The sequence below is a fragment of the Anguilla anguilla genome, chromosome 14 (assembly GCF_013347855.1).
Source record: "Anguilla anguilla isolate fAngAng1 chromosome 14, fAngAng1.pri, whole genome shotgun sequence".
Classification (NCBI taxonomy): domain Eukaryota; kingdom Metazoa; phylum Chordata; class Actinopteri; order Anguilliformes; family Anguillidae; genus Anguilla; species Anguilla anguilla.
The window spans coordinates 34,041,087-34,170,257 of NC_049214.1; the positions used below are offsets into that span (position 1 = coordinate 34,041,087).

The 129,171-nt window shown below is 45.7% G+C and overlaps 5 protein-coding genes across 13 annotated transcripts in view; 1 reads left to right on the forward strand and 4 right to left on the reverse strand.

Moving 5' to 3' along the window:
* Nucleotides 1–41,154, reverse strand: part of ttc28 (tetratricopeptide repeat domain 28) — a 290,826-nt gene extending 249,672 nt beyond the window's left edge. Inside the window, exons 1-2 of the mRNA XM_035391601.1 lie at nucleotides 40,753–41,154; nucleotides 29,090–29,377 (exon numbers count right to left, since the gene is read on the reverse strand). Coding sequence (XP_035247492.1) covers nucleotides 29,090–29,377; nucleotides 40,753–40,782 — 318 coding nt within the window. The 5' untranslated portion in view covers nucleotides 40,783–41,154. The remainder of the gene's footprint in view (nucleotides 1–29,089; nucleotides 29,378–40,752) is intronic.
* A 6,171-nt stretch (nucleotides 41,155–47,325) lies between these two features.
* LOC118212907 (CAP-Gly domain-containing linker protein 1-like) lies at nucleotides 47,326–91,424 on the reverse strand. 3 transcript variants are annotated; one of them, XM_035391395.1, is made up of 24 exons: nucleotides 91,258–91,424; nucleotides 83,125–83,382; nucleotides 81,217–81,761; nucleotides 78,820–78,944; nucleotides 78,335–78,542; nucleotides 76,932–77,129; nucleotides 76,405–76,508; nucleotides 75,753–75,813; nucleotides 72,160–72,264; nucleotides 70,349–70,819; nucleotides 69,788–69,904; nucleotides 68,479–68,536; nucleotides 67,464–67,547; nucleotides 66,997–67,153; nucleotides 66,122–66,254; nucleotides 63,016–63,069; nucleotides 57,965–58,026; nucleotides 52,941–53,046; nucleotides 51,781–51,827; nucleotides 50,419–50,536; nucleotides 49,554–49,713; nucleotides 48,560–48,612; nucleotides 48,081–48,208; nucleotides 47,326–47,601 (listed from the first exon to the last, which is right to left on the reverse strand). In XM_035391395.1, exons 2-24 carry the CDS (start codon nucleotides 83,210–83,212, stop codon nucleotides 47,385–47,387), a joined length of 3,399 nt encoding a protein of 1,132 aa, XP_035247286.1. In that variant the 5' UTR covers nucleotides 83,213–83,382; nucleotides 91,258–91,424; the 3' UTR covers nucleotides 47,326–47,384. The 3 variants fall into 3 exon arrangements, with proteins under 3 accessions (XP_035247286.1, XP_035247287.1, XP_035247288.1); XM_035391396.1 differs by lacking the exon at nucleotides 72,160–72,264; XM_035391397.1 differs by lacking the exon at nucleotides 69,788–69,904 and having other exon boundaries at nucleotides 91,258–91,422.
* A 2,115-nt stretch (nucleotides 91,425–93,539) lies between these two features.
* Nucleotides 93,540–96,799, forward strand: si:ch211-110p13.9 (uncharacterized protein LOC562347 homolog). Its single transcript, XM_035391406.1, has 4 exons — nucleotides 93,540–94,319; nucleotides 94,499–94,628; nucleotides 94,710–94,843; nucleotides 95,264–96,799. Exons 1-4 carry the CDS (start codon nucleotides 94,197–94,199, stop codon nucleotides 96,092–96,094), a joined length of 1,218 nt encoding a protein of 405 aa, XP_035247297.1. The 5' UTR covers nucleotides 93,540–94,196; the 3' UTR covers nucleotides 96,095–96,799.
* LOC118212908 (arginine/serine-rich coiled-coil protein 2-like) lies at nucleotides 96,592–106,269 on the reverse strand. Of its 7 annotated transcripts, none has more exons than XM_035391401.1 (10): nucleotides 106,123–106,269; nucleotides 105,045–105,135; nucleotides 104,053–104,093; nucleotides 102,497–102,672; nucleotides 101,768–101,920; nucleotides 100,330–100,476; nucleotides 100,094–100,173; nucleotides 99,053–99,573; nucleotides 98,524–98,613; nucleotides 96,592–97,578 (listed from the first exon to the last, which is right to left on the reverse strand). In XM_035391401.1, the coding sequence occupies exons 2-10, from the start codon at nucleotides 105,112–105,114 to the stop codon at nucleotides 97,393–97,395; spliced, it is 1,464 nt and encodes a 487-aa protein (XP_035247292.1). In that variant the 5' UTR covers nucleotides 105,115–105,135; nucleotides 106,123–106,269; the 3' UTR covers nucleotides 96,592–97,392. The 7 variants fall into 7 exon arrangements, with proteins under 7 accessions (XP_035247292.1, XP_035247293.1, XP_035247290.1 ...); XM_035391402.1 differs by lacking the exon at nucleotides 106,123–106,269 and adding an exon at nucleotides 105,939–106,077 and having other exon boundaries at nucleotides 100,423–100,476; XM_035391399.1 differs by lacking the exon at nucleotides 106,123–106,269 and adding an exon at nucleotides 105,939–106,077 and having other exon boundaries at nucleotides 100,354–100,476.
* Nucleotides 106,270–107,585: 1,316 nt separating this feature from the next.
* zgc:114200 (uncharacterized protein LOC559336 homolog) lies at nucleotides 107,586–121,658 on the reverse strand. The gene is made up of 7 exons (XM_035391407.1): nucleotides 121,040–121,658; nucleotides 120,167–120,337; nucleotides 115,927–116,000; nucleotides 115,309–115,431; nucleotides 113,585–113,712; nucleotides 112,281–112,404; nucleotides 107,586–111,247 (listed from the first exon to the last, which is right to left on the reverse strand). Exons 1-7 carry the CDS (start codon nucleotides 121,150–121,152, stop codon nucleotides 111,219–111,221), a joined length of 762 nt encoding a protein of 253 aa, XP_035247298.1. The 5' UTR covers nucleotides 121,153–121,658; the 3' UTR covers nucleotides 107,586–111,218.
* Nucleotides 121,659–129,171: the final 7,513 nt, after the last annotated feature.

Consider the following 129,171-nt stretch of genomic DNA (forward strand, 5'->3'; position numbering starts at 1 on the left):
AATATCTGGTTTTGGTGGCCTTGACATGATCCTCCATGGATTTCAGTGCAATATAGCCTGAAAATGCCTGACATATCAGCAAGTGTTACATTTTGATGTTATATTCTTCCTTCACAAAGGCACAATCTTACTGAAAGAAAGTGCAGGAGTAGACAATATTATTAAAATAGTGTTTATTTAACTTAACCTGTTAATTAAAAATTTTGCTGGGACAGTTCACCCCACAAACCCCTGATCAGAGAGACAACTAGGATTCAACCCAACAACCTCACAGTCACAGAGGCAACTGGAACTCAAACCCACAACCTCACAGTCACAGTGGCAACTGGGACTCAAACCCACAACCTCATAGCAACAATGGCAACTGGGACTCAAACCCACAACCTCATAGTGACAGTGGCAACTGGGACTCAAACCAAGAACCTCTCGGCCATGAGTCGAGTGCCTCAAAGCCCAGCGGGAATTCTCTGCATCCAGATATGAAAGACTGAAAGACTGCACAATGTCCCTCCTCCCTTTCCCTGCCACAGTTCCTCTGCCACATCTCCATCTTGCCTCTGTCTCCCTCTCCCTCTCTCTCTCTCTCTCTCTGTCTCAGGTGTGGGTGTGACCTCACGGTGTTGCGACGTCGCATCCCAGGATTGAAATAGACCCCCTGACAAAGCGACGCGGCAGCTGCAGCCTGAATAATGGATGCCTTCAGCGGGACGGCCCATCGGCCCGTCCCGACGCCGCAGCCCGCCGTGTCAAGGCGGGGCCTCGCGTTTGTATTCGTTTTGCCGGGAACAAATGCGCCGTGCGTCAGGGCTGTGGGTTCTTTTTTCCCCCTCCTTTTTCTGCACGTGAAAGGCAGTGTCATCAATTCTTCATCCCTCTACCGTGAGCGAGGATGGATGGATGGGCCCGGCCTCCGCCGGATCGTCCCTCTTTCTCCGCCGCCGCGGCGCGGGGGACAAGCTCGTCCTGACACCCAGTGGGGGGGGGGGCGGGGGGCGCGGGGCTGACGATCCCCCCCCCCCACCCCCCAGAGTGACAGAGCGCCTTATCAGCTCCGTGAGAAGCTCTGACAGCGGCGCCTCCCCCCGACGCCGCCCGGGAGAGGAAGGAGCCGCGCGCGTTTGAGTCGGCCGCTCTGCAGCCCAAACGCACAGCTTCCCTCATCAAACGCCGAGCGGCCGTCCTGCAGACCACACGCCGCACGTCTGGATATTACTGCCGCGTGCCGTTAAACGCTGGAAATATGAGAACAGGCTTCCACCGTCATAAAATACTGTCAAATTGAGAACGGCAATATACTGGCAAACCAGAGATGGAACATATATTTCAGTCGTGTAAGAGTCAGGACTGTGTAGCCTATAGAGTGAAACAAGACCAGGTCAAAACCTAGTATATGGCTGGACCTAACACACGTGATCCGGCCGACCAATGGTGTAACTTCATAACTCGGCCGACCAATGGTGTAACTTCATCACTCACTCAGTCAGTCACTCAGTCACAGACATTCGCGTTTGTAGGTTAATGGAAGTAATCCATCAGTGCATTACCACTGTAACAGTAAGGATTGGCTGCATCAGTGCATCTGCTGCACCAGTGTACATTACCACTGCAACAGTAAGGATTAGCTCCATCAGTATGCATTTGAAGCATGAGTGTGCATTAGCTGCATCACTGTGGGACCTGCATCACTGGTCGCACAGTCCAGAGGCAAGTCAACTGTCAATCACAAATTAGGAAGGTGGTCAGACAATGATCAAAATCAAAACCAATGTGGAAAAACTGCACACAACAGCAACCTAAAATCAATGCAGGTGAAATTAATACAACAGTAAACCAAAATCAATGTAAAAATCACTTGACAGTATGGAATGCAAGTCAGTGGTCAGCCTACATTACCCAAAAACCCATTCACAAAATACAGTGGGCGGTTCTCTGAGTAACGGCCACCGCCAGCAGGTATTTATTTTCCACCTTTTGAACGGTGTCACACATTTTGGCGAGAAAGCTCTGAGGTGAGCGCCCCCAAGTGGACCAATCAGCAGCGAGCACACAGAGAGGGATTCGCCGTTCGCGAAGCTTCCCCCAACTGCAAGCATTTCACTCCGCTGCTTCTTTTTGTTTGCCTATCAGCTTTTTCGGTTATTTGACAAAACTCATTATCTCCGAAAAATAAACAGGGAGAGCGACGGGGACGGTTCCGTCGGGCCGGCGCGACGAGCGTCTAATCATAAAGCGCCCCGACAGATTCCGCTTAGTAATTCAGCTGCTCAAAGGCTGAGCCAGTGATCTGAGAAAGCCATTAAAGATTGGATTGCGACAGAGGCCATTGCAGAGGAAGCGCATTACCCCAGATAATTAAGCAGTTTGTTCGCGCAGGTTTCTCCCATCTTCGGAGGCGAGTAAACGGACCGTGGATGACAAAACTGCAACGAGACGCCCGAGGCCGGATGCCAGTCGCTCGGTTCGAGTACAGAGAGAGAGAGGGCAAGCGTGTGCCAGGGAAATCAGCCCTGAAGAGCCCCACCGAATAAATCAACATCTACAGAGTACTTTCAGCCCTAATACGCCATTCAGTTTAATTCAATCTTTACGCAAACACTGTGCCAAACAAGAAAACGGGACAACTGAGAAAGGCGGAGCCCGAACCTCACGAAAATGGGGTGAAAAAAAATCCCCAGAGGGGAGGAAAAAAATCTTAAATTAAAAAAATAAAAATAAAAAAAATTTTTAAAAAGAGAGAAATGAGTAGAAATGGAGGGTGGAGCCTGTCTATAGGCCATCCTCCGCTGGTATACAGGCAGATACAGGGCCTGCTGGCCGGCTCATCTGGCTCACGGTTCGAGAGAGTGAAGTAAAGCGGGTACCGAAGTCGGACCACGCCGATGCCGACCGCAGCCAGCCGCCCCGCAGGGCCGAGCTTCTCACTCACACACCAGCGCCCCCCGCTGGTCAAGCAGGAGCCCACAGATTCACACGCCGGGCTGCTGACAACTTCCTGAGTCTGACCTTCGGACGGCGGCACAGTGACCAGCGGTGACTCACTGACTCCGCCTGCGTCAGGGGAGAACACGAGCACTGCGGTGCGAGCACGATTGGGCATTCAGAACTGGGGAGAAAATAAAAAGGGTACAGGTGGTTCCCAAACTTTTTTGGTACAGTAAGGTCCCCCCCCTTTGGTTTTCTGAAAACCCCCCCAAACCCACCCCCTCCACACACCAACATCTTTGGTCCCACTTGAATATTATTTTATTTTTGGTTTCTAACAGACTTTTTTTGTCTGTTAGAAACCAAAGAAAACCGCCCGTAAACCCCCCCCCCCCCCCCCCCCCCCCCCCCCCCCCCACAACACCCCTTGTTTCTATGTCCCCCCCCACTCTGAGAACCACTGCTGCAGTCCCTCCTCTCTGCTAGTACTGATCTAAGACAAGAGTTTTTCCGCACATACGACTGGGAACAGGGACTAGGAAATGTGGGTCTTTGACAGCACACATCTCAATTACAGACGAACAATCCTTCAGATTCTAAAAAAAACACTGTTTATTTCGCACTTCCACCCTCTCCCATCTGCATTAATGCGGTCGAGTTTAGAGGCAAAGTCATTGGTTGAATCAGATATGCTGATGATGTGGCTCAGGTGGGCCTTGTTTTCGAAGAGCAAGCATGATGCAGGGGGGAAAGATTACTTTCAGCACGTCTCTGCCCTGCAAAACTGGTGTCAATCAAGTGCTCTGGAAAAGCAGATTAATAAAAGAAAAAGAGCTAGCTTCGCTTGACAATGGAAAACACCTCAAGACACGTTATATTATATTCAACCACTGACTGTGAGTGGCTTGCCCGTGGAGATTACAGAGAATTGCAAATGTTTTGGCATGTGAACAGATAACAAGCTAAGCTTCGCCGAGAAAGGTGTTTATGTGTTTTCTTAAAAAGGCACTGCTACTACCAAGGTAGTCACAGGATTTTACCGTGAGAAATACATTTCTTTTTTTCAGAAGTCTTGAAGAGTTGCTGAGACTGTGGCTTCTTCTGAATGGTATGAACCTCAATATTTCTAGCCCAAAGGATCTCCTACAGCCAGGTGCATTAGTCAGAGATAAACTAATTTTATTACCCACAATGCAGTGCACCTGATGAGGTTTGAGAGATGAACTCAAGTAGGTGGAGAACTCTTTGCACTTTAACTGTAGTTCTGCTGTTTTACGTCTTCCGCACGTTGCACAGACAGGAGCCGAGGCTAGATGTCATCACGCAGTGCAGACCCTCACACATTTAACGCTTTTGTGAGAGCGGGTTGGGGAGAGGGGGGTGGGAGGGCATCAGTTTGAAGCACCGCGCACAGACGTTTGGTGCAACATCCCTTTTGGCGGGGGCGCTCGTCGACACGCATCGAGAGCGGCGGCCAGCTGCAACAACACCACCGTGATGTACCGCCCGATCTTTCCCCCCCGGGCGTGGCACGCAGCCAGGCCAATAAACACGCACCCGCCATGTCCTTAAAGCTGGGAGAGCGGCCATTTTTCAGACTGAGACACCCGCTTCAGTCATTTCCATCAACGCTCAAAGCTGGAGCGTAGAGGTGTGCAGACTAGTTATACCACCATAGATTTTGTGTCAGCCTACAAAAGAAAAAAGTTGACAAACTAATTGGTGAAGATGAACAGACAGACGGGCTTGTCAGGTGATTATAAAAATGTAACAGATGATTTCTTCCATTTATTCATTCTGGTAGATTAAATCAGATGTTGTCATTTTTGTCAGCCGTTCTCAATCTAGTTTTTGTTCCTGTTGAACGCTGGCTGCTTTGAACACGGTGTGTCTTCACTGAAATAATAAATTATGATCAATTAAACGTGTTCTTTTTTCCCCCATTATCAATGGTGAGTGAATGTAATGATAGCTCAGACTTGTCACACTGCATTATAAGTGGAGATTAGTTTCATCTAACAGCCTAAAAGGAGTCTTTGGTCTATTCTGTGCAATTGTTTGTCCATTAAAGCAAGTCTATATCCCTTAAAGGCATATAATGTAGGATTTGTACCTCAAAAATATTATAAAATAACCATGCCAAGGCATTTCTAGAATCTCTGTTTTTACGCACATTCGTGGAATTCGTGCACCTTTACATGTATTCCAAAATGTGTTTGGGACATTTCTGGGCGTGGCACTCTCTTCTATGTAGGGAGGGGAGGGTGAGGCTACAGAGCATGTGGTTTGTGATCAGAGTGGTTGCTGCTAGCTAGCTAGCCACCGTAATGGCCCAGATACAGCAAGGCAAAAAGACAAGCTGACAGGGCTTGTTCAAGAACAAGAGTTAACCTTGAAATCGCTTTTCCTCACTCGCGTCAGCCGATGTTCAACAAAGAGACGGAAAGCAACGCAGAGTTAGCCTGTTTTCTGTTGGACCAGTAAGTAATGTTACCTCTAGCTATCCAGCTCAGGTTGCCAGATGTCTGGTTTTTGACCAAAATTTCCGTTTTTCAAATTAATTGTACATGTCCGGTTCGTGTTTCCGACTCTCAACCAGACTTATAATGTCTAGTCTGAGTAACTGATGGGTGAAAATTACCGGTAGTTTCTGACGAATTTGCATGTCTGTGACTCAGGTACTCAAGGGCGAGTGTGTGGAGTTGAAGACAGAGGAAGAGACTTCTTTGATTGTAAACACAGGATGACAGCAAGGCTAAAACAAATCCTGCATAGTACGCTTTTAGATGGTCTGTACTTCATTGGGCTGTCAATCAAATGGGCTACAGATGACTGTACCATAGACTTGACATTTATGATTTTCCTAAAACATGCTTTTTTTGTCTGTATTGCTCTTCAGTGAATACAATAGTTCTCTCAATAAATGTTACAGCCACAGGTAAACCTAAAAAAAATGTGTCAAAAAGATCCTGTAAACCTAATCATCTAAGTGGAAATGATGAAAAAAATGACAGAGGAGCTTATACTGGGGAGGTATGAAATAGGGACGCACACCCAGCCAGGATGGAGCAGGCTGCCTTCTGAGAAAAGCAGGAATTTGCATTTAGAATAATTCAGAGTAAGAACCTTCTATGGCTCCCTTGTTAGAAATGCTGGGATAATACAATCTTGCTTTTCCCCCACCAAGCACTGCTTGAAATCTCCAGTTCTTTCTGTGTGTATATTTGAGAAGAGAACCTACATGCATTCATGCACCTTCAGAAGGGATGATTATCAGTGAATTATCTGTGATTGTGTGTCGCGTTGCTGGGCTCTGCTTGGCGAATAGCGACAAGAGAAGTATTCAGCATTATCTTCAGAGTTTGTCAATTGACAAACACATAAACGCCAATCCAAGTGAGCGATCTTTGATCTAGCAGTTAAATTATCTTCAATAATGCCTCGCTGCCTGTAGAAAAGCAGTGCAGTGACTGTGTGTGTGTGTGTGTGTCTGCGTGTGTGTGAGTGTGTGTGTGTGTGTGTCTGCGTGTGTGTGAGTGTGTGTGTGTGTGTGTGCGTGTGCCTGTGTGTGTGCGTGTGCGTGTGCCTGTGTGTGTGAGTGTGCGTGTGCCTGTGTGTGTGTGTGTGCGTGTGCGCGTGTGCGTCTGTGTGTGTGTGTGTGTGCCTGCGTGTGCGTGTGTGCGTGTATGTGTGTGTGTGTGTGTGTGTGTGTGTGTGTGTGTGCCTGCGTGTGTGCGTCTGTGTGTGTGTGCCTGTGTGTCTGCGTGTGTGTGCATGTATGCGTCTGTCTGTGTATGTGGGTGTGTGCCTGAGTGCGTCTGTGTGTGTGCATGTTGGGTGGGGGATTGATGAGCGGGTTCCTTGTGCTAAATCAACACAGAGTCCAGCTGAATAGAAGCAGAATTTTTGGGGAAACGGTCATAACACTGCTGAGGCAGCAGCTCTGGATGATGACCTCACAGCGGAGGGCAGGCACACTGCCATACAAGGGCAGCACGATATGTGAGAGAGGAACCCTGGAGCACCGCTCCATCTCTCCGGAGCCGATAGGGACACGGGAGGAAGAGAGGAGGCAAGAGAGAGGTGGGCTGGGGGGGGGGGGGGGGGGTCCAGAGGCTCTGGAAGGGGGCCGAGCTGTTTTTGGCCTGCCACATCTGGCAGCGAGATGCGCTGTCATTTTTGGAATGGGTCCCTTCTCTGACACAATCTTTCATCTCTTCCACCCACCCACCCTCCCTTCTCCTCGGCTGCAGCTGTGAGTGTGCACCAACCCCCCCACCCCTGCCCCAGTGCCCAACTGTACATCAAACTTAAAAAACGCAGAAAATTACAAATCTTGGTATCGGCCTGTCCTTGGGTTTATATCCTCTTTAGAATGATGAAACACTGAAAACCTGTCAAATATTTTACACTACAAATATTACACGTTAATTAAATTCACTAAAATATTACTATTTATTGGCTTGACTCCTGACACATCACATAAATAATAATCCGTCTAGGTCAAGAAATACTGGCAATGTGATCTTTTAGGTATGCTGGGCTTCGCTGTTTGTGTCAGACAGGGAAAACGTCATAAGAGTGAACATAGCGGGAGTCAAAACTTCACACTTTAAAGTTAAAAAAAAAAACGGCATGAGGTCACAGAGGGTCTCTATGGGGCCTGAGCCATTTCGGAGCCTAGAGACCAGTGTACCACACCCAGGGCCCATTCCGGCACACCAGAGAGGTCAGTGACCCTGACTCCGCCCCTTCTGCCTCCTGCCAATCAAACCCTGGCAGAGCAGTCCTTCCAAATTTCGGGGCTTTTCACAAACGGGCGCTTGCGTCAGCAGCCTGGGACGAGACCAGACCAGACGAGACCGCGTTCGAAAGCTGACGACCGTGAAGGAGACCCCGAGAAGCGAAGGAGCCCGAACGACGACACCCCACCGCCGCTCAGGCAGGTCCCGGCGCTCCTGGCGGGAATTTCCGTCCGTCTTCATCACCGCCGCCGCCGCCGCCGCCGCGCACATTCCGCAGAGTTCCAGTCCAGCTGGCGGCACGGAGCTTCGCAGGCAATTAGCATTCAGGAGCAGTCTGACTTTGATTGGTTTCTCTCGAAACATCATTAAATCCGCTCGCTCGGGGACGCCCGATCTTTACCGCGAGCGCGTTACCGCTGTGGAATCACAAGGATTCGCGATTATTAGATTTTCCCCGCCTTCCCCTCCATTACAGGCCTCATCAGTCTCTCAGCTCCACCCCATCCCTGATTGGCCCTCTCCGGGTTTTACAGAAGGCCGACATCCCGACAGCAAAATTATTATTTCCAGGAAAAAAAAATACCTGAAAAGAAAGGAACCTGAGGCAGGGTCGTCTGTCTGTCCTCACCAGCCCCCCTAAGCCCACCCCCCCCCCCCACCGCAGAAAGATAGAGTCTTCACTTCAGGCAGAACGGCATCTGCAGAGGACATCAGGGGCCCTGCTGGGAAACACATTAGTGTAACGGCCCTCCTCCTCTGCTCCCGGGGGGGGGCGAGAGGGGCACGGGGGCCCCAAAACCACCCACCCCTCAAATACCGTCTCTTATCTGTGTTTTCTGTCTCCAGAGCAAAAAACATCAAATAAAAAATGACTTTTTTTTAATTTAAAAAAAAAAATGGTCTACATGCATGGATCAACGCACAACATCGCCCTCCATTTTTGACTCTGCAGTCTTTAAAACTCACAGGTTCCTGCTAAAGACACGACTGTCAAGGGAAGAGATTACATTTCCCACCCCGCACACGCAGCTGGTGTCTGAGAAACGGGGGGGGGGGGGGAGGTGCAGACCTTTTCCAGTTTCGTCCTGCGATGCTTGGCCACGCCAAGACATTTCCCGTGTGTTGCCTTCGCAACTTTGCATTCTGGGAGCGTGAGATATTATCTTTAAAACAGGCTGAGTGAACAGCCCCAAACCGCACTTCCTCGGGGGCAAAGGAACAGGAGCTGACAGGGGACATATTCACTCAATATCCAGGTATGACCTTTTCACACGATCCCTTATCAGACACAAGCCATCAGCTATGAGCCAAATAAGGGCATCAGTCATGCCCGGTCCGTTTACCGAATGTCTGGGGGAAAAAATGGCGCTCAATTCCCAGAGATTCCCATCCCTCCTGACCAAGGCTTCGACAGCTCAAGATTGACGGCCATGAAGACTGACTGACTCTAACCAGGGACAGATTGAACTTCCACCGATCAAATGCCCCCACTCCACTCTGCCCTTAAGTGAGAAGGAGAATTAAATGATATCTATTATTTATTTGGAGGTAATGGGGCAGACAGGTAATGGCAAACGATCACACAGTTTGATCTGGCTGCCCCTAACGGCTGACAGGTTGACCCCTTGAACACGGTCTCCAGGGGTAATGGGGGTGGGGGGGGTGTATCATGTGACCCTGAGGCCTGAGCACTGTGATTTGTAGAGAGGGAGGGAGGGAGGGAGAGAGACCTTTGATTTCCCATTTACTGGACAGTTAAAGGAGAAATACAATTCTTGTTATCCAAGTATTTCGAACATAAAAATGAGAAAAACCAATAGAAATCAAAACAAAAAAACCACCAGAAAAGAAAAAACAAATAAATAAGAATGAGAGAGAGAATGAGGGGGGGGGGGAGAGAGAGAGAGAGTGAGAGAGTGGGAGAGAGAGAGAGAGAGAGTGGGAGAGAGAGCTGCTGTGCTTGCCCTGGCGGTCCTTCTCCAGGTATTGACCACTCCTGGACGGAGCCGTTGGCATTGATTCGCTCCCGGCACTCAGAGGGACTATTTGCCGGACTGATGGGGGGGGGGGGATGAAGGGCCTTTTCTAAGTGTGGTATTAAACTGGCCAGAGAGAGCCATCGACAGCAGGCTCCCCAGTCTGTGTCCTTGAGACCCATCGATTCCACCCCCACCCCCCCTTCCCCGCCTTCCCCCCAGTTTGGGAATGTTTCCCCACAACCCATTCCAAGTTCCTTTCCATTTCCTGCAAAAAAAATCCCTTCTCCGAACCTACAACCACGGTTCAGAAAGACGCTTACAGCTCTGATCTACGCCGCCTCTGAATAAATGATAAAGTGCCATCGAACGGTTAAATGGTAACCGCACATTCTACAATATCGCATTTAACACCTCCGGGAAAGAACAGCCAAGACGGCCATTTTTTAAGTGAGAGCAAAAGGTGAACCGTCTCCCTCCTTTAGTAAGTAGAAAGCAGAGGTTTCATCAGACAGAGAGAGGATCACAGCCCGAAAGGTGCCACAGCGGGGTGTCATGTCAAACACCCAACCAGGCAACCCCACAGAGGGGGGGGCCTCGTACACAGGCTGTCAGACCGCACAACACGTCTGCACCGAACGATGAAGCCTTACCGTCGTCCGCGTTATGACGACCGCCGAGCTAATATTTTAAAACGCGGGGATTTCTTTTTTTCTCGAGGAGTCATTCATTACCGGCGCGGGCTGAATAATATATGCAGATTTTTAAAAAAGGGCCCTTTAACAATTTAAGGATCGCGGCGCTTCAGCCCTGAGTGGTGTGAAGTGAAAATAAATGAGAGCGTGGCAGACATGCCTCTCGGCGGCGGGCCTCTGGGCTTCGCGCTGGCCCACGTCTTTATTAGCAGCAGTGTGATCCCTGCACTTAGCGGCGCTGGCGCGGACAGGAGACGGGCGGGTTTAGATTAGAACAGAGGAGCCGCGCGGCGGGCTGTGTGAAATTAGCCGGCTCTTTTAATGAAAGCCCGAATCGATATCCGTTTGATAATACTAAAAAAAAAAAAAAGTGTGGGCCTGCGCTCGCTGCCGGAATAGAAAGGGCTGGGAACAGAGGGGAACGACCTGCCGTTCCGTGCTCTTCACCAGAGGAAGACGAGAGATTTCTGACAGGTAAAAGATGGATTCACCTGACCGAGGTCAATCAAACGTCTGCGAGATACACGCCATATTTTATTTTATTTTTTTGTGTGCCATTTTTCCCCCATTTTCCCCCAAATTTAGTCGTCATACCAATTCCCCGTGTGGACCAGCCACAGTCCTGGTCGATGCGCTATCCTCTGTCCGTCTGGGGAGGGTGACGCCATATATTTTTGAGAGGTTGACACACACCCTTATTTTTCTCCCGGCCTGATGAGCTTATCTGAGCGAAGTTTTTGAGAATCGGAACGGGGTCTCAAACGTTCAATGCTGAAGGCCGGATCAAAACAAAATGGCAGAATGGCAGAGCAGGGGCGGTAAGAGGGTTAGCTGACACACACAGTCGGCGGTTTTGTAAATCTTGTTAAGTGTCGTTATATTCCGAACAGCAGACGTGGGTCAAATGCTGGCTGCGGGTTCATCACCGCGAGTGTGACAGCCATGTTTGTTGTGTCCACAAGCACACGTTTTTATTGATGTCAACCACAAACCGGCAAAGCATTAAGAACTTGATTTTTTTCCTTGAGCTGGGAATGTGCTGTACAATTTCAGAATGATTTTTGCAGCCGTTGTTCACGATCAAAGCAAAATCTGTACATTGTGAGCAATGATTGGAATGTCGTTATCCGTACGGTGTGAGAAGGTCAACAATGTCCAATTCTGTGCCCCTGCATCCCCCTGACCACACTACAAAGCCTGATGATACACTGACAAAGTCTAGTTTGTCAGATGTTTTTGTCATTGCCGGTGCAGTGTCGACAGTGCTACCATAAGTTATTGGAGCAACCACTGCTGCTGGCCAATAGAAACTCAGTGTACTGGTCAAAATAATGGTGGAGAGGAAGATGACTAGAGGATATCTACTGCTTGCTTGCTTGCTTGCTTGCAATCCCACGTGAACCACATCCAAACACAACAAAAGTTACATAGAAAATCGTCAAAAGTAGCCTATTATCACAATCTATATGACATTTTCTGATGATTGCTCAGGTGTATAGTTCACCTATCTCATAATTCTTTCTGTAGAAAAGAAAATTCAGGTCCAAAGTCTCCTTTTAATCGTTGTTTGGCTTCTCTGATCACTGCAATCACCACAATGATGAAGGACTGCATATGTTGACACTACTATGTAGCCACTTCTGTCTCACAGTGAACCCACAGTCAGTGACTGCTGGATTTAGGATTATAGAGAGTTTGCTATCATACAGTGCGTGTGTGTGTGTGTGTGTGTGTGTGTGTGTGTGTGTGTGTGTGTGTTGGGGGGGTTTTTTAGTCATATCCCCAGCATTGCTCACACATACATAATGGTACACGATAAAACATAACATAAAAACACAAAAGGAATATATGTTTGTATATGAGGGAATATATACTCCAGGGGTGCAAGACTGTATCTAAATATACACTGTAAACATTTGTAGTAATGTGAAATTATATTGGGAATACTGTCGATATACTCCACAACATGCACAACATAAAAGTAGCAATTACACTGTAGTTATGTAGGCCATGTGCTTTGATATCTATTAGCATATTCCCTGTACAGGGTTTCACACAGCATATTGTATCTTGACATGCATAACATGTTCATAAGGGACCCCTCACTCAACCTGGGCCCCGCATCGTTACCACAGAGGACACGGCATCACTTTCAATCACCTCTCTCCATATCACAATCCAGCTTCATTACAGAAATCTGAGAAATCTGTGAGGGGGGTAGAGAGGATGATGGAAGATGTTCACAGAATCACGCTTTTTCTCTGAGACACTGTCGCTAACGTGAATGCCGTCGAGGGGTGGGGGTGGGGGTGTAGGGTTAGGGTTGGTGTTGAAATTTAGTCCTCCCATTCCCTTAATCTTCAGAAAATTATTTTTAAGGGGTGGAGCCAAAAATCATAACTGGGGCAAAGGATGGTCTGTACCATAAAATAGCGCAGGAAAACTCCATGCAGAACAACCTGCAGTTAAAAAGAGGGCAGGAGGAACCAGATGCCCCACTCAATTCTTAACACTGGAAATGCTGGCCCCTCCCCCAGAGAAGTGAAAATCGTCCAATAGGAAAACAGTCCCAGGGTTCGACGGTCACATGCCCAACTCTGACCCAGCCAACTGCCCTATATTACCCAACCTACAGCATGCTGGGCTGCACAATGCATGATACCCATGGTGCACCATGATATCCTGGATAATTTTTATATTTTTTTTCTGTGAAAAAGCTGAGTGCCTGCAGAGCATTGCTGAATAGATTACAGTGAGCAGAAAACATTAATCATCATCCATTTTTTTTAACTTGGTCACAATATAATGCAAATTATTCACTCAGGCTTAATGTTGTGGTGGTACAATTCAAGAACGCTGCAATATTTCAGAAGTGTACTGTCATATCAAAGCTTGTACATATCAAAGTAAAATTTGTACCACATATTCAGTTTATTGACATTCACTGAGATTTGATTATATCTTTCTAAAAAATGACAAAAAAGTTTAGAGTAAATTTATGCCATGGGTCCATGATAACAGAAAGAACTGCGATATCCGTACTGATATGGTACAGTGCGGCAGGTAAAACTGTGGTATCTCAACAATTAAACTAAAGTCATTAAGTCCAACCAAACAACAGGTCTCCAAGGGTGAGGCTGGTCACCCACCAGCTGACGGGAGCTTCCGGAATATCAGCCCGAGAACCACACTATTACGATACATACAGCATATTATGTATCATAACTATTATAACAACATACTTTGATGTTAATCATGAAATAAAAATGAGCGGGCGGGCTGAGAGGACAGAGAAAGGTCGCGCTCTCAGGAGTCACGCCGCGCGTTGCGAGGGAAAGCCAGGCTCAAAGGCGCCGTCCGGCAAATTTTCTCCCCGCCGTCAATTACCCAGTCACTTAAGCACTTGGTTCGGGATTAATTGAGCGTGAAAACTGGTCCAATTACGCAATTAAGGGGCCGGGGGTTAACTGAAAGATCCGGAATCTTCCTTTGTCTCAGCGGGACCCCCGCCGCCCGCCCTGCTCTCTGCATTAACCAATGAAAACAGGATTAGAGGGGAAAGCGGGGTTCAGCCTTGAAACTACCGTATAACAAACACACTGGGGAAATGATATCACTAAAAAAAATTACAATATAATATTTCTTCTTTTTTTCCCATATAGTTTCTCTGTGCTGTTATAATAATATAATATCATCCTTTTTAAATGACTAAGATTTATTCTATTCTTGTTTTTATCATTATAAAAAAACGATTTGCAGCAATAGGCCTAGGACATTTTTCACAATGACAATATTTTTGATGACAAGGAAAAAGACCTATTTGAAAAACATTCACACGGGGAAAATAAGAAGTTCCATCTACTGGGACGGAGCAGCGAGGCTGGATGAGCAGTGCCCCGGCCGGTCTCCTGTAGGTCCGAGCTCTGCTCCCCTCTCCGGGGGGATCGTTCCGAGCTGCTCCCAAACCCGAGAGCAACCCGCCGGCGTTCCCTCCAGCCCCAGCCCTGTAATTACCGATCATTTATGCGATTGTTCATTAACTTTAACCCTCGCCTGGGAACGGCCTGGCCCGTGCCCTGTCATTAGCGGTCGCCGATGTTCCGCCGGTGCAGCGCTCCCTCTCCGCGCCGCGGGCCTGGCCGACGTCAGGGCGGGGTGGGGCGGGGCGGGGGGGTCAGGCGAGTGCCGGCGCACGCAGAGGACTCTCGCTCCTATAAACGCCGGCGCGGCGCGGCTCCGCGGCGGTGAACTGGACGCGAGCGAGCCCTTTTTTTCGCCCGGAGGAAACGGTGATGTCACCACTGGATGAGGCGATTATTTATTACCGAGACGAGCAGGGCTTCTGGGAAAGCAGGGTTTCGGCGCGGCGCCCGGACGCTTCCACAGAAACGCGTTACGGCCACGGACACGGAGACGGAGGGACCACCTCAAACGCTGCGCAAGCTTGCATTCGAGAGCCCAACACCACCCTCACGCAATGAAACGTACTGCAACATGCTTTAAATATGAGGGGTTTCTAGAAAAATATGTACACAAAAAATGTGTCACAACAAAGAAGTTTTTAAATAACATCTGGCAATATCTGAGAGCAAATACACTTGCCCATATATTGTGTACTGCTGTGACATCTGGATATATTCAATTTCAGTATATTTCAATATCTGTTTTCATGTGGGCAGGGTGACTCATGCTGGTCAGTTAGTCACCTACATTGTCTGTTCATACATACCAGACCTGGGTCAAATACATATCTGTATTGAATTCAAATACTTTTCTACACTTTACTGATCTTGTCTGGTGTATTGGAACCAATGAAATACTCTCGAAAAGTGCAAACCCTGCCTTCTGGTCATATTGGCAGGCTGAATTACACCAGGCAAGATCAATAGAGCAAAGAAAAGTATTCCAATCCAAAACAAATACATATTTGACCCAGGTCTGTTCTTTGTTCTTTGCAGCTAAAATAGTATAATATTGCAATGATAGTGTACACACAGCAGTGGGTGGTACAAAGCAAGGGACACAGCACAGACCCTAAAAAATATATCAGATAGAGTTTCCCCCCCCCCCCCCGCAATCACACGGGGGGGGGGGACATACATAGCACTCTCCCCAATAAAAAACCTGCTTCTACCAAACAAACCAGGAAAAGGTCACGAAAAGAGGCTGTCCCCTATTCACCGAGCACAGCAAACAAGTTTGCCCCCGAAAAATAAAAAAAAAGTTTCTGCAAAAAAGGATGCAATTCTCCCGTCGAGCGTCTGGAAAACTCCGGAAAAACTTGCCGCTGTGACGGGCTGTCAAACGGCATTAGCGTCAGCGGGGGAACAAAGCAGCGCGGAGGGCTAATTTTAGACGGGATCCAGGGAGACCCGCTCCCATTCCCCGGCGGGATGGCGGAGCAGGAGGCTGTGCGTGGGTGAATGACGATGCTGGGAAGCCTCGGGATTGGCTGCATCCCCCCACCCCTCCCCTCCCCTCCCCTCCCTCCCGCCCGCAACCCTCCCAATCTGACCCGCCCCGCCCCAAACGCTCGCGTCCTGAGGAAACGGCAGCCCGCTGCTTCAAAGGCCCTTAATGGCAACCAGAGAGGGACAGCCCAAACTGCTGCTGCTCTGCCCTCACACACACCCCACAGCAGCCACACCCCGCCCCGACACTGGACTTGTGTGCGTGTGTGCACACACACACACACACACTCACACAAACATACACGCATGCATGCACACACACACACAAACACACACACACACACACATACACGTATGCACACACACGTACACACACACACAAACATACACGTATGCACACACGTACACACACACACATACACGCATGCACACACATACACACACACACGCTCACATACTCACACACACAACCAAACAAACAAAACACACACATGCGCACACACATACGTACACACACACACAAATAGGAATATGTGCACGCACACAGTGTGATGCAGTCCTGACTGTTTATACCACAGTCACTTACCAAAGCAATTCATTCTTGTCACAGCGTTGCATTCAAATGTACTTTCACAGTGGAAATTATAATATACTTGGCGACTCTCTGCCTCCATCACAAGAAGTAGTTACATTACAAACCTCAGCTTTGGTCCCCCATTTCATTCATCCAAAAGATGGGGAAAACATTCAGGTAGTTAATTCAGGTGGAGTAATAAACTACGTCTTCATACATAGCCTCACCGCTTTACCATGCCAACTACATGACTTATTTAAGTAGACGAACACAGACTTCACTAGCTCCTAGCTGGCTAAATAACATTAGTAAACTAATCTTTGGCTTTGCATTTCAAGTTTCCCCCCCCCCCAGAAGTCCATAAGCTATTTATTAATTAAAAAGATATCACGCACATTCTCAAAGTCTGTTTATAATCTGTTTCGGTGAAGCTGTAAAGTAAACAGAATGCTGTGTCTCCTGAGTGCATTAACATGAAACGGTGATTCCGCCATGCAAAACAAAGGTAAACATTCAACACTTAACCAATCAGAGTCAAGCATTCATTTAAGCCTTGGTGTGTGTGTGTGTGTGTGCACGCATTCATGTGTGTGTGTGTGTGTGTGCGCGCGCATGCGTGTGTGTCTGTGTGTGTGTCTGTCGGTCTGCCTGCAAATGTAGGTGATGAAATTATATAGTGTAATGTGTAGTATCAAGCCTGGGTTTAACATTGGGAATATTTGGTTAGGTGATATTTGAAAATACAACCACAGAACCCAAACATTTTACTAATAAAAACTGACAGTCTTAAGATAGAAGAAATTTGTTCTCTCATAATGGTGAAAATCGATCTTCATTGAACTGTGTCAGCAATCTGCCAGAATCGCAGGTCTAAAAGGGTCAAAGAATCTCAAAGTATCTGGCCCAGATCTGCATAATCCCACCGTGGAAGATTTACACATCCAGCGAAAGCTAAGGGTCAACACTTTGCATTTTCCCTTCTTTCGGAACACAGCAAATGGCTCCAGCACTAATGGCCTACATCAAATCCCCAGCAAACTTGAATGAGGGTGGCCAAACATTATCTCTCATTGTCTAACCTATTTAGCGCTCACACCCAGAAAAACAAAGAAAAAAAAAAAAGAACAGAAGGAAGCAACATCTTCTAAAAATTGCCGCAGCGTCCTTCACATCGTGAACACTTCATCTGCAGTCTGCTGCTTTCATCTTTTCCCTTCAAGCTGCGTAAACAACGACGCTGCCTTAGCGGGTTTTTTACTTATCGTACAACCAGTGTTTTTTTTCCCCATGCAAACCTGGCACCCGGCTGGAACCCAGACCAAAAAAATGGGAACGCGAACGAGAACAATAGCTGCCGACAAAGTGGCCCCTCCGTCTTTTTTCCCCGAGCGCCAGCTCGACAAAGGCCCCCCCCCGTCCATGTGACAGCAGCTGCTCATGCTACAATTACCGCTAATTAAATTCCCCTGTCCCATAACCCCTGTCCAACACAGATAGCCATTGTCCGGGCCGACCTCCCTCGACCTCCACGCCAGCAGATCATGAAGAGGGGCAGACCTGTAACCAGGTTGACAACAGGTTACAAAGTGGGGGGAGGAGAGGGGGGTAGGATTTGCCTAGCCCAGCTATTCGATAAGGTACTGGGAAATGGTCATCTTACAGAATTCCTGTGAAACCTTAAACTCCCTCAAATGCCCCCCCCCCCACCTGCAACGCGCCCACGATCCTAACTACGGACGGAAGCTACGGGATCCGATCCCACGGCGACGCAGCTCCGTTCCCCACGGCCCGTCCACCCGCCGCTAGGCCCGTCTCCCGGGAAACAGGGGAGCCCCGTGCTCATGTGGGGGGGGGGCGGGGCGAGGGGGGGTCGGAACGGCAGCAGAGTGGGGCGGGTGGGCAGAGCGGGGGAGAAGAGAGAGTTTGTTTAATGCCTTATTGAAAGAGCGGAGTTAGCGGTGTTGTGACGCGGAGCGTTGGGGCGGGGAGCTGGTGGCGGGGTGGGGGGGGGGGGATCGGGGGGGTGACAGATGTTAGGGCGCGGGCTTTCGGCGCGTTTCTGCCGACTCCGCAGGAAGAGCGGGCCGCCGCTGCGAGCGCCTCGGCCCACACGCGCCGCGCGGCCGCGGAGTTAGCGCCGGCTCCCAATTAATTTCATACCAATTAAGCACATCCCGCAGAAGGCAGTTTCCAGAACTAATTAAAACTGTGTGCGAGTGTGCGAGCGTGAGTGAGTAAAGGGGGGTGCGGGGCTGGAAGGTGGAGGTTGGGGGGGGTTGGGGGGGGGGGGGGGGTGGGGGTGGGGGGGGGGGGCGGGTGTATAACATGCAGGAAATAGATGCTAATGATGTGCCATTCTCCGGCCTCATTATCGCAGTTCACAGCTGAGGGGATCTGGTCATCTTAATCAGCGCAGGCTCTCTCCCTGCTACGCTGGAGGAGTTAGACTCCGCTGATTACTTCAGGTGGCAGAACAGGGTTGGGTTGGGTTGGGTTGGGTTGGGGTGGGGGGGGGCAAGGGGCAAGGAGAGGAGAGCCAAACCCGTTTCTGGATTTCATGTCACGTTAACGTCTGCTCTGTGAAGTTAAACAGCCCGGTCGTGTCACATGATCTGACATTTCAGCTACATACATTGATAAGCTTGTCAATGACAGCTGAAGTTCTCACCTCCCTGTGTGAGTGAACCAGCATTAATTAGCGTAGCTAATTAGCGAATTGCACTAGGGTAACCAGTGGAAATGAAAACCTGCATACACACTGACTCCCACTCCATTTTAGACGACAAAGAAGGCCATTTATTTGAGAAGTAATGGGTAGCGCCACTGTTTGTTACCATGACAAGATTCCAATTATTCATGTGACCTGACATTTTTGATAATGTCAAGTGGCCCTGCGCACCCCTGCTCTGTCTGATGAATACATACATAAAAATACACCACTGTGCAACTGCCTTGCGGAGAACTAAATCGTTGTCAGAAAAGAGGCAGAAATTCGTTACTACAGATACCACATTACCACGCGTACCATGACAGAAAAATCAACCTACACGAGCAGGTCGTGCATGTTAAAAAGGCGTCATCCATCCACTTGCATGAAAAATTCCCCAAGATGACAGTTGTAGCTGTCCCCGCCTCCGCCAATTAAAGCACTCTACACCTGTTCAGGCTTTTCGAAATGACTGACGGGTTACTTTGTTCCCATACAAAAGCACAGACAGTTCGAGGTTGTTTTGAGTCATCAAGCAGTTTTTTAGAAGAAGCTTTCATCCTCACACTTATGGAACGGATTCTCTGAATATTGACGGATTAGATAATTGGCTATTTTCCTTCCGGAGAATCGCGGTCTCGCTCTCTGAGCCGAGCTCGGAGACGGTGCTTGGTGGCGTGTAATGCATCACTGATGCCCGTTGAGCTGACTTGGTGAAATCCTGGCGCCTGATGGGAAGAGATGATTTATTATAAATATGCGCCGCCTGCCGCGGGATTTAAAATGCCAAAACGCCACTATGATTTAATCTTCCGTCATCTACGCTCCCAGGGAACGACAGTCCACTGTGTCAGATACCGCGGTCGGTACCTTGGCCCCACGGCTTTAACTGGCAAAACGGGCAAGCCCGGTGATTGATTCTTGTCTCTGCCACAAAGAGGCTACGAGGATGCCTTCCAGTGTCTAGCTTAACAACGGCAAGCATTTATGCCGTTTCAGCAAACATATTAAACTGTTGTAATCCAGCTGTAAACTTGTTTGCCGATCTGTTTTCCCTCGGCAAACAGCGCACGAGGCTCACATCTGTTTGTGACATCTTAGTCAAAGCAAAGTAGACGCGCATATGAATGTTCTGAAAAACCATTTCATCCACTAAAAGCGATTAAAAACAATGTCAATCCACTAAAAAACACAGATGATGACAAAGGTACTGCTAACAAAGCATTTCTGTTCATCCCCAACAAGGGTTGTTTTTGTCCCGTTTTATTCCAAATAATGCCAAATCATCAATGTGACCCCATAGAGCGTGACGGCTTAGTCCAGCCCGCTAGTTGTTAGCCTGGATTTTACGTTGTTGCAGCACAACAAAAGTCTTACATTTTCAAAGCGTTCATTGTGCACACGTGAGTGAAACACGCGGGATTAGTGTTTGGCGTAGGGTCGCTGTACATTAGAATTTCTTACTTGACTGGTGGATTGCGGTAGCTTATCCAGTGGCGTGACTTGAGCTGAGCCTGTTTTTAAGGAGCTCAGAACACGGTTATCTGCTTAATTTGGACGATTAGTCAGACAAATCGTCATGTGACTCGTCCGGCTTTCAAGTGTAGCCTGCCGAATGTTCTGCGGAGCCGTATTACAATACATGAGCGTCAAACAGCTTCCGATCAATGTCAGATCTAGCCGCGCAACAATCAAGTGCCCAGTTTTAGATGAAGTTGCTAATAAATGCAATGAGGAAAACACACACGCATGCACTCACACACACACAAAAACACACGCAAGCACACACACGCGCACACACAGGCACACATACATTCATGCACACATGCGCACACAGCGGTTCCTTAAATTACGCACTGCTGTGTTCCCCTAAATCTCTTCATACACCACTTTAATTTGTCAGTCCAGTGTGTTTCGGAGTGCACAGTCAGTCCCCTGAGCTGGGACCTCCACAAGGTTTATTTCCATTTCCTCGGGAGTTTCTCACTGCCACGGTCACCCACCCTTGGCTTGCTCCTGGTGGTCTGGGCCCAGAAAGACCAGCAAGACCCTATCAGACATCGGCCCTTTGTTAAAAAGTGTCACACACATAAATCCCAACTAAACTCAACACCGTTGAAGTGCTTCAAAAGCATCTATTTTAAGAGGCAGTTGCTTATACAGTGAAGACTGAAATGGTCTCAGTGGCAGCAGATCCATAATGAGGATATTGTTTCTCCGGCATGGATTGGGGTGCACTCATAGCCCCAAAAGGAAACGTCCCCGTCAAATGCTACTCAACAGTACTAACTGATCATATTCACCCCCACTGCAAAGCGCTTTTCCCCTCCAGAGGAGGGGGGAGGGGGGTTTCATCCTCTTTAAAAGATGAAAGTGTCCCCCATCCACACAGCATGTGTACTTCCCCAGAGGAGAATGACACTGACATCCATAGCACATGACCTTCCCTCAGTCAACAGAGCTGAGCCCGGAGAGCTTTATGAGATATTCTCTGATGACGCCTGAGACAGCCTTTTCCTCTTCGGTCAAACGAGCTCGACTTGACTGGTTCTTTCCTGGAGGACGGTCGTGTGTTCCTCCCGCAGAATCCCAGTCACGGGCGGACCAACACCACATGCGGCCATGTGACTTTCACATTGCCGTTTCCATCTTTCTGTTCACTGTTAATTTACTGCTCTGTTCACTACTTCTGCTGTCCAGAAACGTTTATGGAGATGTGACGGGCAGAGAGGAACAGGGAAACTGTCTCTCAGCAAAGCTTCAAACTGCGGTTCCCTGTTAAAGTGCTTAAGTGATGTTTGATGTCAAATTTCCAGATGGTTTGGAGAGGGGGGCGGTATCACTGAGCAAAAGCAGTGCTTTTTGCACATGTGGAAAAATCATGTTACACTACGCTACAGAAGAGAGCTGCACTGTGACACTATTATCAGACCTGGACTCCTTCTCCTGAAGTTTAACTTCGGTATCACATTATCCTAGCAACCACCCAAGCAGGCCACAGGCTTGCTATGTCACAAGCGCAAGAACACACAAATGCAGGTGCGCATATATGTATGCAAACACACACACACACTTTTAGTACACTTCTTGGGTTTTTACTTTGAAATTGCACGCAAGCTAGTTGCATAAGATTTTTCTTTTCCTTTTCTTTTTGTCTGCACATGATCCTAAATGATACGATATGATAATGATCAACTGTGATTTAATTAATGTTACGAACATTCTTGGACAGCACAGCTATTTTCCCACCTCCTTTTCCCAGACTGAAGTAGCTCAGACGAACTACATTAAAGAACGAAACACCATTTCTAAATGGAATACAATGCTGCCCTCTAGCGCACATTTTATATAGTGCACTCAGAAGACCTCATTTTGGCGTAGAAAATACACAAATTGAACCACGTTTATTTCAGTAAGGTTCTACATTCAATATTTCTAATTTTGTAGTACGTTATGCATGTTATCTGTTACTAAATCAATATCAATCCAGAGAGCAGCTTATGTCAGTTTGCATCTATAATAACATTAGGACATGTGGAACAACAAAATGTTCCACATGTCCAAAATGATGACTGTTCCATTACTTAGAAGAAAACATTTTTTTTCATAAATAATCTTAACTTAAACATGGGCATTTTTCTTATAAAATGCATAACTTTATCATTAATTTGGTTTGTTATAATGGCACAGTTTTGTACTTCAGTCAGGTGTAAGTGGTAGCTTATCTGTGAGAAGTCATTCTCAAATGTGTTCATTTCCAAAAGACATATTTACATACTGTACATAAATACACATGCGCACATATGATGAAATAACAAATGAAGATCATTACATTTCTTGGAATTAAACTGCAACTGAGAAATGCAATAAAAACCACTTCCACGGTTTAAGAAAAACCTTCTGAAATTCTTCTCTTTTTTTTTTTTTTTTTTTGTTTACAACTAAGCTACTAATTTCCAACTTGAGCATCTTGTGACCGGGACAAAGTACTGCATCAGTAGGTGAAATGGCAACATCTTCGATAAAATACTTCATGAAGATAAGAAACAAAACCTTCTAATGTAAGTGTTGTGACAATGAGTCACACGGGTCCCATAGAGAAGACATTAATGAGTCGGACTAATCGCCTTCTCCCGTTGCACTGCGTGGAAAGAGTGTGACCTCATCCTAGTGGTTTGAGAATCAGGAAGGCGGAATCCACAAACAGCTCCTGATGAATGCAAATCAAGCACTGGCGCAGCGGTTCCAGAGCACAGACAGAACAATAAGCCATTAACGCGTTTAAAACATCAAGCACAGAAACAGGAAATCTCAAACTATTTTAGTGTTCTCGGTGGACATTTTGCTGTATTGCTAAACTATCGAATATGATACCCTTAAATTCTAAGCCCTTTAATAGTGTTATTCTTCTCGTGCACCCGATGAAGTGCAAATTTACTGAGTAACAGACGATTGCCATGACTGTATGCCTGTTTACCACGAGGCTCCAGATAGAGGCTCTGTCAGGCCCTTTGTGGTGGAGGGCTGAAACCCACCTGATAGTCAATAGCTCAATATTTTCCCCAGGTCCAACATATACAGCATATCTAATTCTGCTCAGGATTTGGTAAAGTCAGCACTTCACGGACCATCTGGAGCTGAGACCTGTGTCTCCTTTTGCATTTGACATTTGTATTTACATGATTTCCAGCACATGTAATTGTATCAAAACATTCTCACGGTCGCAACGAAAAATGGGTCATATTTAACTGTCCCATCCATGTGTACACAATTAACACACTTCTTTAGTCAAATAAACCAGTATATATCAGGCACTTACAACTGTCATCATTTCAACCCGTTGTTTATTTAATGAACATGTGCAGGTCTGGCACCATCAGCAATGTGTTCTGTGATGACTGTTTTTCTCATCTCACCCCGCCCGACGTCGGTTAATCCTGTTAAGGGCTTACTCGAGTTAAGTGAGCGGTGTCACGCTCGCCGCGAAGGTAATCTCGCAATCACGAGGAATCAACGGTGGCGGTCGCCATCGGGATTCATAAACGGTGAAGATGAAGATCGATAATGGACGCGTCACTCTCCCGCGTACCCCGAAGCTCCCGTACGCTCCTCGCGGCCCCTGCGCTAAACGGATGGATGTGCGGGAGCCGGATCCAAGACCGCGACGCAGCCTCCTGACAGCCCGTCGGAACATCTGCAAGGTTCTCATTAACTCTGGGACCTTGCGTGCCGTTAATGTTAAAGCAATTCCCTGCTTCCTTCACGGGGGAAAGCAACCCGCTGTGGTCGGAATATTGCTTATAAAAACAGGGCGCCAGCGGAGGGATGGGAGGGGAGGGGTGGAGAAATCACTGGGCCCACTGCACCATGGGAAAAATTGAGCTAGTCGGTTTTTTCTGTTGCCTACAGCAAAGCTGTTGCTTTTGTCGAAGATGAGACTCGGCAGGGATCATTACCTGTCTCCTGTTACCCCTGCCAAACACAATCCGACACTAAATCCAACTGCAAAATAAAAAATAGTGAAACAGTAACAGAGCATAAAAACTCAAATGGAATATGGAAGATTTGGGATTAGTGTACACAGTAGCTAAATAACAGTTATATGAGATGCAACAACAACCCCACCAAAAATCATATTCCGTTGTACCTTTGCTATGCACACCTTGTCCACCTTGCATGAGAGTGAAATGTCCGCATATAGAGACGACTACTACTCATACTAATGAGCCTGGAAAGAACAGAGAGGGAGGGGGAGAGAGCAAAGGGGACAGAGAGCATGAGAGAGAGAGAGAGAGAGAGGCCTTAGAAATGAGAGGAGGGAAGAGGGAGGGAGAAAGAGCGAAAGAGAGAGAGGTGAAGGTGGCGTCAGTAACTGAGACATGGGCCTCGCCGTCACTCCCCCAGCTTCAGGGTATGAAGGCAGGGGCCCCCATCTCCACCGATGACTTAACCGCCAAACAAAAACAATCTGGGTCAGAGACCGGGGCTCCAGGTTCACAGAGAGTCCAGAGGGTTCACTCCCCAAAACAGCACGCAGTCCCCTCAGCCCACAGGAGTGGCCTTTGATCAGCGGTAAAGCTCCAGATGCAAACAGACAGACGGGGGACTGAAATAAGTGGTAAGAGGCACTGGCTCACTCTAAGCTCCAGGGAACTCGCAGGGTCCTCAGATAGCGGTGTACTGGGTGCAGTCCCTCACGGCGCCACTAGGGGGACCACATCACTGCATTAAACAGCCTGCTTTACTCTACAAAGCTGTTAACTAGAGAAGAAATACAGACAGACACAAGACAAAAGAGGGGGTGGCAGCAGCCACACAGCGAACCCCGATCAATAACGGTGGCTTTTCGGGGAGCCGGCCTCTCGGGCGTGAATGGGGGACGTCGGGGAAAAGGCGATTCTTCAACCGCCGCGGCGGTCCATCTGAATGACAAAGGGAAAGGGAGCCCTCAGATGCCAACGGGGGAGAAACCGAAAAGCACAAACGGCGGTGTGGCAAACAGCCCGGATTCCCTTTCACCGCGAACGACCCCCGCCCCGCCATTGTGCCCGCGCCGGCGCTCCCGGACCCCCTTTCTCCGAGCGCGGCTGTTTGGCCAACAGGGAGCGCCGGGGCCCAGGGCCCACAAAGGAGTCCCAGAGGAGGCGGGTGAGCGCTGAGCCCTCGGGGAGCCCGAGCGGGGGAGCGGCCCCCTCAGAGGGACCGGCTGCTCCGGGGAGTTCATTACAGACGGCCCGGCGCACTGACCCACGCTAATGAAGCACCAATGGGGCAGGACCGACACACTGAGCCCCTTAAACAAGAGAAACGCCTCAACACACACACACACACATATACACACACACGCACACACTCAAGTACAGAAATACAGAAACACACACACACACAAATATACACACATGCACACACAAATATACACACACATACATACACACACACACACACACACCTACAGACACACACACACACACTTCCTACAGGAGGCAGCCGGTGCAGTTCACAGCTCCATCCACAGAAGACGGAGTAAAAAGCGGAATAAAGAGGCGGTTTCTCCATCCCTCACATCTTCATTCATTCATTCATTTAATCATAATGGAGCTGCCCAGCCTTTCTGCGCAGATCCGGGCCGAGCACCTCTCTGCACAGCCACTTCACACTTTGTTCTGCTGTAACCTGGAAACTGGACTGGCACTTTGTGCAGATGGCATCCACGCAGCAGCAAACGGTAATGAAAATAAAGCTTTTAAATGAGCGTGGTTTCACAATGCTGAATGAGGCAAGCACACACACATACAGACAATAGTACACACACACACACACACACACACAGACAAACCTATTGACAATCTATAGGCAATTTGGCATGTATAAACATCCACACTCACCCACGCACTTGCACATACACAGACACACCTACACAACCACACTTGCACACTTATACACACACACACACACACATACAGAAACACGCACACAAACACAAGTACATACAAAGCACATACTCTCAGAGACAGGAGTAGCAGTGCAGAAAAGAAAGGTCTACAATACAGGTTGAAATACCTACAAACACACCTCCCCCTCCAAAATGTACACATACACACCAGCCCCCCCCCCCACACATCCCCCTCACATCCTCTCCAAATGAACAGAGAACCCCCCCCCCCCACGTTCTACAGCGAGCGCAGCCCTGCCATGCTGAATGCTAATGACCAAGTGCTCCTTCCAGCCCAACCCCAAACAGTGTGCTCCTCTCTCAACAGAACTCTCTCCCTCTCTCAACAGAGCTCTCTCTCTCTCTCTCCACACAGAGCTCTCTCCCTCCACACAGTGCATTTCCCCCACAAACTAAGCACAAATGAAAGAGGAAATAAAGACAAAAAGCAGCAGAGCTTTGAGATGACTGGGCCCCCAGCAGAGTCAGGCAGAGCCACAGAAGGGAAACTCAGCCGTACAGAGCCGTATGGCTGCCTTCTGCTCCAAGGCTGTAGGGGTCAGTGTGGGTGTACACAACTCAATCAAGTCCGATTCCGCGTTCCTTTTCCAGTCATGTTGAAAGCAAAGTGGAATCTTATCAGTAGAGTTCTTTCACTCTGCAGTATTAAAAAGGTGGCAATCAACACTCTTTTGTTGTTGTCACTGGTGTGAATTTTTTAAAATGTTTCGGTCACTCTAACCTTCATTGGACTGTGATGTTTTGATGAAGGTCAGAGTGACCAAAATGTCAAGCCCAGTAAATTCATACTTTTGCAAGGACACAGTGTACAGACGTGTTTTTCATTACTTCGAGAATGCATTTTTTCTCCTTTATGTAAAACTGTCACTTAATAATAATTGGTTTTGGATTTCATTCTTCTTATTCTTCTTCTTCTATTATTATTATTATTATTGTTATTATTATTGTGGACAGTATTACAGACATTGTTCTGGGCCGTCTTCCTTCAAGTGTTCTTAACTTCCTCCATGTGTTCAGCCACTGAAAAGTGTTAAAAATAAGGCACGCTCGGACGCTCCGAGTCCCCCAGAATTCCCGGGGGGGAAGTGTGCGTGCTGCTATTGTCCTCAGAAGCACAAGCCAGTGCGGGATTTTAAAGAGCAAACTGCCGCGACCCCCCACCATACCCCCCCCCCCCCCCCCACGCCCACAGCTTCCTCCCATTCTGTTCGAGGGGAAGCGGGACTTGGCCGGCGCTGAACGCTAGCTGCCCAGCCGCGCTTCCCACAAAACACTCCGGACTCCGTCACAATCACCACTGGCGCTGCGGTACTCTCCACCCACCACCAGGGGGAGAGTAAAACAAGCTACCCACCTCCACCAGCTCTGTTCATAGCTGCATACTTCAGAACCCACATGAGCCCAGTTTACCAGATTCTGCAAAAATCACGCAGTAAAGAATAGCACACGACTGGCGATGTGTTCTTTTCTTTCTTTCGCTCATCTTAGTTTAATTAGCTTTCCGTTCCCCTCCCTGGAAGCTTCCCACACCAGTCTCACTCCGCCAATCAGCATTCAGAAAGTCACTGCTGCTGCCATGGCTTCTTGCTCTTCTCCACAGGCTGCCTGTCAAGCAGGACCATGGAGCAAAACGTTTTTTTGTGGGGGTTACACAACTGAAGGGCTGAAGTCTAAACAGCCTGTCTCAGCCTCTAATGGTGCCTCTCATGTCCAGCAGAATTTACACCAGTCCCTCTGTGGGGGCTGATAGGTTCAGAAAAAAATTGAATTCAGGTGTGCGGTCCAATCAGGAAGATGTATTGGATGTGAATTCTGTTCATAATTCCCACATTACGGTCATTCAAAAATGTACGATCTGTTCTCCCTGCACACACCGAGAATTCAGTCCCGATCGTTGCAGGAGAGGTCAGCATCCGAAAAGCGCTTCACACATTTACGCTGAAGCCGTTCTCTTCCTGCCGGCTGACCGCCGACCAGCCCCGCCCAGACCGCAGGGGTGCGGGCGGCGGGCTCTTTGTCAGGCAGTGATTCAGCCCCGCGGACACGCGGTAAACCTATTCAAGCTCACACGCCGAGCCAAGAACACAGAGAACCCTGCCCCCACTGCCAAGCGGTCGCCCCGGCAGCCCGTTAGCATCTGGGCACCTGCTCCGGCGCTCAGCACATAACGGATGAGAGAGGCCTGCCAGGGTAATCCAGAGGACCTGTCGAGCTCACAGCAGACCCGGTGGTCTTTTCGGATCGCGCAGTGCATTGTGGGTAGATGGTACGCATCACGATCGCGTATGTGAATAGGATGGAAACCCTAAGATTTTAAATGTGAATCACCCTTTGACTTGCTTCGATGCTGCACATTGTCAAGCATTAAAAGGAACTGACAGTACATTAAAACAATGCAATCCATATACAAGTCTTTTTGTTTGATATGCACTGAGGTAATTCAGGTCAGGTAGCTTGCTCAGGGGGTACAGCAGTAGTTATTCACCTGGGAAACGAGCCTGCAACCTCTGAGTTGACGAGCCCATTTCTCTGACAGTCAGACCAGCGGCACAGCGGCTCCCAGGAGCAGGAAAAAAGGCCGGAAGGGGGGGGAGGGGCTAACTTACCTTGGGCCACTTGGGGTTGAGGAGGCGGGCCTTGATGGCGTCGTCGAGGGCGACCTGGTGCTGGCCCAGCTTGAGGTGCGCGGCGGAGCGGTTGCTGTACAGGATGCAGTTCTGCGGGTCGGCCAGCAGGGCCTCGCTGTACAGGCGCACGGCCGCGTGGAAGTCCCCCCGCTGGCACGCCTCGTTGCTCCGCCGAACCTTCTCCATAAACTCCGCCTTGCTCAGGCCCGGCCCCTCCACCGCTGCACGCACCGCCCCGCCCAGCGCGCGGGGCCCAAAGATCGAAAACTGTCAGACGGGGGGGGGGGGAGAAGGAGAGAGGGAGGGAGGGAGGGAGAGAGTTTTGCATTTTAATAAAACCTTTATTGTTCCATTTACTTCACATCAGTAGTAGCTTACCCTCAATTGAAATACTCAAGTCAATGCATCCGAGTCATTTTCCTTTATATGTCAAAAACAAACAAAAATCATAAGCATTGCATGAACAATAGAAATTTAAAAATACCATTAAAAATGAAAAGTCAACTGCCCATCATCGCCAGCCTGGCAAAGAGTATCAGAGATACTGACCTAGGATCAGTTTGGTCTGGTCAGTGTATGATGGATAAGGTTAACACATGACCAGGGTAAACCTGACCCTAGATCAGCGCTGCTCTGTGAGATGCCATAATAACACGGGCCCAGAGCTCAAACAGAGAATCCCTAAAATATCCTTTCTGGAGCAAACCCCTGGGAACAGCAGGAGGGGGGAGGAGTAAGTAGCCTAGCAGATGCCTGCACCCGTGGCCATGGAAACGTGGCCTTTTGCGCCACGGCAACGTTGCGGGGACGTTAGCCGCCGGCCAGGGAAGCCCAGCCCATCGGGGGGGCGGGGCTCGGCGACAGCAGCTGACTCGCTAGTCTGCGGCAAATTTACGGTCAGCAGCCGCAGAGCAGAGCGCTCGGATCTGGAGCCTCCGCGGGAGAAGGGGAGGGAGAGAGGCAGAGAGACAGGGAGAGAGGGAGAGAGAGAGGGAAATGAGGGAGAGAGAGAGAGAGAGGGAAATGAGGGAAGGAGCTAGAGCTCACGGAAAAGATCTAGTTTCCATCCTCCCTCAGTCTTGCAAAATGCCACGCCTCTTCCCACACACATGCACGCACTGCACTCTGGGATAGCGCAGCAACAGAGTAATTACTTCCAGAAAGAGAGGGAGAGAGACAGGGAGAGAAAAGTGATAGAGAGATTTGAGACAGGGCAAGAGGAAGAGAGAGAAAGAAAGAAAGAGATAGAAACAGAGATAAAGAAGAGAGAGAAAAGGCAGAGTGAGAGAATGAGTAGAGCGAGGAACAGAGACGGAGGGCGAGAGAGATCGAGACTGACTGGGAGAGAGAGACTGCAGGCAGCAGCTCCCTCCACACCGGCCTTAACCTCAGTCCTGACTCAAACCGCTCATTACTGGCGGCCTGCCGAGGGCGGGGCCAGGAGTCACGCGCCGGGACGACGCCGTCGCCGGGCACAAGCGCAGCGGGTCGCTCAGCACCCCCCCCCCCCAGGCCTGGCGCAACGATACGATAATTACACCCCTCGGCTAAGCGGACCAGGCTCCTGAGGGGGCACACAATCACAGAAGGGGTACACAGAATCACCAAGCTCTTACCTGAGCTTTTAATCATTAAGTGTCAGTCTTGTTTTTAGATAATTTATAGTTCCTTTATTTAACCAAGGTAGACATATTAAGAGTTACATCTCTTTTGCAAGTGAGCTTTGAGGAGCCTGACAGTCTTTGGACTGTGGGAGGAAACTGGGGTACCCGGAGGACACCCACGTGAACATGGGAAGAACTCTATGCAGAGAGGATCTGGACTCAAACCCAGAACCTCCTTCTTCTGAAGCAACAGTGCCAAGCACTGCACCAACCGTGCCGCCCAAATGGATGAGGTCAAGATTATGGACAGAGGGGAAAAAAAAACTGAACGGAGGGTTCGCCCCGTTACATGAACAAAAACGTTCATCTAGGATCAGTTTCACCTTTCAGCTCGGCGTATAATATTGTGACAGGAGAAAACTGACCCAAGATTAGCACTCTTTATGAATGCACTCCATCATATGTCTGGGTACCAAGCTAGAATCCATCTGACCGTTTAGCTCATAATGGATAAGGTTAGGATAAGGACGAGAGAAATATGATCCTAAATCAAATCTCCTGCTCTGAGTCAATTTGATTTACGGGCCCAGACCGCAAAAAGTAATATTTGTTTGAATATAAAAAAAAATAATATTCATGGAATCCATTTCCACTATGTGTCAAATTATAGACTGACTACATACCCTGCAAAGCACACCAGTTGCTGCTACTTTCCTGCAAGCAATTTTCTTTGCATGCGCCTACAAAGGTCGTGAGTGAGTGAGTGTGTGAGTGTGTGAGTGAGTGTGTGTGAGTGAGTGAGTGAGTGAGTGAGTGAGTGAGTGAGTGAGTGAGTGAGTGTGAGTGTGTGAGTGAGTGAGTGAGTGAGTGTGTGAGTGAGTGAGTGAGTGAGTGAGTGTGAGTGAGTGAGTTAGTGTGAGTGAGTGAGTGAGTGAGTGAGTGTGTGAGTGAGTGTGTGAGTGAGTGTGTGTGAGTGAGTGAGTGAGTGAGTGAGTGAGTGAGTGAGTGAGTGAGTGTGAGTGAGTGTGTGTGAGTGAGTGAGTGTGTGAGTGAGTGAGTGAGTGAGTGAGTGAGTGAGTGTGTGAGTGAGTGTGAGTGAGTGACCACAATTTGCGGCGCATAGCCCACGACGGCAGTTCTGCGGTGCCGTGGGAAAAAGTGCCAAACTTAGTGCTGTATCTGTATGTGGGGTACAGCCCGCCAAGGCGTAACTTGGCAGATGGCATATCTATAGATGGCTGTGGATGGTAAATTTGTAGAAAAATGCATATGTTTAAGATTATATACATATCGTACATGCATACACACACACACACAAATACACGCACGTGTGCACGTACACACACACACACACTGGCAGCTAAATCAGGACACTGCGGTGCTCTTTCACGTCAGGCCCACAGCTACACGTGCCTGCTGCTCCAGGCCACAGGCAGCCATGGGGCAGCGGGGGCCAGTAGGCCTGGGGGGCCCAGCGGCTGGGGGGCTGGGAGCCTGGGGGTCTGGACGTTTGATGTAACGCTGTAAAAACACTGAAACAGGACACTTTCAATGCCATACCCAGTGCCCCAGTTCCATTATCACCACCGCGAATAAACCCAAGAAGGACAGCTACTGTTAACTATTATAAGAAATGGCAACGGTGTTGTTTTGACTTCAGCTCGTTATCCAAATATGTGCAGTAGACAAGAAGAAAAAATAAACTTCTGGTTTTGTTTTGAACCGTTTTGGCTAGTCGGCCGTTCTAAATGCGAACGCAGAAGAAGGTCTGCCAGCTATGATTTTATCTTTTTCCTTTGATTTGAAACAAAATGGCTTTCAGAGTCCCATCTGATGACACGGGAAACCTACAACTAGGAGACATGCAATTTAACGCAGTTAAAATATATAATTTGCAAAAAGAAATAAATAGTCCCATCGTGTCTGCCACTTACACAAGGCTGTATGTCACAATCCCACATTTTAACAAACACTTAAGGTGGTCCAGTACGTTTGTAGCTAAAAAGCCTAACGCACAAGTCTGAACACAATAACCGGTATTAATGCGCAGCTCGGTCCACCATGGCTACTGTTGCTAGGTCTGAAAAGCCTTGCCTGCAAAGTATTGCGAGTCAAACAACAGCACAAAGGCTTTTATGGCAACGTTAGCTCGACTTGCTCCCGCACGGAGGTCTCACTGACCTACATTTGGAGAATACAGATGCTCGACAATCGTTAAAGACAGATCACATTTGAAGCTGCTGGCTAGTTTGCCCGTGGTAAATCATTGTTTCAAAGTTTCCTAATAACTGGGATTGTTTCACTTGACATACAGTTGGCACATAAATTGGCCTGTGACTCGACTAGATTTATCCCACCAGGTCTGGTGAACACGACCAAAGACCGAGGTCAAAAAAAAAAGAAAACGTGGTTTCTGAGCGAGGTCTTGCATCTGCGCCAAGAGTTGAAAATGTGATGAGTGTGGGAGCCTTTTCAGTTCCGCATCCAAATGCAGACGTTGAATATTATAAATATGAATATGAATGTGTGTCTGCTCAGTTTCGAGGACTCCAGACAGTGATTGCCTGACACAGGCAACAAAAAAATTGGTTTGGCAACCATTTTGTTAAAAGCAATTTTGTTTCACTTCACACAAAGTGAAATGTAACAGACTGTCACTGGATAATTTCAATTTTACAGTCAGTCATATTCATACGAGGTGCCCTCCAAAATTATTCACGCTTGATAAAGATTCACACACAAAAAAAATATGGTATATATACTAAACTATAATTTCATTCTCAAATATCTGAAATAATCTACTTTTATAATGATTCAACAGACTCAAACAAAATCACATTTTTATCAAATTCTAATCTTTGAATTGCAGAGATTGCATTGAGGAAATTTAGGCCAAACAACATTGAGGCTTTAGTAGTAAGACTGGTAGAGAAGCCATACTAAAGAACAGCCATTGCTGAGTTAGCATGTAATCTGTATGAGCACTGGAGATCACACCTGATACTGCTAACTTCTAATACAGCTACACCAATTTGCAAACACACTCCACTAAATACTAATACAAATGTATCCAATTGTTGTTTTTGGCTTTTACCAACCAGAAGCAAAAGTTGTTTGCTTAGACTTTTTGCAATAAATATTTATTTGGAACGGACAGCTGATATTATTGTGTTCTCGGAGAATGTTTGCTATAACAATCCTTCCTAAGAAAAAAAAGGAAAAGTATATCATTGCACTGAACTGAACAATTCTAACTGAACAAAGTTTTTTCCTTTAACATTTCAGGGTTTTTTTCTGTTGTTGTTTTTTCTTTTGACTGGCCCCGGCCATTTTTATGTACAATGAAGGATGTTTCATATATTTAGAGAAGTTTCTGAACATCTGTTACATTTACAGCGTCTGGAATGGGGACATTGAGGAGTTTGTGGTTTAAATCAAGAAAAAATGCGCTGACACAAGTCACTTCGGAATACACAAGTAATTCCAAAACAACGTCTACAGCAAGACTATGTGCACAGAGGCTGTATGCAGGACAGATTCATTTTACAGCTTTCATTCACAATCATAAACATAAATATCAATTTTTATATTGTGTACTTCCAGTACTTCCTTCCTTGAGTACAGCTGTCTCAGGTTGCATGCATCATAGAAATAGCTCCAACCAAAAATTATATATTTTTAAAAAATACACTTTTAAAAAAAAAAGAATAATCAGGTATCATACACATGTATAACCTCTGCAGACATAATGTTGCTGTACAAGCAGCTTTGTAGTTACTTGACGTGTAGTTTATTACTTTAGACCACAAACCCCAGAATGCCCTTACGCATGTCACTCTAAATCTGGCATGTCATCAGAAACCGCTCCAAATATCTGAAATCTTCTTCACCACACACAAAAATGGAGCCAACTGAAATCATAGACTGAACTAAAACTGACATAATATGAAAACACAAGTCACACAATCAGCGGCTAACCACAGAGATAAGTTCAAAATTGTTATGTTTTATAGCCTGCTTCAGGCTATGCACAGATTCTTGACAAAATGATTCTTGCCCACCTTCGATTCATCCGTTTAATCCATTTAATTTCCATTGCTCTGTCCTTAAATTCTGTTCAGGTCTTACGCCACTTTCGCAAAGATGTGCCAATTGATTACAATGTCTGTGATTTACACACCTGCTCGTTTCATTCTCTGAGAAGCCGCCAGATCCCTCCTCTCCCAGATGGCAGCACCTTGAACCAGCCAATGCTCCTGGAGAATATTTGCTTAAGGGGAGACCTGTAGCGACATTGCTTAAGTCTGGGACCGTGCTCACAGGAGTGTCCTGAAAACAGGAAGTGGCAGATAGTGCGGACAATCCGCTGCCTCCATTTTCTTTTGTGTTATCCTCCCAGCCACAACAGGCCCAAGCAGACTGCAGTTGTCTTCGCAGTTTCTTTCAGATACGTGCGACTATTTTGATAAGTTCAATTCGCCGCGAATCTTGAAGTGAAAAAATATGGACCGTCTCCCTTATTATTGGCCTTTTTTGAAAACCTTTACTCCTGCATAGGAATTTCTACCAGTGTTTAAAGCATAAATCCTTTGACAGATATTGAATATGCTCACTGGGTACTGGCTGACAACTATGCTACACACCCACAGAAATGAAGGTTGTTACATATGCACACATCACAGCTGTGACCTCTGACTGCAAATCAAACCACTGAAAATACATTGCCAATGATTGTAGCTATTAAGTTGAAATTAATTTAGCACACACCTTGTTCCATAGCCACACAACAAACACTATCTAATTTAAGCTTGACTTCTACTTGGTTGTTAGCTAATGTTAGCTGCAATGGTTTTCATTTCATTTCGTACCAATAGCCGTTTTTCTTGCCTGCTGGGGAAGTATTGAGAAAATATAATTTATCTAAAATTACCTATAAATCCTTAATCCTGGCAATTTGTGCATGCGCATGTTGATGCAAATTTTACATAAAATACAAAAGCGAAATATAGTTGTAACAATCGATTATTATTGCATCAGTATTAAATTACAATTTATTAGATAACACTGTATTTAACATGGTATCAAATAGGTATGCATTCCACAGTACCTCCAGTACACAGTGAGCTGGAGTTTAGCTCATTGTGAGCAGAACAGCACATCAGGAGTTTGGGCAGCATGGCTGCCAGGCAGCAGTTGAGTCGGTGGTTTACCTTCCCTATCTCTACCTTCCATTGCGACCGACAGCCTCTGCTGTTGCACTGCATTGTGGGAGCTAGCCAGCTCACTTCAAGCAGCTGTCTGGGACGCTAATTCAAACGGCATGCTGCCTCGGTTGATACTTGCTTTCGCACTGGGCTTGGGGTGAGCGTAATCCAATCAGCTGCTCTGAAGGCCCACACGCTGATCTGATTCTGTCTCCGTACTCTCTCTCTCTCTCGCTCCCTCTTTCTCTCTATCAGATACACACATGCACACAAACACACAGAAGTGGGCAAAAGACTATACTTGCAGGAAAAGGGGGGGGAGGGGGGGCAGTTTCTTTCCTGACTCCAAAGCAGGTCCCCCTTTCGTCCTCCACCCCTCCTACCCCCCACCCCCCACCCCTGCTTCCAGCAGGTCAGGAGGTTGGATCGCATTCCTGGGAAAATGAAAGTGAGGCTGCTTGCAAGGGCACCGTAGAAACAACAGGCAGCAGATAATCCTCCAGACCCCCCCCTGGAAGAAGTGCACACTTTGGGGGGGAAGGGGGGGGGGGGGGATCTGCTGCCTTCTCCCCCTTCCCCATCTGGGTATCTAGCACAGATAACACAGCCGCTCGAATCGCATTCCACCGGAACTTTCCACTCAGTTGCCATAAATTCCGACCTTTCGAAGTCAAATTTCCCGTATTATTTCTGAGTCAAAGTTAGCCAGCAGCGTCTGCAAAGGGAGGGGGGCCTTGCTGGGGGCGGTGCCCCTCAAACTCCTGGGGGCGGTGCCCCTCAAACTCCTGGGGGCTGGGTGTACCCCGAGTTAGTCAGGACCGGCCTCCTTGACCCCAGTCCTGGACGGCCTCTGTTACTGAAAAGGGTTTCCCAGAGTAATCCTTCGCTTCGGTAAGGCATCAAATGACTTCACTGACCGCAATGTGTCAAATCCGATTGCTCAGACAGAGTGGTGAAAATGTGCAGGTGCCCCTCAAATAAGATTGAGAAGGCTTACATAACTGGGGCATGGAGTTCACTGTGCACACTGGTGCACTGGTGAAAGCCCTGTAATCCAGACGATGCCAAGCTGGCACGGATTTGCCCGTTGTGTGACCCAGAGAAGGAGGGGTTCACTCAGAACTATGACTGCATCCAGTCGCTCTTCAGCACCCCCCTCAGGTTGATTGGTTGCTCGTAGTCTGACAGGGCACACTACGTATGAAGCGTATGAAGCGTATGCCATCGAGGCAACGACAGTGAAGGGGAAAGAGGTAGCGGATACGACTGGCGGGCGCTCCACAGGAGGAGGAGCAGGCTACAGCGATGAGACAGCTTCACAGATTCAAATACGACAGGAAGGGTACAAGTTCAAGGCTTTTAACCCTTTAAAGATGTGAGATCACACATATGTGATCAGAATGTTCTTGGCTGAACATTCTAATGCTCATGTAACAATCACTACTGAAGACTGAAAGCAATGGAGTTCTAGAACACTGACAAAGAATTTTGAAAAAAAAAAAAAAACATTCCAAAAAATGATGGGTTGGGTGACTATCACAGACTATCATTTGCCGCCCCACACAGATAGACATTTACCCTTAATCTGCAGCATCAGCGGCGCATTAAATGCGTCACCTCTATGGCGCATGAATATTGCATCATCATATCAGGCCATAATCTTGGCTTCTAGTCCTGCTGGGAGCGATGCCCGGGGAGGGAGGGGCTTGTTCCGGCAGGGTAACCCCAGCACCTCCTCGGCAGGCCAAGTGTACATTGAGAAAAATAGATTTCCTGTTTTCCTGCAAAGCTAGGCCTGTGGCAGGGCCTCCACCAATAGCACTCCACCGCTTAAAAACATAAGCAGCTAAGGCCTACTCACTCATAAGAGGAAACAATATTTTTTAGACTAAAATTTGTACTACTCTGCTATACTGTCCATTAGCCCAAGTGTGTAATAAAATTATACAGGTTACTGTAAAACCAGAGAATTGTGGAATAGCAGAGCTCCACCTATTACAATCCACAGGAAAAGAATGGAATTGCGTAATGTACAGTACGGACAAGATGGGAACTCAAAATAACGGTCAGTCCTGGGGAGAATAAACAGGTTAACTCTGTGCTTGGTGGCTGAGGTAAAACACTCTGAAAACTGGAGCCGTTTCAGCCTGTGGCATGGGTGGGTGGTCTCCCAGCAACAGCCAGGTTGAGATCTCAGCCAACATGCTCTCTTTCTCCCTCTTTCCCTCTCTCTCTCCATCTCTATCGTTCTCTGTCTCTCCCTCGCTTTCTTGCTCACTCTCTCTCTTCCCCTCTCTCTTTCTCACTCTCTCCCCCGCTCTCTCCCTCTCCCTCTCTTTCTTGCTCTCTCTCTTTTTCTCCCTCTCTCTGAGTGCTCTGCAGTTCACTAAGGGGATAGGTGGAGCTGCCCACTCAGGGCCTCCAAACCCTACTCCGATTTGTTGTTTCTCTCCAGCAACTTGCTTTGCGTCATAAAACTTCATGTTTTGCAACACCACAGATAGCCATTCTGTACCAGAGTGAACCCTCTAATCCAGGGGTCTGCAAAGCTGGTCCTGGAGAGCCAAAAGCTTTGCTAGTGTTTTTTTTTTAATCAGCACCCAGTTCAGACCCAAGTAACCGGGTCAGATGAGTTAACTGGGTAATCTACTGCTCTACTTGATTCGTTCAGTGCAGTGCTACAACAAAAACCAGCCTGAGAGCCTGTGACTCTCCAGCACCAGGGCTGCTGGGTTGTCCTGCTATAATCCTTTAACACACACACACACACACACACTACTGAGGTGCAATGAACCATGTCTGGCAGAAACCTGATGTGTATGCACCAGGTTTGGGGTCAGTTCCATTACAACTGAAAAGCTGAGCTGAAAAGCTCCCATAAGTTTCAGTAAAGATTTTTTTCCAATTACTGAATTGAACTTCAATTAATTTCCTAAACTGAATGCACTCAAATGGAACTCACCCCAAAATTTGCGCGCACATATAGTCACATCCCCGACTTTCACTGCTAAGGGGCAACATAGCTGTGTGGTCTTAACCTGTGAATAAGCTTTCCCCTTTTAAATCCTCTAAAACATGTGGCCGTTTCAGCAAAGCAGCATTGCAGGAGTCTGGCTGTAGTGTGTAGCGGACAACTGCAACATACAGTATCTGTCTGAGAAAACTACCTGCCATTTTACAGCTGGAGTAGACCACACACCATGGAACAAGACAACCTCTTCTCCACAGAACACTGCCTTCATTTTCATTAAATATATATATATATATACGGTGAAATTTTAATTTCAATCACAAAACAAAACTACCTTCCATGTCAATACAACAAAGATAACTGGTCTTTCGAATTCTGAATAAACCTGGCATGCGAGACGCCAGAGTTTGCTGTGAAGCAATAGTTTGTTCTTGGTAGCAGGCAGGCTAAGTGTTCAGCCAACGGATGTGCCAGATTCTGTTGGGGAGTTGTGCAGTTTTTCATCCGAAATTCACCAAGACTAAAACTTGGCCCAATGGCACGTGCAAGCAATGCATTCCTACCGAGACTGAAAAAGTGGAAATTAATTTACTGCTTCGCATTATATATAAAAACATTTTATACTCAGATATAAAAGGGTGTTCTGAAATGGCAACGTAGAGTACTGTAGCCTACTTTGCTTAACTAATTAACATCATTGTTGACGATAAAAATCATACACCCCAGCAATCTCTGCTGTAACCAGTTGACAACAGAACACCATGTGTATGCGATGGAATGGGCTTCAAACTTACAGCATAAAGTAAATAAGACAATGCAATGCAATAATATTGGAATGGGACAATAACAATTTCTAACATTACAAACGTCCAGATATTCCGACATTGAATTTTGAATGCCATTACAAGGATGCCTATGTATGCAAATGAATGCTAATAACTTGTCAATATAGCGTGTCGTGTTTTGGAAAACACAACAAACAGAAACAAAACTACTTCCTACAAGCGTCTACTGAAGCCGCTGTAATTGCAAAGGCATGGATGTGCCAAAACGCATGTGCAGATTCTCTGTAGAACACCATTGGAATATATCTGAAGAAAGATCAAGCCTACTGCGCAAAATTCCCCTTGTACAGCTGTAGATTTTCACAGAGGATTAAGATTTGACAGATACGCCCTCTGCACTGAACGTCTGATTGTCATGCGCTATTGCGTTGCAACCGAGTCCTCGAGCATTACGCACATTGAGCGTGGAGTGTTTGGGTATTTTTTTATTTTTGTATGAGGAGTAATAGATGAAAAGTACATACGCCGACCTCTAGCTAACGAGCAAATAAAATATTTTATACTAAGAGATTCCCTTCATTTGTACTGCAGTAAGTTTATGCTTCATAATTAGACCCACTGTGGTAAATGTTCTTGCAAAAAGAGTGTCAAATAATTCCCTGTGTTAAAAAAATATAATTCAGATTCTGTTTGATTTCATAGCTTGGCCTCTTTCGGGAAAAAAACACAATAGCAAAGAAATACGACACACATACACACACACACACCTAAATTGCATTGACAACATCGTAACTCATAATCATGGTACAAAATCTCACATTACCAGAACATTTTATAAAGGTAGGCAGCTATTGTACTTGTGTTGATGTCACATCCAAAATATGAAACGACAAAAAGTAAAACTAATATGCAAGCGTGGAAAACCGATTTGAACCCTTTGCTGCGTGGTCATCCTCCACAACGCAAACACAACTAAAACGACAACTCAGCAGCAAACCTTTTGATCTCAGTCGTAACAATTATTTTTAAAACGTCGCACCGAGCGACACAGGCTCAAGTTTCGCCCGGGATCAGTTACCTTTTCTCTTCGCGTTGCTTGTTTCTCCATCCTGTCCTGCTACTTCAGTATAATCCAGCTACTGCAACATGCAACTTTCATCCCATGATACTTTCCACGGCGATAGGGAAAACAAACATCTTGCCTCTTCAAACTGTCTCAACCTTTATTTAAGATATAGTGGTGGGTGAGTGCAAAAATAAGTGCTCACACTTCCGTCCAGGAACGTTTTTTTTAGCGTCCTAGAGAAACTTCTCAGAAAAAGTTCGCCATGTTGTCAGATGCCTTTTTCTTTTTTTTCTCCGTTTTTTTCCTCTATAGCTGAAGCGGATTTTCTCCGGTAGAGGCTGGCCTGAATTGTATGGCCGCAACAGGCCAGGTTTCAGCCACGCTCAGTGACATCAGAGGCTATACCTACAAGTAATTGTGCTTGTAGGCGCACCTCATTCAAACTTGGAGACTTGCTCATTTTTGTGGGGGGTTTCTTTTTTTCCAGAATAAAAACCCAGTTCGCAAGTAATTTGAATTAAATTATTGCATTGTATTACATTCCACATTGTAATGTACGCTACCGGAAAAACAAAACAGTTAATAAAACTTCGGGTAACTTGTTTATGGGTGAGCTTGGAGGTGCCGTATGGGTTTCTGGACTGCACGGCCACCTCTGCCCTTAATTATTCAATTAACCGGATCGTGTCTATGATCTGCTATTTAGTACATAGATGCATAGATAAACTCCAGAATTAACACTGAGTACATCATGTGTCTCTATATGAAATGTTTGACTCCATGATGAGTGAACCGGCAGTGGTGTATGCAGGCTGCAGATAATTAGCTAATTAAACCAGGGTAACCAGTGGAAACAGCCCTCCCAGAACAGAATTTTTCAATCATGCTACAGACCCATAGACTATCTTTTTGCAGTAGCCTCAAGGAAAACGTTTTGGTGATTTCTTTTCTTTGTATAGGCAAATTTTGAACTGCGTAATTTTGGTTAATTGTTAAAAAGTTAATACCAGCACTTGTTATTGTTGCTGAAAGTTAAAGCATAAAAAGGGTAAATTTTCAATTTGCATTGATTGGATTAATGCAATGAAATCTGAAAGAAACATCTGTATTTAGCGAAATGTGTAGGCTATATGTGTGTATTTGTTAAATAAGTTCTATTTTAGCAAAACAGCTCAACTCAGCATTAAGAATTAAGTATTTCCCCGTTCTCACCGAATCGTCGCCTTGCTTATATGCAAAATAAATGCATGTGAAAATAAATAATTTATTCCTTTCTTTAACCATCCATATGTATTTATTTTGCCGATCTAATCAGCTGTGTGGTGCTTTACACTGGGGGAAAAAATCCTTCAACTTCATATCCATCAATACGACTGGGCTGAATTTAAAATTCAGAAATAGTTAATCATGTTGTCAGATCCGGTTTCCATATTCCCTATTTTTCCCTGTTGAGAAGTAGATTTTCTCTCCCGGCAAAGGCTACAACAGGCCAGGTTCCGGTCTCCCTCCGTGACATCACAGGCTATACCTATACAGTAGGTGGCTGTGTATGCAGTCTTACGTACAAAAAGTGAAAAAAGAACATTTAGCTGTAACAAAATTCGTCTTTATTCAACAAGCATTGTGAAATAAATGAATAAAAATGTTTTTCCCAGTAAAATGATGAAAATGTATTTTACTGGGAAAAACTGAAATGTACACAAGACTGTATTCTCATGCCTAAAACGTGAAATAAAAGGCAAAAATCATACATTTCTGCAGTTTCCATTCAGATGAATAATCATCTTTCTTCAACTACGATGAAATAAATGATTAAAAGTGGATTTCAACAGGAAAACAACAACAACAACAAAGAATTGCTGAGTTAGCTGGATAACTGCACTGAATAAACCATCCCAATTCTGGAGAACTCAACATGGACTGAAGTAAAAATAACTATCTGGACTTTACTCAGTGCAGTTATCCAGCCAAATCAGTAATACAGCTTTGTGATACAGGTCCCTGGTCATGTTCCCATAAAAGCTAGCCTCGTACATCTTGCCACCTGATAATCCCTTGCACTCCCTAACCAAATAGTCACTGTAAATGAGAATTTCGTTCTCATTTGACCTCCATGGTGAACCAACAGAAAAAATAAACTCAACGCATTAGCTGCATTTTGGCCTTTTTGAAACACATAAGTGCACATTAGAAGAAGGGCATTGTTTACTTTGAACCACTCAATCTTGCGACACTGGCATTTGTGGATTTAGTGAAAGTCTACATTAAACCAAGAACGTCTGACAACCAAAGAACTTATAACTAGATCTGACAACTGGCATGCACATTTTGGAAATGCACAGGGGACAACGTAAAGTGTAATGCAACATTCACAGAGTAAGACATGGGACTGAAGACCCGTTTGATTAAGTTCATCAGCTCACCTCTATTAAAAGCTGTGACATGTGGCGGTTAAACAGTCACATTAAGACTGATTAAGTATCCTAAAAGAGACAGTCTACCTTCGCTCACTTACTGGCCTAGCTGGGCCTACAAAGGACAGTACCCATACTTAACCACTAGATGGCATCTGGCCCTAAAAATGGCAATACTCACACTTAACCACTAGGTGGAACTGGGCACTAAAAAAAGGCCAGTACCGGTACTTAACCACTAGATGGCACAGAGGTGTCAAAATGTGATTCAACCAAAACTGTGAGCCCCAGAGTTCTTGAATCCAAAGCAAATACGTATTTGACCCAGGTCCGACTGGCACTGACAGCAGAACGCTAGCAGGCAGCTCACTGGGTGCACAGCACTGAGGTAAAGCAGCCAGGGCCTGCAGACCAGCCACACGACTGCTAGCCCAGATGAAAGCAAGCAGAACACATAACAGAACCACAACAACAACAACTTATTTCTCATGTATTTTTTATTTTTATTTTTTAGCAGTTGAAAGATTGGCTTTAACTCGCACGCCGTCAAAGAGCTGCGCACCCTGGGCGCCGAGGAGGTTCGAAGAGAAGACGGAAGCCGCTGCGCTGGTTACAGGAGTGGATTTGTATAAATATATCATGACATTCTGCGTTATGAAAAATATATATATTCGAAAATGACAAAATGCCCATCAAAGACAACCACCGTTTTATTAAAGTAGAAACAGTCCACAATGTGCTTGTAGTTACTGACTTAGGTGTGCTATACTCCTGGTGACCCACAGCAGAGCTGGGATCCAGTCCACTTCATTTCAGGCAGTTCAGAAAAGAATTTCAAATTCAAATTTACTAACTGAAAAATCATCACCGAGCGCTATTATATTCAAGTGATGAAATAAATTTGAAATGTATTTCTTGAACCGAATGAACTAAAATGGAATTGACCCCACCCCTGACTTGCGGGACAGGCCAAGTGAACAAGCGTTTTGTGCAGAAAGAGGAAAAGACAAAAACAAACTGTTTTCATGTCGTTGTGCCAAGATAAGTACAGTTTACTTAGAGTAAATACAGAAGCTATTTACAATAAAACAATTCTACTTTCCACAATTATATTACAGGTATGCCGAGAGATACAAGACATGGTTCAAACAATACCATATATTTCCTTTTTATAAGTACACATACTCCACGTTCTAAAGAGGGGAGAGGAAAAGGTGATCCATACAATCCGACAGAATAATCGCTACCCTCGATATTTATAATTCCTAATTGGTCACTACAAGGGGTTTCACAGAGAGGCAGTTAACAGGAGCCTTGTGTTTAAAAACGGAAACGGGAGGTTTGAAGTTTAAAGTGTGCAGTGCAGTGTGTTTGTTAGCATCTGGTTCGGCGTTGCCACCGGAAACCGTCTGGTCCTGGCCTGAGTTTCTCTCTGGCTCCACTTTCTGCTCGGCGACCCAACTGAACGAACTAACGAGCGCGCTCGAGTGTGCTGGACTGTCGTAAAATAAAACAGCCCCACACCCTCATCATTCCTGTAGACATAACAGATAAATAATAAAAAAAAATTTAAAAACAAACAAACACAAATTTTAGTTTTGGCTGTAGCTGAAGGTCAGCAGCCATAAATAAGGTAGTGTCTCTCACTGGCTACGCACTGCAAGACTGGCTCCTGCAGCCAAGCCAACCTGCCACTAGAGGTCGCTGTTGTTGATCAGTGGCAGTTTGGGTTTTGTTTTCTTGTCAGCTGTATGAGTTTTTTTTTTTTTTCCCTCATCTCAATATTTTAAAATCTTCTGTACATTTTAAAATCTACTTTAGGTGACTAGCAATCCCATTTCCAGGTGCTGAGAGAAGCATAGCAGAAGGTTCTAGCATATTATTTAAAGAAAGTGCTCAGAGTGGAGGCCTGTAGGGTTTGAGTGGGTTTCTGATGTATGTAAGGCTCAGAGAAATAATCGGGTTTTCTCACGTGCATTTCAGTTTTATATGGTTTTTAATAAAGCTGAAAAACGAAAGTAGGAGGTTCGTAAATGGCTAAATTAATAAGTTAGTTAGTGTCCTGGAACAATAGCAACTTAACAATGAATGTGAAAAAAACAGGTCGCTTGTTACATTTCCAAACAAACGACCAGATTTTTAAAAACACGCCTAAAAAACCACAACTTCCCATTTTTCCAAGCAACATCGGGAAAAAACAGGCCCAAAGCCACGTATTAGCCTGTAAGCAGATTTGGCAGTTCTGTTGATACCCAGCTTAAGTACGTAGCTTCATCAACGGTATACTGCACAAGCCTGCCGCTGTGCAACATCCACTAATCCGACTCAGACGTCAGCTGAATTTTTTCTCAAACAGAATATGGATGACACTGTATCCCAAACCAGAGGGCGTCTGCTGTGGCGACGCCCTTATTAAAGTCGGGTTCAAATCGGGTCGGCTTTCAGAATGCCGCGACACGCAGGCTCTGGCTGCGCTCGGGCTGAGGGGAATGCAGGCTCTGGTCGGGTCGGTGCTGACCGTTTTGGGCCCGTTTAAAGCCCTACCGTGGATCCAGTGGCGTAGGGTTCGTTTGAACATTGGGGGGACACATTAAGCAGGGGGTCTGGGGGTCCCCACCCAGGAAATTTAGAGAGTCAAACACTTAATTTCCTGCATTCTGGTGAATTTTTATGCACCAAATTTGTGCGTTTTCTGCATTAATTTATGGTGGAAATGCTTCTTTCATGTTTTTAATGCACATGTTCTAAATATCGAGGGGGACGTATCCCCTGCGTCCCCCCCCCCGAAATCTACGCCTATGCGTGGACCGCATGCCGAAGCCTGTTCCTCTGAAGCAGCTCTGTGCCAGCTTGGCTGTGAGCTGCGGTGTGAAAAGAAGCAGCTGGTGACACCACGTTCCTCAGAGGAGAACTGCGGATGTCTGCACCCTCCCCAATCAGCAGTGGGGACCGCGCATTGGACCTCGGCTGCGGCTGCAGATAGTTGGACGTTCCAAAATAGGGTGGGGATTTGATATGCTTGGACCCACATTGGAAGCCAATATTCATTAAAAAAATTTTTTTAATCATTTAATTAACTGTGGCAATCATCTCGGTCAATCATTAAATTACCACTAATCGGGGGCATGGGAAGAGAAACAGAGCGATATTAATGGTCACTGACATGTTGGTCTCGGTGTATTAGCCCATGCAGCTATGAATTTAAACGTCCACCAAGAACACAGAGAACAGTTTTCTATGAGGAGGAGGGAAATGTTGATATAAAATGAACTACCTACTGTACAATATTGACTTAAAAAGATGGATTTAAAACCTGCCCATAAACAGATGGACTTCTCTCGGTATCAACAGAATTTGCAAGAAGTGACAAGTAGCTTTTGGGTTTTGTGTTAAACTTGTGTTAAAATGTATGTATTTCCAGCTGTATCCCATAATTGACCCTTAGACATGTGGGCTTTTTTTGCCTTAACGTGCTATTTCTTTTTTTGAGGTTCAGAGGGACGGTCTGCACCGAATCCGCGGTTCACTTCCTCCACACTCATCCGCAGCTGTGTAATTTCATCGTCTTGCGCTGACGAACACCTCTTAATTAGTCCCTAACTGTGTGATTAGTCGCATGTCTTGGTCGACCGCCAAATGACCGTGGGAGGCCCAGAATGCCTACATTAGTGGTGTTCAGCTCCAGTCCTGCAGGGCTGCAGTGTCTGCAGGTTTGTGTGGTTTCCGTTCACACAGCAGCCAATTCAGCCTTGGAAACAAGGTGTGTGGTCTACAGCTAATCTATGACTTTAATTAAGAGCTGAAATGCACTGGATAGCAGCAGACATACTAGCCTTCCTGTACCGGAGTCAGTGGGGACAGCTGGAGCAGAACTGCTGAAGGGACAGACCAGATAGTCATGCGATCGATTATTTCTCTGGGCCTAATGTACACACACACACACTGGTGTCAGCAGCACCATTCAGTTTCCTGTTTGAGTGTGTGTGCGTGCATGTGTGCATATATGTGTGTGTGCATGTGTGTGTGCGTGTGTGTGTGTCCACGCATGTGCGTGTGTGTGTGCATGTGCATGTGTGCGTGTGTGTGTGTGTATGTGTGCATGTGTGTGTGTGTGTGTGTAGGTAAGTGTGTATATGTGTGTATGTGCATGAACGCGCGTGTGTATGTGTGAGAGAGGAGGTGGGGGCGGAGCAGGAGGGCGGGGGAGGAGCAGGAGGGCGGGGGCGGGGCTCAGAAGGTCTGGTCGTCGTTGCAGGAGTCGGTCCAGTGCCCGAACGCCTCGCAGATGTCGCAGTACGGCCGCTCGTCGCCACGGCTCCCGTGGTAGGTGGTGTGGGGCGGCGTGTCGGGCGACTGGGTCTGGGTGGGGCAGTCCTCCGTGTCGTGGAGGTCGAAGCAGTCGCAGATGTCACAGAAGAGCCGGGGGGTGGCCTTCTTCTTGGACAGACTGACAGACGGAAGGACAGAGACACAGACGAGGGGAGATCTCAGTCAAATACGCATCACTGTGAAGGCCAGTACATATGAGTCACAATACATGAGGAGAACAGACTATTCAGCCCTGCTACAACATAAGAACATAACAATACATGATTTCACAACACTTAAAAGAATATATAATACTAAGACCAGCTCCTGAGGGAGTCAAAAACACAAAAAGCCTCTTGTCCCTGCTAGATAATAGGACAGAGGAAAAATGTAGAAAATACATATATTTTGGCTGTATAAACTGCAAGTAACATGGGGAGTGCTAGACAATATTTATATGTTTACATTTCACCCAACTTCACGCACAGACACTGAAATCAGAACCAGGACAGAAACTGGCAGATTTCTGGCAACATCCCAGCGGTGGGGGCAGGAGAGCAGAGAACAGCTGAAGGTTCGGGGGAAGGGAGTGGGGGAGTGGGGGGGGGTAGGACGCACCTGCCGTGGTTGTCCAGCTCGCCGTCGGTGTTCCCGTTGAAGGACGCCTCCGCCAGCTTCTTCAGCTTGATCTTCAGCTCCTGGTTCTTCCTCTGAAGGTCCACGATGACCGAGTTCAGGAAGTCAATCTGACGAGAGAGAGACGGGTCGGGGAGGGGGAAGCCCAGGGACAGAGAGGTCAGTTTCCTAGTAACCAAAACTCTTTATTATAGTGCCTAAATACCTAATATAAATACAATTGGTATACTATATTTTCGAGCTGTGCTATTAGATTTAAGCTTCTAAAGTTTTTTCTCATCTATTTATTAAAAGGTAAAGCTCAGAAACTATTATCCCAGTGCAGTGATCTTCCCTCTCATAGAAAAATCTTATTTCCATTTTGACTTCGCTCAGGCTTCAGGCTAGAGGCGGCCATCTTGTCTGTGTCACCTGTATCTATCATTAACACAAGGCAATGAGAAGGAAGTATAGTTTCTGACCTGGCCCTCTGCAAACTCCTTCTCCTCCCGGAGCTGGTCCAAGGTCGAGTCAACTGAGAAGGACACGCACAAACACACACACACACACACACACACACAACACATGGTCACCAAAGCCGCGTGCTGAGGAAAAAAGCTCTCTTGTTCATGTAAAGACTAGCTGTCTAACTAACAAACTAACAGTCTCTGATGATAAGTATGCTCTGATGATAAGACAGCTAGACGTAATTATACTCACTGAATATGACGGTGGAGAAGAGCACCTAAAATCACTAACAGAAATTTGGTAATGCTAATATTCTTCCATAATTCACTGATCATAATGGTGATAATTGCAGGAGATGGGTAAGACAGCTGCATTTTGTCATTCTTAGAATAAATCAGCTGAAATGTTCAAATTATCTTTGAGCACAGACTATCATGTCTATAATAAGAGCATTTAATGCTGTAGTAAATCACTTCTGAAATTAAGAGACAAAATCCTATATAGAAGCTGAAATATGAACCGGTTTCATTTTAAAATGCATGATGTACTGGGATGTGTAAAAGAAATCACTGCATATTGAGCAAATGTATATTATCAATACTGAATAGACTCACTAGTAATGAGTAGGCCAACTAATTAGATCAATCAAGCAATTGAGGAGGGTCTGGATAATACTAAGGGAGGCATTAAATTGACTTATGTTTTCTTGAACATTTAAAAACTTGTTTTAAACCTTTTTTAACCTTAATGGTACTTAACAAGTGACAGCATAGTAGTTTATAACAGATTACAGTACTTTTGTTGTAATGCCAACAAGTGGAGAGTTTCCCTGTTGATAACTTGTGCTCTCAATAGCTTGCTTGATTATGTATGATAAAAAGAGTGCTTGGCTACAAAATAAGAACCAGAGTAACACAAGTAACCAAAGTGTTTGTGTCTGTGAGGCCCTACTGACGGATGTTTCTGCTGTATTCTCAGTTGTGTTTTTTGTCAGAGCGGCGGTTTTACCCGTGGAGGCGTCGTCTCCAGCGGCCCCCGGGGACCCCAACGCCAGCCGCTGCTCCAGGCTCCGCACCCGGGCCTGCAGCTGGGCCTTGTCCGTCTCCAGCGACCGCACGGCCGACTGCAGCGTCTTCGCCATGGTGCTCTCCCCCCGCAGAACCGCGATCTGCGCAGACATGGCGGGACACGCCCCCCCAGAGTCAGCAAACTGCCCCGCCCCCAGAGTCAGCAAACTGCTCCGCCCCCTGAGTCAGAAAACTGCCCCGCCCCCAGAGTCAGAAAACTGCCCCGCCCCCAGAGTCAGAAAACTGCCCCGCCCCCAGAGTCAGAAAACTGCCCCGCCCCCTGAGTCAGCACACTGCCCCGCCCCCTGAATCAGCACACTGCCCCGCCCCCTGAGTCAGCAAACTGCCCCGCCCCCTGAGGTCCGCTGCTAGCACGGCTCGGGTCTGATGCTAACGCGCCGCTCTATGTTAGACTCATGCCTCGGGCGGCTGTTTTGTGATTGGTCAGAGAAACTGACATTCGCTACATGCTTTTGACCTTCCATGTTTTTCAGCCGTAAGACAGAATTGGTCCAAAGACATTTGTAGACGGATGGAGCAGGGATGAAATTAGGAATTTTTAGTCTTTTGCAGTAGTTTAGGTACCTAAAGCACCCTGCTTCTCATTCTCTAATAATTTAAATATCTTTCTTTGAAAGGGGTTCATTTCAGCAGTGCTTAACTGCATGTGCAACCATACTATGAGGAGTTCTCCTCAGAGATTGTTTAAATTCTCTGAGATATTTATCAAAGCGAAATTTCCAGGACCCACACTGATGACCACTAAACTTCCCTCTGCTCCAGCGCCCCAGAGAACGAACAGGTACCTCATTCCTCAGGGTCTCCAGCTCTTTGTCCTTCTCCAGGATCAAGGCACTGGTGTTCTGCAAAGACTGCTGGAGGGCGGCCTTCTCCCCCTCCGGCTCCGTCTCAGACGAGCTCTCCCTGCGGGAAAACACACAGCTTTAGGAGGACGCCACAGCGGCCATGTTGGAAGAGGCTTTTGTATTGGGTACTGGGAGAAGGTTCTGTGAGGGCTGGTCTCAGCAGCGACTTCAACCCTGTGCCCTTGGGGCATTCAAGCCGGCGCCAGGGCAGATGGGAAATAAATGAGACCCAAAAGAGATGTTGACTCTTGTCATACAGAACCATTTTGATTCTACAGATTTGAACACTGTCTGAATAGCACAGAAGCTTATGAAACAGCAGGAGGACACCGCAGTATGGCACAGCAACATACATCAGGACACGCTGGTCAGGACATGCTTAGCAGCTTGGACTCACGGGGGTGGCGGCCTGAGAGGACTGGAGTGTATTAACCCTTTGTACAGCAGTTTTTTAGAATGTTTCTTTAATCATATATTTTTAGAATATCTTCCAAAAGTCTAAGTCAGTGTTCCAGAACTCAGTTGCTTTCAGTTACCAGTAGTGATTGTTACATCACCAGCATTAGAATGTTCAGTTAACATTCTGAGCACTTATCTGTGATCTCACACCTTAAAGGGTTAAGCTGCACTTCAGTGCCACACACTTAATGTTACCCCCGCTGTGTTTGAGGGCATGGAGGTATGCTGCTTGTACCACTCATGCAACATTAATGTCCCTGTGCTTTCAGGGAGTACCCTGGGAAATGCCCAAAAGAACATCCTGCGTCTACAGCTACGTCTATGGTGCATGTCGCTTCTGAAAAATGTGCCACAGTGGCCCAAAACAGGCCTTTCCTTCAGGTCGCACGTGTCATGTCAGGTCATATGGTAAATATGTGAGTTAAGTGTTAGGATAGACAGGTGTAGGAATGCGCTTTTTGGATTCCAATTTCCAACTACTGTGTGAATCGAGGTTTAGTGTCTGATCGTTCCCAGCCCTTCTCCATCCGTTAAATTCCTTCTCACACAGCTATGCTGAGATTATAGAGGATATTAACTGATTACTGTGCACACTGAGCACAGTGCAGAAAGCCAATTGAAGCACAAAATCCTGCCTGTACTCGCCCAGTGAATATCTCACTTAATGAAGAACCATGGGAGACTGCACAAGAGGGGAGCTGGGAAGGCTACTGACTCCACAGAGGAAACAAATAAATATATATATATATATAATCTCATTACACTGAATGTGGGGTGAGAAAGAATATTCCGGAACCACGAAAATGAGAGATCAGGACCCTTCGATGTCCCCCCGCCCCTTACCTTCTCTTCGTGTCCTGACTGCTCAGAAGCAAACGGTCCTCCCCATCCTGAAAGACAAGGCACCGACACACCCTCAACAGACAGGTTTAAAATGACCCTCCCTCAACAGACAGGTTTCGTACATTTAAAATGGCTAAATAAATCATGTTTGTCATCCAAACACTATCTAGAAATGGCTTTTAATCTTGTATTTTTTTTTAAAGTCAACACTTCCCAGCATTGCTGGAGGGACAGCACCGCCTAACAGACAGTAACAGTAGCAAATGAATTAAAAACAGACTGACCGAGCGCTGGTCGTAAATCTCTGTTGCAGTCTTTAATGAACCGCTTCTTATTCGAACAGAAACAATGGCTGCGAGTGTTTCCGCACTTTGCTAATCAGGCGTAGCAAGGCTGCAGTGCTACAGTTACGTTTTTCAACTGTGAGTCAACGGTCAAGGTTTGAATCTGAACCTGGGGTGTGTGCATTCAGAGCCAGACTCAACATTCCTGTATGTAATAACTGCACCACAGTTTAGCCTTAGCTATTGGGCCTTTAAGAATATAGGTGGTTTGTCATTGGCTGAAAACAAGATGAGTTTCAAAATTTTTTACAACCCCCACATTCATTCAACAGATATAAAATTATTTGTTTATCACCTTAAATGTCACTGGCTTCCTCTGTAAAAGTCAACTACATTTAAAGGTATATTTAAAAATGACATGAATTATGCATAAACAACAGCACTTCCCAGTAGCTATTGTTGAAACATTGCTATTGTTACTTAAGCCAAACAATTTTTCTTTCTACCTTAGCAAAAGCGAGAGGCTTAAATGATTCTGTGACTCAGGTTGTACTTGACATTTTTACCGAAAGGTAGGTAGCATGCGCCATTTTGTTACACAGCAGATTAAACACATTGTAAACAAGTTAGACCTAACAAAGATGCAGCACAAAAAAATTCAATAACATGGGACTTGAAAATCCTAAACCTAGACATGTCAAAATTCCTCTATGCTAGCCCTAGAGCTCAGAGATTTTGAAATAAACATTTTCATGTTGTATGCTGGGTTTTGGACAGACAAGCCCCAGAGCCCTGAAGGTTAATGTAATGCAGTCGCTCTGTTTGTAAGGGAATGGCGCTGAAGCTAATGTTAGCGGTGGGCGGGTGACTATGTACCTTGCGCTGCCCGCCGTGGCCCAGCTCATTGGCCAGCTTGCCGTTCTCCTCTTGAAGGGCAGCCAGGCTCTGAGACTTCTGGGTAGCAGCCAGCCTAAGCTCCTCTCTGTGGGGGATTGACAGTGGCCCGTCAACGCACATGAAACACACAGGCACAGGCACAGGCACAGGCACACTTACAGGCACAGACACACACAGGCACATGCACATGTCAACACACGTGAAAAGCACAGGCACACGCACAGTCTCACACACTTGCACGCAAGGGGAGGGAGCATGTCGTCACGGCAACGCTGCAGAGGACAGCAAAGAAAGAAGGCGGGCCTACGGACAAATGTATGAAAGTTGTCACCCTTATCTCACAAACCTGTGGACTCATTTGTGGTGCAAACAAGCTAAAATGGACTGTGAAAACCTTCAAGTGACCCCCCCCCCCCCAGCCCCCCCTCCTCATTCCCCCTGCTTCTTGGGTGTAAACAATGCCTCTCCAAACAAGGAAACGGCGTCTCCTGTGAGGTCATGCAGCGGCCCCGTCAGAAACAAAGGGCCCGATCTCCCCCTGTCGCCGGGGCCACAGTGGGCCCTTTCAGCAGCACACCGGCCGGGGACACATCGCGAGGAACGCCAGGCACCAGAACAGCAGCCGTACTGCCTCACACACACACACACACACACACACACACACACACACACTCCACCGCCATCTCAGCCTGTCATAACAAAGGGCCAAATCACACTTTTACACAAAATGGCCGACTTCCCACAAAGTTGTTTCTTTGTGTAAGCCGTGTATTCTTTCTTTTTTAAATTATTTATTATTTTTATAATTTCCCCCCTTTCGTTGTATTTGAATTAAACATAAACAGTTGTTTTGGTGCCTTGTGCCAACAACTAACACACCAAAACAGCTGTTTAAATCATCCAAAGACACACATTTCCGCAGTAAAAGAAGGTCATCACTGCAACACGAGACAAAACTATATATCATTCCTGTATGACAGTGAAAAGTGAAGAGTCTGACCGGTCAGTCAATACAAAACTCTCCCACTCCCATTTTATTGATATTTATTGATTATAAGTAAAACAGGCCTTTTTCAGTAACCCACAATAATTATTATTTATTCCATTAATTCTTAATTAATCTCAATTCTCTTATTTATTGCTACTGTTGTGAGTTACGACGAGGAAAAGAAATTTCAGCTTCAGAATGTGACGGTTGAGCCGGAATGGCGTTCCGATATTCCACACTGTCTCTGTGTGAAAGGCATGCTGGGTCCCGCGATGGATCGGCTCTGTCAGGCGTTAAGTGCAGTCTGTGGAGGGCACGGGGGGCGGAGCCAGCCAGCTCATCCGCGATCAGCGCCCCAGGTCACTGTGAGCAGCTGCGCTCACGGACGCAGGAGCCAAGTTTTACTGTGATCAAGCCGCAGGAGACGTGACACATGCGTACCAGAGCTGACTCCAAAGGGCTCCCAGATCCAGCTTCCCCTGTCACTGTCTCAGTCCCTACATATGCCTCTGGAATCCTAAAGTGTGCCTCAAGATTCTCAACATGTCCCTCAAGATTCTCAATGTGTGCCTCAAGATTTTCAATGTGTGCCTCAAGATTCTTAGTGCGCTTTAAGATTCTCAATGTGTGCCTCAAGATTCTCAATGTGTGCTTCAACATTCTCAATGTGTGCTTCAACATTCTCAATGTGTGCTTCAAGAATCTCAACATATGCTCCAAGATTTTCAAGGTGTTCTTCAATGTCCTCTAAGTGTGCTTCAAGGTTCTCAATATGTGCTTCAAGACACTCAGTGTGCTTCAACATCGTCAACGAGTGTATGCCTCAAGATTTCAAGATTCTCAGTGTGTACTTCAAGATTCTCTTCAGAACTGCCAGTACAACCCAGCACTGAAACCACTGAAAGTTCAAACAATGCAGACACTGAAAAGGTAAATAATACATGAGTATAAAAAATGCATAATCCTGTCACTGCAGACCAACCAGCGAACTTAGTGGGAGGATAAATAAAGAGATCTGTGTGGGGGGGAAAGCGTAGAAAAACACAAATCATTTTGGTGAGTCTTGCACGTCACATGATTAAAAAATCACTCACAGTCTTACGCACAAACTGAACATGCCATTCAAATGTCTAACTGCTTCCAGAAGGAGCGGATGGGGCGGGGACCAAAGCTCCTCGTCGCCACGGCGTCGGCAGTCTAATTGCGGCTTCGTCAAAAATTCAAAAGGCACAGAAGGAGCAGCTGGCTGCATCCGGCAAGCAGGGCCGATTCCCGTCAGAACGTTACGTAAGCCTTTGGAGAAGCCGAGTTCCGATACATTTCCATAGGAAGACCGTGTGCTGTCAGAGAAGGGTCCAAGGAATATCTTACGGGAAAAGGCTCCATCATTTTCCATGCAAACATCGCTGGACCTGCGCACGTAGCTGGAAATAAGTGTTTTCTTTTAATTTTTTTTTTTTTTAAATGAACTGTCATTATTGTTTTTAATTTGCATAGCAGATGCAATTATCCCGAAGGACTAGCATTTTAACTTGCCATCCAAGACACGACTGCACACACACTGAGAAATTCAGGTAAAGGAAATTCAAGTACAGCAGTGCCCCATCCGTGAGTTGGACCTGCAACCACCAAGTTGCGAGCCCAGTTCTTAAACCACTAAATTACAAGTCCAAGTCTTTAGCTGGACATAATAAGGTGGTGCCCTACAATTATATGTTCTATATTCTCGTTGACCCATTACTCAAAGATTAAAATGTAATATAGAAACAGACACGTCTGTTTGTATTCCAAGCGTGCTGAAACTCCAGTAGAGCCTCTTCTCCAGCAGTTCAGCAGTCCTGGCAGCACTATATAAAGCCCTTCAGCCTACAAGCGCTGGCAGCAGGGAGGCCCATTCGGATGCCAGCCTGATAGCTGTGGAATTCAGACGTTGGCACTAAGGAATCACCACCATCTCCAACAAAGCACAACCCTCATACTGCAGCTAGAGAGACATCCCAGCCTGGAAAAGACAGGCTGGCTCACAGCGGGACTCTGAAATGCACTTCCCCTAAAAAGACGCTGTCGTACCCATTCCCCATATCTGAGCCAGCTGCTCGACCAGCTCAGACTTACCTCATCCCCGACATCATATCATCCCCTCCTGGCCAATAAGATAGCAGGAAGAACACGTCATGTTTCTTCTCAGTCCCTCAGAAAGCTATTTGAGTGGACTGACACACTCACCATCCCTTTAAGCCTTCCCTGAAACACAGGGCTCCACGGCAATTGCATTTTAGGAGCATTTTCTCCTGAAAACATACATGTGCTAACTGGAAAAATAATTTAGGAGCATGTCTACTAAGTGCGCTCCTACATTTTTCAACTTAGGAGCAGATGTGCTCCTTGGTATAAATATCAGTGTGAAGCCCTCTCATGTTAAAGAACATAATTGACTGAACAGCAATGACTGTAATTCAGATGACGATGTTCAGTCTGACTCATCCTAGTTTCTTTAGGCTGCAGCACATGTGAAAGTCTCGCTGCTTAGCCATTCCGGTTGATGGGACAGAAAACATTTGATCTGACCAGCAGGGAAAGATGCGACTCAGAGCTCAGCTGACCAATAACCCCTCAACGAATCATCCCACATGTAATATTTACGCAATGCGGCTGGCTGGCTGGCACGCACTCTAAATAGGTACATCATAACGGTTCAAAAATGGCTTCATAAAATGGAAGATATATAAAATCCATCGGCAACTTCAGTAGAAGAGGAAACTGTGAAAGGAAAGCATGTAAATGCGATCTCTTTCTTCGCTGCAGGCTACTCGTGAAAACACTGCTTGATATGAAGTGGTGCACACATATGAAACTCCGCTGAACCGTAATAACTGTGTGTGGAGTCGTCACGCTCGGAACGTTCAGCCATGTGCATACTGCTCGGAACACTGGGGGGGGGGGGGGGGGGGTGACCTTTTGCTCATTGGAGTTCTGCACTCGAAGCCAGAAACCTCACAGCTGGAGGCAGGGGGGCTGGTCTTTTTAAACGATGGCGGTCAAGGACAGCGGCTCACCTCCAGCACACGCCCCACTCGTTCCTCCTCTCCCTCCCTCTCTCTCTCTCTCCCTCTCTCTCTCTCTCCCTCCCTCTCTCTCTCTCTCTAGCTCACAGGCCCTGCCTGGCTTCAGAGATGCAGCGCCCTGGCGGTGATACCGCCCTCCTCTCTAAACTGAAACCTAGTCTCCGTCTTATTTCCTGCTTTTCCCCTCTTCTCCCAATTTGGAACAGCTAATTTAGTATTATTTTTTTACCAGCATCCCTAGCTAACCTCTATTGATTCGGGAGAGCATGGGCCAGCTCGTGTTCCCGTCCCAAGCATTTCAGAGCAGGGGTGCTGAACCAGGATCAGTTTTGCATTCTAGCTCGTAATAGATGAGGTTAGGACATGGGACAGTGCAAACCTGATCCTACATCAGCCCCCTGTGCCCCGAGACTCTTCAGCACCACGGATAGTGCCGGGCTCCCACACACAGGAGATCTGCAGGGCCAAACCAAACGCAGCAAGCGGCCCAAAACAACCCAAAATATAGCCGGGAAAAATCAGTTTGTCGAGCTGGGACAGCTTGATGGTCCATCCATAAACTCCCAATATGGGCAATTTATCATACGGACAACTACTTGAATGGATAGTAGGAGCTAATAAATGTAAAGCAGGGGTGTCCAATCTTATCCGTAAAGGGCCGGTGTGGGTGCAGGTTTTTGTTATAGCCCAGCACTAACACACCTGATTCTACTTAGCAGGGTCTTGACTGAAGACCATGATTAGGTAATTAGTAAAATCAGCTGTGATAGTGCTGGGCTAAAATAAAAACCTGCATCCACACCAGCCCTTGTCAAATAAGACTGAACGCCCCTGGTGTCTTTTTTTTTTTTTTTTTTTTACAACCTAGCGCCTTTACAATAAGGATGTGTGTGCACTACCCTGATTGGCCACCGGGGGGACAGGCACCTGGCAAGAGGGCAGATACTCACATCTCATGGGACAGGCTCAGCTCCTCCTGGTACTTTGAGTTCTGCTGCTTCAGCGCATCGAGCTGGAGAGGAAGAGCAGACAGGGGTTTTAAACCAACACACATCAGGAGATAGAGCAGACAAGGGTTTTAAACCAACACACATCAGGAGATAGAGCAGACAGGGGTTTTAAACCAACACACATCAGGAGATAGAGCAGACAGGGGTTTTAAACCAACACACATCAGGAGATAGAGCAGACAGGGGTTTTAAACCAACACACATCAGGAGATAGAGCAGACAGGGGTTTTAAACCAACACACATCAGGAGATAGAGCAGACAAGGGTTTTAAACCGACACACATCAGGAGGAAGAGCAGACAGGGGTTTTAAACTTGCACACATCAGGAGGAAGAGCAGACAGGGGTTTTAAACTTGCACACATCAGGAGATAGAGCAGACAGGGGTTTTAAACTTGCACACTTCAGGGGATAGAGCAGACAGGGGTTTTAAACTTGCACACTTCAGGGGATAGAGCAGACAGGGGTTTTAAACTTGCACACTTCAGGGGATAGAGCAGACAGGGGTTTTAAACTGACAAACATCAGGAGTCCTCAGTCATTAGTTCAGCAGGTAGAGTGGTTGTCAGGCAACTAGACATTTTCTGGTTCGATCCCTGTGGCAAAAAGTTTCAAAGTGTCCTTGAGCAAGACACCTAATCACTAATTGCTCCCAACGAGCCGGTTGTCCTTCGCTGTTGGCGTGTGTGACTGGGTGAATGAGAGGCATTAATTGCAAAGCACTGTAGTTGCTGGAAAAAGCACTACACAAATTGCAGTCCATTTTACCATTTTAACCTCTTATTTAGCCGTGGAGCAGAAAGAGCCAGTGTTACCCCTGTGAATACAAAGGTAAAGCAACCATAACGGATGAGGTTAGGGCTGAACACATATGCAAAGACAGCTCCAGTTCTGAATCTGTCTAGTGTTCTCATGACCTCCAGAAGAACGATGCTTACGCATTTCCGCTGAAGGACACTCCAAAAATGAGAACCGAGGAGGAACGATTAAAACATCCTTTTATTTATTTGACAGTGAAATTAGTAATGAGCTGAAGGAATATGAGAATAATGCAAACAGACATATTAATTAAAATCAATTACGGAGTTAATGCGCTCAGAATATGAATGTAACTACTGTGGATCAGTTGTCTTAATTCATCCGGGATACGGTGGGCATCTCTTACCACGCACGGGTCTGGGTTGCAGGGCTTTCCAAATTGATTTTATCGGTCTAGCCAGACAAGAATCCGTTGCTTTTCACGGTCTGTTCCCACAATTTAGTCTCTTTAATTACGGTCCACACCAAGCATAACTAAAAATAACCACAGCCAATAATTCATTTCACGGCAGGAATGACCGCCTCGGTCTTTAATCATCAACACAGAAATGTTCTCACCAAAGACAGTCTACTACACGTTGCTCACTCACTCGCTCATTTTATTCAGTATTTATTAATTTTTTCACAGATTTCACAAACTGAAAAAATTATGTTCACGCAAAGCAGTCATATTGCCGCCTGCCTCCAGGTTGCTTTTGAGCCCATGAAAATAAGGACACTCTTTCCCTCGCAGCGTGATCGGAGCGACAGACTGAGAAGCTCGATGACAGACCGCGCTTGTTTACATAACAGAGCCGGCATGGTTTTGTTCCGAGCTGCCGTTTCTCCCCCCGTATTCTCCATCCTATAACAACCTGCCGCCTCTTAACTCCCGGCGACACCGGCCGCCGCCGATACCGCGTGTGCCCCACATCCGTCATCCCTGTCCCATTCATCAACAGCATCTCTACCTTACACTGCCGCGCGGTATTAAAATTAAAACCATGATATTTCTGCCACCCGCTGGTCAGCTAGCAAGCAACGGGAGCACATATCCCTCAACCTCTGCGACCATTCAAAAAACACTCGCGCCGAACCCAACAACAAGGCAGCGTGGTCGCTTCGCATTGTCGCGCGGTAGTAAGCTTAAACCCAGGACGTCACGCGGCAGCCAACCACCCCCCTCGTCCTCTCTCTCGTGCAGCGGGACGGGATCGCGTTACCTGGAAGTGAGGGACGTACAGGCTGGAGTAGCTCTGCTGCAGTGACGCCACGTCCATGTCCGTTCGCCCGCGCTATCGCTAACGGTAACGGTAACGGTAACAGGGCTGGGGGAAGAGACAGCTGTGTGTGTGCGCGCAGAGTGAGAAAGAGCGATAGAGAGAGAGAGCACTCGGTCTGCTGCCGCACGCGCTGGAGAGTAGCAGCGTTTCGTTACGTAATGGCCCTCTCTGATGCTGACGTGCTCCTCCCCCTCCCCTCCCCATCTTTCACTCTGCTGGCTGTTACTCACGCCCCCCCCCCCCCCCCCCCCCCCCACCATCCTCATTATTTATGTGATTCCAGTCCTCCTGTCACCTCCGTCCTCCTCTCTCTGTTCTTCCACACGCTCGCAATTGGCAACAATTCGCTTTCTCCACTCCCATGCACACACACATGCATACGCACACACACAAGCACAGACATACACAGACACACACACACACACTGACGCACACAGACACACACACGTGCACACACACATATATACATACATACATACATACCCACACGCACACACACACATACTCTCCATGCTATTAGCAGCCAGCTCCTCCCCTTACACCACCTTCAAACGCGACGCGGCCGCCTGCGTTCCCGAAAAGGGCGGGCCCCGGGGACCTGGGACTGGGATGGGGGGTCGAGGGCGGGGTTGGGCGATCACCCCAGGACGGGCCTATGTTCAGCGGCACACGTGAGAGCGCTGGTGCAGCTCAGCCAAGCGTGAAGACACAGCTGCCGTGGGCTGAGGGTGCGGGTCCAGCTGCCCCACACGTGCAAGGTCACGGCCGGGGGGGCATGGGGGCAGGGCGGGAAACAAACTGCACGTCAGCCAATAAGCAAAGCAGCGGGCGATGACAATGGACTCAACCACTCACCAGTCATTCTTCTGTGTCTTCTTTTGACGACATTATTAATCTGGTAATCTCATGATCCCATTTTTTTTTCTAGACGGACCACCAGATTTAATCTTCAGTAATAAACGCTGTCTCACACACGCAAACAGGGATACAAACACAAACACACACACACACATGCACGCATGCGTGCAAATGCATCTGTGCACATACATACACACACATAATGCACATTCACACATACATACACACTTGAGTGCATGCACACACACACACACACATCCATGCATGAGCGCGCGCACACACACACATACACAGTGTATCTGTGCACAGTACAAGTGCTTTTATTTTTATTCCCTTCTAATCTCTAATCTGTTTTTCCCCATCGCATCACTCTACCTGCCATCTGGAGGTCCAAGACCACGGGATCCACACTAACTACCCTGAGAGGAAGGAAAGACCACTGGCCCTGTGCGTTTAATTCACTACACTACCCATAATCCTACAGGGACAAGTAAAACAAGCCTACAAATAAAAAGACTGGAGCAAATCATCATCACAAGCAGAGCTCATTATTACTGGGGTACTTACATCTCACAGGTCAGTAGAGGACTGGAGGGTTATTAGCATAATTTTGAGCAGACATGAACATTCTGAGTTTCTATATAACGGACACACACATATCATAACACAACATAACATGACAAGAACAGGCCATTCAGGCCAACAATGCTCACCATTTTCCTATCACTAAAGGGTACCTAGTGCTCATCCTTAACCTACAAACAAGATAGTATTTAACACCGTATCAAGCCTGGACGTAAAAAAAACCTCCAGTTCCTGCCTCTGCTACATGACCTGGCATGCTATATCACACAGTGACTACTCTCTGTGGGAAGATATACTTCATGATGTTTCTGCAATGTCTGAGTGGGGCATACACATACAACACTGAGACTGAGATGGATATATTAAGCACTTTAGCTATAAAATACAACATAAGCACACTGTATCAGATGTCATTTTTTTATCTAATCTGCATTTATTATTTAAGCCATAACCAACTATTAACTGTGTGGCCCTGTTTGATATTGATAACAATATCAAACTGCATTATCCCCCCCCCACAAAAAAAAAAAAAAATGATAAAAAATAATGTTAATAGCATTAGCGCATACATAAAATCCTAATTACAAACCGATCTGAACTCTTGTGAGCAAGCTGCACGTGCATTGCTGCGAGTAAATCCAGTCAACAACAAAAGCATGGGATTCAACGGAGGGGGGGTTATATGTATATAACGTTGAATTATGTAAACCCTGTGTTAAGTGTTTGCTCATCTGATGAATAATGCATGTGCTTACGTTAGTCCTTTTATTCGTCACGTACCCTCAATACCGTTTTGAAAAACAGCTCGCGGGCTCTAAAAATAGCATGTTCATCCGCGTGCCAAACGGTTTCTTAAAGGCACCACGCCACAGCATGAACGGTCCAATTAGGCTCAGCTCACTCAAAAAAAAAAAAAAAAAACTGAGCGTCGCTTGTTTTAAGCGACGAGTCAAAAGCACATTACCGCACGGTAATGCATGTTATAACTGAAATGGAAAAGAATCACAGCTGCATACATGGAACAAATCGAACAAATCTACCTTCCATCAAAGCTTAAGACAAAACAGATAAATAGCAGTATGGCCCAAAGGGAGGATATGAGGGGATTTCACATTGCCAGAGCTTGTGAAAATGGATTGGGTAAAAGTGATGGGGAGTGTGATCTCATTGTTTTATTCCTAAATTAGAATTCTCTGACCTTCCGGCTTCTTAAACAAGCCTGTCAATTTACAGCATTATTCCAGCTGGCAAAGACAGTATTTTGTGGATTTAAACCTGAAAAAAAGGCCATAACCATTTAGGTTTTGAGTTACAGAGAAGAGAAAAAAATTGCTGATATTCCTGAGCTCTTGTCCCTATACAACCCCAAAACCAGCGTCTTTAAATCCCTTTAAAGTGTGTAAATTCCAAGCGAAGAAGCCCCAGCTCCGCCCTGCCACGCCCTCACATCCAAACCCCGCCCCCTCACCTCTCTCGCCAGCTCCTCGTGTTCCTGCGCCGTCCGCCCCACGGACTGGGAAGCCTGCGCGCAAAAAAAGAGACGACGGACCATTAATAAATCACTCCCCAAAAAGCGTCAAGTGGAGAGGCACTCAAACACGCCCGCGCCTCATCCCACTAAATCTTTCAGGTTTTATTCATATTTTGTAGGTCTGATGCCACTGCAATTTGTTAGAACTGAGCAATCTTTTTTATCTCAAATTTTGCATAATACTTAACATCAAGCACATTTATTTTAACAGAATGCAATATCAAACCAAAACCAACTTAAAAAACGTGACATAACAAAAGCCATGGGGCATAAAAACATCACTTAGCCTGCTGTTTTTTCCCCCCAGTTACATAAACGTTATATAAGCAAATTAAACTATAATTGACCAGGACTTGTACAAATGTCATGAACAAACTAACTCTGTAGTCTCTGTGGTCAATATTACATCAGCTTCTGGCATCAAATCCAGTTCAGAAGCTCAAGACAGTAAATTAATATCTGGCAGAAAAAAGTCTTTGTACTCCACCGAAATGTGCACAAACCATCACAAATTAAGGGGAAAAGGGAAGTTCAAGTACTAACGGAATATATTATGAACCAAAATACATTCCTGGAACCAACCAGCAATGGTTTATACAAGTTCTATCTTTTCTTTTACTTGTTCAGAGAACAATACCCATTAATGCACTGTTTTCCAGCAAAGGTTTCTGAACCAATTTTCCTGGTTCTTCAATGTATTTCAGGTCAAACATGATAAAAGACACCAATGAAAGAGAATTACTTGAAATGCTAAAACGTCACTGATCGTTAAAACGTAACAAGGGCAGGGGGTCAATACCATTTCAGTTTGCTTATTACAGGACATTAAACTTCAGTTTGTGAACTGAAACATTTTGATAATATTTGTGACATGAGGAGGGACAGATACAGGAACAGAGAGGGCAGCTCCTCCTCTTTGCAGCGGTCACCTGTACCTGTTCCCTCCCAAAGCCAGGCAGGCCTTCAGGACCAAGGACAGCACCTGTACCTGTTCCCTCCCAAAGCCAGGGAGGCCAACAGGACCAAGGACAGCACCTGTACCTGTTCCCTCCCACAGCCAGGGAGGCCTACAGGACCAAGGACAGCACCTGTACCTGTTCTCTCCTACAGCCAGGGAGGCCTACAGGACCAAGGACAGCACCTGTACCTGTTCCCTCCCAAAGCCAGGGAGGCCTTCAGGACCAAGGACAGCACCTGTACCTGTTCCCTCCTACAGCCAGGGAGGCCTACAGGACCAAGGACAGCACCTGTACCTGTTCCCTCCTACAGCCAGGGAGGCCTACAGGACCAAGGACAGCAGCTGTACCTGTTCTCTCCTACAGCCAGGGAGGCCTACAGGACCATGGACAGCAGTTACACCTGTTTCTTGGCACAGCAAGGGAGGCTTACAGGCGTAGGGACAGCAACTGTACCTGTTCTTTCCCACAGTCAAGGAGACTTAAGGACTATGGACAGCATCAAAATTACACACAAGCATGTTCACCTGACACTGAGGAGCTGTCAGCACAGGTGTTGCCCAATGCCTTTGTTAGGCCCGTCATGAAGACACAATCCCCTGTGCTTTGGAGGGGAAAGCTCTGCAGAAATACAGTCAGTCCCTCCAGACTTTAACATCTGAATTTGTGAATGGACAGTGCTTTTGTTTCATGTCTACAGCCCAGCCTTAGCTTATTATCCACATGTCTGCGATGACAGAATACCCCCAAACGAGAAAGAAAAAACTGTCATGCAAGCAGGTTTTTGCTTTTCCATGCACATACACATATCAGTGTGACTTCATAATGGTTGCCAGTGAGCTCTGCAATTGTTCTTGCTTCTTGGTCTTCTTGCTTACAGGGGGAGGCAGTTTTCTCCTGTAAGCAGTAAGCAGTGCCTGGTTTTGTTTGTATGGCTTCGCCTTCATAGTAACTTTTTACTTTCTCACGCTTTATTTCTACACACCAGTCAGCTTCCTGTTAAAATAATTTTAGAAAAGCAGGTCCTCTTCTTGCCTCTAAAGCCACTGTGGAAAGTTCTAATTTGTTATGCACCTTAACTCCACCCGCCAACATGGCAACCAGGCTGGATTTAGTCTCTAGCTAGCTAGCGTTCTCCTCAGTGGCTTCCTCCAGTTGTTCCTGAATTGAGCATTAATTATCTTCAAACCAGCTACTTCCGTCAGTCTCCTCAGAGGTCCAACAGGGTGAGAGGAAGTTCTTGGCCAAAGTCTCACTCTCCTTCAGAAGATGTGATTGGCTTGCACGTATCCATGGTTCCCACTGATCCAACCAGCTGCTGGTCCCTGGCACACAGCTCTACCTCAAACAACTGCAGCTGCTTGCTTTCTGGATGACAAAGATGTCACATGACACTCCAGATGAAAGCACATCTGAAGTGCCTCAAATTGAAGCCCCGGGCTCAGACGCTTTGCTGGAGATGCCCAGGAGAACTAAATTCAGATTATTTCCATAAATTCAGTCACCGACTTGGAGATCAGCTCAACAGTGATAGACTACAGCCGCAAAAGGGCAAAGAAGGAACTAATTTAGGATAATTTACTAATTTTACTGATGAAAAGAACGCAGGTGTGGTTTAAAGACATGCATGCAAAAACAGGGATATGGGAACAGACATGCACCTTGCCAAATTGCACGGACCTAATAAAACATTTCATCCACAAACATGCTATAATCCTCACTGCTCCCATTAGCAGTTTGTAAAAAACTCTAACATGCAGTTTCTTGATTCAGATTTACTTCAAAAGTCCTACAGCAAGGAACCAATTCAGTATATCAAATACTCCAAGGAATCACCTCAACAAACTTAATGTAAGGAAGCAATCTGATGAAAAAGCAGCCAAAAAACTAAATCCATCTACCAAAAAATCTAATCCAGTACAATGACATCAGCACATATGTTCCACAGACTTAAAATTATTTTTTATATTTATACAGTTAGACTTAAAAGTCTATTGTAACCGTAACCTGTAACCTTAGCTATAGAGCTTAGCTATATGCTGAAGCTACAGGGACACTATAGGTAACACCCCGGCATCCCTGCTTACCATCTGCTCCAGCCGCTCCTGGAGGGCCTTGAGCTCGGCCCCCGCCCGAATCTGCTCCTTCCTCCGGCCCTCCTCAGACCGAGCCGTCTGCTCTCTGGCTTCTGAGAGCTGCGTCTGCAGTTCCACCAGCCTCCTGCAGAGGGAGCTTTAGGTGAGTAGAGCGGGGCCAAAAGGCTTAAACCCCCAGACAGTGAAATGTAGCCACTGAGGCCAGTAGGACTGCTGGTTTTCTGTTCTAGCCAATAGTTAACTGATTGACTAACGTCACTGAGATTCCACTTGCCTGGTTTCTCAGTTCTAACTCAGTTGCTGATTAGAAGGGAACAATAAAAACCAGTACTACTGCCATGAAGGGCCAGATTTTAATATCCCCACCACAAAGTACCTACGATACACAGCCAAACTTTCATTCCTTCTTAATACACTCCCAGAAGCATGAAGCTATTACATTTGTTTTGCTAGCTTTGTTACATATTTTTAAATTAGATTCTTTTTCAATTATTTCTGTGATTATTTCGAATTCTTGGATATTTTTAGAAACTAGAACGGAGTAGCAGCCCACTTTGATGAAACTGTAGGAACAAACTGTCATTTTTAACTTTTTGTTTCCATCCATCAATGTTTCTCGCTCTTGTAATTTCTGGATAATATGCCAGCTAGCCTTAAAGTTCTGTTAACCATTTCTTCTATTTTTGTCCTACCTGGCTTGCTTTCCTTATTACAAAAAATGAAAAATGTATGTGTCTTACAAGCTTTAGAGCTGACAGTGTTGTCCCTAATAAAACAGGAAGGTATGCTATTATTTGGTATTTGACTAACTGAACCCCATTAGCTTACCTGAAGCCACAGTATATTTGTTGTAGTATCAGGAATACCTGTCTTTCTGAATGAGGTCATCATTCATCTTGGTGAGCTGGGCGGAGCTGTCCCCTGATGATCTCATCATGCCTGTGATGTCACTCTCCAGTTTGGCTTTATCCTCAGCCAGCTGGTCTCGTCTCTCCTCCGCTGCCTTCAGCTTCCTTCCCATTCCTACAGACACACACACACACACATAAACATGTACACACATGCATGCGCACACACACGCAGGCCCATACACATACGCCTCCACACGCACACACACACACAGGCACACACACAATGACCTCATAAAGCACACTCAGCAGAGACCACCACCCAACATGGCTGCTTTCTCTTATGAGAGTTTTGGCCTGACACAGACTGCTGGTGTCCAGCCCCAGGGGACAGGGACCCTATGGGTATTAGTATGGAGTGACTCCTTAACCTTCTCCAGCCAGGGAGTCTCACAGGACAACTCAACACTGGACACAGAACTAACCTGCCAGCTGGGTTTCCAGGTCCTCTACTTTAGTAGAAAGGGCCAAGCACTGTTTCTCTTTTTCACGAAGCCTCTTGATTGTCTCTGAAAGCAAACAGGAGAGAAATCCAGAATAACAATGAGGCGCGCTGCAGAGAAGGGCACACACACACATCCTCACTGGCGAGGAGCACGTCCTCTATTTCAGCGACAGAGCTGGGAAAGTGGTTTTATTTTTACTGCTTCGATACCCGGTGGTGACGGTGTAGTGCCGTCCAAACTGGCCCGTAACTCACTGGTCTGCAGGTTTAAATCACAGGGACACATCCACGGCACCCGTGAGTGAGGACGCACTTAACCTCAACTGCTTCAGTTGTGTAGAAATGGACAATATTCTTTAATATTCTTTTATTATGCACACAGGTTTTATGCCCCCATAGTCCAGTAATGCCCTGGCTTCTAATTGCCAGTATGCAGAATTTTGTATATGCTGTATACAGAAAACTGTCCCAGCACTGATCCTTTGGGGATTGGTTGATAACTGCCAGGATCAGTGTGACCTGCATTCCTGTACATTTCTAATATCATCATCCCAGACGTGCAGAATTTCTCTAGGTTTTTTCATTAATTTTAGTAGTCATTACCTTAACGATTGCTTAAAGTGAGTTCACTCAATATCATACCAAATATCTTTTTTTTTGCCTTTAAATATGATGAACTATACATCCACAAAAAAAAGCTTTTAGCAATTCACCAACGGCTAACATCATTATCCCTGTTCAAAGACGTCTGGAGTCCACATACTCACAGGTCACGAATGCTAAAAACTGTATAGAAAAATCTACTAAGATGTTAATACAACCCCCCCTCTCAATTCCAGCCCACCCCCATCGTATCCAGGTGACAGAAATAAATGTAAAATTTCAAGCAAAACTCAACAGAATATTGGTTAAATATAAAAAATATACAGAGAGACAATGCGATGTTGAGTTTAAATATTTTACCTAACATACTGTAATACACGCAGCACATTCACCTTGCATAGTCTCCACTGCCTTCTTCTTTTCCTCTGAATCCCCTTCAAACCTCTTCTTCTGTAACAGCGAACAGGCAAAAGCAATATAATTATTATCACAAGGCCTTCAGCTGATCGCCCCTCTTTTGCCTAACTGCCAGAGCTGTATTACAGACTCAGGTGTACAAATTGTATACTTCAGCATAGGTGAAGTATAATTATATGGACTGTAATTATACTTCAAGTATTCAAAAGCAGAAAATAGTAGCCTACACTTCAAGTATACTTCACCCACCACTGCTCACAGATGGATTTTAGGCAATGGCATTGACAACAGCAGCACCCTTGCCTGAATGGATTTCTCTGGGTTTTGAAATGGTTCTCTCCACAAACCCACAAATAATGGTTTGGGTTCTGACAAGGCTCAGGTAAGGTTTAGATAAGATTAAGGTAAGGTTTTCTATAAGGTTTAGGTAAGGTTTGGATATGATTTAAGTAAGGTTTGAATAACATTTAGGTAAGGTTTGAATAACGTTTAGGTATGGTTTTGGATAACGTTTAGATAGGGGTTGGATAAGGCTAAGGAGTAAGGTTTTGAAGAGATTTCAGTAAGATATCCCATAAGGTTCATGTAAGGTTTGGATGTGATTCGGGAAAGGTTAGTTAACGTAACTTCACTCTGTTCAGAAAGCACCCAGTGTGCACACAATGAGTCAGCAGAGTCTAGCTGATTTACCCAGTCTCACACAACACTGAAAACAGAATGGGGTGTCCCTCTAGTGGCAAAAATGTTTCTCCAAAAAAATAAGTCATCAATGAGCACAGTATTACACTGGAAAGATTAATTTTTTTTTATTGACACGAGAAATTAATTCCTGCCAAAACACACGTTTGTAGTTGCTAAAGGATGATTTGATGCTGGGTGTTGAACCCAGATACATGGCAGGTCATTTACACTCTGGTAAGAGTTCCAGATTATTCTACAGTTTCAACTACTGTAATTATTCACATGGCTACACACCTACAGTATTAAATCCAGTCTAATCCCCTTAGCTTAATTACAAATGAGGTTAATTAACTCTTTAAGGTGTAAGAACACAAATATGTGATTAGAATTTTGTAAACTGAACATTCTAATGCTGATGTAACAATCACAACTGGCGACTGAAAGCAATGGAGTTCTAGAACACTGACTTAGAATTTTGAAAAAACATCCTAAAAAACCTGCTCTTTAAAGGGTTAAGCCAATAAGATATAATGAGTGGGTTTACTGAATGAAGCCTAACACCCTCGCCCCCTCCAACAGATCCACACTCACCCCAAAACTTACCACGCTCTCCAGCTCCTCCCCCAGCGAGACCCTGTACTGCTCTGCAGAGTCCAGGCTCTGCTGCAGGGACAGAACCTTCTGGAACTTGCTCTCAAGTTCTTTGGTCAACTCACTGACCTGGGGTGTAATGTGGGCCACAATGTTTGGAAGTGAAATGTGGGGGGAAAAAATCATAAATGAACAGAACAATGTGGAAAAAGTAAAAAGATACTAAAACAGAAATGTCATCTGAAACCAAAATGTGGTGAGCAGTACATTCAAATGAAGGAAGGTGATGTAAAAATGGTCACAGCCTGAGACTAAGGATGAACTTGACAAATGAAGCAGACAAAATGGATGGACATGTGAGAATGGGAGAAATGGACCCATCGTGCCAGAAGGACAGGGCTTTTGCCCAAAGGCTGGCTGATTTACACAGCACTGCAGCTCCTGGGTGCTGCACTACCTCTCACCTGGCCCCTCCCCTTGCCCCTCCCCTAGCTCCCAAAGCTGCTCCGCCTCTTGAACCTCCCCCAGCTCTAGCACCGCCCCTAGCCCCCACAGCTGCTCCGCCCCCTTTACCTTCATCTCAGCGGAGTGCAGCTTGCCCAGCACGTCCTCCATCTCCACCAGGTGCTGCTCCTCTGTGCGCTCCAGGCTCCCTCGCAGCGCCTCCTCCAGGCGCTCCTTCTCCTCCGCCGCCTCCCGCAGACGGGCCCTCAGCTCCTCCACCTCGCCCGCCTCGCCCCTGGGCTCGGTCGACCCGCCGCCGGCCCGCAGGAGGGCCAGCTCTTGCCCGTGCGCCCTCTCGGCCGCCTCCAGCCGGTCCCTCAGGGCGGCGACCTCGGCCCGGTGCTCCGCGCTCTGGGCCTCCAGCCGCTCCCTCAGGGCCCCCAGCTCCTCCAGGAGAGGCCCGGGCGACCCCCCCGACCCCGGCCCCGGGCCCGGCGGCGGCTCGTCCAGCCGCAGCCGCAGCCCCGCCATCTCCTCGGCCTGCTGGGACAGCTCCCGCTCCAGCTCCATGATCCGCGACTTCTCAGAGACAGTGGCTACCTACAGGACAGTGAACCGCTCAGTCAATAGCCACCCGGGAAGGCCTGACCAGGGCTCCCAACAGGTAAGTACCTGGCAAACCGCCATCGGTGCCAGCTGTTGGCCCACCAGTGTTCAGCTCTACAGCAGTGTGCTGGCCCCATTCGCCAACTGCTTTTCATTCTTTTAACAGCTGATCCTCATCTTGACTCATCACCTCAACTGTCCGCTAGTGGACACCCATTGCGGCAAAATGGAAAAGGCTGGTGGACCGACAACCGTGCCGACTGTGGGCCGCTAGCAGGCAGTTAGTGGGCATTGCATGTTTGCTGTCTGGGCTTCTTACACAGAAACAGAAGGGCTGTTTGACCGTGTACTACAGAGTGTCATGCAATACCAGTTCAGGACAGCAGGGGGCTCCCAGGCAGACCATAAGGAAACGGCTAGCCTACTCTTGATAAGCCTGCTTTGGAACCTGCCTACACTGTAAGGGGGACTTCATTTATGCAGCTCAATAATGAAGAAGGGGAGCATTATCTCCACAACAAAGTTAAACATGGCATCCTTTCAAAAATTAGATTTTAGAATTACAGTCTATTCTTGTCTGGAGTAAGAGTGGATGGGAGGTATAGAGGGGACCGGGACAGGGAGGTAGACAGGATCAGGGGATTGTAGAAAGGAAAGCCAAGGGAAAAGGGGGGGTCAGAGAGGGGTGAGAGGGGTGGTGGCTGTGGGTCAAAGTGGAGATCGTAGCATCTACAGTAGAGCAGGGCAATAGTGGCCAAGACCAGGGGAAAATAATAAGCATCTGGAGGAAGCCATTATAAAATCTAGTCAGCTAATATTACCTCCATTACGTCCTGTATGACTCTGAGGGACGGCTTTGGGCCTGTTTGGAGAAGCCCTTTGAGCCTTTCATGTGACATTGAGAGTGGATGTTATTGGCCGTTTCTGAAAATGTTCTTTACTTTTCTTCAATCCATAGAAATTACAGCCACTGCTACAAGCTCAGCACAGAGAATTAAAGCAATATTTTACATCCATAAATGCTTGGGCCATAGCCAATCACACACTCGACTTCTCCGGAAAGATTCATTCACAATGACATCACCAGGCTGTAAAAATGAGCAATCGCACTTAACACCGTATTTTTGAATACCCCTGAAGATCTTCACGACTTAAGTGCAGCCCTTCCAATCAAAACAACCACCTATTTTCCAAGCCTTTTAAAACTATATTTTAAGGATTAAAATTGTACATTTTCAAAGATTTATTTTTTTTATTTTTGCAACTGTCAGTTTCCCAGGTAAAGGGGCAGCACTGGGTCCGTGGCCCCGCCCGTGAGGATGAGGTTCCATTACCCTAGTGTCTTCTAACTCCCTCTGGAGTTTGTCAGCTTTGGTCTTTTCAAAGAGGAGGCTCTGTTCGAGTTCCTTTATGCGGGCATGCTCCAGTATGGTCTGCGTCTGTTAGTGGAGAAGGGAGAAGGAAGAGAACACACCAGTGCCACCGTCACATGCCAGCCCGACGCCGCCCAGAGGGGAGGGGCAAGGGGGAGGAGCCTCATGCAGGCCATGCCGAGAGCACCGTCCATGAGTGGACACTGAGATGAGGTGGGGGGAGGAGTTTGGTGGTGAGGGGAGGTGGAGTTTGGGATGGATGTGGGAGGGGTTAAGCAAAAGAGATGGAGATGAGAGGGACAGGAGGGAGGAGGAGGAGGAGGAGGGGGGTGGAATGGAGGGCGGGGCGGTTAAGGTTTCGTTTGAGTGACAGCAGGAGCACAGGCAGGGCAGCCACACTGCGCATGAAATGGAAGCGCGCGGAAAAGCAGAACATCGGCAAAAGTGCCGATAGCGGGAATGGGCAGGAACGAAAGGATGAGCGAATGGATAAAAGAAAAAGAAGAGGTGACCGAGACCACCCGTTCAGGACAGGCGGTAAATTAGGATATGGGACACTAGCAAGGCAGTAACACTAAGACTTGGGTCAATAGAAATGCAAATGCTCTTGAGAACAGAAAACACCACTGACAAAATTTCAGACATGAGTTATTAAAAAACAAGCTGTTTTAGAGGCAGCCACTTGAAGGGTTGATGGGTTTCTCGTCTTCCTCATGTCTGTGTAAATGCCTCTGCAGTCTGTCCCTGTCCCAGTAGCTGTATATCACTGTGGGAGACTCAGGCTGCTCATCTGCTGCATCTCCTCTCTGTGCCGTTGTCTGCTGCCCCACCGTTCTGCCCTAAATCCCTGCTCTGGTTTCTCCTTTCCCCTCTCCCACTGACGGGACACCTGTCCTGAGTCCCAAACCACATCTGAGCCTGCTACCCAGCCCCCCACCACCCCGCCCACAGCCCCCCACCACCCCAGCAACACCACCTCCAACTGCTTTCACACAACCAGTCATCACCTGATCAGACCGGTGATCTTCACTCCTGGTCCTGTAGACCCACAGGGTCGGCTGGTTTTTGTTTTCACCTTAATACCAACAACCAATTCAGACCCATGTAGACCGATTCAGAACAAGGCGAGGGGAGTTAACTGTGTAATCGACTGCTCTAGCTGATCAATTAAGTGCCGAGTAACAACAAACCCCAGCAGACCCTGCGGCTCTCCAGGACCAGGCATGAAGATCACTGGATCAGAGGGACAGGCAATAAACTTGACCGTGTTAGTCCCCATGAACCCACACCCGGAGCCGGCCTGAAAAGGATGGGCTCCCCCTGCTGACTCCAGGTTCTCCCAATTCTCCCTTCCTCTATCCCATCCAGGCAGTTCTGTCTTACCCTTTGGCCTGGTTTAACTGACGGTTTAGATTTAGGCTGGTGTATCCTGTGAAGTGTGTCGTGACTTAAAATGGGCTGTACGAATTAAATTTGATTTTCCTTTTTTTAGTTAACAGATAGCAAACAAAATACCACAGACCCACAGAAGCCGTTCAAACAAATAACGATGAAAATGTCGATGAAATCAAATCTGAACAGAGGAAAAAGGCGGCGGAGAGCTGTTGGATGGAGGTGTGCAGAACGGTGGCAGACGTGCTCTGCGTCCTGGTCACATGGGTGAAGCTGACACCATGAGAGGGAAATGTGCATCACTTTCATTCAAAGGTTTAAAACACATACTGCATTATGATTGTTATTATTGTTATTACTATTATTATGATTATAATCACAAAGAACTTCTGAAGTTTAGATTTTTTTCTGGTGAAAGACAACATGCATACCATTAATAATGGTGAGAGTGGAAGTGGATGCTGGGAAATAGTGTCCAGTTAGCGTAGCAGAGTCAGTGTAGTATTTGGTATGTATGTCTTTGATAGCACCTGTGTTAGAACCTGGTGGCTAACAGCCAGTAAAACACTGCCTGTGATGTCATAATGAACACCAAATAAAGCCACATTATAGATGCTTTAGACTTACACAATAGGCACTGTTTACACTCACATCCAATGCAGCTGGAATATGTGAATTCTGTATGTCCTATATATGTGGTCGTCTGAGTACACTTGATTTTTAATGTGCTGTATATTCAATGTTGAGCGCTAACACTGAGATTTCTATTTTCACTCATTGTTCCATCTGACCGGACAACCAGCTCTCTGTTTATTATGGGATGTTGGTTTGTCAGTAGTCGTTTAATGACAGGAGACGTCACCAGCTGAACAGCTTACATTCAGATCCGATTTTGGCGGGAATCCAGCCTAGATTACCATCAGATGTGATTCAAATCATATTCAGAAAAATCTGATTTATATCCACTTTCTTACGTTTTCAGCAGTCATTAAATGTGACAGGTATTGGGCCCATCGAGAGACTGGAAATGTCACAGAAAAACTGCAAACTGGGACAAACTCAGTTTCTCAGTGCTCTTAACACACTGATAGTTCTGACTCCCAATTATGTAAGCTCTCCAATTTCCTGCATCTTCTGAAAATTAATTCAAGGGCATGGCCAAGGACAATGCTATGCCAATGGACAATCTGTACTCTGAGCAAAGAAACCCCTGTCACCAGCTGGAGCCTCCTGTGGTTAAGACACAGAGAAGAAGAAGGTAACACAGAGCCTTAAGAATGTGTGACTGTGTCCTCTACTACTGCAACTGAGCCTAAAACGCATCATCCTCAATGGAAGCCATCTCCTTGTCTCACCATTGGCTGAAACAATCCTATGACCTCACAGAGTTTCAGCGTACAGTAAGCCAGGCCAGCCCTTCAGAAACACCCTCTGGACCAGGGCGCTCCATATCAATGCGGGCTGCTTTGGGAACTCAAACAAAACAGCAGGACTTGGGTCTCCTGGTTCTCTCTGCTGCCATTCAGACTACTGATCCAGACTACCGCTCATGTGGTGTTGAGTGCAGGTGTCATGAAAGGCCATGTCATGGCTGCTGCTGACTAATTTTCAGGTTCTTCAGATACTGTGTCACGGTTTCTCTTGGTACTTCAGACCAAAATCTACATTTTTGCATCATGTGACACTCTGAATTTACCTCTGGTGTGCCTGTAGGGTGGAAGTCCATTCATTGTATGTTTACCACTCTGTAGCTGTTCCACATGAGCCCTGCATTATGTGAACGCATTCTACTTCATAATTCACAATCAATTTAAATTAAAAAATGACAATCCAGATACCATTATTCTGTACGGAACCTGCCTTCAATTAGTGAACACCTCGTCAAACTTGTGCTTGTTATCATTACGGGTTGCTAATCGTTTTCCATAATACACGGACTGGCTTGATGACTTAAAGAGAAAACATTAGGACCAAATGCTCTGAGGTTTTATCGCTATGGTCTATAAAGTATTTCTGAGACCTCAAAGAAGGACCCAGGTAAAGCTTTAAGCATTATTTCTATTATATGAATTGGGTTACAAAGAAAATGAAACAACTTCTGTGTGTGTGCATGTGTCTGTGTGTGTGTGTGTGCACATTCGTGGAAGAGAGGGTCTCTGTACCTCTAAGTCACCTTTGGTAATGCAAGCTTCCTCCACAGTGAACTGAAGGTCCTCCACTTTCCTGCCAGAGGAACAGAGCACATTGAATCCAGTACATTACCTTATAGCACATTACATTACACTGCATCACATTACCTTACATCACATTACATTACACTGCATCACATTACCTTACATCACATTACATTACACTGCATCACATTACCTTATATTACATTACATTAGCAGTTGCTTTTATCCAGGGAGACTGGTGTAAGAGTACGTAAGTGAATTCATCTGATTTATAAGAGCAGCTTCCAGACAAGCTAGTACAGATGCCACATCACTAAAGAACGAATGCAAGTTAATCATGCTAACCAAGAAACAAAATACAACCCTGAATATATACATATTGCATCCATAGAAAGCCCTAAAAACAAAAAAACAAAAACATAGAATCATAAAGATGTCATTAATATCAAAGATAAAGTGATATAATGGCTGGGGGTGGGAGGGGATACCTCCTGTTCCTCTATGCTCTACAAGGCCATCGTGTCTGTCTTCTAAACCGACCCCCTTCACTTCAGCACCCTTCTCGTCTAATGCTCCTTTACCGTAATGCTCCCAAACCTTTAATAACTGCCTCCCTGCCCCCACCCCTGCCTCCGCCCACCTCTTCTCCTCCTCCAGCTGGTTCAGCAGCTCCACCTTCTCCTTGTCAGCCGTCTCCACCAGCATGCGCAGCTGGTCCATCTTAGCCTCCATCTCCAGCACGTACTAAGGGCGGGGGGGACAGGGAGAGACAGACAGTAAGAGAGAGAGAGGGACAGAGAGCCTTGAAAAACTGCAGTAAAAAGTGAGGTAAAACAAAAAAAAATGGCTGAGTAAACAGCTGTCAAATCGCAGTGTTAATGTCAACTAAAATCAATTTGGTATAAATTTTGATCATAAGGGGACAGGTGCTGACCGAAAGTCAAAAAAGGTGAGATCAGTTGAGTCTCAGATTTAAGGCTTTAAAGAGTTTATGCTTCACCCTTGAAGCAGAGGAAGAGTCCAATGTTTAGGGAGCCTGAAGCGAAAGGCTCTGCCATGAACTTTAATCCTTTAATGTCGAGCTCAAGGGAGTGCTTTCATTTTTCTCTGCGTTTTTCCTTGCTGTGCCGGCTGTCAGGTGAAGCTGTGAGGTTTTGGGCCCCTCACCTGCTCCTGGCTCTCCCTCATCAGGCTGAGCTCCTGCTCCACCTTGCCCATGTGGTTGGTGGTGCGGGCCACCTCCGCCCGCTCCACGTCCCGCTCGGCCAGGAGCTGCTCGATGTGCTGCTGCTTCTCCTTCAGCGCCTCCTGCAGGGCGGTGGTGCCCGAGATCTTCCGCGCGTAGCGGGAGGACGTCTCCGTCAGCTGGGGGGGTTCGGGGGGGGGGGGGGGGCGCAGGGAGAGAGAGCGGGTCAGGGCTGAAAGACACGCGTTTGCTGTTCGTTTTCAATCGCAGCAGATTTACACGTTGAGTTCCACACTGCTTTTACTGCAACGTTCCGCTCGTCAGGTAGCGATGACCAAACACTTTACAATCCATTGATAAAAGAATAAACGATCAAGATGCAACAGCAATTAGAGCTAAATCAGTTAATACAGCATCCCATGAATAAAGTCAACAATGAAACATAAAAATCTACCTGCAACAGCTTCCTAACCCCTATGTCTAAAGCTATGAGGTTTTCCTAAACCCGTGACCTGAGAAACAGTTAGCCTCCAGTTCAAGATTTATCCCCAAGGTGTCACTGTAAGCACTCTAACTGCTGAAACCAGTGGTACAGCAGTCAGAGAAATGTGACCAGTTACATGATTAAGGACCAACTGAAGAGCTCATTGTTGCAAGGGTGAAAGTCTCTGTGAATGACTAACTGAAATGTGTAAGGCGTACTGCAATGTATTTATTTTTGAACAAGTGGCTTCAGAACTGTCTCTCTTGGTACTGGAGGATGGAACTACAGGTTAAAGGAAGAAATCAAGAAAAAACTCAGGGCTATAACCATGGCATATGGCTGCTCAAGAGGTCTACTCTTGGATTCGTTCCCCTTAAGGTACTTAGGGCAAATTAAGGACCTGGATTAAATACGTGAATGCCACACTGCAGGGAGCAGAGTGGGAAACACTTACACAACACCGATACCAGCATGCTGAAATAAGAATATTACCATAATGGCGGGACTCTAACTCTTAACAACACTCCTAACATGGGTGAAAGTGGTCTCCCTACTATTAACAATGAAGCACTGATGAATCTTCTAAAAATGAATTAAACAGTGCGACCAAGTACAGCACTGTGGCAATGGCTGATCTGGACTGTAGAACTGTTAACGTAGCGCCGGAAGCTTCCGTTGGCAAACAGAAGCTTCCTGTAGTGAAGAAGCAGAACGGAATGTAAGGAATGCAGGAGCGTAAGGAACTTAGTGCTGTACTGTGTGAGAGGGAAACACGGTCATAAGAAACAGGGAGGGGCCAGGTCTCCAACAGGAAGTGAGGTCACGGGATGGGCCAGGTCCCCGACAGGAACGGAGTTGGGCGACAGGAAGTGAGGTCGCGGGAGGGGAGCAGGGTCTCACCAGGCCGGAGCGGCTGGGCTTGCCGCCCACGGAGGAGGCGAGGGAGCTGAGGGAGCTGATGGAGGAGGCGCTGGGGCTGCGTTTGAGGCTGGCCCCCGACTTGCGCCCCTTGGTCTTGGCCTTGGCCGGCGTGGTGGAGGGGAAGCCGATGCGGGTCACCTTGTGCACGGGGGCGAAGAGGCCGTACTTGGGCTGGCACTGGAAGTACCTGCAGACAAAGGGGTAAAAAAACAGCAAGAAGAAAGAAAATAATGTTGTACCTCCAAAATATTGTGCAGAATTCTGACCAAGCAAAACATATTGCATTAAAAAAATGTTTTAATCATTTGGTTTATATGTTGCTGCTGGTTTTTTAAATTAAACTGTCCATTTCGTGTGCACTTATATAGGTCGGTCTGGATAATAGCGTCTGCCAGATGCCAAAATGGGAATGTTATTCCAGTCACAGCGACAGGGGAGCGGGCCCGTTTCGTAAGTAGTAGTACCTGGCTCCCGCCACTGCTCCATCATTCTTGCCCAGGGGCTCGTCCAGCTCCACGCCACACCACTCCCCCTTGGCAAAGTCTGTCACGCCCAGGAAACGCACAGCCCCCGCCTTAGTGCCCCCTACCTGTGGGAGGAAGAACAGCACTGTCATCAGACAGCCAATCACAGCCAACCAGCCACACATCACAGACCAACTCTATTTCTGCAATACAACATTCATTGTAACAACAGTTTATATGAAGTATTTGAACTATGATAAAGTACAACTTATGTGGCTAAACTGTAATTTATCAAAATAATACAAAATGCCATTTCTCTCTGGGAGAGAAAGAGAGCAAGAGAGAGAGAGAGGGACTAAATTTGATTCATTAACATTTTTTGTTAACAAACAACACATGACGTTATCCCAGTACCGCTCTCCATTATAAGCTGAATTCCTGAAAGAGGGTGTGGTCAGTGTTCCAGACAGAGCTGCGCTCCACAGATCGTTCTCATTGGTTGGCTGCGTACTGCGCAGTGCACGCCAGTTGCTTGCTTGTTGGTTTTTTCACCCCAGACCATCTGCAGTTCACACTGCGGCATTTCCTGACTGGCCGAGAGAGGGGCTCCTTCAGGCAGGAAAACCTTCATCTGATTAGAGACGACCGAGCTTGCAGGGTGAGACCCAGTCTTAGTACACCACAAAAAAAGGTTCAGTTAAGTTATTCCAGTCCAGTGGAGCCACCTCGGGATTTTTCTGCAACCGGTCTGAAATGGAATTATTTTGTATTTATGAACCAACCAAGAGGAGGACGGGCACCCCTACTGAGTCCTGCAGGGAGATTTTCCCTGTCACTTGCTCTGTGTGGGTTTAAGCTAAAGTAAACTGTGAACCATATTGCGACAAATCCTTTGTAAAATGCTCTATAGGACTAAAATTCAATCGACTGATTGATAATGAACAATGTCATGGCTGAATGAGCATTGCGGACTGTAGAGTTGCTAGCACGGAGACAGTTGCAGGAAGTCGGCTGTAGGGGGCATACAGAGGCCCCTCTGCCCCGGGGTACAGGGTGCCATCCAAATTCCTCAGAGCTTAACCACAGTGGGACAGAGACTCACACTGGCCACACTGACCTAAATAAAGCCTGAGTAAGGACAGGAACAACTCTTCCCCATACAGCCAGTAATACTCAGTAACGCTGGGCCTCCTCTGTGGGACAAGGAATGGATTTGGGCATTTGGGACAGGTGTCGAGGGGGAGGGGGAGGGGCAGCACACGTCCAAAACAGGAACATCCTGCATTATTCCCTAGGACAGATTCTGATATGTACATCATATCGCTCATTGTTTAGAGTAATAACAGGCACGTTATGGATTGGGGGAAAGTAGGCCATGTGGGATATGACTTTACCTATAACTGTACACTATTACTCAATGGGGTATGACAGGACAGGAGAGTATAACGTTAAAATATAGTAACAGTTAAAGTTGGTGACGAGGATTAAACTGATATTTTATCAGTATTAATGAGCTTCTGAGGAAAATTAGCACTTATCATAATTTTAAAAGACCTCCTTACAGACCCATGTGCTCTTTGCCAGTGCTGTCTACTGTGTATACCTTTAATACACAGTGAAGGTTTCATTATGGTATTCACACACAGGCACTGAGCTATCTAACCCTGTCTGGAGCTGAATTTTCCTTTTGGGAAGGTGTATTCCTTCATCTCGCCTTTCCCTTTGAAGAAAAACCATGTAAAAAATTCAAAAGAGCTCTGGTGGTGAGCTTTTAATGAGTGCAAACTGTGGCGCCATGCTACAGAAGTTAATGAGCTGCTCTAATGTAGACCACGGAACCGGTTTGTAGATGTTTTCCCTCAAGGCCAGAGACCACAATTTGTGAATTTGTGGTTTTGGGTACAATATGCAAATTTTGTGTAGCATCTATCACTACCCTAGTTTCATAGAATGTAAAACTAGTTATAAATATTAATCATAGTTATTTTAAACGAAACCTTTTTTATATTTTGTCATTTTCATTTTCTGTGGTGTTATATCTGTAAAAACAGACAAAAAAGGCATTTTTATTTTGGTCTATATTGTTTTTTGAATATACAGTATATGCAAAGAGGAATATTTTGACAAATGTAGATTACCAACTACTGAGTTATTTATATATAAATATTCATAATACAAAAATAGGATATATATAATGAGCAAAATTCTATTCTCATAGGACAAAAGGAATTGTTTTTTCCTATTCAGCAGTGGCTGGCACCTCCCTTAAATTTGCACAGTGAAATGTGTTCCTGCCGCAGTCTCCCTCAGGCATAAATGTGAGCACTCTGTCTGTCAGCACTCTGAAAAACAAGATGGCCGCCAGAGGCGTTGTGTGTGAGGACGGGCGGGTCTTACCAGCACCCGGTCCCCTATCTTCAGCTCCCGCTCGCCCTTTTTGGCCGAGCCCACGTCCGAGAGGTTGGACATGGACTCGCTGGTGGTCCGGGCCAGGTTGCTGCCGGTAGGCGCCGTGGCGGTGGCGGTATTGGCGGGCGCGGTCTTCTTGGAGGCGGGCGGCGCGCCGGTGGACGTGGCCGGCGTGTTGGAGGTGGGGGTGCTGGCCTGCGAGGCGGAGGCCGTCCGGGCCCCGTTGGCCTCGCTTTCGGGCACGGGGGCGCGGGACAGCTTGGAGGGCCGGGTGAAGATCCCCCGCTGGTCCTCGCACTGGAAGTAGCGCACGCCCGCCACCGAGCCGTCGTTCTTCCCGATGGGGTCGTCCAGGACGATGCCCGCCCACTGGCCGGGAGCGAACTGGGTCTCCCCCACGAAACGCACAAAGCCGGGCTTGTTCCCGTTAACCCACACGCGCTCCCCCACCTGGAAGACCTCTTCTGCCCCCTGGCCCTCCGCGATCCCGGGACTGGGGGGCAGCTTCTCAGCCGGGGCAGGCTTTGGCAGGGCTGCAGGGGGGAATGAGGAAGAGGGACAAAAACAAAGGTTAGTTCATAATGCCTTTTTCAAAATTCTAAGTCAGTGTTCTAGAACTCCACTGCTTTCATTCATCAGCAGTGACCATTACATCATCATTAGAATGTTCAGTTAAGAACATTCCGATCACATATTTACACCTTAAATGGGTCAGGTCACACACTGTGTTTAAAAGCACTGGAGGGGGTGAGCCATGTGGTGCAGACCGTAGGGCAGCCTGACTCTGGAGCCATATGTGATCTCCAGCACTTTCGCTGCTGTGCTCCCTTTCTCTATCTGTTACCGTCTCTGCTTTCTACATCTACATCTGAATAAAGCAAAAAAAAATACAAAAGGAGGGTGGACTGTCCTGCTCTCTTTTTAAATAAAAAAAAGTATTCACTGAAGCTAATAAACAAATAGGAGTCTGGGGTGTGAAAGTTAAAATTACAGGGCTAAAGAGCAGCAGCTGGAATGAACAGAACAGCAATACCCACACACTCTGTTCACTGTAGATGGGAAATGTCTCTGAGTATCGAGAATTGTTCGATTGACTCCAGTAAAAAAAAAAACTTTGTCCTCCAAAGATATCTTGTGTAGAGGCCGGCTGGCTGTTTGGTGCAGCATTCCCTCTGCTATATCCACCGGTTTCCGTTTCAGTTAAGGCCTGAGTTCATTTTTGTGACCTAACAGCAGGGGCACACAGTTCTGGTTCTGGAGGAGCTCCCTGTGTGCGCCGGTTTGAGTTCCGTCCAGTTAGCCTGGCTCAGTTTCCTGAACGGCTGCACACACCCGGGCTGGTTCACTCCTGTGACAGAGTGCTAACGCTTTCCCCCCAGGGACACACGAGCAGCCTGCAGCTGGAGCTCATAGCTAATGAATGATGTCAGAACAAATAAATGGCTGGGCCTACTGAAATAATATAAGAGCCGAAGCCCTGAAATTGGGATCCTTCCTCGTTCTACACCCTGCTGTGCATACACTAAATCACAAAAACTCTACACCAGTTCAATGCCCTTTATTCAGTAGCACAGATGATAAAACTGGGACAGGAGAGATGTGTCAGTCAGGTGAGGGGCTCTCCACCAATCACAGAGCACGATAATACTAACAGATAAAACACCACTAATGGTAGCCTACTGTAATTGGTGGACAGCTTCTGGCCACACCAAGAAACCTCCAGGGATCCTGCGAGTGGAGCCAGAAAGTATCAACCAATCACCATTGGTCTTGTTCCATGTTACCAAAACTCTCCTTGATTGGTGGAGCTCCTCTGTTTTCCTGTGTCGTTGCTATCCTGGTTGTATTACCCCTGATTGTGAGCAGTGTGAATGCAGTGCTGCTTCAGGCTCTTACCGGAGGGGGGGGAGGTTTTGGTGGCTGCCCCCGCCGGCCTGCCGATCTTGCTGGGGGCCTTCAGGCCGCTGGGTTTGGGGGTGCTCATGGTTACCCTCCCTTCTGAGCGCAGAGGAGTCCACGAACGTCAGGAGGGGGGCTGACCCTCCCTAAACATCGGCCGCCCGCCTGCCCCACGCTCCTATTGCAGGGGGCGGGGTTAAAGAGATCCAACAAAGAGCAAAACGGAAACAAAATGGTGCACCTCAAAGCAAGACCCTGGGGGGAGAGAGAGAGGGAGAGAGAGAGAGAGATAAAAGCATGTGAGAAAAGCACCTGCAGTCTAGCCACTCTGAGGCCAGGTCACTGTGCAGGTAGTGGTGATGTCACATCTGCTATCTGCTTTGGCCCCCTGGTGGTGGAATGAGCTTCTCACAGCGGCCAGAACAGCAGATGACGTTGACCATCTTCCAACACAGACTCGCCTCTTCAGACTACAACTCTGCTCCTCCACCCAACCCTCTTTATCATTTTTACCCACACACGCACGCACACGCACGCACGTGTACGTACATGCACATGCACACACACACACACAGTTTCTGAGGTGCCACTCAAACTTGGCATGTTTTGTGACTATGTGAAGAAGTGAGAGTAGCTGGAGGAAATCAAGGCAGCAATAAGCTAATTCATAAACAGCCAGCTTTGAATCCCAGAGCCTGGAGATATGAGGGGAAAGGTGCCGTCCGCAGCATTTACACTCCACTGCCGTTTATCTTACTCTGGATCCATCCAACAGGGGTCCTGCCAGCCCTTAAACCAAGAATCCACAGCCAGCCATTTTCAGAGCTCATAGCAAGACCTCACAAAGCTGATCTGACCACCAGTCAATATTACCAAGCAGACCACAACAAGGCATTTTTGCCTTGGCCACCACTCAGCACCACTTCCCACGAACGACCACTGTGACAACTACTGTACATTTGCTTTTTCTTTCACCTCCCCACGGTAAACGGTACCGCCTCCCGTGGCCTACCTGGTCTCAACAGTGTCTATCTGTCTTCGAGATGTGCAGGTAGGCCAGAGAGTCTACGCTGGATAACTGTAGCATTAGCCAGGCAGCCACGGGCCTCATTAAGCTATAACTACCTCCTGGAAGTAAACTGCGCTCAAACTGTTGCCTTGACTACCACGAAAGAATCCAGGGCACTCACACAGGGGACCACTATCGGCGCCTCCTTGGCCCAGATCCAGGCTTCTCCCATCACAACAAGCAGATAAATCAGCGGGATCCTGGAGAGCCTGGAACCCGCCAAACGTTACCGAAGCCGACACGGAGGCGGGGCCATCGCAGCCAGCCCGGCGGCTTACACCTGACGCGAACGCCTGGGCCATAACCCGGAGCGACGAGGGCACGAGCCGCTAATTCTGAGCTAGCGAAGTCGTCGGGGCCTCAGACCGAGCGGGCTCTGCTCCAGCGGTACAGCTGCTCTGGAATGCAAATGGCTCTTGTTGCCTGGCGACGCTAAGATGTGCCACCCGGGCATGGCCCGCCTTCGCCGCTGACTTCACCGGAGCAGCACGAAGAAGCGGCGGGACTTTCTAACCCAGAATAAAAGGCGGGGTCAGCTGGATCACCCCCACCCCCTTACAAAGGCATTCCATAGCTCTGAGTTGTTATTTGTCCTTGGGGTGCACCAGTCACATGATCCACACCAAGAGTTGGCAAGGCTCCTGTATCAATATTCCAGGGATCCATCCTGGCAGAGGACGTGCAGACCGAAGAGATGACAAACACACCATCTCATGTCCTGCTCTTTTGGTGCATGATGGATCCATTTTCAATTCAGTCAGTTCACAAAATGAAATGAAATCAAATTCATGAATTGGCAAAAGCCCATCAAATTCTATAATAATTTCAATTTGTGAACTGAACTTTCAATTTGTCTTTTGAATTGACTAAATTGGGAATGAAACTGAACCCAAAAACTGTCCAATCCAAACCCACAATCGGGCCAAGCACATCAGTATGGAACGCTGCCGTGACTCTCTTATGTCACCAGCTGTTAATGCCATAGGCCTATATTGCAGTCATTGTTAATAACAACTTGTAGTACCACCAACAAGAAGTCTTCACTTCTTCATTTCTTCACAAAGAAATCATGCAAGAACAAGGCTGCTACTAGGAGTGGCATTGGTAACTAATACCTCCTCTAAACCAGGTAAAGCAGAAATGGCACAGTGCAGTCACAAGCATTATTCTGTAGGAGACACCAATTTGTGGAACCAATTTGTAATTAGTCTACTCACTAGGATGGCTAAAGATCACATGCCGCTCACCACACAACAGCGGTCCTGGTCCAAGCATGCAGCTGACTGAAGGCTTATGTCCTTCTAAAACGAGGCCACCCAAACCCTCAAACAGTGCTGAATTCCTGCTGCGGTTTCACAGTTCTACTTTGTTTTGCCATGTAAGGTCCTCCTGGGCCACATGACAGGTGGTAAAGCTAGCAAACCTGCAGGAAACCTGACACAACGAACAACAACCAATCAATGTAAGTGATCAGGTTGTGTATCTGGACGAGATCACCTGGGTTCCTCAAAACAAAAGAAGAAACACCTGAGAGCTGTTTCAAACTGAACACACCCCCCCCCCCCGACTACATTTATACCTCTACTTAACACTGCCTCCTGAACCATGCCAAACCAGATGGGAAACTGAGCATTCCGCTGGAGAGAACGGTTCACCGTATAGTTTATTCTCGGGTTGTGCAGATGGATATGGAGATTAAGCCCAGCACTGGTGCATTAACGGAGCTTAGGAAATTGCTGGAGGACATTAACGCTCTCTCATTGCACAACATGGCAAAGGTCTGATTGACTTGACCCAGTGGTTAACTTGACCCCGTTCAACAAAATGGCAGAAATGCTCGCCAAATGTTACAACCCTGATCGATTGAAATTCTTATGGGCAGGTTTTCCCACATTAACATCAATCCATGAGAGAAGAGGCAGTAAACAAACTGAAAAAGATGATATTTCATTTAAATTTAGAGAATTAGATGTTTGCTTTCACTTAAATATTGTAGGTATAAAATGTATCAGTATTGTGTCTGTTCTAAGAAGTAGTTAGATACAAAAGTACTGTGCCAGCATTTCTCCTGTATGATAGCAAACACCAACTCTCTCTCTGCCTACAATAACTTGCTAACAAGGTAGTTAAAAAGAATGATGTCTGTAAAAAAAAATTGTGCCAGTACTGTAACAGCTTTGTGACTATGCTCTTTTCAGAATGCTTACCAAGACAAGCCACAACAATCCATTAATTAGGCAGTGTGAACGGTGTTTCTAAAAGATCTCTGCTGTTAAACACGCCACTCAACAAAATAACTTTGCGTAATTAAGTTTAACAAAGAGAAACAATGTGAGAAAAAGAAACTCATTGGATGCGTACATCAATTCCATCCAGTAGACATATAGCCTAGTAGAAATATTTTCATGTTTTCAAAACTTTGAGAACAACCCCGTCAGGTCAAACTTCACAGCTGGAAGTTGAAACGCCCTATTTGTCCCGAGCTGGAGAATGACTGGGGACCGTTCAGTATCCCAGACATGAGCCCAGCTCCCTCTTTTGTTTCCCGCTTGACACAGAAAGAGACGTTTCTGACGTAAACTGTTCTGAAAACCATCTGAAAGATCCTCATTCATCAGGAGCACTGCTGACCAGTTTATGAACCGCCCACATTCAGGAACTGCAGTGTAATGGCAGAGATTTTGGATGCTGAAGGCCCAGAGTGCGGTGCTTACAGTACTGTACTTTCCCCAGTAGAATCATATGTCCACCTTTCCTTTCAACCACTCTTTTTAGTTACGTGTACACTATTTCTGTACAGTGTGCGTGCATCTACTGAATCTAAAAATATAGATATGTATGAGCCCCATGGCTAAGCTATACTTTACTGACCCTGTGGGGTAATTTGTCCTCTGCATTTGACCCATGCCAGCTACATAGAAGCAGTGGGCAGCCACAGTGTAGTGCCCGGGGACCAGCTCCAGTTCTCAGGCTAGTGTCCTGGTCAAGGGCAATGGCAGGAGTACAGTATCTAACCTGACATGCATGTATTTGGGTGTGTGAGCATACCGGAGTACCTGGAGGAAAATCCACACAGGGAGCGCATGCAAACTCCACACACAGAGAGGACCCGGACCGGGAATCGAACCCGGAACCCCTTGGTCCCGTACTGAAGCTGGACCTTGGCAGCACAGACTACAGCAGCCAACCCAGCATGGCAAAGCAAAAGTGGCTCTCGCGTTGCCCGGAAACAGACGGGTTTCAGCCTGCTAGCATGACAGCTTCAAGCTGTGCTCCAACCCCCCCCCACCCCCCCGCCCCTGATGGCTGACTGGGTACCCGCAAGTTCATCTGCTGAGCTGCCCGTGGAGCAAACTCGCGCAGGCATCTGCCGCTTCAGAGGGGACCATGTTTTTGTCTGTGCTCTCCCGTGTCAACAGCAGAGGTCCCTTCAACCCTTGCAGCGTGAGCATGACTGAAGGTTTAAAATTGGGGGTTAAAAAAGATTTTTAAAAGCATTCTCTTATAATTATATTAGCCCTATATTCTCCATTACTATCCGCTGTGCTTTATTGTTGTTAGACATGCATGCCGAAGCTAACCGCAGAACACGTCATTATTAATACAGTGCTTCTCATGGGCCCCATAGGACCAGGCCAATTAAATGGGCAAGCTGCTACCACGGAGTGCCCAGGGACTTTTAAGCACTGAATGTCCATTAGAACTACCATCAATCTTTCCAGAAGATGCTACGTGCTGAATCAAACTCCAGGAAGGCCTATTTCCAAACAGGCCCAAAAACAATCACCTTATTGGACGTACTGGGAGTCAGTTCTGTAAGTGCATACGGCCGCTGAGCTGGGTAAGGGCCCTGACAGTGTCCACAGACCCGAGGCCTTGTGTCCCAGCCGGTCTTCTCTGGCACCGCTGCCTGGGAAAGCGCTCGTGTTCGGTCACTGGCTGGCATCTGCAGATGCTGCTCAATGGTTCCTCTGTGTGTTAACGCGCCTTCTGCACCAGCTGCTGATTTTCACTGGGAGTCTAAAAATTCTCTTTAAAAAATGTCTTTTACATCACCTCTAGGATATAAACAGTAAGGTGGGTGATGCAGTATAAGGGTGAGGGAACTGTGCGTGTAACTCAAAATATGTACGTTCAGTTCCCAGGTGGGAAGCCTTGAGCAAAGTACTTCACCTGAAGGGCTTCTGTGAAGGCCAGCTGCATTTGGATTACATGTAAAAATGTAGCCTGCACCGCCGTTATGGATTAGAAGACTCTTCTATTTCATTAGTAAGTCAGTTCCCAGATCCATCTGCAGCCCCGGCGCTGGTTCTAATCAACAGGAGGACAACTGAGAAAATACTGAAACCAGAAACCGGAAACCACAAAGTACAGAATTCAGAGAAAACTCATCCTGAATCCCAAGAAATGTTGTTATTGCTGTCTGTTTCTCCCTTGGGTTTAGTCTGTCCTGCCTGAGACCTGATTGGCATTACCTAAGTTGATTGGATTTGCCTGGGCTCACAGACTTGAAAGACTGGGATGCCCAGGCCTCAGGAGTTCCTTTTTTTGTTGTGTTTTGGTGCCAGCCCATCCGGTGGTTTTTCTCCTTCACGGCCTAGCAGATTGCTAGCCAGAGCTTTTTCATAATCTTATTTCTTTTTCTACACAAACACATTGCAAGGAAATTCTAATTATTGTATCTGTGTGTGTGTGCACATGTGCGTGCGTGCATTTTTTTTCATAAGCAAGAGAATTTATCCCCTCACGGTGGGCCCAGGGATACAAGGCCCCTGTCTCTAGCCCATACTACATTCAGTGCAAGCAGAGGCCAAAATCTCCTCATCACACTAGGTGTCTCCCTTGCCAATGGCAGCCTGAGAACTGTGTGGGCAAAGCACAAGTAAAATAGGTTGCTTGTTGCACACTGGCAGGACAGTGGAGTCATTTTAAGCCCCACAATTTCACACAGTGCTGCACCATTACCTCATTATGTGACTTAGTACAGCAATCCAGAGGTGGCATGTGATGTCATCACAAAGAATGGGGTATTAGGCTAGATGAATTTCCTTTCGCCGGTGCCAGAGCAACTCCATTTCAACTACTGCACATGTCAGAACTGAGCAGAGTCCAGCACAGACACCTGTTTAAGACTTGCTTTGGCTGAATGCATGAATTTCGGTGGCGAACAGTCGGAGTAAATCCCCCCCATGCCCAGTGCACTAGCTGCTTTGCTCCTGGATCTTGGACAGGAAAATGCATTGACAAGTATCAGGTTTGTGAGACAGTGAGATGAATGCAGCGAAAGGGATACCCAGAGAGCTATACCTCTCACGGACCCCGCACAGGCTACCGACAAGCCAGATGATACGTGGGAAAATTCTGACAACAGAGGCGGAAATTACGCAGGGCTACAGTTATAATAACATCGTGGCAGCTACCATGAGACACCTTAACTGCCTGCCAACTACGAAAATATCCAGCATATTAAAAACACAAACAGAAAAAAAGTTATCTAATATTATGCGGTGTGACGGGACACCCATTGTCTGGTAGAATTCAGCACCTTTAAAAAATAATTTCCATGTTATGAGGAATTATTCACCACACAGTTTACCAAGGCATTCTTGCCTCTTTATTCAAGGCATCTTTATTCACGCAACCAAGATTATCTGACTGTTGCTCTTAATATTTCAGTCAAGGTCCGGTCACAAACCAACCAGACCAGAAATAAGAGATGGATGGCAACAAGAAAAATAGGAATTAATTATCACATGACCAGTTGTCCAGAGTATCCTCTACCTTTGTCCATTCAATACACAAGCAAAGCTACCTGTTGCATAAGCAGAACAAGGAACAAAGAAGCCAAAAATGGAATCACCATGCCAAACGACACAGACAGAAGGATTGATCGTTCAATCTTGCAAATAAAAGAATAAAAGCCCATTATTCAAACAATCGATGTCAACACAGCCTATGACAGTGTGTGTGCGCCCGTGCGTGCGTGCTTGGGTGCATGCGTCCGTGCGTGTTTTTTTTCTCAATAATCTGTACTCTCTAAAAATATAGATACACCGTAATAAACAGACAATAAAATGAATAATTCAAGTGTGCAACACGAACTCATTCATCTTTCAACACTGTGGCTGTTCCTAAAGTTATGAACATTCAATAAATACGAATTTAATGCAGTAGCATGTGTCACTAACGAGCTATTAATTTGCGATTGATAAGTGCAAACAAGGATTGTCACTTTGGGGCTCCGTACTATCAGTAGCCTACTGCAAATCCTCTCATGTGTCACTCTCAGCCGGATTTGACACATTTTTGAATACCGTCAGCGTGGAGGTGACAGGCAGGACATTTTTCATGCGTAGCAAATGGTATACATTTGAAAGAAACAACACTCGTCTGTTGGCGACCATGGTTAGATACCATTACCTCTTTCTAAGCAGATGATGTTTGCTAGACTTATTTAGCAGTTTTTATGTGGCCATCGCTGATCTGATCAGCGACAACTAGCCCGGCGCTCTTCTTGGTCAGACAATTTGCACAGCTACACCTTACGAGCGAAGGCAACATTACATTAAAGTTGCGTACTTAAAATTAGTCATCAGGTAACATTACAATCTTTGAAAAACACATAAATGCCACAGGTTTTTTGCTGGAGTGGCAGGTCTTCGAAGCCAACAGCGTCATGTCACAACCGAACACACACCTACGCTTTCCAGCTTCAGTAGCTAGCTGGATAAGGAGAGACAAGCCACCGAATTCCTCCACTCCACACCCTAGCGGTGTGAAATTGCTTCTGTCTCTTAAACCTCTTAATGATATTTTCCATCGACTCGAAGCTGAATCAGAGCCCAGTAACACACTATCAGCAGACATTAACATTTTTGATCGCGTAGAGATGATATTGACTGTTTTTACCAAAGTGTCTGGCTAGCTGTCGTAGCAATAGGCTTGCTACCTACTTATTTTTCGGATTTAGATCCAATTTGACAACGTAATATTTTGCGTTACATCAAAATAATTATTCAGATGATGTATCTTGCTATGCCACAGAAGTGATTGCATCTTACCTGGATTATAACTGTGAAATATCTCCAAAAAGAAGTGCAGCGATATCGCACCCAGGCTATAATCCCAGGCTTTGAGCTCTACTCTGTCTGTGGATAGGTTGCTAGCGGTTTTCGCACACAACGCCTTCTCAGATGCCGACTTGGCTGCGCGATTACGTCATCGTCTTCCTGATCTGTTTGTTTCTCTCCGCTCGTCCTGGCTGGGTAGCTATTGTAGTTGGCAGTATCTTTTGGACCACGTCATTTGCGTAAAAAATATGAAAGTGCCAGTAGTTAAACAGGAATTTAAAATTATACTGAATTGCGATTACCTTCATTAAGTGTATGCTATAGACAAATAGCTTTGTATTGGACGAGAGTCTTACCGTCGCTGAAGAGATGTATGTAGAGAATCACGTTTCCGAAATGGCATTTAAAACAGTTCTAAATGTTTTTTTGTTTGTTTGGTTTTTTTTTGGTGGGGGGGGGGGGATTTGAAATCACGTGAATAAAATGTTACATAATGTAAAGTACAATGTAAAGCATCCCCTTTGCATACGTTATGTATAAATTCAATTCCACGGCTGCTGCTGCATGCAAAGCTTGTCCAATTTGTGCAATTCAGGAGAGGCATTCAAAGCGTTCCCTGTCACCAGTCAAATGATGCTTTTCACATGGAACCATTCACCCAAGGGCATACTTCCAAGTTTCTGAAACAAAACTGGAAATGACCAGCAAAGCACTGGGCATAAGTGCACCTCTTCAATTGTGACTACACAGTGTCAAAGCCTTGTGCGGTTCAAAGCTGAGTGCTGTCCATTACTTTTTCCCCCTTGTAATTTATTAGAATCTATAAAACTTAGGAATGCCCTAAAATTCCATGCATATAGCTGCTCTTTTTTTTGGGAAGACTGATAATTCGACTTATCATATTGGCATTCAGTTTATACTTCACATATTCAAAGGATATGCTTTACATTTGCATTACATTCTTTATTCACACTTAATAGTGGCAACACAAAAAAGAAAAACTGACGGGGAGCTAAAAGTTTTCTGCTATAAATCCTCTTATAATACCATTAGTTTTACTACCTATTTAAGGATACTGGTATTTCCAGTTTTGTATAAACAAAACAGTTTGTTTTCTTCAAAACTACCACCTGCAATGACATCTCTCAAGAATTAGGTTTAACTGCCAAACAAACTAAGAACAAAAGAATACAATGTTTACACATGTGTGATCATTAGTGTTTATCCAGTGCTTATTCAGAGGTGTTCTTCTAGCATGTCTACAGCACAAACCACAATTACTGTGCATAACAGTGAGCAGCATAAAATGGTCTATCAGTTAAAAATTCTTGTAGAAAGGGGTTTGCAATCTAAATCTACCCTTTCCAAACTGTAAATATTAACACTGAACAATTTAGAATTTAGCTCTTGACGTTCCCATTATGAAATTTATGACAGCTTTTCATTAGATGCTGATTGGCTGCTTTAAATGTTCCACATTGTCCTCCCATGACTTTCTGCTTGGAAATGGGAATAACGTAAGAAATTAAGTATGTGCGTTGTTCATACTATAGTTTTTTCCTTCCTTGTTTTACTTGTTCTCCTTAAACTGTATTTGGAGAAGGTAAAAACAAAACAGACAAACAAAAAAATTAAACAGCGTAGAGGCAGCATCCTGAATGCTTTCGGTTGTCCCACTGAGATAGGTCCAGCAAGGTTGATTTGAGCTGGGACGTGCTGTTACTATAGTGCCTCCATGTGGCCAAGAAGTACCAAGAATATCATACTGCCTTGGAATCAGTCACACCCTGGTCACACCATTCAGTGAGTCACACCCATAGACTGTAGAAAAATAGTCACACCCAAGGTCACACCTCAAATGCAAACAAGTACCAAGTGTCCAGGTATCCCATTAAATACACATAATTTGTAGTCAAAACCTGCGGTCGTCATACAGTATGAATGATAGTATATCTATTGCTATGGATCAGACGACTCTAATACAAGAACCGGAAAATCTCTAGGAACACAATATGGGCAAAATTCAGTAATAAGCCTATCAATTTGGACGTCGCAAACAAGACCGTGCCTTTTAATCCACATGGTTATTTTGGTACAGGAACCAGAGCAATGGCTGGTATTGAATTTCACAAGCCTTTTGAAATCTTTTTTAATGTTCCTTGAGGCGGGTTTGTGGTCCAGCTAGGTGAATTTATTAGTAACATACACTACGAATTAGTGGTCATTACCGTTTTTAAAAACTCACATGCATGGATATATACGCCCTGTGCTAAAATATACGCTAAAATATATATGCTCTATACAAAATATACGCCCTATATACGTTCTATTCCTTAAAAAAATAAAACTCCGAAAAGTCACTTCCCGTACTTGACAGCGTTGAGGTCATAGTTCACAGGGTCGGAGGTAACCAAGAGAAATCAACGATTGGTTGAGAGATTTCAACTGGAGTTATCATGCCCACCCTCTCGTAATGCCAACAGTGGTGCCTTATGAGTTTACAAGATAATCTAACGTTTATAGTTATGCACTGTTATGTTGTACGATTTATGTTTTATTCGTCTTCGTTTGACTTGAACATATTTTGGCTCTACATGCAACGTTAGCTAGCCTGATGTAATTTCTAAAATCGGTAATATGCCGGGAAAGTTAGCTAGCTAGCACTGTGTAGTGCTGCTCAGTGTAGCTAGCTAGTTACCAAGTCTGTTCGTGTACAAATGTTAGCTTGTTGGCTTGCTATGTTGCTAACAGAAAATGTAGTCTAGCTAATATTTTTCTCAATACCTAACACACAGCTAACAAATAGTAGCTTAACACACATTTAACAGGTTTTAATGAACATGTTTGGAAAGTGGTGTGACATATGCAGGCAGCACCTGTAATTTGGTAGCAACGTTACGTGTCAGCTGCAAGGCTAGCCCAGTCTAAGCATGTCAACGCCAAAGATGACTTCTGTATATCTACCTCATTGGGAAAGCGGCGAGAGAAGAATTCGTTTCTTGCACCTTGCTGGTTCCAGCTCGTTCAAAATTTGCGACAGTGGCAGTGCTGAGGTTTGTACCTTCATTAAAGTTTCTTGGAAAACCGGAACTATCGGTTGTAAATTAACCTACCTCGACAGTGTCCTGAATTGTTACATGGGATCAGTTACAGATTATAATTTGAACAATTATTTCAGGACATACCACACCACTGGTCATAAAACTTACACAAGTGTTTGATCTTATTTCAGGAGACTATGGTACCTCTTTTTCTGGGTGCCGACCTGTTCTCAAAAACCGCTATTAGGACAGAGAATCATCCGAGATACCATGCCAAGTTTGCCAAAAAAGGGTTGGCAACAAAGCTTGCGTTTTCCTCAGGTAAGGCATAACTTAGATCATTCATAATGAATGAACACATGGGCTTCTGAACTCTACCTCCAGTGTGTTGTGCCTCCACAGAATTCCGGTTTCACGGACTGAGGCTTCCCACAGCCAGCAGCAGTCTGTGGTTCTACAGCATCCAAGGTCTCTTTAGGGTGGCCTTTGAACTGTACAACAAACAAGAGCAACTCTTTGTGCTGGAGTCATTTCAGGTAACACCCAGTCTTGCTGCATGTTGGAACCTGCCAACATTTCAGATACATATATGCACAATAACTATTTGTACATCTAGCTTGCTAGTAGTTAAGAGGCTGGTGAATGTCAGCCTAGACTCCCTGTGGGTATTAGCCTGAAAGCATCCACCAGAGACCATCAGCGTTGTTCTATTGATTGTATCAACATACTCAGTGATTGGTGGACCTCCTCTCCATTTTCTACCAGTTAGGATACATCACAAATATCTTTGTTTTATTATCTTATAAAAGATCCAGGAAAGTCAAAATCCTATCCCCACCCAGCAGCTTCACTCAATGACAAAGGCCACACTCAGGCCTACTTATTTAGCCATTACCCGTACCGTTCACCCAGCACCCATTAACTTATTTCAACCGTTTGTCTCTCACGTCCTACAGGAGCTATGGAAGTCGCGAATAAACGACGACCCCCTGAACGCGTGCTATGACCTGAGCACCCAACTGGACGCCCCTCAGCCCGAAGAGATTGTAGCGATGTACGACAGAGAAACGCTTCACAAGCTGAGATCTCAGATCACCAAAGGGACACGTCTGGATTTACCTCAGCCGACAGAGGTGCCCGATGCAGCCCGCGAGGAGGACACGCCCCCTACCGACGGCAAGTCTACCGCCGACCACGACTACTGCTGCCCTGCCGACGGCGACTCGGCCGTTCGGCCGGACCACCTCCGCCTCGTCTTCAAAAAACTCGCAAGCTTGGAGAAGGCTTTGAAGGACTCAGAGCTCCATTTGGGGAAGGAACAGCAGGAGGCCATCCTCCTTCTGATGGACCACACGGAGAGATTTGTGGCACAGGGCCTGGATGAGGAGGCGCTGGCCGACGCGGTGTCGGGGCTCCTGCGGACCCAGGGGCCAGGTCCCGGGGCAGGGGACTCCGTCTACTCCAGCCCCCTGCTCCGGGCCGTTGGCGGCTGGCTGGGCCGGCAGTTCCACGCCGCCAACGCCTGCATCAGCCGGCAGGTGGAGGGCTTCAAGGTGCGGCACATCGAGCGCATCACGGACCTGCCGCCGGCCGAGGAGCTGGCGGGGGAGCTGTTCCCCGAGGCCATGAGGGTGCTGCTGCTCAGCTGGATGGGCCTGGACGAGGCCTCGGCCCTGTGGAAGCGCCAGAGCGAGTATCCCATCCTGCTCCTCATCCTGGAGTTCGCCAACCACAACCTCATCACCGGCGTGGCGCACGTCCTCTACTCCAGCCTCATATGCAAGTAGAGCAGGGAACTCCAACTCCGGTCCTAGAGGACTGCAGCTTCTGCTGGGTTTTTTTGTGCGTGCGTTTCAGCGCTCAAGTGACGCAGGTAACCAGTTTGTTAGCCAGAGTGCTTGCTCAGTTTGGCTGAAGACTCATCACACCCTGTTTCCAAGACCCAAATTGGCTGCAGATTTAAAAAAAACCCAAAAACCAGCAGTCCAGCACAGCAGAGTATGAATTCACCCAAGCAGAGAGGAAACATTGTTCCGCTCATTTTTGCAGAACTGTATGGCTGCTGAAATTAGTCTAATGAGAAAATGCCCCAAAAAACCTGCTTGGCTAAGGGTTAGATATCACTTCTGTGAGAGAACTTTAAGGCTTGACATGTTGCTCTTCACTTCACATTACAAAAGCTCTGTGAGAAAAGCCCTTTAATTGTACCATTTATTGGCTGTTCTAAAAGCCACGTCAGAGGAGAATAGCTTTCAGAAAATAAGATCAGTTCGACACATTGGAGTTCAACCAGGGTTTCCTCTAATCCGATTACAGTACACCAACGTTCAATACAATTCCAGGAAACAAAATTCCAATAAGCGTAAACGGGTTTGTTTAAATGGACAACACTGATCATAGCCGGGTCGTGACAGCCGCTGGTTTGATTCTTGGCCATTATAAACAGATTTGTGATTGTGTTCATTATGTGAACATAAATATACATAGCAAATTATTGTTGTCAGTTTGTGTTTTTCATTGACCACATAAAGGTAAGATTACTAACAGTGGTATTACAAGTTACACAACCCACGATCTTCTGCAAAATGAACACAGCGATCGTGTACACAGTTTTCTGCAGTTCTGCATCAGTCTCTGTCAGTACATTGGAGTATTTTTAAATTATCCTCTATTGTCCTGGCAATTAATGTATAATTCCACCATTTAAAAGCCAGGTGTTCAAAAAAAGGAAACAATAGTGTACAATAATGGGGGAGGGGTTTAACTGTAATGTAATTTCCCCAGGCTGCCCTCTCCCCCTCCACGTCCGTTTAAACACCCTGTGTAATTCTGATGACATACAGAATCCAGTTATGGTTAGCACTCCACTATCTACAAAAAGTAATGTACAAATGCTTTGTTTTTGTTTTTTTTTTTCTCTTAATAAATTATACTCAGTGCAACATCCATGCAAGCTTGTCGACTACAACAAAAAAAATAAAAACAGCTCTTGGAACACTTTTCAGCACTGTGGTGAAGCTACGCAGAGAGAGAGAGAGGGGACGAGAGTGTGCGGGGAGTGGGCGAGGGCAGTGGCGGCGGCGGCTCATAACGTGTCCATCCCCCGCGAGGCGAAGGAAGAGGAAAAGCCCAGTCCCATGCCCCGCTGGGTGTGCGTCTGTGACCGGGCCATCTCGTACTGCACGTCCAGGTTCCGGAACATCTCCTCCTGCTGCCTCAGGGTCTTCAGGCTCTCCTCGTCCATCAGGCCCGCGGCTTCGCCGCCCTCCTCCTGGCACAAAGATGGCGAGCGCGTTTAGAGGTCACAGCTAGCAGGAGTGCGCACTTACTGGTCACAACTAGCAGGACTGTGCGCGTTTAGAGGTCACAACTAGCAGGAGCACGCGTGTTTAGAGGTCACGGCTAGCAGGAGTACGCGCATTTAGAGGTCAGAGCTAGCAGGAGCGCGTGCGTTTAGGTCACAGCTATCAACATCGTGCGTGTTTAGAGGTCACTGCGAGCAGGAGTACACGCGTTTAGAGGTCAGAGCTAGCAGGAGCGTGTGCATTTAGAGGTCACAGCTACCCAGAGCGCTTGTTTAGAGGTCACAGCTAGCTGGAGCGCGCGTGTTTAGAGGTCACTGTTAGCAGGAGCACGCACATTTAGAGGTCACAGCTAACAGGAGCACATGCCGTCACTAGCATTCCACACAGTTTAAATACAGCACTAATTAAAACTGTGTGTGTGTGTGTATATTTACTCTAGCAGTTGCTTCCTACCTCCTGGCAAAGACTTAAGCATTGATAGGTCATAGTGAGCCACGTGTATAGTCACTGCTACTGGCAGTGATGCACTGCTACTGTCAGCAAAACCATTCAGATTACAGTAGTTTAAATAATATGAATTCGAACTAGGGCTTGGCTATATAATAACATTACTGCAACATGGCATTTAGTTGCATTTCAGACAAAACGTGGGCTTCTGAGTCCCAGCCGTGGCAATATTACATTGTGGGTAGAGTTTATGCTACATACTAATTTAGCCTCAGTAAAACAGGGTTCCTTAGCTGGTCCTAATGCACGTCCAAAGTTAGAACTATAAGAGCATAACATGCTGGTCTCAAGCAGGGTTACATTTTGCAGCAAGTTGTGAAAAATATAGATGCCTGTACAGATTTTTTTGCAGTTTGTTAAATAATATATGAAAAAAGAGAATGTCTCCAAAAGCGCAAACTCACTTTAATGCCCATCAACTTGCGGAATTTAGTATTTTGGTCCTTGTTTCCGAAGCTGAGTTTCTCCCACAACTCAGCTGTCTGTGACTTGTCCTGAAACAGAATTCATTTCAAATCATTTTTGTACAAGTCATTCTGCATCACAAAGAGTTCTGAGTAAATCAAATAGTTTAGTCCTATTTCAAAGCTTTCAAATGCTACCCACATTGTTCTAATGCAGGCAGAATCGTCTCACTAACCTCTTTCTGAAAAACAGGCTTTGTGAAGTTATCAATATGATACACCTGACTTGAACCTATACACCATAAAAGCCTACATAACAGGTCCCGGGACCAGTAATAACCATATATTATTTATATGCCCAATGTCATAACACTGTCACTCTATGCAGTGATAATTTTGAACTTGCCACTTTCAATTGTTTTTGGAAAACAGATGCTGTTATGACGAGTGTTATGTCTTGCTTATGACAGATGTGTGTAGGCTTTCTGCCATATATTTTTGAGCAGCGGTCTCATGTGGAGCGCCTCACCCCTTCCTTCTTGCCCTGCCAAAGCATCTTCCTCTTCTTGTCCTGTTCCGCCAACTTGACAGCGTTGACGGCGGAGGGGTTATAGAAGCTGGGCACGGCCGCGCCCGTCTCCGCCAGCGCTTTGGCCTGCAGGGCCGCCATCTGAGCCGCCATGGCGATGTGGGGCGCCACAGGCGTACCCGCGGCCAGAAAAGCCGCCATGTTCAGGATGGAGCTTCCCGCCGCCACCGTGGCGGCAGCGTCGCACATCGCCATACCGCTGGGCATCGCCATACCGCCGGGCATCTGGAGATTGCCGGGCATCTGGAGATTGTTGGGCATATGGAGAGTGTTGGGCATCTGGAGATTGCCCGGCATCTGGATATTGCTGGGCATCTGGAGATTGTTGGGCATCTGGAGATTGCCGGGTCCTGGTACACCGGCAGGTACCTGGAGATTGTTGGGCACCTGGAGATTGCCAGGCACAGGGAGATTTCCAGGCACCGGGAGGTTGCCAGGCACCGCCAGACTGCCGACACAGCCTGAAATTACCAATTAGCCGGATTAGTTCACTATCATAGACACATTCACAGTAAAAAAAAAAAATAAAAAAACCTCAATGTACCCTGCTCAACCCATTTTATTTGCTGTGAAAGATCCCTTATCACATTTCTGTTACATCCATTCTACCGCTACTTTACACCAGGCTACCCAGTGGAGGATGGGCTCCCCCTCTATAGCTGGGTTCCTCCTGAGATTTTTTCCCATTGGGGAGTTTCTCATCAGATGTTTGAGGGTTTTTCTCCCAGCTGGGGAGGTTTTTTTTTTTTTACCTCATGTACTTGCTATTTTTGGGTTCAGGCCTGGTTTTTGCTATTTTTCTGCTACCCCGGAAAGTGTCTTTGAGACAGTTTTCTGCAATAAAAATGAGTCGATCTGAAAAGTAAAAGTCTTACACTAAGTGTACACTAAGACGGGGGTGGTAATGTGTGAGATTAAAGATGGGGACAGGCCACTCTGACTATGTTCAGCTGATGCCAAAATATCAGAAACGACCCTCACCAGCAACAAGCTCCTGCCGTTTCTGCACCTCCAACATCTCCTTCTCCTTCTGTTCCTGGAGCTTCTTTGCTCTTTCCAATCTTGTGAAGAAAAGGGTAAGGGATCGGGGGGGGGGGGGGGGGGGGGGGGGGGGGAGACAGAAGGGTTAAGAAAGAGCGGCTGGATCCGCACATCCGGACGGGCGAACACTGTACTGTACCCACGGGTGAAGAGAGAGAAATAAGTTTCGGCCTCACGGTTCATTAAAGCAGCTGCAGTACCTTCTGGCTAAGGCCTCCTGGGCGTCCATAGCGGTGTTTCTGCCCTGGAAAACCAGGGGGCTCACTGACCTACTGCGGCTCCTGCTGTATGCTCGGGGCCTCTCGCTCCGTTTCCTCCTTTCCCTGCGGGGGAGCAGAGCAGAGCGCTCAGCGCCTCACCCTCGCAACCGCCACTCAGACACGCTGCTGAGGGAGACCCCCCGGGCTGCCAGAGTCTGGAATTAACCCCCTCAAATGTATGGACTGGCTTCTCTCCCCCTTCCCCACCACTCCCCAAAAATGATTCAATGGGGAAATTATATTGTACAATTGTATGAGAGTGAACTGAAGGACTGAAGAGGATTTTCAGAAATACGGGGCAATATTCGCAAGCATTTCACAACCCAAGTAATTGGCTAATAACATGGGGATAAAACAGTTGTGATGTCACCTTACCAGCAGAAAACAGAAGGGAGCTCCACCAATCACAGAGGACAATAGATCAGGAAAATAGATCAAGTCAGTAAGGCATCATGGGCACACAGGCAGAGCCATCGAGGGAGAAAACAATCCCCCGTCTGTCCCTGTTCTGAATAGGGACCCATCGGAGATCAAGCTAGCTATCATTGCTATTTTATAGTAATGTCAGAAAAATTCCACTGAATCATTGTTTCCTAACGTCCAGCATATGTACTTTAACAAAATAAACCAAACAGGACCCGAGGGCTGTCTTTATGTGGTTACAGAGTGAACAAATGATCCAACTCAGTGGCCTGAGGTATGATTCCCTGACATCATCTTCCATCTTATTGAACCATCCGGTAAGGAACCACCAACTACATTATGATCCAGGACCGTGAAAAGCCGACTAACATTAGCTAGCCAACCATGAACCAACCATGAATGGATTCACAGGGAACATTAACTAATTGCAGAAGCAATTGTAACAATGTCATTTTGTGGACTAGTGCCATTAACTGTTGCTAACCACAGGCTTCTCGGTAATAAATAAAAGTGCAAATCCGTGTTTTTAAATCTGTTTGCCGTGCAGTAAGAAACTCAGCAGCTTTTTGTCATTTTGAAAATTGCAATGTTTTTAATACATTACATGATTTTGTCCTAATTTAAAGACCTATAACTGACCACTTCATTGATTTCCAATGGAAATTCAGCCAAATATTTCCCCTTGGGGGTTAGGCCTGGAGTGTATGGCATTTTTGCGTGCCCTGTCTTGCAGACTGGTTCTACAGAACAACACCGACAGAGACAGGTGGAAAATTTACGGCCAGGTATTATCCAGGAAGTAATTAAAAAGTATCCACCAATCACGGCTGGCATTGCTCCAATCATTGGTAGTAATGTACTCTGTGATTGGTGAAGCTTCCGCCATGTTGTTCTCCCTGAGCAGGTCCACTACAGGCAAAGATGCACTCACCTGCTCTTGCTTCGGCTTCGACTCCTGTGTCTGTGTTTGGAGTGGGACCTGGAGCGGGACCGCGCCCGCCGCTTCCTGTCACGGCTTCGGGAACGCCGCTCCCGGCTACGGGAACGCGACCGCTTGCGGTCCCTGCTCCTGCTGCGATGGTGTCTGTAATCCAACCGCGGGCACACACGTTCATCAGAACTCTTTCTGTGATGCAGGACTGCGCAGGACTCCATGCGAGCCAGTTCAGATTGCGTTAAAGGTTGTGATATCTGCATGTGCTGCTGGGGTTTCAGAATGTGTGGGGAGTATTCAAGGAGCCTCAAACTGCAATTCCCATTAATACATAAAATAACATTAAACTGCGTCTTAAAATTTGATCACTTACATTTTAACCGCCTTTATGAGTATCATCTGAATATCATCTCCATCTTGCTGAAACATATATTTATAAAATAATAACCATCCACTCATAAAGTTTCCACACAATGTGATTTCAGGCCACAACATTATGCAGACTGAACCACACTATATATCTGTGAAAGTTAGAAGGGGACTTTTCATGATTTTTCCATATTCATCAGGAAATAAAGATTTTTTTCAGCTTATCCAAACCCTCTGCCTACTTTTGAGATATTCATGGTCTCAAAACCAGCACTGCCTGATTAATCGACTAAAATCCCGTGCCTGAACACACTGGTGTCAGTGGGCTTTGCCCAGGTGGGAGAGGGGTCACCTCACCTTTCCCGGGAGCGTGACCTGGAGCGGCTCCTGCGTCGTGTCGAGGCTCCGCCTTTCCGCCGATGTCGCTCGTCTCCGCTCTCGGAAAGCCGCTCCTTAGCCCGCTCCGTCTGCTCCTGCCTCTCCTCCGGCTTCCGCGATTTGGAGGGTCTGTCGTCCGAGTCCTTCCTCCAACCCTGTTTTGAGAAGAATTTGTCTCTTTCAGGAAAATAGTACGACAAAGAGAGTTAGTGTGAGGCCTTAAAATGTCCGCCAAAGCATGTAGACTTCAGCAACTTCTGAGAAAGAGAACCCTCTCACCAATACTGCACAACCTGTACAAACCAAGTGCAGTTCAGCAATAAGTGGGTAAATGGAAACAATGCCATTACAGACACTAAGCACTCGGTTTTAACACTCAGTGTAGTCAAAATGGAAGACTGTTTTTTTCTTTCAGGATAGAGCAAATACACGTTTAGTAGACTCCAGAGCAACTTAACACAAGTTATATTTTTACACAGCATCAATTTAAACAACTAGCTATATAATGAAGCAAGGTTAGAAGCTTGCTCGAGGGCACAATGGCAGCGTCCTACCTGGGAATTGACCCTTCAACCTTTGGGTTAAAACCCAGTTCCCTAACCATTATACTACTACACTGGCTTCATCAACAACCACCAACAGCTGGTAGATTTTGAACAAAGTTTTTAATTTGTAACAGGTGAAATAATTTGAGTTTGTTGACTATAAAGTGCTAGATCATTTGTCCATTAATTTGTATATCTTCCCCAGATTTTCATTCAGTATAAATAATAATAATAATTACAATAAGTTTAATTCGTCAGGTGCTTTCCACAATACTCAAAGCTCTTTACAGAAAGGTCCATTTGAAATGGCATCAGACAGAAAAACAAATGTCATGTACCCTACTGAAATAACAACAAAACAATTAAAATAATAAAAGAATGTAAAAACCCACAAATACACAGTGTGCGCCCACATAATCAGGCTTCATGCTCCTCCCTTTACAGGAAGAGTAATGTACCTCCATTACCCTCTCACATCAAACAGTTCCGATGTTCAGGTCGTACCAAGAAAATTTGATTTGCACTTCAAATCAGCATGGTGGGGCAGGATTAGCAAACAGCTTCAAATAACCAGAAAAGTATTGCTCAGAGTTGAAGAGCAAGAAGTGAACACATTCAAAAACAGGGCACGTTTGAGTTTGAATGGCTACCTAGCTGTGAAACAGTTCAGAGCATCTCTTCATGCAATGGCATTTCAAACATGCCTTATAATACAGTTGTTATCATGGGATCTAAACACAAATTCATGATCCTCCAGGACATGCATATGTCAATATCATTCATTTGTACATTTACTGTTAAAAATAGATATCCCAATGAATTGTGCTCTTGCACAGAGGGGGAAAATATACAGTGGAACCATGCTCCTTATAAAGGCCAGAAGTATCTGTTCTTATTATTTCCTACGAGCTACACCTCATTGGTTCAAATTGTATTTTGATTATAATTATCATTTTAAAGGTCTTACTGCAGTAATTTTAAACTATTTACCTCTTTGCTCCTGCTCCGACTTTGTCTGTGTTTCTTGTCACCTAACCACAAAACGAAAGAAACACATTCACAAGACTTCCTCAAAAACCTTGTTTCAGACATTTTCATTTCAGACATCAAAATAAACCTATCACAAAGAGTTTCAAAAGACACAAAAAAACAAACACAGTCATTTGTCAAAGCCAAGCAAACTTTTAATGTGTGTTCTGGCAGAACTTTCCAGACAAGAGCTTCAAGACAAGCTTACAAGCCCTCAAACAAATGTTTAGCCATGCAATGTGAAAGTAAGAATATTCCAGAAACTGTTGAACTAATGCTAGAACTATCAATCGGAAACTACACAACTGAAAAAAGAAGCAGCCCTTCTAAATTAAAATCAAACGCAGCAACAAATGGCAAAGAATTGATACTAAAAATGAATCACTAATGCGGAAACACTAAGAAAGACCACTGTTGATTGACAAATCTTCTTTGACAACAAGGTGGTATTCATTTATATTCTCAGGGTGGTTCAAAAATCACAAATCGAGGCAGTTAGCTACTATATTATGATAAGTCACACAGTTATTGTAATCATTAACTTCTATCTTACAAGTTCAATCAGAGAAATGAAAGTTTTATATCAGGTGTACACAACAAGGGCTATCCGTTTCAGGATTTTGTGGCAACTTCTGCTCTTAATTATTTAAATTAGACTAGCTCAACCATATCTAGATCTGACATTTGTGTAAGCACCCGCAACAGCAGGACACTGAAAGTGTATCCTAAATATTTTATTGTGCTCATTTTGCTTAAGCACAGAGTGAGCCCGAACAGTTTCTAGAGCCGCCAGAAATCTAAAATTAGCTAAGCAAGGCTAATAGGTTGGAACACAAAAGCATACAGACCACCCTCTCCAGGACCGGAGATACCTATGCACCCATGGTTAAGATCAATACGTTGACACCATACGTCTCCCAGGATCGCAAGTGTGGCTGTTTAATCTGACTTACGTTTCCGGTCTCTGGATCGTGATCTTGAATGATGAGATTTAGAACTTCTTGGCGATTTTGATGAGTCCATTCCCTCCGTTCTTTTATAAGTCTGGACAGTGTTTGGGAAATAATTCATTGACAAGGAAAGCAAGACAAACACACAAAAGGCGTACAGGCAAAATTCAAGGATTCGTTGATAAAATTCTTCAGCCAATTCATAGCTACATTACATATTAACTTAGCTATGAGAGAAACCTGCTAAGTAGATTGTTATTTGCTGGCTAAACGCACTTAGCTAACCAAGTGTTATCATCCGAACTATGCATCACCGAAGATTAAGTTAGCCAATAACCGATTACGCGTAAGCATGCATTCACCACCGTAAGGAACTTTAGTGTTATTAGCTACCCATGTAAGGTTAACTATGCTCCTTGCAAACGGACTAATAAGTTATATCACTAGCTACTAACGTTCGAAAATGAAGTGATGTTTCTCAGGAAAAGTTAGCCATCTAGCAGGAATGACGACCGGAAATTGTCGGTAAGCGTTTGCAGTTTACATTTCACAGTGATTAGCTAGCTAGCTACAATGCAATTCTGTAATGTTGTCTTTATTAGAGTTAAGAATTTCTCCACTGGACAACTTAATGTATAGTGTTCTTATAAGTGAATATCAGCTAATTTCAGGCTTTAGCCAGCCATACCTTCCCCATTTTTGTAGCTAACGTTAAACCACTCACTTAAATACATAAAGCAAGCTGGTGGGATAGCTAGCTAGCCTACGTTAGCTACATAATTCCACCATGGCGCCATCTTAAATTTGCTTGTGTTGATTCATCTTTCTGCAGTAAAAACTAAACAAATGATAAACTTTAGGCATGAGTCTTAAACGAAGAATTGATATAATTCTTACCGCCATATCAGATGTTTACAGAATTCAGAATTGCATGACTTTTCAGTGGCTCCACTTTTGCCAATGACCACACATAAAGCAACTGCAAAGATTCTACGACGTACCAAGATCAGGAACTACGTAGCTACAGAAAAAAGCTACCTCATGCTGTATGTTGAATGTGCTGTGGAGAATATTGCCTTACCGGAACTCTTATTCTGGCTTTAAAAAAAACGAAATCCCGGAACTTCTTCCACAGAAATAAGGCGTTCTCCAATAATACCAAATGCTCTCTTCCAGGAGTACAATTTCTTAAGCACCTTCTATGTAGGGATGTCACGATAAACTCTGCTGGGACTGCATCCTCTGTTGTAATCCGCACGAATACAAAGTTCAGCAACTTGGGTTTCTTTACTCACCAATCATCTTTGGTTGTAGAGAGGTCTGTCGGGGAATTGCAAGAGATTCTGGGACTATAAGCCTACTTGATTTCTAAATTAACGAGGTAGAGCCTTGGTCTTTTTTTAGTACAGTAAAAAAATGACAGAGGAAACAAGTTAATAAATGATTAAATCCCGCAAGGTGACTTGCATATAAATGTAATACCATGTTGCACAAAATTAAATGCACTTTTCAAGGATACACTTATCCAACAGGGATATTTTGACTTTATAGAAAGTAAGGTTCAAGGTAAAAATAAATAAAAATGTACGAATGTAAAGAGCTATAATGTCTGGCCCCTGCTGTTTGAACCAACTGAGTGTGTACTGTCAATGTTAATTTTGTACTTTGGCTGATTGTGCTAACCCAAATGCTTGTTACATTACAATCAGGCATTTAGCAGATACTTATCCATAGCGACTCACACGTTATTTTTATATATACATACAGCATCATATCTATTGAGGTAACTGAAGTTATAAGTACCTTGTTCATGGGTACAACACCAGTGCCTTTTCAAGGAATTAAACCTACAAACCTTTTAGCTACAAGGCCATATTTGCTACTAAATGACGTTTGAGGTATTTCTCAAGGTGTACTTCTGTATTTTTAAGATGCATGTCTCAAGATGTGTTTTATTTGAAATTCTCAAAATACAAATTGAAAAAGGTAATGTAAAATATGTACATATATTCATTTTTGTATGGAAGAGAAAGATGAGATCCTCTTTTGTTGATCAATATGAAGAAATAATATATACATTATTAAAAATGTACATTGAAAATCATAAAATTTCTATGGAAAAAGTTTATCTCCTTTTTCTCTAAAAACTGTAACAGTAGGAGTAATCTTAAATGTATGAGAAATCCATCAGTACTTGGTGAAAAGGAAGAAATGATTCCCAGGAAATGCATTTTTTTTGACATTCATCAAGAAAACTGAAGAATACATTTAATAGAAAATGCATCAATGTTATATCTATCTGTTATGTCTATCCTCTGGAAGTAAAGTACGGTGATCATGCTTCAATATGTTATTTCCTACTCAGATGAGGAAATTGTCTAAATTAATACACAACAGATCATATATGTTTGGTCAATACTGGATCTCACCTTTAACATCAGTGAATATAATCTAATACTTTGCAGCTGGAAAAAATTGGGAAAATATAAATATTTTGCAATCAACTGGGGATTGTAAGCAATAGACAGTGGATACAATGCAAAATCCATCCAAACTTTTTCCATTTTATTTACTAACCAATTCTAAATCTCATCTGTGGTCTTTACCGTGTGGTCTCCCCTCTTTTGTTGTGACTCTTAATGAGTGGTCATAACAGAGTGCATACTCCTCTATGCAGTGGTGTCCAAATGGGATTAACCTTCAAATTCCTCATGGTCTTACAGGACATCTGCCAATATTTGTTGGTAGTACGGCAATACACTGTAAAAAAAAAAAGTGAATTGTCAACCTATTGAACAGGCATACAAACAGTCCAACAACAGGAAGAAGTCTGTATATGGCATACTTGCGTTAAACACTCAAACAAACGAGCCCACTTCAATGCGATTCAATAATAAAGAAGTCATAAGAACATTTGTACAGTAAAGGTGCCTTTAATCATTAGAAAATGCAAGATATTTGTGAAATGATGTTTGACCCCAAGTTTGGCACTTAATAAAAATAATATGTACAGAGGCTTGATCATAGATGCAGTTTTTTTTTTTTTGGTTCTGGTTTTTAATCTTTACTTAATTCAATTATGAATCAAAGCACCAATTACAACAGTGAGATTTTATGCAAAACTGATTTGAAATGGTAACAAGTTGTCTGTGCAGTTACGTAGAAATGTACATCTGCCTCTTCTGGAATCTGCATATGTGAAATCCAGCTACAATCCACAAAGAACAGGAGAAAGCATACACTGAGAAGCCAAGTAGGACATTGGTCACCATGACCCAGAAATACAATGGACGCCTATAATCAGTCTTTTGTTTGACCGTGTCGAGGGAACATGGGAGCAGGGTGTAAAGATCGGGCGTTAAAGTGCTTTCGATTAACATCATAAAAACCACTGCTTCCACATAACAGGAGAAATCAGTGTGCACTGGATTTGTGTCATCGTGTCCAGGGGAACGTGGAATGTGGCCCTTTTTAGCCATCACAATGCACAAGGAGGGATGTCCCAGTGTGCACTCCAAAGGGAGATCTATTCAAATATGAGCCCAGATAATGGTAACACCAGAGGTCCAAATGTCCCCTTCCAATGCTGTACAAAAATGAGATGCACGTCTTTTTGGAAATAAAAAAAAAAACAAAACACATGCAACAAAATACTGATCCCTTATTTTGCGAGCACAACCCACAACTAAAGAGCCGTGTTGCTCTGGCATGGCCACAGCCTTTGTGAACGCAGTACAAGTGCATGTGGCAATCATGGTTTGAACATGCTTCCAGGCTTAGGTCTCCTGCTCACTCTCTTGCTGATTCACGCTCAGCGGTTTGGAAACGAGGCTTAAATGAGGTGACCCGGGATCTGATGGAGGCCTCTCCTCAATCACAAACATGCAAACCCCCTCTGATGAAGGGTCCTAGCTTAATCACTGAACTTTGATGGGCTCCGCCCCCTTTGCATCCCATCATCACTAACATGCTTCGGGTCAGAATAGTGACTCATTTGTTGTGATCTGAAGCTCTGGCAGATATGCAAACATGCATCCAGGCAAATTTCCTTCTACCACCACTTCACAGGACCATAAAAAGACATTACATTAATTAAATTTCCGAAATACTGCTAAATCAACCTTGCTGCCTTCTAGCTTAATTGGGTGGAAAACTGGCAACTGAATTCCAGATTCAGTCAAAAGTTGAGATCACCACCTCTCTGCCAGGAAGCCTGGGCTTTTGTGGACTGCGGCATTACTTGCCACGTGCGAGGGCTGGCTGCACACCCAAGGCTAACAAGACACACAGTTCCATTGAAGCCATTGGGAGGCCTTGGGCACATGGGGCATAAACAAGTTTACATAACTTAGCACTGTCCTTGGAATAGATAGCTTTTGCTTTTGCAATGTGTGAGGGACTAATCTCCCACACTGGAGTTAGCCAGGGCCTATGACATCATAATGGCCTATGACATCATAATGACCTGTGACATCAGAGGTGGCAATGTAGTTCCATACTTGTGAAATAAAACTGGGTCAAACAGGATTTTTATCTGTTGGGGCCTGGAGCAGAGAGAGGGGTACACATTTAAGCACTTGTCATGACAATACAGACTGGTTTAAAAGGAGTAAAAAAAAACATTTTTGGAGAAACGCTTAAAATACCTGGTTTCTCGCCATCCTAACATGTAAACATAAAATTACACTGCCAAACACATGAAATGTATCTAGTGACACTGAACACAAGACCAGGTACAAAGCTACTGCTACATTGCTGGTGGAGAGAGCACCATTGTGTTTTAAAAATAAAGACAGGAGTTAAAACAGTTTTGCCGCTCTGTCTGTTCTTGGGAAAACCACAGCATGTTTTAAATCACTCAATGCCAAAAAGGACAAACAGTGTGGCAGTGTGGCTACAGAGCACTCCTTAACTCCAGAGTAGGTTAGAGTCTGTACTTTCCTTTTGCACCTAGTCAATGGTTTGATAGCACAGCTATACAAAAAAAAGAAAATATTCATTTGCATAAGAAAAATACATTTTGGATGTACTGTATATAAACGTTTCAAAGTCCATCAATGCACTTTACAATGCAACAACACACTTAAAGGGAAATGGAAATGCATCATACTTAAATTACGTCATACATTTTTTCGGAAAAATCTGATGAATAATGCTGAAAAAGACGAGAGTTAGAAAAAAGGTTTTTATCTAAGCCCTCTTTTTATCCAGAATCTACCCCCTCTATTTTTCCAGATCTTTCTATGGAAACTGACTGGAATCCCAGTGTCACAGAACTGTCTGGAGGAAAGATCCCTGACAGAATTCAAAAGCAAGAAAAATAAAACAAATTAAAAATCCTATGCTATGGTGAAATTATTCACAAATATACTCATAAACAGAAGAAAAAGCACCTTTAGTGGGAAAGCTTTAAAGTGGGCCTCTCTTTTTTTTGAGCAAGAACAATGGTTAATCAAATTTGGTAAATAACCATTACCCCTTTGGTATTCTGTCAACTAACTGTGGATGTAAACCACAATGTGTTACTTTCAAAGGAAAACGTTTTTTTTTTTAACTTTATAGTCAAACATTCCTTGTCAGATGCACAGAGCTCACTTATCAGTTCATTACCATTACTACTTTGGTATACTGATCACTTGTTTTGGGTGCAACTCAGAACTTATAACTCATTAAATTTCAACATCTGTTTTTTTTGGAAGTATCCCTTGCCATTCCAACAATAAGTACTTTCCATTGGGCCAATAGCCTTCCTCAGGCTGAACAATGCTGACCAATAGGAGAGCCACAGCTTTCTTTTCTAGGATTAAGACTGGAATTAAAAAACAATGTTAAAATAGGGGAAAGGGCAATTGTTAAATGAACTATGTTAACAAATAAAAAAAGGTTGCCTTTTTAAACGATCTCACTCACAAGTGCATGCTTAAGACAAAGCAAAAGGAACAAAAACAAAGAGAATCAGGCTATATACAGAGCATTCACAAAACGAAGGGTTAGCCGTTAGCTGTGTTCCCCGGGTGGACCTGGGAGAAAAACGGCACCATGTCGGACTTTTTCTTTTTGGTCCTGTCCGCCTCCACCAGAGGAGAATTATGGGATGCGCTTCCGCCACTGGGCGGCATAGAGCTCCAGGTCAGCCACGGAGAGGGCAGTCATCCTCCCTCATCCTGGGTGGAGGAGTTAGGAGGAGTCCACGTCGTTTCTTCCGCCTGCGGAAACACGCACGCTTGCGTCAGCTCTCGACACGGGCTTCGGACACGCCATTTACACAAGGTCACGAGTGCAGAGCTTAAAAGCTGCTTTTCATCTGATGAAGGAGTTCTTGTTCGGCCTGGGGTGGCTAAAACTGCACCTCCAGCAAAGGAAATGCAGTGATTCTGAGGACCTCTAAAAGTGAACTCTACTAGAGACAAACTTTAGCCGGGCCGGAGGGGCATTTCACCCAATCCTGCCTGAGGCCGGTCAAGAACTTGGATTAAAATTCACAGCATCGCATGGCCCACAGCGGCATGCTTTCAGATTCTGACAGGAACGCATCTGTCAAACATTATCACCAGCATACAGTGAGAGACAGCGGCCTCAAGCTGTTTGCAGCAGACATGACTCGTCACTCATATAAAGTGGGTATTCTGACAATGATTTATACCATTTGGTTTGAGGTACCATGGAAGCCAAGGAAGGTTTTCTGTAGTTTTTCACAGGGCCACTTGCATGCCAAAGGCCCTGATTCAATATTGCCTCAGTGAGCTCAAGGTTCAGTAGTTAATATTAGGATGTTTTGTGCATTTTGTTATTACGTACAAAACAATTTTTTAAGTAACTTCACTGATGTGAAGGTTCATGTTTAGTATGAAATCTGCCTGCTGAAAACTAAATTTCTGAACAAAGCTCACTGTAGATCATTTTAATCACCTGCCCAAGTTTCCTATCACAAGAGTAAACTTGTAGTGTTAAAGCAAGAAAATCAAAGGCAAAGACACTTTCAAAAAAAATGTAATTTCTGAAAAAAATTTCCTTGGTGGGAAAAGCTTTCAAGACTTTTTTTTTGGGGAGGGGTGGGCTTGTCTTGTGGGCTTTCTTCTTGCACGCACTAGGCAGAAATGGCCTAATCAAACAGCAATCTCAGTTGTCATGAAAATGGCAAAACAACCATTGCTTTCATACGTATATGTGCATAGAGTGAGTGAGCCTTGCCAGGGCCCACTGCAGTACAGTACGGTGCAAGCAGCAGAAGGGCCTTACGTGTCCAGAGGTGTTTCAGGTTCTGGAGACTTCCACCAGAGGAGAAGAAGGCCCAGGCAGCCATCAGAGCTGTGATTATGTAGACGGGCGGCAGGCAGCCCGAGTAGAAGGGGTTCAAGAAGGACTACAGTGAGGAAAGGAGGAGGAAATAAGCGGCTGACCCATAATGAGGAAGACCAAAAGCCTAAAAATAAGTAAATCTTAACAAGTAGTTGGTTTTATTTTCAGACTTAAAATTCAGACTTACCTCTTACTTCTTTGCTAAATAAGACAATAAAATTGCCAATGAGGTGAGACAGTTTTACTCATTTTGTGATTAGGAAATTGGGTAAGACTATTTCATTTGTCAAGCAAAAAGTAGATTAAAACATGTTAATATTTTCTACTTGAAAGGGAAAAAAATAAGATTTTGAGTCAAAATATAAGAATAAAACATTTAAGTTTTTTTTTTTTTGCAGTGCATTTCGTCTTATGAACCAATCAAAATACAGAGAAAAGGATCCAAAATGAGCGTTAAATCAACTATAATGGAGCATTTGAGTGTCCAACAGGAAATAAACATATTGTTAAAGGTACTGATCTAAACATTTTGCCGTGTTTGTAAGATCAATGAGGCCAGATGAATTATATAGTCAATAATTATATAGTCAGTGTTTCTCAACCCTGGTCCTGGACCCACTGTGTACACTACTTTTTGTTACAGCCATAGTAACAGGATCTGTACTGTAATTAGCTGCTCATTGTTTTTAATTAGACACTAATTGTTCTTAATTAGACTTCAGGACAAATTATCCTCCTAAAGCCACATTATGCCAGAATGCCAGAACTAAGTAGGCCCTTAACAAATAAATGTCTCGTATTCACATCCCAGGAATTTCAATTGGTCAGACCAACTTGTGCTTTCATTTACTGTGCTGTATGAACTATATGGAAAATAATAAAATAAGAGGTTCCATTTTCAATGGATTCAATTACAAACTTAACAGGTGAAATCAGTTGGGTACCTTTTGCTTAGAGTACAGAAACCTGAAGCCATCTGTGTAAAATGAATGGAGTTTACTGCCAACACATGGTAGTGGAAGCCAAAGCTCCATAGTGTTAAAGTAAGTTTAACCATGCAGTTATGGCAGACCATTGATCAGGGGATATCAAAAACCAGCATGCACAGCAGGTGCCTAGGTCCAGAGTCCACATACACTGCTCTAGAAGAAAGAGAGCATGACTGTGAGCCTCAGCCTGCCCAGTAAGGGGCGGGGTCTGATGGCAGGGGGCGGGGTCAGGCAGCAGAGGGCAGGCTGACTCACCAGTCCAGACACCAGCAGGTGGAGGCACACCACCACAGCAACCGCCCACCAGCGCTTCCTTTCACAGCCATCGAAGAACACCACGCCCCAGAAGGTGTGGAGGAGGGTCACAGCGAGGGTCATGCAGGCTGGGGGGGGGGGGAGAGACACAGTGGGTCAGAGGTCATTGGTGTAGAATGACAAAAAAATAGACAGGAAGAGACACTTCCTAGTCTCGGCAATACACTAGAGTGGCAGTATAGTATAATGGTTAGGGAACTGAGCTTGTAACTGAAAGGAAGCAAGTTCGATTGCCAGGAGGGCCACTGAGTTTGTACCCTTGAGCAAGGTATACTTAACCATCAATGGACTGGATGAAAACATGTGATCAAAGTTTCTCTGAATAAGAACATCTGCTAAATACCAAAATGTAGGTATGAGATCAACACAGCAATTAACTCAGCGAACAGAACATACAGCTGGGGCGACATAGCTCAGGAGGTAAGACCGATTGTCTGGCAGTCGGAGGGTTGCCGGTTCAAACCCTGCTCTGGGCGTGTCGAAGTGTCCTTGAGCAAGACACTTAACCCCTAACTGCTCTGGCGAATGAGAGGCATCAATTGTAAAGCGCTTTGGATAAAAGTGCTATATAAATGCAGTCCATTTACCATGAAAAAAAGCCTTAAGAAGACAAGAGGACACAGATGTCATTTAAAGCCTGTCCAGCATACATTTTCAAAACACAAATGTAGATACAGAAAATGTTAAACTCTCATGAGCAAAATTCTTTTTCAGTTTCATTAGAGCCACTAGATGGAGCTATTATAGATTTTTAAAAGATTTTTATAAAAGATTTTTCTATGATGTAGAAACTTCTATTTTAAGGAGACCAGACAATTGATACTCCGTCCATATTTTTCCACTGAGACAGGGAAAGCAGTCAGGATTACACACAGAGATGGGCCCACAGAACAGACAGAGGCCTGATGGGGCACTGAACCACCACCCCCCCCCCCCCCCCCCACCCCAGTCTTGCAGGGGTTTATGGGTAGACAGTCGGCCACCATACAGACTAGCTCCCCAACCTCCTGCTTGCTTTCTGCCCATCTCATCTTTGATAAGACACCAGGGTTTATCAGCACCGCATACACAGAGAATGCATCGTGCCTGAGATGACTCCCATTTCCTTAGAAAAAGCACTTTAAAAAGTTCACTGCTGCAGTTGTAACTGCAGTATATCCGAGTTGCCCTCTTGGCCAGGACTCCCTAGTGAAATATATTATATGTCTCACTGGGGTTGCCTGGTTTAATAAAGGGTCAATAAAATAGCATTTGCATTTGGTGATAAAACAAAGAACGGTACTAATAACATGAATCCCATTTGAACAGCAAAACAGCAATAATTAACCAAGACCTGAGTCTACACAAGTAATATTTTCATTACATTACATTACAGGCATTTAGCAGACGCTCTCATCCAGACTGACATACAACAAGTGCATTAGTTCAAGGTGCAGAGGTGCAAAAGAAACGCACTAGAGTGAAGTAAAGATTGTAGTGCCAGAAGTGACCACATAGATCAGGACTCCAACCCTGTAGGGTAACCTGTTCAGCAAACAAACAAACAATCCTGCCAAGTACAAACTAGCACTGAAATTTTCATGTTGCTTTAAAGGTGTAGAAAGAAACAAATATACACAAGTGTGTGTGTATGGCGTGATCTTGTGTGTGTTTATCATTTTCACCTGAGGAGATGAAGTAGTACTGCGAGTCCCCAAAGATGCCGATGGTTCCTGGACCCAGAGTGTCCGACAGGATGTTGATTATGGAGAAGGCTCCGCTCATGATCCCAAACCCGAGTCCAGCCACTGCCAGGGGGGAAAACAACCAATCACAGCCCACCAGAATGATGTGTCATAAACAACCGGACACTATTCTCCAATCAAAACACAGCTAATTCCTTTATTTAAATTCCTGCCATACGCTCCCCTGCAGTTCTAGAGCTCTACACATCTTAAGCATTCATGTGTGGCTGTGATCATTTTCAAATCCAATCCTGCACTTCATTTAAAATATCAGTGTGGTTACTCCATCTCCTTGACAAACTCTGTTTTGGAGAAAGTGACTCTGGCCCAGTTGTGTCGCTCTGAACAGCTGGCCAGCTTTACGGCTCAGCATAACGACTCTTACAACTGATTATGGGATGTCACTTCTGAAGGCTTTAAAAAAAGCTACACAGAACATTTGAGGCAGCTCTCAAATGGCTAGAAGTGAGGATTTGGGCAGTTAAAAAAAGAATCCATATTGCGTAATAACAGCCTACAGTAAAAAAAGAAAAAAATAGAAAAAGGGGGATTTCCAACCGTAAGCCATTTGTTGGACTGAAATGGGAGAGTGGTCATCTTCGCTGATGGAGGCCAGGCCCTCGTTAGCTTTCCTGGAGATGGAGAAGACAGGAAACTGTTAAGAACAGCTCAGCCTGGGCCAGACACAGCAACTTTACAGGTATACAGTATTCCTGAAATGATAAAGTCTCTGACATCAACACGATTTTCAGGAGAGGCACAGCTGAATCTTCCACTATAATAGACTGCACTCAAGACAACATGCAACCACTGTTACAAGTCAGAGAAACATATTTCAGTTTTCTGGGCTATTTTTAGACTGTCATAATTATCTCACAGGTCTTATTTTAATTAAACCCAATTTTGAAACAAAATGTGTCAGCCAAGTATTAGTCACAGAAAAACGCAAGGAAACAGATACTTTCAAATGTCAGTTAGCCGTTGTGTGTGGTGTTTGATTCCGATTTGCAATTCTCGGGTGGGGTCCACAGGCAGGTAAGATTGCTTTGCATTCATGTGCTTTTTTTTCATCATTTTTTTTTCAACATCAGACACCACTCCTGTACGTCTCTTTATTTTGCACATGCAAGGCCTTTCAGAGTGCAGTATGTCTGAACGTGCCAAGCGACGTACAATTCACTTCAGAGCATGTGCGGACCGTCAGACAAAACTGGATCAAAATGTGAATAAATAATCTGAACCGAGCCAGGTATGCGCCGGTCAAACTGCTGCCTTTGAGAATCCAGACAGTCTGATGCCGTGAAGTCCTTTCCCTCCAGCACATCCACACAAACAATGTACGCCAGAAGCGTTTTAAATAAAGCAGTTTAAATGCATTCAGCAAACACATCATCAGAGCAAAGGAATGAGCTGGCCATTCATCTGGGTTTATTTTTCCTACTCTCAAGACTATGTCATAAGACATTATCGATGCCATTTGTGTGCGTGCACGCACACACACACACACACACACACACAAACTGTCAAAGGCCCACAGAACTGAGTCTAAATGTAAGACTGACGTACGCTGCTAGATTTATTACCCTCACACTCAATGCAAACATTCAGGAACAAAACTCACATTTATATTTCTCTGCTTTGACAAGTCACTCATTAACCACCAGGACCCACGTTTAGCCTCAGTCACTGCCATCAGCACCTGTCTTTGACGACTACATTAACAGCTTGTTACACTCAAGTCTAAAACACACTTAAGCCCTAAACATAAGGTCTGATTTTTAAGTGAGGGAACTCTGAATGTGACAGCATCACAACCCACAATCTGGATTCTGGATACTTTTCTTGCGAGTTGAGACAATAAGTTTGAAAATCTGACCAGCTTCTAGCCAGCTATGATTGTCAGTATGAGAATAGCCAAGTTTCCCACTTTATATCTTGCTTGCTTACGGGTCTTAAAATTACAGCCGTGGGACACAGATGATTCTACAACCGTTTCTAATCTCAAAAGCCACAGTGAATTTCTTTCCACTTCCTGAGTAAAACTCTCTCTCTATGGATGGATCAAAAAGATGCGTGCACCTGTGAGTAGAGCCTAATAAACCCCTTCCTGTTGCCCACTTGTTTTTTATCATCCATTGTTTTGTTGCCAGGTGAATTTAGCATTTAGAACACTCAGTAATTATTTAGGGGAAAATCCTGTGAAGAATTATACTGTTTTTTATTATTATTAAGTGTTAATCAGATTTTAAAATTCTCTCAATTTTGGAATCCCCAATTGAAAGGAAATTCCAATTATATGAAAGCATCCTCTGTGAATCCTGGAGGGTGCAGGCAAGCACGTGCACTCATTTGAAGCGTATCCCGCACCACTGTTTTTTTCCCTGCAGATCCACGTAGCCATAGTAGTCTGCACGTACCCAACTGGCCAAAGGTGAAAAGGGCCAAAGACGACCCTGCAAACCCAAACTCGCACCTGGGTGACACTACAGTGGAACCTGCATCACCCTGCAGGACTGACCGCCGCTGTCCACATGAGCAGGGGTCAAGTGTCAAGGTTCCATACCAGACCACAGGGTCTGTTGCCACCCAGAGACCCAGTGCTTTTGAAGGGTTCGCTGTGCAGTAGGTCCTCTAACATCTGCAAACTTTTTTCAGCTCAACCAAAAAAGGGCAGATAACAATCTCTCCCCAACATAATTTCGACCTGCCAAATCTGACTCAGCTTGCGGGGAATGCCAAATCTGACTCAGCTTGTAGGAACTTGTGAGAATAATCATCACAAACATATCTGCATGTGATAAGCCAATGTTTAATTTCACCATGCACACATCAAATCACACAAACGCATTGGTCCTGATGGCTGTAATCAGTATTGCATGTACTTCACTGTGATAAAGTTTGATTCCTGCATGTGTTACTCACATGTTATTACTAATAACACACACACACACAGTATATTTGCAAGGAAAACATAACCTTTCTGGAGAGCAAGGTGCGAGTATACAATTGACTGAGCGTCTTATAATCTCTCATCATTACAGGAAAACTGAGCATTTTATCAAAACATACTGACGTTCTGAAGTGCCATTTTAACAGGGCAAACAAATTATCACAAGCTCACAAAACAACGCACTGCACTGAATATAATGGAGGATGCTAGGTGAGCAGAGGCAGATGCTTTATATTCACATCACGGATGTGTCACTTCTGCTTAATTTCCATAAAACACAGCACCCCTCATTTTGGTACACTATTCTGGGGCAGCCTCAACCCACGATGCTCTCTCTCCGGGTCGAGAGCAGGGGCCTCAACCTCCAGTTCTGAAAGGCAGCCGTCTCTGTTGCTTTCTGAGATTTCCTTTCAGTCAGAAGCCATTTTAGGTCTTGGAAACAAGGTGTATAGACTACTTAGCCCCGGGGTGCACAACTCTGGTCCTGCAGTGCTGGTTTTTGTTCCAACCAATTAGCTTTAGTGTTCTGACAGCTCGATACACTACGCTGGTTCACTCCTGCACTTGAGCACAGTAAACACTTTAGGATACTCTTGCAGTCTGCTGCTGCAGCTGGTGCTTATACAAATTCAAAACATTGGTCCTAGCATACCAGGCAGTCAAGGGATCAGCCCCAGCATACCTTAACAAGATATTCAAACCCTACATGCCAGCCAGATCCCTCCGTTCTGCTACCTCAGGACGCCTAGCACCTCCCCCTCTTCGCACCTGCACTTCCAGAACACGTCTCCTGTCTGTTCTGGCCCCACGATGGTGGAATGACCTCCCTGTGGAGGTCAGAACAGCTGAGACTGTGACCCATTTCAAACGACGACTGAAGACCCACCTCTTCAGGCTGCACCTCTCCCCATCCCTCCCTTCCCCCCTGTAAATGACTAAACTTAGGGTTGTAACTAGGCAGCTGTTTCATAGGTGACTTAGTTGATGTGTCTGTCTTAACAACTAATTGTATTTTTATTTATTTTTATTTTTCCATAGATTGCGTTGTTGCCGTTCTCGTTGTTAGTGTTAATCAGTTTAACCATCAGGGTCCAAGTTGAACTATGCGGTTGTTCCCTGTACTTGGACCGGTACTTCTCTCTAGGGTTTTCGTCATACTTGTTCCTGGTTATGGTTATACACTTTGTTGTACGTCGCTCTGGATAAGAGCGTCTGCCAAATGCCTGTAATGTAATGTAATGTAATACAAATGTCAGATTAAGATATGATTGAGCTAATAAAATTATTCAAAGCAGAAGTTGGCACAAAATCCTGTAACAGACTGGCTCTTGTTGTGATGACTTAATCACTTAAGCACAGGAACAACACAATAAAGAACCAGCAGACACAGTGGCCCTCCAGGATTTGAGTTTGTGATCCTTGGCCTAAAACATCTGAAACAGGAAGTTACTGCTTGTGAAATTGCTTTCCTGCAGACCTGATTGGTTCAACAAAGCCTTGCTAGCTTTACATTATAGGTCTGTGGCTGGACTGGCTTGAATCACTACATCCAACCTGACCCACCTAAACATGATAATGACTTCTCAGAAAAAGTACTTGACCTTTGATTTATGATAAAAGCACATGGCCGGAAGTTGTACATCAGCTTGTCGACCTGGTCAGGCTTCCCTTACTCTAAGGACTTCGGCCTGTAATGTGTGGCAACTGCAATGGGTGGTATACAGAACGCGAGCCAGTTTTGAGCCAACATGCCCACCAATGGCATTCAGAACGTGAGCCAGTTTTGAGCCAACATGTCCGGCAATCCAAAAAGAAAGCCCAGGGACGTCGGCGTTGAGAGGAACTGACCTCAGGAGTCTGTAGTAGGCGAAGCGGAAGACCTCCTGCAGCACCACAGAGAAGGTGACCCCAAATATGAGCAGGTCCCTCTGCAGCCGCAGGTCCTCGCTGTTGCTGGCCTTCACGGCAATGAACCACACCAGCGACGAGAGCAGCAACGACAGCAGCCAGAAAAAGGCTCTGAGGTTGGGGAGGGGGAGAAAGAGGATTTTAAGCCTCGGTTAAATTTTTTCTTTTTTCTTTTACTAAATTCAAATATGAAATGAATTAACTATTTCCGCCCTTCTTTAGCAATTACAAATCTCAATTTTGTGTTGAGTCAAAAAAAGAAAAGGAAAAAAGGAACATGTAATTTACTAAATTATATTGGCAATAAATCAAATTACTTTTTTTTTAACTGCACCACAAACAAAATGTGTCCAAAAAGGTTATGGGATAAAAAACAATTGTATTGTTCCTAATGTCAACAGGATTTTACTAGTTTTTTCAATGTCTTGAAGAGACTTGCTTTAATCACATACGTTTTTAATGGGATGTAAACACGTCCCCAGTACTATAGGCGTGGTCACATCGTCATCATATCAGTAACAGGCAAAATACACAAATGAACGTGGAATATATTCAGTCAATCAACTGAGCAAAAATTATATCACATTCGATTTTTCGCTTAGCCGCATATTTTGGCAACGAAACTGTCGTGTTATCTAGACATTGAGTAAACTCAATTCGACTCATATCCCAATCTCAAATCAAATGACGCCCTATTTTGGTCTTTAAAATCAAACATCTTTTTTAAGCAGGGAATATAAAAGTGAAAACGTGAAATCGAAACATGTAAAGCTTGCACCTGTTGATTTAAAAGAAAGGCAGGATGAAACTTACCCAGCAATTAGGATGATAACTCGCAGGGGGTCTCTGGCGATTGTGAAAATAAAAAGGGCAAACGCTGGCCCAAAAGCAATAAATGCACACCCGAAAAACACGGCAAGAGTCATTGCTATCTTTCTATCATTTACACATTGATTAAAATATACTAACGTACTGATTTATTTATTTTTTAAATAATTGTATGACTGAACCTGTCCCAAAATCTCGACGATCATAACAGAACCCTTCTGCAGGAATGATTCTTCTTTTTTGAAATGGTAATTTTTAAAAATCAAGCGAGTTGCTTACGTTTACAGAAATGTTGAGCAAGGCTATATCATTCCGTCTATTGTCCACTGTAACTTGATAGGTTAATATTTGCACTGCCAACAAACACGAGACCTTCAACAGGCACGGCTGCCAACAGTGTTTTTAGCTATTGTCTATTTAAGAAGACCTCAGCTTAGATTCTGTTGCTTTTTTCCATCGATCCTTTTTTGATCCGCTTGGTATCTAAAAACTTAAGTTTGAGTTCCCCTTTTTGATAACGTTGCTCGCCATTTTCACTGGTTTTTGTTTGTTACAAGTTATTTCCTTGTCCTTCCGGGTTTGCTTCTCCGTTACCTCACATCCAGGCCCTCCGTAACCTCTTAAAGTGACAGCGGTGCTCACGAAGGGGGCCAGCCATTTTATAAAAAGTAACGAGTGGGTTTGATAAATTTCAGCAGCATTCTACTTTACCTCCAACACCTGTTACTTTCGGTGGCCACAGTGACTCTTTTGTTTTTCCACGTAAATACCCACGCACCGGCGGTGTTTTCGTTAATGCAACGTATAATACAATCTTACAAAAAACACACACACACACATAATTCTGTTACCTGAAATTGTACAGAGTAACCAAGACGGGCTCCTCGCAAAAGTCTATGCATGGCAAAATAAATGTTTGAGTGCCACATAGCTAGACTAATCTGCTTTAAAATCCCAATAAATATTATATATTATGCCACATGAAGGTGTTAGACATGTCTACTAGATGGGATCTAGAACAGGGATCTCGAACTATAGTACTGGAGGGTAGTGTAGTCTGCTGAGTTTCGGTGCATTTTAGAACTTAGGTGGATATTTAAAGTAATTAACAGGCTAAATGTTCCACACGCATCGTCTGCTCTGGATGCTTACGTGGTATAGGCATTTGAAATATTGATTTAGCAGCTCATCTGGTCGACAGCCAGAGCGTAAAGATGTGATAGCACTAATTTGTCATGAGTCATCCTGATAGTAGATCTGGCACTCAGTGAATTCCCAGAATGCCTTATTTTTCAGTGGCTTTTTGATTTGATTTGATTTTTTTTTTTTTTTTTTTTTTGCTGCCTGTACACTGTAACGTTGTGGGTGTCTGTCACATTTTAATATATCACACATTTTCGCAAACCATGTGTTTTGTTTTAACAGATACACAGCGGAGGACCGCATAGTCGAGAAAAAATGACTGACAGAAAAAAGAAGGATGTGCATTCACACGTACACCAATTTAATGCACGTCTGTTGAGTGTAGCATCAAGGAAGAAATTCTATCAGTGGTTATTTCACGTAAACACTGGGACATGGGAGGTGTGTTGTCTTGGGGCCTGGGTGATTAAAACAAATAAAACATAAAACATTAAAACATAAAACATTTATTTTATTTTTCACCAAAGGACAGTACAGTATTTAAAATTAGAATTTTTTGTTGTTGTAGTTGTTAAGCCTGATCGTCACCAGGAGGTGCTAAATATCTTTTTTAAATATGAGACTGACAAAAGATTCTATTTAAAAAATCTAACATAAGTAATTTATATCATTATTGAACTTTATCTGAAGTTCTTTTTTTGGATTAGACATACATTAATGCTGTATTAACTTACAAGTGAATACCTTAGATGCATAGAGAAACACACCTTTGTAGTGATTGTAGCTAAATCTAGAATGTTGGAAAATTTTACCAAATCAATTCCTTTCTATGGAAACATGAAAATGTTTATAAAGCCAGTAGGTTGTCCATAACAATGCACAATAATTTCTTAAATAAATTTTAGGAATTTATTTTGCATAGAGAAATGAATATCGGAGGATATCATGTGGCAGATGTCTACATTGTCTGAAATGTAATTAACTTATGTGCAAACCAAATCTCAATGAGGAAAAAATTCATATTGTAAATCTGTCAACCTGCCTCGCAGAACCCTGGTAGTGGAGCAAGGCAAGACAGGAAACCTCCAGCTTCCACAACAGTTTGCATTCCAGTCGACCATTGGGATGTCAGATTTCAGTTATTTTTCAGGTGTGCAGGGGTATTAACAGTAAAAAGTCATTTCAAAGGTGCCACGGTGTTACAGCATCAGAGATTAACAAAAGAAGTGTGCTTTATAGCCTATACAAGAATGCATTGGGTGAGAGGCAGGAATACACCCCGGATGGGTAACCAGATCACTGTAGGACACACATAGCATTCACACGCACACTCATACCTATGGGCAATTTAGAGTCTCCAGCTAGCCCACCTGCATGTCTTTGGACGGTCGGAGGAAACCAGAGTACCCGGTGGAAACCCACACAAACATGGGGAGACAATGCAAACTCCATCTAAATATTACCAAAAGCAATAATTCCCATGCCCATTAACCGGCAACCCTCTTCCTTCAGCACCAAAGTGCTGCTAAAGTGTGCCCCGAGACGCAGAGCCTATGCTCCGGGCGTTACCACCCTGCGCGATTTTACACAAATATTTCCAACTGTACCTTTAAGCCGCCATTCGGTTAAAAATGCAGACGGCAAACGCTTTCAAAGTTCAATAGCTCCCAGACAATAGGGCCTAGGACCATCAAACCACTGCTAAAGTGTTCACAGACGGCGGCCCCGAGATGCAAAGCCTATGCTTCGGGCGCTACCACCCCGCGCGATTTTACACGAATATTTCCAACTGAGACTTTAAGCCGCCATTCTGAAAAAAATTCAGCCGGCAAATGCTTTCAAAGTTCAATAGGTCCCAGACAATAGGGCCTAGGACCATCAATCCACTGCTAGAGTGTTCACAGACAGCGGCCCCGAGAAGCAGAGCCAATGCTTCGGGCGCAACCACCCCGCGCGATTTAACACAAATATTTCCAACCGTAACTTTAAGCCGCCTATCGGAAGAAAATGCAGCCGGCTAATGCTTTCAAGGTTCAATAGCTCCCAGACAATAGGGCCTAGGACCATCAAACCACTGCCAGAGTGTTCACAGACAGCGGCCCCGAGAAGCAGAGCCTATGCTTCGGGTGCTACCACCCCGCGTGATTTTACACGAATATTTCCAACCGTGACTTTAAGCCGCCGATCAGAAAAAAATGCAGCCGGCTAATGCTTTCAAGGTTCAATAGCTCCCAGACAATAGGGCCTAGGACCATCAAACCACTGCCAGAGTGTTCACAGACAGCGGCCCCGAGAAGCAGAGCCTATGCTTCGGGTGCTACCACCCCGCGTGATTTTACACGAATATTTCCAACCGTGACTTTAAGCCGCCATTCTGAAAAAAATTCAGCCGGCAAATGCTTTCAAAGTTCAATAGGTCCCAGACAATAGGGCCTAGGACCATCAATCCACTGCTAGAGTGTTCACAGACAGCGGCCCCGAGAAGCAGAGCCAATGCTTCGGGCGCAACCACCCCGCGCGATTTAACACAAATATTTCCAACCGTGACTTTAAGCCGCCTATCGGAAGAAAATGCAGCCGGCTAATGCTTTCAAGGTTCAATAGCTCCCAGACAATAGGGCCTAGGACCATCAAACCACTGCCAGAGTGTTCACAGACAGCGGCCCCGAGAAGCAGAGCCTATATTTCGGGCGCTACCACCCCGCGCGATTTTATATGAATATTTCCAACCGTGACTATATACCAAGGATAAAAAAAAATGCAGCCGGCTAACGCATTCAAAGTTCAATAGCTCCCAGACAATAGGGCCTAAAACCATCAAACCACTGCTAGAGTGTTCACAGACAGCGGCCCCGAGAAGCAGAGCCTATACTTCGGGCGCTACCACCACGCGCGATTTTACACAAAAATTTCTAACCGTGACTTTAAGCCGCCGATCGGAAAGAAATGCAGCCGGCGAACGCTTTCAAGGTTCAATAGCTCCCAAACAATAGGGCCTATGACCATCAAACCACTGCTAGACTGTTCACAGACAGTGGCCCCGAGAAGCAGAGCCTATGCTTCGGGCGCTACCACCGAGTGCGATTTTACACAAATATTTCCAAACCTTACTTTAAGCCGCCGACCGGAAAAAAATGCAGCCGGCTAACGCTTTCAAAGTTCAATAGCTCCCAGACAAAAGGGCCTAGGACCATCAAACCACTGCTAGAGTGTTCACAGACAGCGGCCCAGAGAAGCAGAGCCTATGCTTCTGGCGCTACCACTCCGTGCGATTTTACACGCATATTTCCAACCCTGACTTTAAGCAGCCGACCGGAAAAAAATGCAGCCGGCTAACGCTTTCAAAGTTCAATAGCTCCCAGACAATAGGGCCTAGGACCATAAAACCACTGCTAGAGTGTTCACAGACAGCGGCCCCGAGAAGCAGAGCCTATACTTCGGGCGCTACCAACACGCGCGACTTTACATTAATATTTCTAACCGTGACTTTAAGCCGCCGATCGGAAAGAAATGCAGCCGGCTAACACATTCAAGGTTCAATAGCTCCCAGACAATAGGGCCTAGGACCATCAAACCACTGCTAGAGTGTTCACAGACAGCAGCCCCGACAAGCAGAGCCTATGCTTCGGGCGCTACCACCCCGCGCGATTTTACACGAATATTTCCAACCGTGACTTTATGCCGCGGATCGGAAAAAAATGCAGCCGGCTAACGCATTAAAGGTTCAATAGCTCCAGGACAATAGGGCCTAGGACCATCAAACCACTGCTAGAGTGTTCACAGACAGCGGCCCCGAGAAGCAGAGCCTATGCTTCGGGTGCTACCACCCTGCGCGATTTTACAGAAATATTTCTAACCGTGACTTTAAGCCGCTGACCGGAAAAAAATGCAGCCGGCAAACGCTTTCAAAGTTCAATAGCTCCCAGACAATAGGGCCGAGGACCATCAAACCACTGATAGAGTGTTCACAGACAGCGGCCCCGAGAAGCAGAGCCTATGCTTCGGGCACTACCACCCCGCGTGATTTTACACGAATATTTCCAACCCTGACTTTAAGCCGCCGACCAGAAAAAAATGCAGCCGGCTAACGCTTTCAAAGTTTAATAGCTCCCAGACAATAGGGCCTAGGACCATCAAACCACTGCTAGAGTGTTCACAGACAGCGGCCCCGAGAAGCAGAGCCTATGCTTCGGGCGCTACCACCCCGCGCGATTTTACACGAATATTTCCAACCCTGACTTTAAGCCGCCGACCGGAAAAAAATGCAGCCGGCTAACGCTTTCAAAGTTCAATAGCTCCCAGACAATAGGGCCTAGGACCATCAAACCACTGCTAGAGTGTTCACAGACAGCGGCCCCGAGAAGCAGAGCCTATGTTCGGGCGCTACCACCCCGCGCGATTTTACACGAATATTTCCAACCCTGACTTTAAGCCGCCGAATCGGAAAAAAATGCAGCCGGCTAACGCTTTCAATGTTCAATAGCTCCCAGACAATAGGGCCTAGGACCATCAAACCACTGCTAGAGTGTTCACAGACAGCGGCCCCGAGAAGCAGAGCCTATGCTTCGGGCGCTACCACCCCGCGCGATTTTACACGAATATTTCCAACCTGACTTTAAGCCGCCGACCGGAAAAAAATGCAGCCGGCTAACGCTTTCAAGTTCAATAGCTCCCAGACAATAGGGCCTAGGACCATCAAACCACTGCTAGAGTGTTCACAGACAGCGGCCCCGAGAAGCAGAGCCTATGCTTCGGGCGCTACCACCCCGCGCGATTTTACACGAATATTTCCAACCCTGACTTTAAGCCGCCGACCGGAAAAAAATGCAGCCGGCTAACGCTTTCAAAGTTCAATAGCTCCCAGACAATAGGGCCTAGGACCATCAAACCACTGCTAGAGTGTTCACAGACAGCGGCCCCGAGAAGCAGAGCCTATGCTTCGGGCGCTACCACCCGCGCGATTTTACACGAATATTTCCAACCCTGACTTTAAGCCGCCGACCGGAAAAAAATGCAGCCGGCTAACGCTTTCAAGTTCAATAGCTCCCAGACAATAGGGCCTAGGACCATCAAACCACTGCTAGAGTGTTCACAGACAGCGGCCCCGAGAAGCAGAGCCTATGTTTCGGGCGCTACCACCCGCGTGCGATTTTACACGAATATTTCCAACCTGACTTTAAGCCGCCGACCGGAAAAAAATGCAGCCGGCTAACGCTTTCAAAGTTCAATAGCTCCCAGACAATAGGGCCTAGGACCATCAAACCACTGCTAGAGTGTTCACAGACAGCGGCCCAGAGAAGCAGAGCCTATGCTTCGGGCGCTACCACTCCGTGCGATTTTACACGAATATTTCCAACCCTGACTTTAAGCAGCCGACCGGAAAAAAATGCAGACGGCTAACGCTTTCAAAGTTCAATAGCTCCCAGACAATAGGGCCTAGGACCATAAAACCACTGCTAGAGTGTTCACAGACAGCGGCCCCGAGAAGCAGAGCCTATACTTCGGGCGCTACCACCACGCGCGATTTTACACTGAATATTTCCAACCCGTGACTTTAAGCCGCCGATCGGAAAGAAATGCAGCCGGCTAACGCATTCAATGTTCAATAGCTCCCAGACAATAGGGCCTAGGACCATCAAACCACTGCTAGAGTGTTCACAGACAGCGGCCCCGAGAAGCAGAGCCTATGCTTCGGGCGCTACCACCCCGCGCGATTTTACACGAATATTTCCAACCCTGACTTTAAGCCGCCGATCGGAAAAAATGCAGCCGGCTAACGCTTTCAAGGTTCAATAGCTCCCAGACAATAGGCCTAGGACCATCAAACCACTGCTAGAGTGTTCACAGACAGCGGCCCCGAGAAGCAGAGCCTATGCTTCGGGCGCTACCACCCCGCGCGATTTTACACGAATATTTCCAACCTGACTTTAAGCCGCCGACCGGAAAAAAATGCAGCCGGCTAACGCTTTCAAGTTCAATAGCTCCCAGACAATAGGGCCTAGGACCATCAAACCACTGCTAGAGTGTTCACAGACAGCGGCCCCGAGAAGCAGAGCCTATGCTTCGGGCGCTACCACCCCGCGCGATTTTACACGAATATTTCCAACCCTGACTTTAAGCCGCCGATCGGAAAAAAATGCAGCCGGCTAACGCTTTCAAAGTTCAATAGCTCCCAGACAATAGGGCCTAGGACCATCAAAGCACTGCTAGAGTGTTCACAGACAGCGGCCCCGAGAAGCAGAGCCTATGTTTCGGGCGCTACCACCCCGCGCGATTTTACACGAATATTTCCAACCCTGACTTTAAGCCGCCGACCGGAAAAAAATGCAGCCGGCTAACGCTTTCAATGTTCAATAGCTCCCAGACAATAGGGCCTAGGACCATCAAACCACTGCTAGAGTGTTCACAGACAGCGGCCCCGAGAAGCAGAGCCTATGCTTCGGGCGCTACGATCCCGTGCGATTTTACACGAATATTTCCAAACCTGACTTTTAAGCCACCGATCGGAAAAAAATGCAGCCGGCTAACGCTTTCAAAGTTCAATAGCTCCCAGACAATAGGGCCTAGGACCATCAAACCACTGCTAGAGTGTTCACAGACAGCGGCCCCGATAAGCAGAGCCTATGCTTCGGGCGCTACCACCCCGCGCGATTTTACACAAATATTTCCAACCTGACTTTAAGCCGCCGATCGGAAAAAAATGCAGCCGGCTAACGCTTTCAAAGTTCAATAGCTCCCAGACAATAGGGCCTAGGACCATCAAAGCACTGCTAGAGTGTTCACAGACAGCGGCCCCGAGAAGCAGAGCCTATGTTTCGGGCGCTACCACCCCGCGCGATTTTACACGAATATTTCCAACCCTGACTTTGAGCCGCCGACCGGAAAAAAATGCAGCCAGGCTAACGCTTTCAATGTTCAAAAGCTCCCAGACAATAGGGCCTAGGACCATCAAACCACTGCTAGAGTGTTCACAG

Excerpts from the sequence above, each read along its gene's own strand:
- LOC118212907 (XM_035391395.1), bottom strand. The coding sequence starts at position 83,212 with ATGAGCACCCCCAAACCCAGCGGCCTGAAGGCCCCCAGCAAGATCGGC. Across the intron at positions 67,154-67,463 it reads CCTGGAAACCCAGCTGGCAG|GAATGGGAAGGAAGCTGAAG; the intron begins GTTAGTTCTGTG and ends GTGTGTCTGTAG. Across the intron at positions 50,537-51,780 it reads AGTCAGGACACGAAGAGAAG|GGAGAGCTCGTCTGAGACGG; the intron begins GTAAGGGGCGGG and ends GTTTTCCCGCAG.
- si:ch211-110p13.9 (XM_035391406.1), top strand. The coding sequence starts at position 94,197 with ATGTCAACGCCAAAGATGACTTCTGTATATCTACCTCATTGGGAAAGC. Across the intron at positions 94,629-94,709 it reads AAAGCTTGCGTTTTCCTCAG|AATTCCGGTTTCACGGACTG; the intron begins GTAAGGCATAAC and ends GTGCCTCCACAG. Across the intron at positions 94,844-95,263 it reads TTGTGCTGGAGTCATTTCAG|GAGCTATGGAAGTCGCGAAT; the intron begins GTAACACCCAGT and ends CACGTCCTACAG.
- LOC118212908 (XM_035391398.1), bottom strand. Across the intron at positions 104,094-105,044 it reads ACGATCCAGAGACCGGAAAC|GTGACAAGAAACACAGACAA; the intron begins GTAAGTCAGATT and ends TTTTGTGGTTAG. Across the intron at positions 98,614-99,052 it reads GGCAGGGCAAGAAGGAAGGG|GACAAGTCACAGACAGCTGA; the intron begins GTGAGGCGCTCC and ends ATTCTGTTTCAG.
- zgc:114200 (XM_035391407.1), bottom strand. The coding sequence starts at position 121,152 with ATGACTCTTGCCGTGTTTTTCGGGTGTGCATTTATTGCTTTTGGGCCA. Across the intron at positions 116,001-120,166 it reads GCCTACTACAGACTCCTGAG|GAAAGCTAACGAGGGCCTGG; the intron begins GTCAGTTCCTCT and ends CTCCATCTCCAG. Across the intron at positions 111,248-112,280 it reads CCTGAAACACCTCTGGACAC|GCGGAAGAAACGACGTGGAC; the intron begins GTAAGGCCCTTC and ends GTGTTTCCGCAG.